This window comes from Choloepus didactylus, chromosome 14 (assembly GCF_015220235.1).
Source record: "Choloepus didactylus isolate mChoDid1 chromosome 14, mChoDid1.pri, whole genome shotgun sequence".
Classification (NCBI taxonomy): domain Eukaryota; kingdom Metazoa; phylum Chordata; class Mammalia; order Pilosa; family Megalonychidae; genus Choloepus; species Choloepus didactylus.
The window spans coordinates 49,240,780-49,384,958 of NC_051320.1; the positions used below are offsets into that span (position 1 = coordinate 49,240,780).

At 41.0% G+C, this 144,179-nt stretch overlaps 1 protein-coding gene and 1 long non-coding RNA gene across 7 annotated transcripts; one reads left to right on the forward strand and one right to left on the reverse strand.

Moving 5' to 3' along the window:
• Nucleotides 1-4,916: 4,916 nt before the first annotated feature.
• On the reverse strand, nucleotides 4,917-70,729 carry LOC119509148. The gene is made up of 4 exons (XR_005211641.1): nucleotides 70,695-70,729; nucleotides 13,791-13,911; nucleotides 9,687-9,823; nucleotides 4,917-4,955 (listed from the first exon to the last, which is right to left on the reverse strand). It is a non-coding gene; the product is annotated as an uncharacterized LOC119509148 (long non-coding RNA).
• An 11,028-nt stretch (nucleotides 70,730-81,757) lies between these two features.
• Nucleotides 81,758-90,399, forward strand: PDP1 (pyruvate dehyrogenase phosphatase catalytic subunit 1). Of its 6 annotated transcripts, XM_037803377.1 has the most exons (3): nucleotides 84,367-84,438; nucleotides 85,531-85,635; nucleotides 86,354-90,399. In XM_037803377.1, exon 3 carries the CDS (start codon nucleotides 86,398-86,400, stop codon nucleotides 88,009-88,011), a length of 1,614 nt encoding a protein of 537 aa, XP_037659305.1. In that variant the 5' UTR covers nucleotides 84,367-84,438; nucleotides 85,531-85,635; nucleotides 86,354-86,397; the 3' UTR covers nucleotides 88,012-90,399. The 6 variants fall into 6 exon arrangements, with proteins under 6 accessions (XP_037659309.1, XP_037659308.1, XP_037659304.1 ...); XM_037803381.1 differs by lacking the exons at nucleotides 84,367-84,438; nucleotides 85,531-85,635 and adding an exon at nucleotides 81,758-81,895; XM_037803380.1 differs by lacking the exons at nucleotides 84,367-84,438; nucleotides 85,531-85,635 and adding an exon at nucleotides 82,149-82,169.
• The last annotated feature ends 53,780 nt before the right edge of the window (nucleotides 90,400-144,179 follow it).

Sequence of the window (144,179 nt, forward strand, 5' to 3'; positions counted from 1 at the left end):
GTAATGGTCACTACCCCAAAACCAACATTTTTTCTCCCTTCTATGTTAATGCTATGTAAACCCATAAATGTAATGCTATATAAATATTGTTTATATTTCTGAATTGAAAATAGATAATAAAACATTTGATGTTTCCGTATCCTGTTTGTTTAATGTATAGCTCATGAAATAGTCATGTCCAAGGTGGAATCTCATACATTTCCCTGATTCTTGAGGAATTCTGAGGAGAAAGAATGAGGGTTAATAAGTTAAGTCTTTGAAAATCATGTTTCTCAAGGGTTATAAGGCAGGGATGGCTTCAAAAAAGCTACACAGATAAATGTACTGGCATGCATTTTAAAACCACTCACTCAACTATAGAAAGCAAATCTAACTCACAGTGCACATTTGTGGAGTTAATGTTAGTCCTAATGTTTTATAATTGCAAATTTTAAAGAGTTGGGTCAGTTGACTCACTTGCTGGTAAGTTAAAATAGGAAAAAGAAAAGATATTTAAAAATCATATTCCAAACTACGTTTTATACAATATCACTTTATTTTGACTGAGTACAGAAAAATATGTTCAAATTTTCATACATAAACTCACTACCTTGTTCACATTGCCAAAATTTAAATTTTATTATCACATTCATAATTTTCCATTGGATCCATTATTGTTTTATTTTGAAATACTTTCAAATTACCAGTTTCAAAAAAATAATACAAACATTCCATCCTGAGAACTCCAGCATACCCCTATCTTATCACATACCCAGATCCACCAATTTTAACATTTTGCCACATTTGCTATATCATTCTAGCTATCCATCATTCTATCAATCCATCTATTCATCTATCTGTATATCTGTCAATCCATTTTTAGAACACTTGTGTATCGGTTGCAGACATCGTGGTCCTTGAACACTTAATACCTCCTTGTATATTTCCTTAGAACAAGGATATTAAGTGTCTGTCTTAAGTGCGGTTATCAAATTTAAGAAATTTAACATTGCTATAAAGCTTACAGTATGTATTCCATTTTTTTGCTTGTGTCCTAATAATGTCCTTTTGAACTTTCTCCCTTGGTGGATCCCATCCAGGATCATATATTGCCTTTAATTGTCATTGTCACTTTAGTTGCCCTTTTCTTTTTATTGTGTGACCATATATATAACATAAACTTTCTTATCTCAACTCGCCCAAACATACCATTCAGTGGAATTAATCACATTCACTATGGTGTAATACCCTCACCACCTTCCATTACTAAAACTTTCCCATGTTCCCAAACAGAAACCCTATACTACCATTTTTCATTAATTCCCCATTCTCCCACCCCCAGCTCTGGCAACCTGTACTCTAATTTCTGTCTTTATGAGCTTGCTATTCTCTGATATTTTCTTTGTAGTTAACATGGGGCTTAAGTTTAACATTCTAAATCTGCAACTATCTCATTTGCTTTGATACCAATTTAACTTCAATAGTATACACAAACCATTTTTCCATACCCCTCAATCCGTCCACCTTTATGTAGTTCTTTTCACAAATTACAAGTTTGTAGATTGGGAGTCCAAAACCACTGATTTGTCATTACTTTTTTTTACATTTGCCTTTCAGATCCTAAGGAAGTAAAAAGTGGAGTTACAAATCAAAAATACAATACTACTGGCATTTATATTTATGTTTTTACCCTCACTGGAGATCTTTATTTCTTCACGTAGTTCGAGCTATTATCTATTGTCCTTTCCTTTCAATCTGCAGAACTCTCTTTAGCATTTCTTGTAGGACTTATCTAGTAGAAATGGATTCCCTCAGCTTTGTTTATCTGGGAATGTCTTCATCTCTCATTTTTTAAAGACAGTTTTGCTGATACAGAATTCTTGGTTGGCAGTTTTTTTGCTTTCAGCACTTTAAATATGTCATCCTACTACCTTCTTGCCACTGTGGCATCTGATGAGAAATTGGCACTTAACCTTGTTGAGGATCCCTTGTACGTGACATTTTATTTCTCTCTTGTGGCTTTCAGAATTCTCTTTTTACCCCTGGCATTCAACAGTTTGATTATCATTAAATTATGCTGCAGCATGAGTCTACTTCGGTTTATCATATTTGGAGTTCATTGAGTGCCTTGGGATGCTTGGGAAGTTTTTAGCCATTATTTCAATGTCTTTGTCTGGTTTGTCCCTGTTCTGATCCTCCTCATTGATGGTTTCTAGCGCTTTAATTTTCTCCTTTGCCTAGGTCATCATATCCTGATTCTCATGTGTTTTCTAGTCTTTTGTTGAAACCTGAACATTTTAATATCTTACTGTGTCATCACTGGAATATACACTCTGAGGCATCTGCTTCTTAAGCTTGTGTCCAGCTAGTGTTATGACAGAGCTTTCCTTGAATGCCAAGAGCTAACAAAAAAAAAAAAAAAAGGGAAAACAATAAAGACCTTTCCCAGTCTTTGCAGATTGACATGTGTGAATGCTCTCCTTCAGAGCTTATCCATACGTTAGGTTTAGAGAATAGCTGTAAGCCAAAGGGTGGAGACTCCCTGTTCATTTCTGTGCATGGATCTCCCCTTAGGCATGTGTGTGTGGCCCTAGGAATTATCCCATTTACTTGATATAAATGTCCCCTCTTCCCTAGGGAACAGTTTCCTTACTGTCTCAGGCACGGCACTGTATGTCCTACAGCCAGAAATCCCTTACTCCACATATCCTGACTTGACAGCTCTCCCCCAGTGTGCTATAGAAGAGCTCAATGAGCCCCCATCTACATCCAGAGCAAGTCCTGGGATGGCAAGTCCCTCAGGCCATCATCAGACAGATTGTGCTAGACATCCATGGTCCCAGTATGTTCACCAAGTCTACTCTGCTCCCTCCAGGACCAGGGATCCATGCGCTGGGAGCACAGGCCGGCTCAGTGCCAAGCCTGAGCAGTTGGGTAAAGGGCCAGCCAGGGTGGCAAGAGATCCTACTGCTTTTAAGTATCCTTTTTCTTTGTTCATCCCTGTTACTGAAGTCTTTTGTTTTCTGGATCCCTGAGGAAGATGTTTTGTCAGTTCTTGCTGGCTGTTCAAAACTTCTGTGGAGGAATGGAGCCCTGAAGTATGTCACTGCCATCTTGATTGGGGCCTAGATTAATTATCTTTTGTCTATTTCTGCAGCACCTAGTCTTTGTTCTTTGCAGGTTATTTCCTTAATTTTACTGATTACCTAGAAACAGGTCACTTTATCATTTCATAATGAAAGAAACGGTAGGTTCACCTAGAGGTTTATAAGCCATGGCGTATTTTGTGTTCTCCTTAGAAATACAGAGGCCACTAGAAGAATTCTGCAGATGAGTCTTTCTATTATGAAGTATTATATAAACGCTTACTTCTCTGGCACTACTGTCCAGAGGCACCAAATTGCCTTTTGAGAAGGTTCTATTGGTTACCTAGAATGAGGATCATTCGAAATGACCATTAACTCAGTGTTTGCAAGCATGATAAAGTGGAATGAAATGTGTATCATTTTTGGTGTCTGCAAAAGCTGAAGAGAAATCAGTGTAAATTGAGGAGCAGTGTGGTTTAAAGGTAAATGCTCTGGACTTGATACAGAAGCCCTGGGCTGTGAGACTGCTGCTCCTGCCCCTGTTGCCTTGCTATATATTGTGGTTCTCAAGAAAATACATTGCCCATAAGAGAGGCAGCAAAGTGTAGTAGTTTATGTTGACTAAAAAGGTCAGCATTTTTTCATATTTACTTAATGGCCATTTAGAAACCCCTTTTTGGAAGGTGCCTGTTTTAAGTCTTTTGTTCATTTTTCTGTTGGGTTGTCTTTTTCTTATTGATTTTATGAGTTCTTTATCTGTTCTGGGGAGGAGTTAAAATTAAGAAATCTGTTCATCAAAAGACACCCTTAGAAAAATGACAAGGCATGTCACAATGTGGGAAAAAGTACTTGCAGACATATAATCATCCTGAAAATGGAAAATAAAACCACAATGAGATAACACCAAAATAGCTAAATTAGAATACCTAAAATTAAAATGCTAAGTGTTGGCAAGGATGTGGGCAAATGAAACTTTTGTTTGCTGCTAATGCGAGGCTAAATTGGTAAAAACACTTTGGAAAATGGTTTGGAAATACCTACTGAAGGTGAAATTACACGTACCCTATAACCCAGCAGTCCCACTCCTAGATACCAACCCAACAAGTGCATGCATATGTGCATCAATAGAGATGCACAAGAATGTTCATAAGAGCATTATCAGTAATAGCCCAAATGGAATTTACCCAAATGGGCATCAGTGATAGAGTAAACACATTGTGGCAGGTTTATGCAAATGCAGTATCAAAGTGAGCAAACTACAGGTACATGCAACAATTAGAAGGAATCTCAAAAATGTTGCACTAAAGAAACCCAACAAAACTATCTCCCTTCTATCATTCTATTTACATAAAATGCAGTGATGACAGAGATAAAGATGGTGGTTGCCTTTGGGGAGGAGTCATAGTGACTGGAAAGAGGCATGAGGAACCTTCTGGGTTTCAGGTTATATTCAATTTCTATTACTGTGTAGCCGATAACCATAAATTTAGTAGCACAGACTTATTATCCCATAGTTTCTGTGGATCAGAAAGCTGTGTATGGGTTAGGCAGGTCTCCTGCTCAGGATCTCACTAGGTTGAAATCAAGGTATCAGCAGGGATTGCAGTTTTTATCTGAAGCAAAGGAAAGCTCTTCTGACGGTCCTCTTCCAAGCTCATTCAGGTTGTTGGCAGAATTTAGTTCCTTGTAGTTGTGGGACTCAGCTCCTTGTTTTGCTTCTGGCTGTGGATCAGAGGTTGCACTCAGCTCCTATAGGCCACCCCTCTGCATAGGCTAGTCACAACATGGTAGTCTGGTTTGCTCCTAAAGGCCAGCAGAGAGCGTCTCTCTGACAATTCACCTTCATGCAAAGGGCTCGCCTGTTTAGGTCAGGCCCACCTCCATCTTCCTCTAGATTTATACAAAAGTCAACTGATTAGTAACTTAATCATGGTGTGATATTCCATCATATTCACTGGTCCTGCCTACTCAAGGGGAGAGGATTATACAAGGACATGGGTCATTGGAGGTTGTCTTAGAATTCTGCCTGCCACAAAGGGTGTGTACACTTTGTGAAAATTACTCAAGCTTTACATTTAGGACTTATATACTTTCTGCATATATGTTACACTGCAATGAAAATGTTACTTAAAAATAACTCATGTTCATTGTAAAAAAATCCAAGCATTACACAAATATAGGGCATCAAATAGGAATGTATTTATAATTTCACTCTTCAGTCTTTCAGAATTACCTACTCTCAACATTTTGGACTTTATTTTTTCAGATGTTTTTCTGTGAATTACAAGCTTGGAATGCCAAGAAGCAGAACCACAGAGACAAATTTTGAAAGGAGCATCATAGCCAAAAATTTAAGAAAACTCTTCAAATAAATGTACATTTCATGAAGCGACACTGTAGTGACCCAATGGAAAGATAGAATTAGAGCTGGTAGGATCGTTATGGGGCCCTGCCTGTTGACAGCCAAGCTCTTGACCTCACTGAGCCTGTTTCCTGGGGCTGCAAGGAGTACCTGAAACAATGTGGAAGGAGTTGTATTGGCAGTAAAGTTTATTACAGATCTTTTTTTTAAATGTCACTTTTCTATTTGAGAATTACCATGCAATCATTCTGGTTTTCATATTTTCTTGATGTCCAGCGAAATGGCAAGGTGGAATAGTAGGAAAAGAGCACTGGTCTGGGAAGCATAAAAAGCCATATGATCTCAAGCAATTTATTTTCTTTCGAGGCCACAGTTTCCTTATCTATACAATAGAGATAATAGGGATAATAATAAAACCTACCTGATTGATGAATTAATATAGGCAGTTGCCTGGAATAATACCTGGCACTGCTATTGTATAAAGTGATGGGATTGGTCTTAATCTGTAACTTTCGATTCAACTCCTCTGTAAGTATTTTACAGACACAAAGAGGGTGAAGTCTTTGCTGTTAGTGTTTGACTGAACCTAAGGGTGACAGCAGATGGCAGTAGTGTGCACAGTAAACTTCCAGAACGGGCTACTGCTCTTCGGACTGAGTTGTCACCAGTGGCGTTTGTGCTCCCAAGACTGCAGGGCCAAGGAGCGCACTGCCCTCCCTCCCTCCCTCTGCCCCGTTCCACTACCTTGTCACTGCTCTGAGCTCCTGTCTCTCCCCTTTACTTCACTAGAACGTTTGACAGCTCAGAGGACTAAAGTGTAGCTATATCTAGTGCTGAGTTTTTAAACCCAGTTTAGGAATTGAATGTTAAAAATATAAACATACTTTCATCTATCTCCTAGGGAGAGGGTCACAAAAGAAGTCATGCTTCAGAACAACTCAGGAGCTACTAATCTAATAATTACAGGATTTCCCTCCCTCAATTTAATGAAATACATATTTACATTAAAACCTTTTAAAAAAAATAACTAAAAATTGTTTGAAAAATGAGACTCTATGGGTCTTTTTTTCTTATATACCATAATATTCAATATTTCATAATGTTATACATGATAAACTATATTGTATATTAATGTTACATGTGATATATTAAATGTGGCAACTTGAAACCTTCACCAAAAGGCCTCTATCTTCAAGGCCAGCAGCATAGTTTTTTCAAATCTCTGTCTGACTCTGATCACTGCTTTTGCCATCTCATCTCCCTTCTCTGACTCAGACTCTCCTGCTTCCCTCTTTGATTTATAAGGACCCCTCTGATTATATTGGGCCAACCTGAATAATCCAGGATTATATCCCCATCTCAAGATCCTTAACACAATCACATCTGCAAAGTCTTTTTTGCCATGTAAGGTAATAATTGACAGGTTCTGGGGATTCAAACATGGACAGCTGTCAGGGGCCATTATTCTGCCTACCACAAGCACTAAGAGGAAAATCTACAGGGTACAAGGGGAAAGTGAGCCTGCCATACCTAACCTTGTTTGGGGAGTCTGGGAAATTGTGGAGGGGATATGTTTAGCTGAGACATAAAGGATGAGCAGGAGTCAGCCAGGACGATGGGATGTGAATGAGGGTGAGGATTTCCAAATCAGAGGAATAGCATGTGCAAAGGTCCTGAGGTGGGAGCCAGTGTCATTTACAGAGGCTCTGGATGGGTCTGACAAAACTGACCATTGGTAGAGAAAGAAAGGATTTGCTTGAAGTTAAGCAGATAGTTTCAAAGCAAGAAAAGACTAAATGCCTGATTCCATCTAATTCGTGTTTTTGGCCGTCTCCATTGCTGCTCCCAGAGCAAGATATTTTTTTAGCTAGCTGCTTGTGGTTCATTTCTTATTTTCTGGATTATCTGTCAAAGCTATCATTTCACACAATTTGAGAGGATCATTTTCTAGAAGGGGAAGAAACCAAGCTGAGAACACAAAGCCAAAGCCAGTGACCTAATCCTTACTGTGGGTTGGTTATTACTTGATTATGTTTTCACATTGGCAGTTTCATTTGCAGCCACTCTGGCTGTGAGGAGCAGAGCAGCAGAACTGACACAGCAGGAAAAACAGCTGTTAGGAGACCAGGACGTTTAAAAAATTGTTTAAAAATGAATCATGGAGATTTTTCTCTTTGTATATCATTATTGAGCTTTAAAAATCAAGCCAGCTCTGATTGGAAATAATTATAGCTAATGTTTGCATGCAGTGTGATTCTCAATATTTTAATAAATATTTGAATGCTATTCCATGTATCCTTTTTAGCTACCTTGTATTATAACGCACACGAAAGCCAGCTGCCACGGAGACTCACTGATATTTTAAATGATACTTCTGTAACTAGATCAGTTTAGCACTAACCCCCCAGAAGGTAAAGGGTTACAAGATTATGCACTAGAGCATCTGTCCTAGATGCTAACAAAATGGAACTTCAAAGCCATTCTCCTTATTCTGTCTATTCTCCTTCGTTATTATAAAGCTGCAGGAAGAGCCTTTACTTAATCAATTTTTGTTTTGTTTTCTGCACATTTAGGATAAACAGGCAGAATAGACAGATAAATGGATAAACAAAATGTAGTCTATATATGCACGTTGGAATATTACTCAGCTCTAAAAAGGAATGAAGTCCTGATACATGCCACTACATGGAAGAACATTGAAGACAGCATGTTAAGTGAAAAAGACACAAAAGGACAGATATCGTAATGATTCCACTTATATGAAATAACAAGAATATGCAAATCCATAGAGACAGAAGGTAGACCACAGGCTATGAGGGTGGGAGGGAGAATGGGGAGTTAAAGCATCATTGGTGCAGGGCTCCTGTTTGGGGTGATGGGAAAGTCCTGGTAATGGATGATGGTGAGGGTAGCACAGCATTGTGAATGTGATTAATCCCACTGAATTGTATGCTTGGGAGTGGTTGAAATGGGAAAGTTCATGTTGTATATGTTTTCACAATTTAAAAAGGGGGGCGGGGGAGAGAGAAACTAAAAAGACAATTAAATGCAAGCCATGATCTGACTGGATCTGATGATGGAGTAGAAAATGCTCAGCAGGACATTACTGGGACATAAGAAAAATTGGAATATGGACTGTAAACTTTATATCATGTTAAATTTCCTAAACTTAATAACTGCACTTAAGTTGGTTACATAAGTGAATATACTTGCTCTTAAGAAAAGTACATGAAGGTATTAACAGTTAAAGAAGCATGAAGTATACAACCTACTCTCGAATGTTTCGAAAATAGATGAACAGACAGATAGGCAGATAGATGGATGGACAGACACAAATATATAGAAAGAATGATACAGAAAATGTGGCAAAATGTGCAAAAAGTTGGTAGATATGGATGCGTATCTGAGTGTGGGGTATGTTGGAGCTCTCAGTATGGGTTTTGTATTTTTGCAAGTACTTCAGCATAAAAAGTTTACAGAGAGACAGAAAGAGGGAGGGAGAGTGTGTGTGTGTAAAATTGCAGCTAAGAGCAAAAGCTTTGAATTCTGACAGGAATCTAAATTCCCCACTTCTCTGTTTACTTTGCTTATGGTCAGAAGCGAGCCCTTCAACTTCTATTTCTTATTTTCTTCATCTGTAAAACTGGTTGCTATCTGTTTCAAGAGGTTTGTTGTAAGGATTGAAGGAGATAATAAAATGAAGCTATTAGCACAGTGCCTGGAACAGGAAAGTTCTCAGTGCGTGTGGTACATCACTGTGATGGAATTATTTTTACAACTTCAAAACAAATGAAGGTGACATATTTACTGTTTTGAATGTTTCTATGGTAAACCTGAGTTAAGCGTCGATATGGCTACATAGAGGAGGAGACCTGGCCCAACAAAAAAGAGTAAGAGTTCCAACTAACCAACAAGCTCTGTAAGGAATAACACTGGGTTAAGTTTGTTAATGCAATTTAAGGCCTCATTAATAGAGTATCCAAAAATACAGGAGGAAATGGCCTTATTGTGTGCTGCTAAGACCTTATTCATAAGATTGTTTCTTAATTCTGAGTGTGTCTGATTTGAATGGGCCTCAATAAATTAAATTGTATTCGGGGAGTGGTGATCAGGATGGAGAAGGACCTGAAGACTGTGCCGCTTGAAGAAAAACAGAATGAACTGGAGAAAAGTTCAACCAGGAACATGATGGCTCTCTTTGAATACTGATCCCATACAACTTATCCATATAGCTCCAGAGAACTAATTTCACTTTATACCTTCCAGAGCCATCTGCAGCCTAGCCAAAAATCAAGGACACAGTGGAGAATCCTCTTCTGAGGATTCTGCTTCTTTCTTCTAAATATGCTGTTTAGTGTCTTCAGAGAGGAACACCATCATTAGCAGCATCTTCACCCTTAACAACAACAAGAATAACAAGCAAATACTGATCATCTACCATGTACCTTGAGGAAATCTCAATTAATTGACTAACTTCAAGCAGCATTGCTTAAAACAGGTACATTTATGAAAGAAAAGAAGGCATTATCTTGAGCTTTCTTTAATAGCCCTTTTAAGAGTTATACTTACTCCCATAAAACTGTATTTAGATTATTATTTATGGTGTTAATATAATGAATATATTTCATCTTAAATTTATGACACACTAGTTTTAACTGCTATTCACTTTATAGCATATTGGAGTCTCTTGTATAATTATGTGTATATACATTTATGCCTGTTTTATAATACTTGAAGAATAATTTTACAGTTTTAAGTGATTACAGAAATTTATATTAGTATCCTCTCTTTTATGACATGTGTTTGTTTACATTTAGGATTTATATGAGGCTGAGTTCCTCATCAGGATGCTACTATGTTATAATGATTTCCCTAGGGGAAAAATAATTTCTGTTTCGTAGCAGTACATTTTGTGATGTATTTCCCAGAAATGCTTGCACTCCACTTAAGAACAGAAAGTAGAAGTTGCGGGTTTCCTGTGCCCTCACTTTGCTGGGTAAAGACTGACTCATTGTGGGGCTGTATCCCCCACTCTCTACGGCAGAGAACTCCCCCAGCTGCCACAGTTTTCAGCCATCCCCCAGGCCCACCCCAATCAAGATGGCAGAGAAGCGTCAAGGCAGAGTCACCAAACAGAAGCTGTGATCAACTAGCAAAAATTGACAGAAACATCTTTCTCAAAGCTCCAGAACAGTATTAAAGATTGCAGTAACAAATGCTCTTTGTGTGGACAAAGACTAAAGGAAATCAGGAAAACGACAGAACAGAAATAGAATTTCACTAAGAGATAGAAATCATAAAAATGAACCAAACAGGGATGAAGCCCACAATAACAGTAATAAAGTAACAGTCTGGAGGAGTTCAACAGTAAATTGGAGCTGAAAGGAGAATCAGTGAATGTGAAGATATTACAATTGAAACTTTGCAGTCCCAGAAGCTGAAAGAAAAAAGATTGAAGGAATATGAACAGAGAACCTAAGAGACCTGTGAGACACCATCATGCACAGCAATATAGGAATTATATATGGTATATCTAATTACCTATGAATTATGGGATTCTCAGAAGAAGAAAGAGAGAAAGGGGTAGAAAAAGTTCAACAAATATCAACATACCAAATCCAATCAGACATCACAAGCAAGTGGGGTGGGCTTTATTCCAGAAATGCAAGGGTGGTGCAACATAAGAAAATCAATCAATGTAATACAGCACATTAATAGAATGAAAGAAAAAACATGATCAACTCAATTCACGCAGAAAAGGCATTTCACAAAACTCAATGCACTTTCTCAATACACAAAATAAAAATAGATTTAAAAAAACAGACAATAGGCATCTTTCTTCTTCCTATAAGAATTTGGATCCTAAGTCCCTAGTAGATAGGATGAGCTGCCTTTTTGGAACTCTCTCACTTGAGCCTTCCCTCAAAAATTGTAAGATTTCCCTTATCTGTTCTATATGTCTCTGTATCCTTTCAGTAAACAACCCATTTCACTTCTGATCTTGTGCTTGCTACAGTATCTTAACTTCTGCTCAACAGTCTCGTCTTCCGTGACTCCCTCTGAGCATACCCACCATGTCCCTCAGATGCAGTCAGGGCCTTCATGTTCCTGTGATCACACAAGCTGTATGTGTTTGGCTTCTCAGTCTCTCTATGGATTTCCATAAGAAATTCAATCATGCCAGGCATTCTGTGATTTTTTTTAACTTTCTGACTATTCATAAGGCCCAGTCAGGGCACAGCACCTAACAACTCCTCACCTTCCTTTGAGTCTCTGCTTCCCTCTTCCCCTCACCCTCCCTCCCAGATTCCCCCAGGAAGGAGCTTAGTTGGTACAAGTGAACCCCCAGGCTCTACAGACCCAGCTTTTATCCTAAGCAGGAATAACATTTTTCCTAAAAAGGCAAGCTTTCCCTAGGAGGGATTCTTATACCAATTATTCATAGAATTTCTTTCCCTTTTGTTACACTTATAACCATACACACAAGAGGCGTTTGATCACATATTTTCATGAATAACCAAAGAAAGTTCTGGCTTCACAGAATCGTATCATGGTGTCACACTGTAAACTGTTTTCTGAAGTGACAGTGCAGTCGGAGAACAAACAGAGGGTCTTGACCTTTCCTCAGCCTGGAGGGGTTTGTGAGAGCTAACAGGGTGAGCCAGGAGGCAGAAGACTCCTTGGGACTCACCACACATCTGGTGTATTCTGCTGCAGTCACATGTGAACTTTTCCCAGTTTTACACTCTCCAAATGGAGGAGTATATGAAGCATTTAATACTGAAATTAAACCCTTTCAATAAAAAAATTCCAATGACAAGGAAGAAAAGTCAGCCCATATGGGTGGACCAGGTACTTCTTCAGACTCCCTAGGTAAAGGGGGCCTCAGAAAGGACTCAGGGGATGGGGCTCTTGGAGCTGAAGGAATGGCCTCGTTAACAAACACACCAAATGAGTACAAGGTGCGACTTTGACTCAGCTGACCAAGCAAGAGGTTAAATAGAAACCGAACTTGAAAAATTTGCCAACAACTGAAGAGGTCATTTCTGTTACAATGGGAATTGCCACTCTTGTTTAAAGAAAAACAGTTCAGCCAACTGAGGTCAGTTTTACTAATATAACAGGAATGTTTTCTCCATGAAGAATCACACATTCAAATGAAAGCCATTCACCAATCTTCCAACCTTCTCAGAATACCCTGTCCTATAATATTCAAAAGAAATAATGACCCTCCATCCCTCAACTCATATATTATAAGTCCCTCCTTCCAGGATTCTGAGGATTCCTTGTAGGATGTGTGCATGTGTGCGTATGCATGTGTGGTGTACGTACGTGTTGAAGCTGAGGACCGGAGCCTGTGGACAGTGTTGGCTTCTGTCCTTCCCGGCGCCTCTGTGAATCCTTCCGCTGAATTCCTGCTTCCCATCTTGCCTCCTGCAGCTGAAGTTTTTGCTCCTATCACTTCACCCCTGGGGCCACCCCACCCCTCCCCCTTCATTCCCCAAAGCACAATTAACACTAGACAATTGTAAGTTTTAGGCTTTTGCTGAAGGTCTGGGATAATCCTAGAGTCTACAGCATCGCACTGACCAGAAAAGACTTCAAGCTGAATATGCGGACCTGCATTCTCAAAAAGCCCTTCGACCAAATCTCACCACGGGAGATTTACAATGTCCTTTCCTTTTAGGCCCTGGCCTTTTGCTGTGGTGCTGGGACCTCCTTTCCTTTCCACCCTGATCCTGCACCCGTTCATTCTCTTCTCGGATTCCCCAGGGTTCCTAAACCTTTCTCCTTCTGCGAGCGATGACTTTAAAACACTATGTGTAAGAAGGGGCTTAGGGATTGCAATCTGATTGGAAGCTGGGGCTAAAGGACTTCCCTCTCGAGTCTCATTTGCCTAGAGTTACACTTTTTATTTAGATTGTATGCTATTTGGGATGGGTTGGAGGGGACTGTAATGGAGGTTATTAGGTAAGAGCTAAAGCCACCTATGCTGACACAGCCATCCCCTCATTTTACCACTGCTTTACCTACAAAACAACTTAGTTCTCTATCAAAACCCCTTTTTTCCAGAATATGCCTTGTGGAGCCTACCTGTCATAAACAAAAGCCCCCTCCAGGTGTTTCCCAAACCAAAGAGCAGCCTTGTCTCTTCTGCCTTCCAGAATGTGGAAGCAGCTTCAGACGTTTTTTGTTTTTTCAAACAGCAATTGTTCCCTGACTATAAGACTTGTAGAATAAAAATTACTGGTATTCAGAGAGTGTTCAGTTTTCATTTTGTTTTTAGGATGTCAAATTTTAGCATGGGAGAAAAAAAATCCCCAAATCATAGAATTTAGTGGCCATCAGCAACAGTAACTCACCTCTCTCCTTTGTGGATCAGAAAACTGAAGCTGAAGCGTTTCCGCCATAGGCCTGAGGTCGCTAGCAAACCCCACGGTAGAGAGCTGGGACCAGAGATGCCGTAGGGCAGCCACTGCTGGTCTGAGAGTAGTAGAATGGAGACAAGATATAATTCAGGTTGTTCACCTTGCTTCCCGAGTGCAACCTGTGTGGCTCAGAATTCTTATAAACTTGACTTTGAGGCTTAAATCATATGCAAATGGTATGAGTAGATGTGTAAAATTATGTGCATATATATTAGTTTTACAGGTGAAACTTATCTACCAATAGGGAAATTTATGTTTCACTGTCAAAAGACGGAGCTTCTTTAGTGCTGTTGAGATTGCAGTTCAAATTGTTATGGAAAAATAAAGATAAAATCCCATGGAATCTTTAGACCCATCAGACGTCGGTGTTGAGTCTAAGTTTTTCCCACTGAATGCCTATGTCTTTTTCATATCATTAGGATGCTTGGTGACTTCTAATCCTTAGGACACTGATCTCTATCTGAAAAGCACATTTCTGATGCATTTAAATGTTTTTCCTGACTATAAAAATAATGTATATCCATTGTAGAAATTTTGAAAAATACAGAAAAGCATAAAGAAAAGAAAAGAAAACAAAAACTACTTGTAATTCCATCACTAGAAGTAACCACAGATTACATTTTGGCATCAGTGCATTTCCTAAGACATTTTTCTTTGCATTATATAAAATACATATTCCATGCTTTTTTCCATGATGGGATTGTATGCTATGCATTGTTTTGTAGCCTACTGTTTTTTTTTAAACCCCACAGCATAAGCATTTCCCCATGAGAGTAGATATTCTTAAGAAACTGATTTTTACGGCATCATTGTTAATTTTGAATGGTGTCTTACTGAAGAGGCATACACTGGGGCTAACCACACTTACTAATTCCGGGTACCACTCGTGACAACCATTGACAGGTCACTCAGGATCAAGTCCTAACTCCTTAACATGGTTTCATGGTCTGCTCTTGTTTACTTCTCCAGCTTCTTCTCTCCTCAGTCCTCCCTCCACACTCAAACTCTAAGTGCCAGAGACACCAGACTAAGTTCCAGGAATGGACTGGTTGATCATCCAGCCACTTGTTCAAAAAGTCTGCCCTCCTACCTTCTTGGGGCCTTTGAACCTGCTATGGCCTTTCTGGGAAGCTCCCTCTTATTTCAGCTGCCTAATCCTCTCACATCTTTCAGGTGTTAGCTTGGACTTCCCTCCCTAGGGAGCCTTCCATGAACACCCTGAATCAGGGCAGGTTGTCCCTTTCATACACTCCCATGGCCTCCCACTCCCCCCTTCATAGCATTTATCATGGTATTGAACTTCACCTGTTTTCTTGTCTGCCTCCACTTCCGTCAGAACAGGAACTCTGTCTTGTTCACAAAAATGTATTCCCAGCACTGAGAACAGTATGTGGCTCTGTGTTTATTTTCTAGTTCCTGATTAGCTTATTTATGTAATATATTTCCCCACTCTAAAGCTCCTTGGGTAGGGGCCTTGTCTGTCTTATTTGCTGCCTAGAATTCTGTTGACACCTTAAAGTGCACCAGTCCATATTTTTCTTTGGTATTTGTGGCTGTATATATGCATATATATGTGTGTATTGTTTTTTGCAGAAATGAGATGGACTGTCCACACATTTTTGTTACCTGCTTTTTTCACTCAACAATATATTGTGAATATCATTTCATTTTAGTAAGTAGTGGCCTATAAAAATTTTTTCAACCCATCTTCCATTGTAAGAACGCTCGATTATTTTAAATTGTAAACCCTTAACTATGACCTAATCATTTCGAAGAATGAGAAGTAGTTTTTCAGCAGGCAACCTTTTTTCTATTTGGTGCGCATACACTTGGAGACCAGAAGATGGCGCAAGAGAGCGCTGCCCTTTCCCTAAACCGCCCTCCTGTCCGGTCCAAGCCCACACAGATTGCGGCGGGGAGTGGCTCCGCCCTGGTTTCCTCTGCTTTTCCTCTGCTTTCTTCTAGCTTTTTACTCTTCTGCCACTCCATCCAGAGTCTTTTTCCTCAGTGTCTGGCTCAGATGCTGAGATGCTGAGTTCCCTATGGTGTGACCACTAACGGAGCTGGGGAAAGGATAGAGGAAAGTGGCCTTTCCTGCTGTAACCTCCGAATGATTCAGCCTCAAACCCTGAGCCTCAAAAGGGGCGACAGGGTTTTCTTCCCCATTGTGTGCCCCAGCCACACAGCCTTTACACAGCAGTGGTCCCCAAGATCTTTAGATACCTGTTTGGGAAATGACAGTTCATTCAATCCACAAACATTTAATGCATTTCTTTCTTTCCTAATCTAAATACTGAGATGAACCACCATTTAGCTAAAACTTCACATATGTCCTCAATTATTTTGTCAAAGAAAAATCTGCACTGGACCATGTGAAACAGGCAAGGATGAATTATTCATAGCTACCACTGTAGAGGAGAGGGAGTAGAACTCAACTCCCTCCAAAGGAGAGCAAGCTTTTTAAGAGCTGGGGTGGATTAGTGGAAGAGCACTGGAAGATAATAAGGGGAGTTGATCACTGGGATGAGTGAGGAATTTACTGAGGTTACACTTGGGACTACTTGTTTGGGAATGTAATTAGGCCACCTGGACTGTGTAAGGGCCAGAGAGAAAGAGAAGTCAGGGGCCCCGAGTCAGGGAAAAATCTGTCTAAAGTTTAGTCAAGCTAAAGGGACGTTAAGTCTGTCTTGGTCAATTTCTTATAGAGGACATTCTAGAAGAATATTTTCTTGTTCAAAGAGTATATGCATTTTTAAGTCTGGTGATACATATTGTCAAATTGCCCTCCATAAAGGTTGGGAATTACGTTTCCACCAGAGGTGTTCGATAATACCTCCCCAGCACTGGGAATAATCATTCTTTTTGGTAGGCAGTTAGTGGTATGGCATGTTTGCATTTGCATTTCCCTATAGTATATGTTTTTAGGCAGTTAGGGAGGCAAAAGGGGTATCTTGTTCTTGCATTAATTTGAATTTCTCTAAAGCATATGATTTAGAATTTTAATAATTTAAAAGAGTTTTTCTTCTTAGTAAAACAGCAGAACCTTTGGATTTTGTCTATTCTGAGCTAATGTAAGACACAAGAACTTTTTAATCAACTCTATACACAACAGGTAGAGTTGAAAAGAAACAGTAACCATCTGGGAAACCCTGTTGTTTTAAAGATTAAGAAAAAAATGTATAAGACCCAGTGGTTAAAAAAAAAAAAGTGTATCTTATGAAAGCCATGATAGTTGAATCAAATACAAAATGAGATTACATAGCAGCTGCAAAAACATGGAAAACCGCTACGTATTTCAATTTAAGCAGTATTTTGAAGCATACACTTTGCATAAGGTTACTCAACAAGATGCCACAGAAAACACAAGGATAAGGCTGCTTTCAAGGAATTTATATTCTGTAGTGACAGATTAATATAAACAAGATGTTTGGTAAAAAGCAACCAGTAGATTCATGGCTTCTGGTCAACCAAGATGGTGGCATGAGTCAGTCCAGGATGCTGTTCCTCCAAGAATCTCTGAACAGCTAGCAAACAGTGGCAGAGCCATCTTCCTCAAAACTCGGGAACACAGTTAAAGAGCTGCAGTAATCAGATGTATTAGTCAGGGGTTCTCTAGAGAAACAGAATTGACAGGAGATACCTGTAAATATTATGAGATTTTATAAGAATTGTCTTATGTGACTGGGGGGATGCACAAGTCCAAATTCCAAAGGCAGGCTGCAAGCTGGGAACTCCGATGAAGGTTTTCTTGAATTCCCCAGGAGATGCTGACTGACTGAAGCAGAGATGAAAAATTCTTCCTTCTGACTGCTGAAATCATCACTTCTCCTTTTAAAGCCTTTAACTGATTGTTGAAGGCAATCTCCTCAGTTGATTGTAGATGTAATCAGCCGTAGTTGCAAAAAACTTACTGATGATTTAAGTCCATGAATGTCCTCACAGTAACAATCAGGCCAGTGCTTGCTTGACCAAACAACTAGGCACCATTTCCTGTCCAGGTTGACACATGAAACTAACTGTCATATAGGCAAGGGCCAAATCAAGAAGACACGGCTTTAAAAATAGAAGAAGTGCATAGCACCCTTGCCGGCCCCTCCCCCACATCCTACCTGGCCTGGTGGGGAGCCAGCCTGCACTCCCATTTTGGGTCATGTTGTTGTTTCATCATGAAGAAATAAAGACTTCCAGTGCAAGTAACTATATGGGTAATTATAAATGTCAGTACTCATATTGTATTTTTTTGGAATATAATGCCACTTTTTACTTCTTACAGGTTCTAAACTGCAAATGCACAAAAAGTAATGATAAATCTATGGTTTTGGACATGCAATGTATAATTATGTAATTTGTAACAAGTACAATGAAAGAGTGGGGGTAGGAATAAAGAAAGATCCCAAATCAGAGACTTAACGTCACAACTGGAGGAATCTAGAAAATGAAGAGCAAACTGAGCCCAAAATGAGCAGATGGAAGGAAATAACAAAGATTAGAGCAAAAATAAATGAAATAGATAATAAAAAAAAAGATTCAACAAAACCGCAAGTTGATTCTTTGAAAAGATCAATGAAATTGACAAACCTTTAGCTAGACTGACAAAGAAAAAAAGACAGAAGATACAACTAACTAAAATCAGAAATGAAAGGGGGAACATTAACACCAATCCCACAGAAATAAAAAGTATTATAAGGGGATACTATGAACAACTGATAACCTAGATGAAATGGACAAATTCTAAGAAACATACAAACTACCTACACTGACTTAAGAAGCAATAAAAGATCTTAACAGAGCAATAACAAGTAAAGAGATTGAAACAGTCATCAACAACCTCCCAACAAAGGAAAGCTCAGGATCAAATGGTTTGGACTTTCTCTAGTGTCTAGTTGTCTTTCTCAGTTATGTCTGGTTGGTTTATTGTATCATGGACAGTGGTGAGGAACTGAAGATCTTAAAGTCAAGGACTAATGTGTGTTTGTCAAGTGTTGTTTATTCTCATGAGCATTTATAGTCCTGGGATCTGGGTTCAAATCTCAGTAGTACACTTATTGAGGATCCCTGGTCAAGATAAGTTTCTTAGACATCAGTTTCCTGTTCTAAAATAAGAATATAACAATGCCTTCTTGCTGGAATTTTGTCAGAATTAAACAGAAAAATGTACATGAAAGCAGTTTGTTAACTGCAAGTATAAAAATAAATATTAACTATTATGATTTCTACTGTATTTTAGAAAGACCATCAAGACAGCCCTGGACAGGTGATTAACAATGTCAAGGTTCAACACTGAGGCAGTGGCAGCTGAAGATGGAGAGGAGAGACCTATTTAAAAGATAATTAGAGCATTGTATAAGTGGGATTAAATGACTGATTGGAAAGGGGGAGGGAAAAGAAGGGGGATCAGAATGATTCAGTTTGATGTTGAGTAATCAAGGGGATGATGATGTCATTAATAAAGGAAGAGGAGTGGGTGGATAATATGATCTATTTTAGGAACAGTGCAATGAGGTGACTATGAGGCATCTAACAGATGGAGATGGTGAAGTGTGAGTGGGAATATGAGTGGGGGGCTCAGAAAAGAGGTGTGCTTCATATTCAGATTTGGACATCATTGGGTATTTGTGTAGCTAAAACTATTAGATGAGATGTGGAGATGTGATGTCCAAGTAAAGCATAGAATGCAATGCTTTGTTACCCTTTAAAGCCAAGGAAATTTTCCCCCCATATACAGGGAAGTAAATGCCTATTCAGGAAACCCAATTTGAAAATAGATCAAAATAAAACTTTGCTGGTTACATCTGGATTGAGGAGCCTGGAGTCCACTTCTTGAGGCATCCCCTGAAAGTGAATATTGAGTACTCTCAACTTTGCCATAGATATCAGTTAATTCCTAAGCAGGAGAGCATTGCTGTGCTTTCCAATATATCAAAGAACATGGTTATTACATTTATAACTAATGTTCAATTCTTAAAACATTATTTTTAAAACATTTTATTTCAAATAATTAAAATAAAATGCATTGGTATTTGATGCAGCTCAGCATTATTATATAAACTTTTCCTTTACAAACTTCTCATAAAAAGTTCAGATTCTTACCCAAAAAAAAGACTTATAAAAAAAGCTAGACACATAACCCACTGAGTCATTTAATAATTGGAATTCTGACAAGAAGATAACTGTAAAGCAGTTCTTTAAAAAGAAACAACACTCTGCTTTATTTAAACTCCAGAAAGTTGGTAAGTGTTTTATGGGTCATGGATTTTCTAACACAAGGTGTTATGTAATATGCAGCTGACCTTTTGAATAGTTTTCTCCTTTGTTCTTCTTGCACGCCATGCACATTGCCATTTGGTGACATCCTGAGGTCTGGGAGGCTATTGGATTAGACCTTCTAAAAAGAAAAGGTATTCAACACCATGTAAAAGAAAAAATCTTTGATGATTTATAAAATCAAAGCCTTTTAGTTCCTGGCAGGGGAGATTTCCTAGCCAATGTGTTGAAAAGAAAGTGACTGTATTATGAGTTGCTCCCTGAAAGAACCAAAGATTCCAACTGGCTTTTTTGCAGAAAGGACACAGCATTAGGCCAATATTGGACAGACAACTTTTAAACAGCACAAAGTAGACAAAGACATTTTAAGCCTTAAAAAAGGAAACCAAATGAGTGCCAATGAATTCGCATTTTATGGTGAGTATAAGGATTGTTCCAGCAAACTTTTGAGGTAACATACATCAGGCTTGTTCTAGTCATAATTCATCCTGTATCATTGGTCCATGCCATTAAGTTATGTCTGATAAGAAATTCTTTTGCCTCACAAGATAAAAATTTGACTGAGAAAAATGTGGTCTAATTGAATTTGACTTAGCTGAGAGTCACAGCTGAGTCTCCTATCCCCTTCTTATCTTCTATTTTCATTCCACCCAGTGTTTTTGCTTTTCCTGCCTGGAGAGAGAGAGCACTTAGCATATAGATTTTGGTATGTAATCAGCATCAGAACTTGAGTGCGTAATAATTTTTAAAGAACTTTAAACTTAAATAAAGTTATTGGTGGATTTTCCCATATTCAGCATATCAAAAGAAAGTCTTGGGTATATTGTTGGGTCAAGATGGCAGAGTGAGAGGCTTCAGGGCTCCACCCCCTCTGAAAGAACTTTGAACAACCAGCAGGTACGGGCAGAAACATCTTTGAAAAAGTTCCAGAAAAGGATTTCAGTAACAGAGTGAGCACCTAATGGAGAGAAGGGCCAATTAAAAGCAGTAGGAGCTCATGGAGCCCTGACTGGCCCCTCCTCCATCCCCTTAAGGGTGCAGCACTGACCAGCCATGCTCCACTGCAGATCCCTGATCCGGGTTCTGGAGGGAGCAGAGTAACCCTTATGCACATACTGGGAGCATATATGTCTGGCCCAATATGTCTGGTGGTGGTCTGAGGAACTCACAGTCCCAGAACTTGCCCTGTGTGTAGAAAGCAGTCTCCTGGACTCTCCTACAGAACACTTGGGAGAGCTGTCAAGTCGTGCTGTCTGGGTCAAGAGACTGCCGGCTGTAGACATACAGTGCGGTCCCCAAGGCAGTGAGGAAACTGTTTCCTAGGGAGAAGGGACACTCCTATAGATAAAAGAAAAACTTCATGCAATTTAGTATTTCTCAGCCTTGTTGAGCAATTCATGAATTGGGCAGCATTCCATTCAGAAAGCAGAAAGGAGTAGCACCCAGGGGGTGAAAAGGGAAGCTCAAATGGGCAAATGTGGAAGGAAGTGAAGAATGTTCTTATTGGCTGACATTGTTTCTATTTTACATAGGGGGTTCCTACAAAATAGGGAGCAGATATACATTGATCAGTCTGGTATGCTTGTCCATTCTGATAAGCTGTCTCTACTGGACTGAAACTAGTTTTATCATCAGGTGTTGCTTATCAACAATCCTATAGGGTGTGTTCTGTTTTCTAGGAAAATCCTTGTGGGTCAAATGTTTTTGTCTTCTGGACAAGCCTTTCTCAGAAAGGGGCCTTCTCCCAGCAATGCCTAATGCAGTGGCCATTTTATTTTACTGAACAGTGTCCATGTAATCGAGGGAATTCCTAGGGCCACATACTCATGCCCAAGACAAGAGGCATGCACAGAAAGGAGCAGGGAGTCCCCACTGCTTTGGCCTAGAGTTATTCTCCACATTCAAGGATAAACTGTGAAGGAGAGCACTCACACATGTCAATCTGCAAAGACTAGGAAAGGTGTTTTCTCTTCTCCTTTTTTTTTTTTTTTTTTTTTTTTTTTTGTTAGAAGAAAACTCCATCATAACACTAGCAGGATACAAGCTTAAGAAACGGATGCCTTAGAGTCTAAATTCCAGTGATAACACACTAAAATCTCAAAATTTCCAGGTTTCAACAAAAAGAAAACATACAAAGAAAGAGGAAGTGATGGCTCAGGCAAAGGAGAAGATTCAATCATTAGAAAGTCTCAATGAGAGGATCAGATCTGCCATACCGAAGACTTTTGAAAACATGGACAGAGAACTAAAGGAAATTAGGAAAATGAAAGGTGAACACAGAAAATATCAATAGAGAGATGAAATTACGAAAAGGAACCAAACAGAACCAAAGACCACGGTAACAAAATTTAGATTTCCCTAAAGGGTTTCAAGAGTAGATTGGAGCTGGCAGAAAAATCAATGATCTTGAAGATAAAACAGTTGAAATCATTCAGTCTGAGGAGCAGAAAGAGGAAAGAAGAAAAGAGAACAGAGCCTGAGGAACCTGTGGGACACCATCAAGTGTACAAAAATATACAACAGGGGAGTCCCAGAAGGAGAAGAAAGTGAGAAAGGGCAGAGAGAATAGTCAAAGAAATAATGGCTAATGACTTCCCAAAAAAAGACATGAATTTACACATCCAAGATGCTCAATGAACTCTAAAGAGGATAAACCCAGAAAGACTCACACCAGGCCATGTTATAATCAAATATTGAATAACAAAGATAAAAAGAGATTGCTGAAAGCCACAAGAGAGTAGCAGCGTGTCACATACAAGAGTCTTAATAAGATTAAGTGCCAATTTCTCCATGGAAACCATGGAGGGAAAAATGCGGTGGGAAGACATAAATAAAGTGCTGAAAGCAAAAATTTGCCAACCAAAGACAGTTTTGTAACTGGCAAAACTGTCTTTCAAAAATGAAAGAGGATAGGGTGGGGGTGACAATTTGGGTGTTCTGTTTTTACTCTTGTTTTTTTTTTATTCTTGCTTTCACTTTTTCTGATACAAGGAAAATGTTAAAAAAAATAGATCAGGGTGATGAATAAACAACTATATGATGGTAATGTGATCAATGGATTATATACTTTGGATGAATATATGGTATGTGAATAAATCTTAATTAAAAAAAAAAGAACAAAAATAAATGAAGGCGGGATTAAGACATTCCCAGGTAAATAAAAGTTGAGAAACTTTATCACACTAGACCAGCCCTACAAGAAAAGCTAAAGGGAGTTCTGCAGCTTGAAAGGAAAGGACCCTAGACAATTGACTGAAGCCACATGAAAAAATAAAGATCTCTGGTAAAGACAATGGCATGATTACATATAAATACCAGTTCTCTTATATCTTTAATTTGTAAATCCACTTTTTACTTTCTACAGGATCTAAAAGGCAAATGCACAAACTGCAAGGATAAATCAATGGTTTTGGACTCATATGTATAAAATGTAATTTTTGACAAGAACTATATAAATGTGGGGAGACAGAGGGCTATAGGAACATAGTTTTTTATGCTATTAAAGCTTAGTTGGTATCAAAGCAAATGAGATTGTTACAGATTTAGAATGTTAAATGTAAACCCCATGGTAACCATAAAGAAAAATAACAGATGGTGTTGCCAGTTTGAATGTATTATGTCCCCCAGAAAAAGCCATATTCTTTAATGCAATCTTATGGGGCAGATCTTTTAGTGCTAATTAGATTGGAATCCTTTGAGTGTTTCCATGGGGATATGACCCACCCAACTGTAGGTGATAACTCTGATGAGATCATTTCCACGGAGGTGTGGCCCCACCCATTTAGCGTGGGCCTTGATTACTGGAACACTGTATAATCTCAGACAGAAGGAGTGAGCTTGCTACAGCCAAAAGGGACACTTTGAAGAATGCACAGAAGCTGAGAGAGTAGCTGCAGATGAGAGACAGTTTGAAGACGGCTGTTGAAAGCAGACTCTTGTTCCAGAGAAGCTGAGAGAGGACAAACGCCCCAAGAGCAACTAAGAGTGGACAAACACCCCAAGAGCAACTAAGAGTGACATTTTTGAGGAACTGCAGCCTAGAGAGGAACATCCAGGGAGAAAGCCATTTTGAAACCAGAACTTTGGAGCAGATGCCAGCCACGTGCCTTCCCAGCTAACAGAGGTTTTCCAGACACCACTGGCCATCCTCCAGTGAAGGTACCCGATTGCTGATGTATTACCTTGGACATGTGATGGCCTTAAGACTGTACTGTGTAACCAAATAAACCCCCTTTTACAAAAGCCAATCCACTTCTGGTGTTTTGCATTCTGGCAGCATTAGCAAACTAGAACAGAAGGTATGAAAACTCATAGAGACAAAAAGTAGATTAAGGTTGTTAGGAGTGGGGGGTTTCTGTTTGGGGCAAATGGGAAGTGACAGTAATGGATGGTGGTGAGGGTACTGCAACATTGTAAATGTGATTAATCCCACTGAATGGTATGCTTGGGAGGGCTTGAGATGAGAAGGTTTATGTTGTATATATGTTTCCACAATTTAAAAAAGAAGAAAGAGAAACTGAAGAGATAATCAAATGCAATATATGATCCTAGATGGGCTCTAACAAGGGAGGAGAGAAGACTCTGAAGGACATTACTGAGACCCAAGAAAAAATTGGAATATCAAATGTAAGCTTTATACCAATATTAAATTTATTGAACTTGATAACTGTACTTAAGGTGATATATATACAAGTTATGTCCTGGTTCTTAGGAAATGTATATGGAAATATTATGTGCTCAAGGAGTATGATGTATGTAACCTGCTCTTGAATATTCAGAAAATAGATAGATGATAGATATGGATAGGTTGATGATAGACAGATGGATAGATAGATGGATGGTTGGGTGGGTGGGTGGATGGATGGATAGATAGATAGAGATAGATAGGATGATACAGCAAAGGTGGTACAATGTGAAAAATGGTGGATGTGGGTGTCTGACAGGTGGGGTATGTTGGAGTTCTCTGGATGGGGTTTGAATTATTTTTGCAACTTTCCTGTTTAAGTTTGAAATTACTTCAGAATAAAAACTTAAAAAAAGAGAAAGTTCTGTGTTTTTCTTTTCTTCCCTGTATATACAGATTCCTTTAAGCCAGAATTCTGCCCTTAATGCATTTTGATCTTTAATCATCCTGATTAGATGGTCATTGCAAAGATATCAGTGAAACAGTGGTGCTTTCAATTATGATGTGCAGCGAGGCATTTTACAAAATAGGTGATGTGGACCACCACAGCCTGTGAGGTAATTGTAGGTGCTGTGTGGACACAGAATTTATTAACTAATATAAGAATTAATTAACTCTTCCAGAACTTATTATTTGACTCATAAATGAAAAAGTCACTCAATTTTTATTCTCTTTCAGTCCTCAAGGAGAAAGCCTCAACTTACTGCTGGTTATGTCTTTATCCCTCTCTATCGCTTTTGCTGTTCTTTTTAACTAGAGAACAATTTTCAGGCTGAGTCTTCAGCAGGCCATTTTATCTAGTTAGAATTTAGTAACATTTTATTTTCCTTATTTTTATTTTTAGTTCTTATCTATATATAGCAAGTGAAACAGATTTTCCAGTTATCCAACAAAAGTTCCCTTTTAAAATAAAATGGCTAACTCTTAGAAAGGAAGTCAACTTAAAAGAAAATATTAAATACTAGAGTAAGTGGTTCATGAGTGAGTCAAGATTGAGTGTGCCGGTTTGGATACATTGTGTCCCCCAGAAAAGCCATGTTCTTTAATGCAATCTTGTGGGGATAGATTTATTAGTCTGTTGATTAGGGTGGAACCCTTGATTGGGTTATTTCCATGGAGGTGTGGACCCCATCCATTCAGGGTGGGTCTTGATTGGTTCACTGGAGTACTTAAGAGAGCTCAGGAGCCAACACAGTCACTGAGACTGATTCTTGGAGATGCAGACAGAAGGACAAGGATGTTTGGAGATGCTAAGCTAAGAGATGAAGCCCAGAGTTTGCCTGGGAGAAGCTAAGAGAGGACTCCTAGATGCTTAGAAATGCCCTGGGAGAAAGAAGCAAGGATGCACAGAAACTGAGAGAGAGGGGCTAAGACAGATGCCCAGAGACATTTTGGAAAAAGCCATTTTGAAACACAACCCAGGAGCAAAGGACCAGTAGACGCCAGCCACGTGTCTTCCCAGCTAACAGAGATGTTCTGGAAGCCATCAGCCATTCTTCAGTGAAGGTATCCTCTTGTTGATGCCTCCGGCTGGACACTTCTAGGCCTTAGAACTGTAACTTTGTTAACCTAATAAATCCCCTTTATAAAAGCCAATCCATTTCTGGTATTTTGCATAATGGCAGCATTAGCAAACCAGAACACTGAGAAACACAGGAATAATGGAAATAACACTGGTATGAGGATCAGAACACCTGGGTTTCTATCCTTTGCAACTAACTAGCTGTGTGACATGGGACAAGTGGCTTAACCTCTCAGGACCTGAGCTTCCTTATCTGCAAAATTATTCATTTTCATTGCAGTATATCAGTACCTTCAACCCTGGCCGCACATTAGAATCACCAGGGGAGCTTATATGACTCCCAGTGCCTGAGTCATGCTTCAGATCAATTGCATCCAAATCTCTGGGGGTGAAGGGGGGAGGTTGGGATCCAGGCATCAGTATGTCGCAAGGCTCCCCAGTTGATTCCAATATGCACCTAAAGTTGAAAGCCTCCACATGAAATTATTTATAAGGCTTTTATAGCTCTAAGTTTCTATGATCCTAAGGTAAAACAAGAGGTGATGCAAAAGATTATATTGACATAAGAAATTTACCTTGGCATTCCATATAGCTAGTTGGATGAACCAGCTAATCTACTGCCATAATTTATGCATTTATATATTCAAATATGCATTGCATGCTTATTACACCTTGGCACAGGAACTATCCTAGGGATACAATGGTGAGCAAGGAAGATGTGATTTTTTCCTTATGGAGCTGGCAATATAATAGAGCAGACAGCCCAACAAATACATCACAATGTTTCTATGCTAGGGAACATCAGGCTAAAATGGGAGCAAACAGGAGATGCACCATCAGTACACTCATTTATTATATATTTATTATTTAAATTCTATAAATAAAAAATCAAGACATTCCTCCATGTGAGTGGCCTTCTATTTTACCTGGGCTACCAGCTCCTGATAATGCAACATGTGCTAAACAGAGAAGCTAGTAACGTGAAATTTTCAGGTTTGGGGTTTGCTGTCTGCAAATACAAGTTGTCAAGATGGCATTGGGTGCCTGTGATGCCAGTAACAAAAGCAAGAATAAAATTTCCTTCCATTCCACTTTTGGAGATGTATTGCCTTTGTAAAATTTAAAGACTTTCTTTTAAAATCTGTTTGGACTCAGAATAGCAATAAGATGGAAACCACATCAAGGATTCAACTAGCGATGCATGCCATTTCATTCAAGTAATGAATGTACCCACTTTCTATGGTCTAGTTCCTTGGAGAAATGATCAACACTGTGATTTACATAGAAATAATGAGGTGATTCAAAACCAAAAGGAACCCTTCACTCTAAGATACTTTTTGCTGATACAAGATTTTTTTTCTAAAAATCTAAAAAGGACATAATCTCAAGACCATTGGTAAATCAAATGAATTCCATTTTAATTTTTTAAACAATGGGTCACAGTTGAAGTTGGGGGAGCCACATTAACACTTTCAAGAAACACGTATTTCTGCATAGGTCTGAATTGTATCCTTGCATCCTAGATGTGTTAAGGAAATTTTGAGGAGAATATATGTTGAATGTCAGCATCCTAGCATTAGGAGCAATGCTAGGTTAATGTATTAACTTCATGTTATATTAACTGACACCAGAGGTCAACACAGACAAAGGATTAGAGCTGCTCCGCAGTAGCAACTTGCAACTTTCCATCACACTGGCTTCCCTCCTTCAGCCATAAGCACTGATTCCTTGGCCCTTTGTCCGTACAATACAGTAATATCCACAAGCTAGATAAGTGAAGAACAGCTTATCTCGTGGTTCCTGGGACTGTGTGGCTTCCTTGTCAGTGAAAACAAGTGTACTGTTTTTCTGCCACCAGCTTCGGACAATGAGAATTCTTTGTACTAAGACTAATGTCAGTTCATTCAACCCAAATCGACTCTTACTTTGCTCTCTTGTAGGCACTCTGATCTTTCTCCATTTTCTCTTGTATCAATTCCAACTAAACCCATGAATGGGAACAAAATGGTTTTGTTTCATTTTAATGTCCTATTGTCACTGCAAACTCAACACGCCCGGAATTGACCTTAGGTTCCCGTGGCATCTCCATTCCCCGGACAATCTGCAGTCTTTCCTCGTTTTTAGTCCATGGAACCAATGATCCCATCCTCGTCTCTCTTCTTAGAAAACTTGGTGTTGTTTTGGATTTTTTCCTTTCCTTAATACCTTACTTCCCAGCTTCAATGAGCCCTGCCACTTCTCCCTTCAAATAGCCTCTCAGTTTGCTCTTCCCTGTCCACTGCCATTGCTATGGGCCGCTGCAGCTCCTGGTGGTCTCCCATCCCAGGAACTTAAGAACCGCTCCCTGTCCTTTGCCTCCAATATTACCCTCAGCAATCCAGATGGCATCCTGTTGCTAGACAAGTCTTCCAAAGCAGCACCTCTGTTCAGCCACTCCTGTGGCCGACTCCCAGGGACAGACGCACTGATGAGGACGATGATGGTAGTGACAATGCAGCAAAGACAGGCAGGTGCTAAGCACTCATTCTGTGCCAAACCTAGGTCAAGTGCTTCATCCACATACATTCCGGTTTGCTAATGCTGCTTTTTCACAAAACACCAGAGATGGATTGGCTTTTATAAAGGGGGTTTATTTGGTTACACAGTTACAGTCTTAAGGCCATAAAGTGTCCAAGGTAACACATCAGCAATCGGGTACCTTCACTGGAGGATGGCCAATGGTGTCCGGAAAACCTCTGTTAGCTGGGAAGGCACGTGGCTCTGCTCCGGAGTTCTGGTTTCAAAATGGCTTTCTCTCAGGATGTTCCTCTCTAGGCCACAGCTCCTCTTCAAAATGTCACTCTCAGTTGCTCTTGGGGTGTTTGTCCTCTCTTAGCTTCTCTGGAGCAAGAGTCTGCTTCCAAAGGCCATCTCCAAATGTCTCTGTAAGCTGAAGCCCCTCTCTCAGTTTCAGTGTATTCTTGGCTGTAGCAAGCTCGCTCCTTCTGTCTGAACTTATATAGGGCTCCAGTGAACTAATCAAGGCCCACACTGAATGGGCGGGGCCACACCTCCATGGAAATTATCCAATGAAAGATCTCGCCCACAGTTGAGTGATCACATCTCCGTGGAAACATCCAATCAAAAGTCTCCCACCTAATCAACATCAGTACATTTCCTGCCCACACAATACTGCATCAAAGATAATGGCATTCTGGGGGACGTAATACGTCCAAACCAGCACAACATATTATCAATAATTCTCATAACAGCTGTACAGAGTAGGTGTCATTATCATCCTTATTTTACAGGCAAGGAAACTGAGGAGCCATGTATTTTAGTGACTTGCTCACAAATCAGGCCAAAAGAGATTTGAGCCCAAGTTTAATCCAATGCTATACACTGTGCCAATTTACATTGTGCCAAAAGCTGGCTTGGATTCCTGGTTCTGCTCTGATAAGTGTGGAACCTTCTGATCTGAACTTGTCTCTCACTGCTCTCCAATAGGCACCCTCTACTTCATGCCCCTCACACAGTGCATAATAGCACCCACCTTGCAACCTCTGCCTTCTTTGTCCTCACCCCAGGAGTGCCCTCCCTCTTAAATTCTGCTCATCTAAATACCATCCATTCTTCCAGGCCCCAATGCAGTTCAATCTTCAACACAAACTCTTCTCAAACCAGTGTGACCCTCCCTGGTATTTCCTGTTCCTCAGATTTAATGTATGGTCTATATTCTACAGTTTACTTATTCACCTGTTTTGTTTTTCCAGTTAAATGTTAAACCAGAGCAGAATGAAAGATTATGGAGGTGCTTAGCAGACAAACAGAGGTGTTTGCATTTCATTTTCTGGCTGTGGGACCTCAAAACACCTACGTGTTTTCTTTGGAGCTGAGTTTCCTCATCTGTAAAACAACATCATTATTCTCATTTGGCAGGGTTGTTACACAAATTAAATGAGGTGAAAACATGCAAAGCCTTTTCCAGAGTGCAGCTCGGAAGTCTGTAAATACATGTGACTTTCCTTTCCTCTTTAAGGGTAGGGCTATAACTCCAACTTGAAAAACTATCACAGGCGATCAACAACAGTTCATTATGTTTTCAGTTGAACAACAGGATGTTGTGTTGCACATTTTGACTGAGGCTTTGAGATGCAAGAGATACGAAATTCCAAGTATCCAGAACCACTTCAGGACATCAAAAACTCCTCACCCCAAGGTGAGAGAGTAGAGAGTGAAAGAGGATTTACCCAGTGGATTTATGATAAAAATTTCTCTGGGGAAATCTGGGCATCCTCCCCTCTCCAGTCCTGGGGAAGTGCTGGGGGAGGAAGTCTCAGTGATTGTAGGGTAGGAGGAGCAAGGAAAGGAGGAACTGCCCATTCCCTCTCCCCTTCCACCCCAGGCCAGAGAGCTTGGGTGCTGAGGTCCTAGCTGGCTGCAGCACTGCAGCTACTGCAGAGGCAGGCAACAACCAGCCCAAGTTAGCAAGGACAGGCCTGCTAACCAGCCATCCCAGAGATCCCACGCAGGGCCAGGGCAGTGGGGCCTCTGAGGGTCACCCAGCAGCTCAGGTCATCCTGAGGACCATGCTTAGAACTTTATAGTTTCTTCACACATGTTTTTCTCTACACATCACTGAGGCTTCATTTCTTTCTTCAGTCTGCATCTAGATAGAGTTTGATAAAGCCAAGTACCCTGGATCTGTCCCTCTCTCAGAAAATTATCTTTGCTCATAAAACTACAGATTTTTGTAGCTGGAAGGAATTTTGACGTCATTCAACCATAATTTGCCACATTTATTGATAAAAACACTGAGTTGGGGGTTTTATTGTGATAGCAGATAAAGGCTTATTGATGATAAAGAAGCTCTCTGATTTGTGGTCCAGATTTTACCCAGAATCCTAACAGCAAATGTTTAGGATGGATCATGAAGAGAGAGCTGACCCCCTGATGTGGGATACCATTCTCGCCAGCCAACAAAACAGTCAGTCCCTTTGAAGTTGTGCTCAAATCTAGTCTCTGCCAAGAAGCCTGGCCCACAGAGATGCCCTTGTCCCTGATCTCCTGGAGGATTCAGTTGGAACCACTTTATGATATTGTAACACTCGGTATTTCAGCATTCTCTGCTTCATGAGTGCTCCTCCTCCTTTGAACTGAATTGTGCTCTCTTTGAGAACAGAAACTATAGTAATACTTATTGTATGATCCCTACAGTGTACCACACAGCTTTGACACAGGACAACTGCTCATTAAATACATGTGGATTGATTATCATCGGGAAGCAAAACCAGTGTCGTGATCTATTTGTAATGGGGCACCTCTTCCATCTTTACAAAAAAGACAATGTTTCAAAAATGGTGGTACACTCAATACTGAAAATGTTCTGAGGAGGTAGCCTGTGAGCAACTTCTTCTACTGCTTACTTTGGTATCAGAGAAACAGATATCATTCTATTCCTCAAGTATATGTGTGAGTTTATACACACATTTAAAAATAATCACATCTTATAATTTAATTAAATGGTAAATTAACAAGCATTTATTGAATGCTTCCACTGTGCAAAGTATGGTTTCAGGTAATTTGGGACACAAAGAGAAACATAAAATAAACTCTGTCTCAAAGAACTTAATCTACTAGAAAGACAAATGTGTACATAAATAAACATAATATTTGACAGGCAGAAGGAGATACATGCCATGAAAGAAGTTGAACCAAAGAACATTGAAAACACAGAAGAATCATGAAAATATAGAACTCAGAGTTCAAAGGCTCTTAAAAGTCATCCAGTCTAATTCTCCAAAGGCAGCTTGAATCCCCTCTACAATATAACTCAAGTGATCATCTAGCCTATGTTTGAACAGCTCTAGTGACAGGAACTCACTGTCTTCCAAGACTCCTAGTTTTAAGCTAAGTAAACTTTTTTTTCCTTATCAATGGATATATATGTAATGACATGTCTGATCATTGGAGCACAGTCCACCGTCCTGTGCTGTGCAGCACTGGACACACCTATCAGTAAAACATTTATGAGCCCACACCCCTGATATATTTCTATCTATCTGTAGATGATACACATTTCTACTAAAACATGCATAAAAACAGAAATTACAAATTATGACATACAATCCAGAGGATGAGAGAAAATATTTGCAAATCATGTATCTGATAAAGGTCTATATATCCAGATTATATAAGGTACCCTTACAACTCAACAATAAAAAGGCAAATAGCCCAATTAAAAATGAGCAAGGCATTTGAATAGACACTTCTTCAGAGAAGATATACAAATGGCCAATAAGTACATGAAAAGATGCCCAACATCATTAGCGATTAGAGAAATGAAAATCAAAACCACAATGAGATGTCCCTTTTCACGCCGCTAGGAAGACTATTAAAAAAATCAGTGATGACAAAGCAGAAGATAACAAGTGTTGGTGAGGATGTGGAGAAATTGGAATCCCATACATTGCTGTGGGGAATGTAAAATGGTGCAGTTCCTCAAAAAGTTAAACATAGAGTTACCATACGATCCAGCAATTCCACTTCTTGGTGTTTACCCAAGAGAAATGAAAATATATGTGCATACAAAAACTTGTACCTGAATGTTCATAGCAGTATTATTCAAAATAGCTTAAAAGTAGAGACAACCCAAATGATATGATACATCCTTACAATGGAATCTCATTCAGCCTTGAAAAAGAATACAGTACTGATACATGCCGAGCATGGATAAACCTTGAAAACATTATGCTAATTGAAAGATGCCACACACAAAAGGCTACATATTGTATGATTCCATCTATATGAAATATCTAGAATGGGCAGATCCATAGAGACAGAAAGTATATTAGTGCTTGCCAGGGGTTTGGAGGAGGGGGATACGGTAGTGACTGCTAATGTGTAGAGGATTCTCTTCTGGGTCAATGTAAATGTTTTGGAATTTGATAGTGGTGATGTTTGCAGAACTTTGTGATTATACTAAAAACCACCAAATTGTATACTTTTATCTCAATAAAAAATGGAAATAAAATTATATAATACTTTTGAAATGATCTTATTCCATTTATTAACATTATTCACTCCTTTTTCTCTTTAAAATTATATTATTAATGTTCCAAATGCTTCATTTCTAAATGTCTTGACAATTATGACAGCTTCATACTATCATAGGCTGAAACTCTCTTATAGCACAATTTATTGTTAATGATAGTGGATGTAAATTCATATTTCAAATAGTCTTCTTGATAATTTCAACTGTGTTTGATCATCTTCTAGCCAAATCTAATAATTTTTTACCTCATAATGTGATGGAAAAAGAGCTCATTGTTAGTGTTGGAGAAATGCCAGCTCTGGATTTCTGAGTGTTCTCTTTCACTTATGTGAGTTGATTGCAAGAATCATTTTAAGCCATTTATCCACTTTGTTGGGACTACTTTAGTTAAAACAAGATAATATCCTAGCTGGGTACACATAACCTGTTATACATCTCAATGACTCTGAAAACCAACGAAGTGAGTCTGTCTTATGTAATGGAACCCCTGGTCTTTCCTCATGACACCTCAATTTGCTTCCTATACCCCAGTGGATCATGGTGTGCAACCCTCCCTCCCCATCCCCACCTCCCTGAGCCCCTCCACCAACAACCCTCTCCCCTCTCCACTCAGAGACCACTGTTTACAGTGATACATTTGACTTTCAGCAAAATTTGAAGGTTAGGAAGTTCTTCTTTCTACTGACATAAAACCAAGTTCTATATTAGAGAGCCAGGCTACTCAGTCTTCCACATGACCTCCAGGGCCTGGGGCTCTTTCTGTCTTAACAGATTTCCCCCAAACATATTCTTGTGTATCTGGACCCACAAATCAACCTAATCCCTGTAGCCTTCTCTGCTCCTCAACATCTCTCTTCTGCTAGCTACATATTGCCTTCAGGATCCCTAGTCTTGCCCCTACCACTCAGTCCTGATGCTGTGTGTATTGTCAAGGGGTAAAGATCTAGACAGATCAGAGAGAGATACATGGAGACAGATTATAAAAGTAATTCTTGTTCCCTCATAGAAAATCTGAAACATGGAGAATAACAAAAACTCAGTGTTGAAATCATCCATAAGTTCCCATCCCAGAGATGAACACTGACATCTTTAGACGTATGCCTGTGCTGGTTGAACGGTGCCCCCTGCTCCCCTCCTCCCACCCCATATAAATTTATGTCCATCCAGAACCTCAAAATGTGACCTCATTTGGAAATAGGGTCTTTGCAGATGCAATTAGATGAGTTCATACTGGATTAGGGTGGGCCTTAAATCTAATAACTGATGGATGTATAAGAAGGTCACGTGAAGAGACAGACACACAAGGAAGAAGGTCACGTGAAGACGGACACAGACACGGGCACGATGCAGCTAAAGCCAAGGAAACCCAAGGCCTGCAGGCCCCCACCAGGAGAGTGGAGAGAGGCCGGGAGCAGCTTCTCCCTCTGAGCCTCCAGAAGGAGCCAATCCTGAAGACACCTTGATGTGGAACTTCTGGTCTCTTGAACAGTGAAGGAACACGTTTCTGTGGTTTTAAGCCCACTTTGTGGCACTTTGTTATGGCAGCCCTAGGAGACTAATACAAGGTCCTTCCAGATTCTTTTCTATGTGTATACACTCATGCACATATATAGCTCTTTTTATCCTCTTTCTCTCTCCCTCTCTCTCTCTCTCTCTCTCTCCCTTCTTTCTTTCTTTATCATTAGGCTTTTCAAATGCAGCAAACACAGCTGACACTGGATAAAACTAAAAGGGACCTGACTAATGCCTAGTTAAAAATCACAAGTTGATGTGGAATTTTTCTGACCTAGACACTCTTCTCTTCTTCAAAGAGCAGTTTTTGAGTCTTACAGTCTGTGTGTGCATGTGCTAGGGCCTAATGAAGATGATATCTTTTTGTTTGTTTGTTTGTTTTAAATTCAGTTTTATTGAGATACATTCACATACCACACAACCATCCATGGTGTACAATCAATTGTCCACAGTACCATCACATAGCTGTGCATCCATCACCCCAATCTATCCTTGAACATCCTCCTTACACTAGAAAGAATGAGAACAAGAACAAAAAACTAAAGTAAAAAAGAACACCCAAATCACACATCCCCCCATCCCACCCTATTCTCCATTCAGTTTCTGTCCCCATTTTTCTGCTCATCCATCCATACACTGGACAAAGGGAGTGTAATCACACTGTCACCCCTTGTAAGCTACATTGTTATACAATGGTCTTCAAGAGCCAAAGCTACTGGGCTGGAGGCTGGCAGCTTCAGGTATTTTACTTCTAGCTATTCCAACACATCAAATCCTAAAAAGTGTTATCGATACAGGGTGCAAGAATATCCACCAGAGTGACCTCTCGACTCCATTTGAAATCTCTTAGCCACTGAAGCTTTATTTCGTTGCATTTCGCATCCCCTTTTCGGTCAAGAAGATGTTCCTAATCCCATGATGCCGGGTCCAGACCCATCCCAGGGAGTCATATCCTGCATTGCCAGGGAGATTTACACCACTGGGAGTCAGTCCCATGCAGGGGGGAGGGCAGCGAGATCACCTGCCATGGTGGCTTAGTCAGAGAGAGAGGGCCACATCTGAGCAACAAAGAGGCACTCAGGGGGAGACTCTTAGGCACAATTTTAAGCAGGTTTAGCCTCTCCTTTGCAGTAAGGAGCTTCATAGGGGCAAGCCCCAAGACAGAGGGCTCAGCATGTCAAGCCGTCAGCCACCAATATTTGTGAGAACATTAGCAACAATCCAGGTGAGGAGATATCTTTGTTTTGAAAAGAAGATTGCAGTTGATATAACCCAAACTCCACTCACTATTAGAATTCCTCCCCCACTGTCCCTGGGTGGGTGCTCCACTGCTCTTGAGCACTTCCACTGCTGGGCTGCCCAGAGCTTCCCAAGCAGCCTGTCCCTCCACTCCCAGGCTATAACTGCTGGGAAGTTTAGACTGAAAATTAAAGGGGAAAGAAAAAAAAAAAAAAAAAAAAAGAACTAGAAGTTGGCTGTGACAGGGAATAAAAGATGGTTTTCACAAAACAAGGTTGAAAAACCTTGAGTATCTAGCGCTAATGAAGAATGCTATTGGGAAGGGCCTGTTCCACCGGGCTTCAAGTAAACTGCAAGACAATAAATGGAATTTCAGTAAGTTGTCTGCCAAGTTTTATTATTGTTTATTCCTTTGTATTTTCAGGTTTTAATTGAATGTTTTCCTAATCACATCAGGCATGGCCCAGAAACTCTCCTTTAAGTAACCTGACAGCTTCAGGAACCCGACACTGATTATTTCAAAGTGCAGATAATTCATGGTAAAAAGAGTACACTTGAGTTTCATTGATTCAAAGAATACAGTTGGAAGTGGAAGCTTGTAAAATATTGCTTATTTAGTCTGCAATTACAAACCCAGATTAATACTTTTGTCTAGGCCCAGGCGAACAAGAGGGCTTTGAATCTGAGAACTTCATGGGAACTTGGAAGTCATTTTCTCCAGTCCTCTTGGTTTACTTATGTGACCAACACTGAGCCTCCATGTTTCCCTCAAGAATGTGGAGCAGTAGTGGTCGTGGATCACCAGGTCTCAGTCATTGCACACTGCTGTGGTTAGCATAGTCAAGCCCAGAACCCAACCCGGGCGGGGACTGAGCTCTCCAAAGAAGCTATGAAGGGAAGAACTGACCTATTTGCTTAATTAAACCTTGAAATTTTCAGTATAATGAAAAACACAACAAAAACAAAAACAAAAAGACAAACAAGAAAAAAAGTGTTTGCAAAATATTTGATAAAGGAATAGGGCCCATAATATGTGTGTGCATGTGTGTGTATTTTACTGTGATAATACATGCAGTAATATTTCCCATTTTAAGTGTACAATTCAGAGGTATTAATTATATGCGCAATGTGGTGTTATTCTACTTCACCACCACCCACTGCCAAAATTTTTTAATCACCCCAAAAAGAAACTCTGTTCCTACTAAGCAGTAACTCCCCCTCCCTGCCCCAGCCCCCAGCAACCTCCAATCTACTTATTGTCTCTATGCATTTACTTATTCTAGACATTGCATATAAGTGAAATCATATAATATTTGTCCTTTGGTCTGGATTAGTTCACGCAGCATAATTTTTTCAGGGTTCATCCATGAGGTAGCACGTAACAGAATTTCATTCCTTTTAATGGCTAAATAAGATTCCATTGCATGGATGTACCACATTGTGTTTCAATAATGCATTTTTAAAACTTGCAAAAATCAATAAAAAGTGAATGACCCAATGGAAATGTGATAAAAGGATCATATATACATGGAGTTAAGATTCAAGGAAGAAATGGAAAAAGAAATATCCAATAAATATGCAAAAAGAGATGCTTAACCAACTAAAAATCAAAGAAAAACCGGTAAAAATAATCATTATTTTTTTTGCAGATTCTCAAAGATATAAAATAGTGACAAAACCTAGGTTTATTGCCTAGGATGGAAGAAAATAAACACTCTCATACTTTCTGGGTTAGAAATTGGTTAAATTAGAATAACCTGTGTGGAAGGGTAACATCAATGCCTATAAAATTTTTAAATGATCCTGTCATATTTAACTCAAGTCAAAAAAACAGCATCATGCTTAATATGGTGAAACACTAGACACATTCTTTCTACATCAGAGCTAAGACAAAATGTATACTGTTATCACTTTTATTTATCACTGTTCTGAAGGCATTAACTGTTACAGTTAGAAGAAAAAATGAGATGAATTAAGTGTGGAAAGGAGGAGAAAAAGTCATGTTATTTGTAAGCAATATGATTACATTCCCTGGAAAATCCTGAAGACTCAACTGGAAAATGATTGTAAACAATGGGGATATTCAGTAAGGTGGCTGGGAGCAAAATCAATATGTAATAATCAAAAGTTTTCCTATATACAAATATGATATTGAAAAATATAATGGAATGAAATATCTCATTTTACTCTAACAAACAGAATAAAATAAGTAATAATAGACAATAAGAAATGGGTGTGCTCAACATAAAGAAAACTTTAAACTGCAACTGCTAAACATAATACTTGAATAAGTGGAAAAGCATAGTCTTTCTTGGGGAGGAAAAAAATATATAAAATTTCATTCCTCCTTAAATTTAACTAAACTTCTTACCTAAGTCCACCAAAAATGTTTATTTTTTTGGTGGGGAAGAACAAACTGACTCTGAAGTTCCTATGAAAAAATAAATATTTATGAATAGTCAGGAAAATTTTGAGAATGACTAGTAGTAAGAGGAAGATGAATTCTTTCAGTTTCTAAAACATGCTCTAAGACTATTCCAATTAAAACTGTTTGAACAGACTAATTCATGGAACAGAGCAGAGACCAGAATGAGATCCAAACACAAAGAGGAATTTGGAATATGCCAAGGGACCCTCCACATCAGTGGGGAAAAGGTTATTTAATAAAAGCCTTGAAAGTACTAGGCAGCCATCTGAAAAACACACACACACAACAACAACAACATTAACACTGGATTCTTACACAAATAAATTCTAGATGGATTGATGATTTAAGCTGAATAAAATAAAGCCATAAAAATTCTAAGGAAAACCTGGGAGAACCATTTCTTAATGATGGAATGGGGAAAGCCCTTCCCAACTACAAAAGAAAAGTCATTCATGCCTAAAACCCTGCAGCCATGCTCTACTATCCCTTATCTCATCTCCAATTCATCAGCAAATCCTGTGTTGATGCTACCTTCAAAATATACCCAGATCTGACCATTTCCCACCACCCACCCTGCTTCCACCCTGGCCCAAATCAGGATCTTCTGAAGTTTGGATTATTATAATAGCTTCCTAAATGGGCTCCCTGTTTGCACGCAGGATGCCCTACAGTCTATTCTGAAGACAGCAACCAGAGCCCTCTTCTGGAAGATAAGTCAGATCATGTCACTTCTCCACTGAAAATTCTGCAACAGTTCCCCGTTTCACTCAAGAGAAACCATGGCCTTCGAGACCCTACAGGATGCAGTTCCCTTGAGTTCTTTGGCCCCATCTACTACCCTCCACCTTGCTCACTCCACTGCAGCCACACTGGCCTTGCTGTTCTCTGACCATGTCAGCATGCTCCCGGCTTAAAACATTTGCATTGGCTCCTCCTTGGCCAGGAATGCTCTCCCACTGGATGCTCTCTCTGCATGTCTAATCCCCTTATTCCTTTAAGACTGGGTCCAAATATCACCCTCTCAAAGAAGACCACACTGATCAACATATTAAATACTACAACCTACTGTCCCCCAACCCAGCATGCACAATCTCCCCAATCCTATAACCATCACCCAATAACATATTGTGTAATTTACTATGTTGATTGTGGGTGATACATGGGAACTCTATTCTATGCATGATTTTTTTTTTGTTAAGCTACAAATTCTCTTAAAAAAAAAAAAAAGAGTCTTCAGAGAAGCCAAATTATCTCTAGATGTTTCCTTGGTGAGTAAAGAGTCAAAGCAAGGAGACATTATTGCATGATTGAAGTGTAAAATGATGTTGGCTGTGTAGGCAGAGGCCTTCACTTCTACAGCAGATCTCCCCTCACCCTGGGAACGAGGCAGGTCAGGATCATGTCCACCATATTACTCCCATTCCCACCCCAAAAGGGCTGGAGACACAGGGACCCAGCTTGGTCTTATGGGTTCCCTTTTTCTAGTGCCAGGCAGACCATGCCCCTGACCCCTGCTCAATTACATGCAGGTCTGAATTTCATTAAATGTCCAGTGTAGAGACATGACTATCAAAATAAATAGCAGGCTGACAAAGAGTTCACATATGTGCATAGACGTGGCAAGAACCTGTATTCTAAGACCTCTCTGTTCCAAAACGACATAACCTGATTTGAAGGTCTCGAATAAGTTAAAATTTTATTTTTATACACTTCAGAAAGCTTTAGGAGTGTAATTTTAAATTTAGGTTTAAATTTTTCATAAATGAAATTAAATTATAATTTTTTTTGAAGCCTGCAGCAGCAAGTGCAAGACCCCATAGTCCAATATTCCAATATTGTGGCTTTGTGGTAGAAGCCGCCCTGCAGGTCCCTTTGAGAAAAAATGAGCTCCTCTGTGCAGATGCAGGCTGCACCTGGGTGTGGCCTGGTGAGCCAGGGTGGGCTGGGTTTCACCTCCCCTGTTCCCCTACCCCCACCCACAGGATGTTTGTGCAGCACAAAACTATACAGTCAATATCCAGAGCACACAGAATGAAAGCCACTGGTATTCGTAAAAAGACTCGAGGTTGTTCCACTGTAGCAGCAAGTCCTGCTTAAAGTCCTAGAATCATGGGAAGGGGACACATCTCAAGGTAGGTCAGCTTTTACTTTATCTTTTAAAGCCAAGGCATCCCTAGTAGTCTGTATTTGAGGGAATTCCAGGGAACTGGCCTCTCCCTCTTCTCTTCCCCGTTCCTTGTTCTCCCTGTCCTTTTGCTCTGATCTTGTCCCTCCTGGACTCCCAGCTCTGTGCTGCGTGACCCACTTCCTTGTCCTCCCCGCTGGCCCCTCCGGGCTCCGTACCCGTCCTAAGCTTCCTGGCCCAGGCACAATACTGGGGGCAGGATCTTTCCAGCTTCTGCCTCAGCCTCTAAAATCCACACCCCCGCTCTGGGCCACTCAGCCAGGCACCACCCAGACGAGCTCTTGCTCCTCCCTCCTCCTCTCCCTTCCCTCGGGGTGGGGATGGGTGCAGACATCTCCAGAGGAGCGGGCATGGTACAGAACTCCTACAAACTCTACCCAGCGGCTGGGCCTGCTGGAAAGGGGCTGCTTTGTGAAATCTGTCCAACCCTGAGATTCAAACCATCTATGAGAGGCCCTTCTATTTTTAAAGCTCTCTCCATAGCACAATTGCTATTGTGCTTTATCTTTTATGTCAAGTGGTCTGATACCTGCTTACTACCCAAAGACCTTCCAACAGCCATGTACTTTGAAAATTGAAAACGCTTTCACATTTTTGTTTCCTGTTTAATCCTCACAGCATCTCTGTGAAGATATTATTCTTTCCAATTTACAGGTGAGGAACTGATGCTGGGGGAGGGGGCTTTTAACCCCCACCCAATCACATGCTGCCTCATTGTTTTAAATTAAAATGTTGGTCTAATACTACTACTAACAGCAAAATCACAGGCAACATAGCTCAAGACACTTCATTTTACAGAACTGTATATCAAGTTTTACCTCCTGAATGATGGAACTGACCTTTATGAAGGAGATATTTCATGTTAATCAGGAAGATCAGCGTCCAAAGCCAATTTCAGTTGGTTCTTTTTAATTATTGTCAAGTTCATTCTAGAAGATCAAATACAGAGCACATTTTCTCACATGAAACGTATTGTTGGGGTGAATTTGGCTGCACAACGGGTAGCAGTAGCCTATCTCTGCCTAATTAAACAAGCTCCAGGCAATGTATAAGTTGAGTATAGCAGAAACATAACTATCTGCCTCGAATCCATTTCCCCCTTTTTCCTTAGAAATGGAACATTTAATATCCTGGCTATCCAAGAATAAAGACCAACTTTTCCGGCTGCCCTTGTAGCTAGGTGTGGTCATGCAACCAAGTTCTGGCCAATGAATTACAAATGGAGGTGTTTTGTGCAATTTCTAAAGAGTGCCTTGGGTATGTATGGGGGGAGCATGTGTGCTGTGCTTTGCCCTTCCTCCTTCAACCTGGTTGGAATATAAACGTGATGGCCGTGATGCATGGCCCAAAGGGAAGATAAATGAGCTCCGGTCCTCAGTGATCACGGTTTGGCCACAACCAAATGATGCCTTTCTCTGGCCTCCTCTCCATAAAAGAAAAATAAACCCCCATCTTTTGAAAACCTCTATTATTTGAGGGCTTTTTTTTTCCTATCCAAACCTACTCCTAATTAACAGATCTTCTAAATCCATATGAATTGTGTGCCTACTGAGGAATGTAATTCTTTATGTATTATTTCCTCTTAAAATGGTTATAGAAAAAAATGAATCATGGTTGTCTGAATTAGGAAATAATTTTGTGAGTGGCTTTTCCCTAGTAGATTTTTAGTCTCCAAAGGGATCATGTTTATTCCTTCATGCTTACTTAGCACCTTCTCTGGGAGGATCCCCATACTGGGTGCTAGGAAGAAGTGCAAGAAGAGAAAGCCTCTGCTTTGGAAGCACCTCCAGCCTAGCTCTGAAAGCAGATATGTAAAAATTAAACTGTGAAATGTAATAAACACTTAAAGAGATGTAAAAAGTTCTATCAGTCCAGTTAAGAGAGCAATTAATTATGCATGGAAAAATCCGAAAAGATTTCATGGAAATAGTGCCATTTTTCCTGAATCTGGAAGGAGAGGTAGAATTTCCAGAGAGGACTAAGCAAAGTTACCTAATCCAAAGAGAGCCCAGCTGTAAAACAAGGTGAATGTGGAGAAATGGCAGGAGAGATTTCTAAAATGAGCCAGGAGCCAGGTTCTATCATCACTGAAAACGTAAGGCATGGAAAATTTTAAATCAGCAGAGTGACCATCCGAAGATGTGTGTGATGGTTAGATTCATGTGTCAGCTTGGCCAGGTGATAGCACCCAGCTGTCTGGTCAAGCAAACACTGGCCTAACAATTGCTGCGAGGATGTTTGTGGCTGGTTAATAAACCCACAGGCTGGTTTATTAAATCATCAGTCAATTGACTGCAGCTGTGAGTGATGACTCACCAAAGGGTGTGTCTTCCACAATGAGAGAATGCAATTGGCTGGATTTAATCCAACTAATCAGTTGAAGACTTATAAGCCAGACAGATAGAGGACCTGCACTTCTTCTTCGGCTGCCCAGTGAAGCGTTTCCTGAGGAGTTCATCGAAGTTGCCTGTTCATTTCCTGAGTTGTTCATCGAACACATTCGTTGAAGATCCCAGTTCATTTCCTGAGGAGTTCGTCGAAGTTGCCAGTTCGTTTCCTGAGGAGTTCATTGAACATCTTCATTGGAGTTGCCAGTTTGCTGCTTGCCATACAGAATTTGGACTCATGCATCCCCACAGTTGCGTGAGTCACTTTTATAAATTTTATAGTCATAGATACCTCTCATTGATTCTGTTTCCCTAGAGAACCCTAACTAATACAACGTGCTTTAAAATAATCATGCCAATGATGACCTGGCACTTCCATCAGAGTGGGGAAGTGTCTCATTCATATTTATATTCCTCAGAGCATTTAGCATCACTCACCTTTACACATCCATAGTAGATGTTTGTGAAATGAATGACTGAACATATGAATGAAAGTAATAGTGTTGGGTTTTAGAAATTTTGGTACCATACTGCATAGTCTAACTATAATACAAATATGCACAGGCCCTCTCAGAGATTACATTTGAAAATGGAAAATGCCCATGTAAAGAATAAACACACAGATAGAAAATTGTTAGACATCTCTAGATGGGTGAGACTATCATAGACAAAAGGAGTTAGTCCCCCAGATGCCATTTTATGCACCATTCCAAGCAGGACCAGGACTGGAGTGAGGTGAGCGAGACCCCCAGCATGTTTGTCATATATATTTTTCCCCTCTCTCTATTAATATCCTTTATTGTACCCATACCGAATCTCTTTAGTACTGAACCTTTCTCCAGGTCTCTCTGTCCTTTCTTTGTTTCTCTGTCTGTAGGGCTCCCTTTAGTATCTCCAGTAGGGCAGGTCTCTTGTTAGAAAATTCTCTCAGCATTTGTTTGTCTGTGAAAAATTTAAGCTCTCCCTCAAATTTGAAGGAGAGCTTTGCTGGATAAAGTATTCTTGGTTGGAAATTTTTCTCACTCAGAATTTTAAATATATCATGCCACTGCCTTCTTGCCTCCATAGTGGCTGCTGAGTAGTCACTACTTAGTCTTATGCTGTTTCCTTTGTATGTGGTGAATTGCTTTTCTCTTGCTGCTTTCAGAACTTGCTCCTTCTCTTCCATGTTTGACAGTGTGATCAGAATATGTCTCGGAGTGGGTTTATTTGGATTTATTCTATTTGGAGTTCGCTGAGCATTTATGATTTGTGTATTTATGTTGTTTAGAAGATTTGGGAAGTTTTCCCCAACAATTTCTTTGAATACTCTTCCTAGACCTTTACCCTTTTCTTCCCCTTCTGGAACACCAATGAGTCTTATATTCGGACATTTTATATTATCTATCATATCCCTGAGGTCCGTTTTGATTTTTTCAATTTTTTTCCCCATTCTTTCTTTTATGCTTTCATTTTTCATTCTGTCATCTTCCAGGTCACTGATTCGTTGTTCAGCTTCCTCTAGTCTTGTACTATGAGTGTCCAGAATCTTTTTAATTTGGTCAACAGTTTCTTTAATTTCCATAAGATCGTCTATTTTTTTATTTAGTCTTGCAATGTCTTCTTTATGCTCTTCTAAGGTCTTCTTGATATCCTTTGTATTCTGTACTATGGTCTCATTGTTCATCTTTAGTTCTTTGAGTAGCTGCTCCAGGTGCTGTGTCTCTTCTGATCTTTTGATTTGGGTGCTTGGGCTTGGGTTGTCCATATCATCTGGTTTTTTCATATGCTTTATAATTTTCTGTTGTTTTTGGCCTCTTGGCATTTGCTAAACTTGATAGGGTTCTTTTAGGATGTGTAGACCAATTGAAGTCCTTATCTCTAATTTATCAGATCTACAGCTTCGTGGAGTACACTTTCTCTAACTAACCAGCAGGTGGCGTCCACGAGCCACCTGTTCTCCACAAGCCAGTTCTCCCCTGCTTTGCCTTTGTGGTGAGTGGGGGAGTGAGTCTTGTGGGGTCCAATTGGTGTACCAAGCTTGCGTGTGTAGTTGGTGTTGCCCGCCCTGTATATGGGGCGTGTTTCTGGGCAGTCAGGGAGGGGGTTGGCTCTAACAATCAAATCTCCCTGGTGATCCTAGAGTTTTAAAGCTGCTGCAATAGTCGAATCCTTCAGTTCAGTCCTGCCACAGTTTGTCCTTGCCACTGACCCACAAGTCCTTGGTATTGGCGTATGGCTCCTGAGACTTGCAAGTGGGTCCCTCTTCCAGGCCGTGCACCCCCTGGTCCTCTGTTGAGGGATGACTGTGCTATGTCACAGGTGAGTGCCGTCCCCCCAGGGCCGTTCTGGGCTGCTGGGCTGTGTAGGGAGGCTCCCAGTCTGCTGAAATGATGGCTGAATGGGGCTTTGTTAATTCACACTGCTCTACCTTCCCAACTCTGGGACAATCAGCTGAGGTTGCAGAGAAGGCTAATGTCCACGCCCAGTTTTGTGGAGTGTGCCTGTTATTTGAAGCACTTCCGTCACACTGGGTTGTGTGGGGCAGCTCTGGGCTATGGGGCTGGTGACGGGCAGGAGTGTTTCCTGTCCACCAGGATGATGGCTGTGAGCCGACACCCCCCTTTTCTTGGGAAGTTGTGGTGTTCAATGAATTTTCTCAGCCACTGGATTATTGCCTTTTGTCTCAGAGCTCTCTTAGTTCTGCTCTTGTCTTGACCTGCCCAAATTGCAAGTCTTTGAAGCTTTCTTTATTGGGCGTCTTAGAGTAATTGTTTTACAAAAACAAACAAGGATTAAAAAAAAAAAAAAAAAAAGGGCCCTCCTCCCAGATCTAATGGGTTATTGAAATGCTAAGAGACAAAGCAATTAGGGCCATTAAGGAAAGGTCCACAGGGCAGAGAGATCAGCTTTTCTTCGGGATTTGCATATGAGCCTGAGGGCCTGAGCTCTGCCCTTCCCCTTTCTATGTTCACCAGAACACCCAAAATCCTCCGCTTTTATTTTGGAGTTTTTCGTGCTGTTTTTTTCTATATCTGTCTCCTCTCTGCCGGGCTGGCTGCTCTCAGATTCTCTGGTGTCTGGTCTCAGTCTATCTATGGTTGGAGTTTGGATCAGTAGAATGAGTTTCTGATAAGGGCTGCCACTGCAGTTCTCCCTTCTCCTTCCCGGAGCTGACAGCCCCTCCTCCCACGGGACTGAGCCTGGCAGGGAGGGGCGCGGGTCCCCTGGCCGCAAAAACTTACAGATTTTGCTGATCTCAGCAGTTCGACGTTTTCATGAGTGTTGTATGAAGTATGCCCAAAGTCAGATTGCTCTGTGGTGTCCAGCCCATGCAGTTCCTGGCTTTCTACCTACTTTCCTGGAGGAGTAACTAAAACATACAGCTTACCAGTCCGCCATCTTGCCTACAACTTACTTTTTTGGGTGGTAGGAGACCTTCAAAGGGTAAGCATCGTGGGCATGGCTGAAGTCAAACGACCCCCAGCATGTAAGGTTGAAGGACGCGCTCGCTCTAGAGCCACGTGAGGGCAGGGTCAGCACTTGCACAACCCTGGGACAGCATTGCCTTAACTGTCGTGCCTTCTGTGCCTTACTCACCTCATCCTAGACCTGGTCCTGTTTCTAAGTTTCCCCCAGAAGAAGATTCTAGGGTAGAGGTTTGAGTGCAAGCTGTTTATTTGGGAGATGCAGGGACCACTGATAGGGGTGTGGAGTAGTGACAGAGAAGTGCAGGCAGCCAGTGTGTGAGTCATGAAAGCAGCTGCCCCCATGGGGGACCAGACCTTAACCCACGGGGAAACCACGCTGAGAAACACACTTCTCCAAATTATGCCATCTGGGGGGCAAGGGAGCTGGGGTGTTTATACACCAGCTCCCCTCAGTCTTGGTTGAGGGCTGCTCTGGCGGCTGTGACACTTCTGGGCAAAGGTAGGGCAAAAGTCCTCAGGCACAGAGATGGGGATACTGAAACTTTAGGATCCAAGGAATCCCAGGGACAGGATGGGGTGAGAGAGAATGTGAACAGTATCTGCTGCAGAAATAGAACTTTTAGATATTACCAGAACCCATCTGCCTGCCCCGAAGCCTGGGTTCTCAGCCTGGCCCAGGCCTGGCCATTGCACTGGCTCTAAAAGCAAGACTTGGGTTGCCCTTAGGCTGCCAAGTGTGGTGCTGAAGGGGTTGATCCAAAGGTACTGCCATGAGGAGAAGTTGAATTAAAGTCAGAAAAGAAGGATCTGGGAATGATAACAAGGTGGAGGCTGGGAAGGCCCGGAAAAGGGAAAGTTTGAAGCAGGTAGGGGATGGGAAGTGAAGCCTGGAGCAAGTCCTGGGCCAAAAGAGAGGAAGTACAGCCACTGTGGCTTTATAGGAGGCCCCCAGGCCCCCCAGGCATCGGTTGAGAGGGAGTTCAATGGGGACAATGAACAAACGTGGGTAGAGGGGAACACAGTGAGCTCTTAGACCATGGGATGCTAGGGTCCAAAGGTTCTGAAAACACGTATGCCTAAGCCTATTAAACTACCCAAGCCCCAACTTCGGTGGGGCTCACAGGTGGAGCTCACCATGCCCTAGTCAAAAGATGGCACCCACAATAGGTCTGCACCCACAGGAATGGATTAAAAGAACATGGCCTTTTCTGGGGTACAGCACAAATGGGAAGAAACTAGCCTGGGTTGGCTTGATGCTGGTGAACACACACACACAAACACACACATCTGTTTTGGTGCAGTTGACAGCCACCAATTGAGCCCCTCTGATGTGCCAGGCCTTAGTGAGGTGCTTGCCCCACACTGTCTTTTAGTCTTCACAACAGCCTTTCAAGGTAATTTGCAAAGCTACGTTGCGCTCACTTCCACCTGACTCCCCACCTGCACGCTGCTCACCATGCAATAAAAGGTGAGGCTCATGAACCTGGCCTAAGAGCCTGAAGATTCAGGACCCAGGTATGACTGCTGCCACTCAGTAGCCGTGGGGCCCCGAGTCACTTCCCTGTCCTGTCTGGGCCTGAATTTTCTCTTTGCACCATGAGGGCATTGGACTGTGTGTTCGCTAGGGCCTCTTCCTTTTTTCTCCTGCTGTAGCCGGCCCAGCCTTCCTCATGTTTCACACTTGGCCTGTTAGAGCAACTGTGGAAGAAACAAGTTGATTAGGTTAATATGACTTTACTTCATTTGGTTATTCAAACATCAACAAATATTTATTAAGCAATTTCTAAATGGAACGCTCAAGGAGATACATCCCTTGAGAATACGATGAAGTGAAAATGTGAACTTAGAATGTGCAGATGGTTCTCAAGGGCTGACTCAATTTTCCAAGTACCTTGCTTGATCCCATTCCCTTGTGTGAACTCAGGGAATCTGCTCCATCACAGAATCCCATTCTCTTCCCTGTCATATCAGTATTTCCATTTCCATGGCTCCTTTTCTTCAGCCTAGAAGTGTGATTAACTCTTTTCCATCTACACACACACACACACAGACTTGTACACACTCAGCACACACACATGCATCATGTACATACACATTGTTCCCCCAATACTGTGCATCCCTCCAGCTGTCACCCTATTGCCTTTTGCTCTCCTGCTCCCTCCTCAGCCAGTATTCATGAAAAAGTACTCTGCAGTCCCTCTGCCCACGTCCTCACCTCCCTTTCACGCCTTCTCTCCACCACTCATTCATTCATTTACATTCATTCACATTCATTCAACAATCTTTTGTTGTTGTTGTCACTATAGGCCAGGCACTGGCTAGGTGTTGCGGATACAAAGATATCACATGTTCTTATCCTTAAAGTACTCAAGATCTGGGGGAAAGAAATTTAAGTGTTAAGAGCACAGGTTCAGGAGTCCAACTACCTGGCTTTGAATCCTGGCTCTATTTACTTATTACTGTAGCCTTGGGCAAGTTACTTTATCTCTCTGAGCTTCAGTTTCCTCATCAGCATAATGGGGTTCCTCATTGTACTCACTACTAAAGGTTGTTGCAAGGATTATACGGTTAACACATATAAAGCATTTAGCCCACAGCCTGACAGATGGTAAATATTCAGTGATGGAGAGCAGTTCTGTTACTATCACAATACAGTGGGACAAAAGCCAAATGGTGGAAACAAAGGGATGCTTCGGAACACATAGGCTTGGTTCTTTTTCCTTTTTCTTTTTTAATTAAAAATTTTCTAAAGTTTACAAACACTCTATACCCACCAAGCAACAACAGACTGGGGCGGGAGGTGGGAGCCAGGGTAGACTTTCTAGAGTGGAATAATTGCCTAGAGTCTTGACAATTAACTAGGACTTAGCTGGGGAGGAGGAAGGGAGAGGAGGGCAAGGCTAACAATGGTGTTTCGGGTAAAAGGTGTAGCCAGTGGAAAGACACAGAGAGGAAAGAGCACACAGCACCTTCTGGAGTAATTCGTGCAGTGTGGCTAGGGCATAGGGTGGGGGAAAAGGACCCCTCCAGACTGGAGAGGCAGGATGCTCACTGCTCCCTCTGTGAAGAGCTTACCTTATATCCTGAAGGAGGTAGGAGCCTCTGAAGGACTTCAAGCAGGGCAATGGCAGACCCAGCTTTGCTTTTAGGAAATCTGGCAGGGGGCAAGGCTGTGGAGGGGCCCAGAAATAGGTGAGTGGGGGTGGCGGCAGCTGGGGTAGCCAGGTAACCCTGTAATCCTCACTGGTTTCTGCTTCTCTCCTTTCCACTTCCCCTTAATATTTCTAGCCTCATTATCTTTCTAACATATCTGAGCAGGCCACATCCACCCCGATATTCTTCTCTCGTTCCCAGTTGCCTATCATTCTCAGCTCCTACCCTGGGGTAAAAGGTCCTTCAAACTATGGTCCTAGTCCACTGGTTCAGCCTCCCTTCCTCTCTTTCCTCTGCACCTACCTCATTTTCCTAAACTCATCGTGGTCTTTTATGCACTTGTGTTTGTTTTAATTTGCTAAAGCTGATGAAATGCAATATACCAGAAATGTATTGGCTTTTACAATGGGGATTTATTAAGTTACAAACTTACAGTTTTCAGGCTGCGAAAACATCCAAATCAAGGCATCCACAGGTGATGCTGTCTCCCCAAAGACTGGCTACCAGTGAGCCTCAGCTCATCTGTCACATGTCAGGCACATGGCGACGTCTGCTGGTCTAACCCTTCTCTTCCGGGTTCCATTGCTTCCAGCTCTGGCTTCAGTGGCTTCCTCTCTCAGCTTCTCTGGGGCTTTTTTCTGTCTTCTCTCTGCTTTTTATCCTCTTATAAAGGACTCCAGTAAGATGATTAAGACCTAGGCCTCAACCAAAGTAACCTAATCAAAAGGTCCACACCCACTGGAATGGATTAAAAGAACATGATCTTTTCTGGGGTACATAACAGCTTCAAGCCATCACAGTACCATTTGTACACACTGATCCCATTGTCTGGAGTGCCCTTTTGGCCTTTTCTCCCTGGATGGCTAAAGCTGATATTTAGCATTTAAGGCCCAGCTTAAGTGTCATCTCTTTGGCAAATCCATCCTTGACTTTTCAAAGTTACTCATCTTGAGCTCCACTCCATTTTGTACATTTCTCCATCAGGGCATGTATCATATCTTATTGTAGTGATTCATTTACAGTTCTGTTTCTACCAACAGAGAACTTCTCAAAAGTACAGACCAGTTCTGGATCCCAAAGGCTTGGCATGTAGTAGGCACTCAGTAAGTGCTGAAGTACTGGGCATGGACAGATAAACAAACGCATGGCTGGCTGGATGAAAGAGATGGAGAAAGCAGGAGTGATGGCATAGATCCCACTTATCACAGGTCATTCTCCTCTTCAAATGTCCTACTAAATGACACCATCCTGATCTCTTTCCCATCAAAGTCACACACTGCATTCCAGTGACAGCCAATAATCAACTGCAGGATGGTTTTTATGAGATTTTGTTCCTTTGTTCTTGTCTAATGTCATTCAGTTTCTATTTGGACTTAAAGAGCTTTGAATGATTTAAGAGACTGCTGTCCTCTCTCTCTTATTACGCTTTTATTTTGTACTCAATAAATTTCAGGAACTTTTTTTTCAGTGCTTTTAGAACATTTGTTCATAGCATTATTTAATGTAAAGTTAGCATTTTAGGGAGTATAGAAATTCTTTCTGAAAAAATGTTCTTTGATGTTTTTAGTTATTATTAGGTACATGTTCATGCTTTTAAACATGCAAGATCCATAATTTATACCAGTTATGGAAAGATTTCAATCTATGGAAAGATTTTGTAGAGGAATTATGCTTTTTTAATGACAGTTGGCAAAATATGATACTGGGGTTAAAAAGCAGGCAAATTTATTGTGGCAACTGATAATTCCAGGCCCAGTGAGTTTCTCATCATATTCCCCATGAAGCAAGAGGAGAAAAAGCCTGAGTATAGAATCTTTAGAATGAAACCACAGCAGAAGCAAGAATTGGTTTAATTATTTTAAAGGCAACACTAATACTGAAAAAATGCTTTTAACATTCCTAACACATAAAAAATATTTGGACTTGATATTTTGTGGCTAAGCAATTGGGGAAATGAGTATTTCTACTGTGGCCAAAAGCCTGCAGATTTCTCTTATGACTCATCTTGCTGCTAAATTCTTAAAGCTTGGCATGAGGCAGCCACTGCAGCTCCACCCTTCTTTTCCATTAACCCCTGTCATTGTAGAGGCAGGCTGCACTCCAGGGTGAGTGCTGTGTTACAGTTCAGTTCAGGGTGATGTCCTGGGACCCTTTGATACTTAGCAAGAGGAGTGATTTCTGATCTCTAAATTTTTAAAAAATACAGAAACAGAGGCGGGGCAAGATGGCGGCATAGAGAGGAGTGGAAGCTAAGTAGTCCCCCTGAAACAACTACAAAAAACCAGAAACAACTAGTAAATAATCCAGAATAACTACGGGGGGACAAACGAGACCATCCACTCATCATACACCAACCTGAATTGAGAGGAATGCCCGAGAAGACAGCATAAAATCTGTAAGTAAAACCTGCGGATCCAAGTTGCGAGACCCTCTCCCCCATAGCCCAAGCTGCAAAGCCTCGTGGTGCCAGAGAGAAGCTCTCTCCCAGCAAGCGAATATAGCTCAGCTGAGCTCCAACTGGGGTTTTAAGTAGTGAGTGTGAACTGCTCACTACAGGTACGCATCCCCAAAAAACAGAGGCTTTGGGTGACGACTGACCTTGGAGAGCCGGAGGGTCGCCTGGGACTGGGTCTGAAGGGGACTATCTGTTTCTTTTTTGGCTCAGTGGAGAAAGCCCCAGTTCATATTCAGTTTCCAGGGCTGTGACTTGGGGAAGGGTGGAGACAGCACAAGCAGAGAGTGAGACCATTGAAATGCTAATGACCTCCACCTGGGGGGTCTGTCTTCTCTAGGAGGAAAGGGGTGGGGCCCTTTCCATTCAGAACCAGACCCCAGAGCCTGAGGGAACACGGCCACACCTCCTCACACCAGTCAAGAATTATAGGCTAACAGGCATCACCTGCTGGGCAGAAAAGCACAGTGACCTGAGGCATCAAAGGGTGGAGCAATTTTCTAAGACACACCCTCAGGGAAACCAGATACTGAATATTTCTTCCCTCTGGGACCTGAGCCTGTTCTGGTCTGGGAAAACCTGATTTGGATAACCAAGGAAACCATGCCTAGACAACAGAAAATTACAACCTACACTAAGAAAAACAAAGTTATGGCCCAGTCAAAGGAACAAACGTACACTTCAACTGAGATACAGGAATTTAAACAACTAATGCTAAATCAATTCAAAAAGTTTAGAGAAGATATTGCAAAAGAGATAGAGGCTGTAAAGGAAGCACTGGACATATATACGGCAGAAATCAAAAGTTCAAAAAACCTACTAGTAGAATCTATGGAAATGAAAGGCACAACACAAGAGATGAAAGACACAATGGAAACATACAACAGCAGATCTCAAGAGGCAGAAGAAAACACTCAGGAACTGGAGAACAAAACACCTGAAAGCCTACACGCAAAGGAGCAGATGGAGAAAAGAATGAAAAAATATGAGCAACGTCTCCGGGAACTCAAGGATGAAACAAAGTACAATAATGTATGTATCATTGGTGTCCCAGAAGGAGAAGAGAAGGGAAAGGGGGCAGAAGCAATAATAGAGGAAATAATTAATGAAAATTTCCCATCTCTTATGAAAGACATAAAATTACAGATCCAAGAAGCGCAGCGTACTCCAAACAGAAGAGATATGAATAGGCCTACGCCAAGACACTTAATAATCAGATTATCAAATGTCAAAGACAAAGAGAGAATCCTGAAAGCAGCAAGAGAAAAGCGATCCATTACATACAAAGGAAGCTTATTAAGACTATGTGCAGATCTCTCAGCAGAAACCATGGAGGCAAGAAGGAAGTGGTGTGATATATTTAAGATACTGAAAGAGAAAAACCGCCAACCAAGAATCCTATATCCAGCAATGCTGTCCTTCAAATATGAGGGAGAGCTCAAAATATTTTCTGACAAACAGACAATGAGAGACTTTGTGAACAAGACACCTGCCCTACAGGAAATACTAAAGGGAGCACTACAGGGTGATAGAAGACAGGAGTGTGTGGTTTGGAACACAATTTTGGGAGATGGTAGCACAACAATGTAAGTACACTGAACAAAGGTAACTGTGAATACAGTTGAGAGAGGAAGATGGGGAGCATGTGAGACACCACAAGAAAGGAGGAAAGATAAAGACTGGGACTGTGTAACTTGGTGAAATGTAGAGTATTCAACAATTGTGATAAAATGTACAAATACGTTCTTTTACGACGGAGAACAAGCAAATGTCAACCTTGCAAGGTGTTAAAAATGGGGAGGCATTGGGGGAGGGATGCAATCAGCATAAACTAGAGACTGTAACTAATAGAATCATTGTATTATGCTTCCTTTAATGTAACAAAGGTGATATACCAAGGTAAATGCAGATAAGGGGGGGGATAGGGGAGGCATGTTAGACACTTGACATTGGTTGTATTGTCTGATTCTTTATTCTACTTTGATTTAAGTTTATTTTTCCTTTTGCTGCTTCCTAGCTGTCACTTTTTTTTCCTCTTTCTTTTGCTTCTCTACCTTCTTTGACTCTCCCTCCTGCCTTGTGGAAGAAATGTAGAAGCCCTTATATAGATAGTGGTGAAGGTGGTGAACACATAAATGTATGACCATGCAGAGAACCATCGATTATTTACTTGGGATGGAATGTATGGTGAGTGAACAAAACCATATTAAAAAAAAAAATGGGTTAATGACAAAACCTTGAGGGCAATATACGGAGTGAAATAAGCCAGACACATAAGGACAATTATTGCACTGTCTCACTGATAGGAATTAATTATAATATGTAAACTCATAGACATGAAATATAAGGTACCAAGATATAGGACGAGGCTTAAGAATGGGGAGTGGTTGCTTAGTATGAGCAGAATGTTCAATTAGGATGAACTTAAATGTTTGGAAATGAACAGGGGTGTTGGTAGCAAGATGTGAGAATAACTAACAGCGCCGAATGGTGTGTGAATGAGGTGGAAAGGGGAAGCTCAGAGTCATATATGTCACCAGAAGGAAAGCTGGAGGTCAAAAGATGGGAATGTATAAAACTGAATCCTATGGTGGACAATGTCCATGATCAACTGTACAAATACTAGAAATCGCTTCCATGAACCAGAACAAATGTATGACAATACAATTAGAAGTTAATAATAGAGGGGCATATAGGGAAGAACTATATACCTATTACAAACTATACACTACAGTTTGTAGTATTTCAACATTTTTTCATAAACAGTAACAAATGTACTATATCAATACTATGAGTCAACAATTGAGGGGGGTTGGTTAGGGATACGGGAGGATTAGAGCTTCCTTTTCTTTTTTTCTTTTTTCATCTTTAACTTTATTTCTTGTCTGGAGTAATGACAAGTTTCTAAAAATTGAACAAAAATTAAGTGTGATGGATGTACAGCTGTATGAGGGTACCCAGGGGCAAGTGATTGTACACTTTGGATCTTTGGATAATTGTATGGTATCTGAACAATCTCAATAAAAATGAAAAAAAAAAATACAGAAACAATGTTGGATGTAAACAACAGCCGCAACCACAACACATGTACCCCTTCTTGCTCTCTACACTGTGGACTAACGCAAATATCAGTAACCTGATCTTGGGCAAGTAATTAATCTTCCTGAGCTTCATTTCCCTCATCCGTGGAATGGGAATATTTTCTGCCTCACTGGCTTGTTGCAGGAATTAAATGAGTAAATATATGTAAGTATATATATTTACACAGCTGTCATTCAATAACAGGAGCTGCTGTGGTGGTCCTTGAATTACTGTTATTATTCTCAGTGATGAAATGGGAAAAGGACTGGCCTGGAAGTCAGAAGAATTGAGTTCACCAAAAATAACTTAACCTATTTTGAACCAAAATTTTCTTGTCTTAAATTGAGATTGGACCAGTTAATTTTCTGATGTTAGTTTTTACGACTCTATGACTAGACTGACTGTCAGTAAAGTGAAGCCCCCTCAGCTCTGTTTCCTCAAGTCCCAGCATCTTTCTTGAAATATTCTTCAACAACAAGCAAGTGCTTGTATTCAGCTTCCTACAAAGTAAGCTTGAACCTCACCCTGGCCAGTTCCTTGTGGGTGCAGTATAGCTCTGCAGAACTGTGGTGGAAAATACTTTCTTGAGCACTGATTTCCAAATCCAAGGACATAATATCTAGAAACATCTTTTAATACTAGTGAGTAAAGACATAAAATTCAGACATCTTCAAGAACTACTGTTCCATCATGAGTCAGAATGGAGGATCGCTGGATTTGTCTCATAGTCCTTACAAAATTTAACCATTTGAACTTGGAAACAAAGAAATTTTCACCTGAAGAAATAAAATTCTCTAGACTTAATTGCTGGCCAGTTTAGAGCAGGCAGCATTAACAGCACAAGAATTATCCCTTGCATCTATATAGCGGATTGCCTCTACAAAGCCCTTTCATGTACATTATGCCATGGTAACCTCATAACATCTTAAGAAGTGGGTAGGGCAGCTATGAATATCTCCATTGCTGAAATAAGGAACTCATATCAGAGAGGTTATGTGACTTGCCTGGGGTTGCACAGAGAATAAAGGCAGGAGCTACACCAGAGAGAGCCAGGGCTCAGTGGCTATGTGGGACATCTAGATACCTCCTAACACTGCATCTCAGCAGCAGCAACTCCTCTGTGTTCCCCACTGGTTCCCCTGGAAACTGGAAAATCATCTGAGCATCTCCATCAAATTAAACTACACAGAGAAAAGTTTTCGGAGAAGGGCCAGTTTCTCAAGCAAACTGCCAGCTCAGTGTATGGGTGGGGAGGGGACGCTTCCTTCATTCTCTGTCTCTTCCAATGACCTCTCAGGCATCTAACTTCTGTTATGGGCATTTCCTCTTTTAAAAAATTTTAAAAACATTTTTGAGTTCTCTCCAGTTTAATGGGAAAGGCACCATTGTAATCCTTATCCATAAACACTTCAAAAAGGGCTGTCATAGACAGCCCGACAGGCATAAAGATCACCCATAAAGGGTCACAGTCAAGTCAAAAGTTGGGATATTTTATAAGAAAATCGTCTTCTTATTATAAAGGGAAAACAGGAAACGCAAGCATGTTATTAATTGAATATATCAAATACTGCATGAATAAATCCAGGTTCCCTAATCGGGAGAAAGCTCAATCTTGGCCTGTGCTTCACAATCTTGCCTAGTCAGTCCTGCGGATAGAAGATGACCACATAAGCCTTGCCACTCTCAAATTTTCCTTGCTTGGGTTTGAAAAGGAAAGGAATACTTGGGAGCTTTTCCCTCCCACGTTTCTGGATCCACCCATTCACCCAAGACTTTGCAGTGGGAGAGCCCTGGCCAAGAGCCTTAGGGGTCTTGGGTGGGCTCACGTGTCACTTCTTCAGACCAGTGACCACTGGCAAGATCTGTCAGCTCTCGGGCCTTGAAGAGCCTGGACTCAATGACTGCAGAGGACCCTTCATGCTGGAAGGCTGCCGAGACCAAAGAGGTCTCTTCCCCTCCTGGGTTCCAGCAGTCATGGCGTGACTCCCCCAGATAAAGGGGGAGAAAGAACAAACCTTCAGAGATCCTCACCTCATTTCCCTCTCACCCTGCCATGGACAGGCCTACAGAATGATACATATTCTGGGAGCAGTACTATTCACGTGGTGCTAGCAGGCCTAGGGGCCATGGGAGGCAGCCATGCCCGGGGATGGCAGAACCACCACTGAGCTTGCCAAGGGACCCTGTGGAAGGACCCTCTGGGGTGTCAACCTGGAGGTGCCTCAGAGGTGCATGGAGATGTGGTTCTGCCTGGTGTATCTCAGAACCCATTCAACCAGCTTCCCAAATAGTGGGATCACTTCACTCCAGAGCTAGTAGAAAGCCCTCAAACTGGCTTTTTTCCACTAGGCATTTCAATCTGTCAGTCTTGGCAAAGTCTGACTTATTGGAATCCAAAGCCATCTAAATGACAAGCCTAGAGACAAACAGTGAACTCACTATATGAACCACTGGACAGATGTAAAGAGAGTAACGATCTTGGCTCTCAAAGAAACACTGTTGTGCAGGAGCAGCCCATTTTGCATTTAATCCCCTTAGCAGCCCCGTGATGTGGGTCTTAATACTATTCCTACTTTACAGTTGAGGAAATAGACTCAAATATGGTAGAATAATTATGGTTATATAGGTGGGTAGTAAAAACTTCTTTCAAATTTTCTGTATGTTTGAAATTTTTCATAAAATACTATGAAATGAAAGTTCATTAGTGTCTCTCATCTTCCAAAATCAGTGCAGCCTCTTTTTTGCATTTCCTTTGGTCCTCACAGGTTCCTGGAGGAAGCAATTCATTATTTAACAGTAATATTTAACAGTCAAATAATGAAAAGCAGGGTCTTTGGTTATGCTAAATAAGATGTAGAGGGAGATGAGGACAAGAAAGGAAAAAGAAAATCTACATGGAAGGGTAAGCCATGTCAAAAACAAACTACAATTTGCCAAAGGCCGAGTTAAAAAGCAGTGCTCATCAATAGGGAAAAATTATAAACCCTGCTCCTCCTCCCAGGAGAGCCTGAAGCTAAAAATAGGATCAGGATAACAGGGACCCAAAACCCTGTCTCTGGTTCTAGCCTTGCTCTACAGGAACTTCAGTTCCCCTCTGTTTCTTCCAGTTCATTCTAGGAGGCCTCAGAGGGTACATCGTGGGTGCTTGAGAAGGAACCCTCTCTCCTGTCTTGACCCATTGAGGCTGTGAGTTCCTCCTGGACCCTGCATCAAAGCCCAAGCCAAAGGCCAGATGCCTGCTGTGGTGGCTGGAAGCTGTATGTGCCCCAGAAAAACATGTTCTTAAATTTAAACCATTCCTGTGTTGTGGACCCATTGTAAGTAGGACTTTTTGATGAGGTTATTTCAGTTGTGTGACTCACCTCATTCAGGATGGGTCTTAATCCTCTTACGGGAGTCCTTTATAAAGGAAATGAATACACAGAGAGAAAAAGAGCCACAGAAGCAAGAAGCTGAAATCAACGAAACCCAGAAGAGAAAGGAGAGAGCTGCAGATGCCACCATGTGCCTTGCCATGTGACAGAGAAGACAAGGATCACCCACAGCTGGTCTTCGGGAAGAAAGCGTCACCTTGATGGTGCCTTGATTAGGACATTTTCCCGGACTCTAACAATAAGGAATAAATTGTCATTGTTCGAGCCAAAGTGATACTGAACAAATGCAGGGTTCTCTGCCCAATGTGCATAACAGCCAATCCATGACACTGGGGTTTCAAAGAGAGAAAGAATTTATTGCTCCATCCGAAGCAGGAGATCAGGCGGCCTATCAGTCCAAAAAATCTGTCTTCCTGAGTCTAAGGAATTCAGCGTTTTTATGGATTCAAACAAGGGGAGATGGAGTTGTTACTATTACAATATCAAGTATAAACAGGGCTGAGACTAGGCTAATTTCAGTAATTCCAGATATTAACTTTTGACTATTATACAAAAAAGAAAAACAACATCTATATAATGATTCAATAATCATAATCATTTGCTAATTCTTAATTTTCTGGTTATAAAACCATTTCACGGTACTTGCTTTGAGCAGCCTAGGAAACTAAAACACCTGCCCAAGGCCGATTTCCTCTCCTTCTGTCATCTGTGGTCCAGAGATGGGCAGGGTGTCAGCTCAGCCCTTCGCTGCTCTGCTCTTTCGGGGTCTTGACGGGCTGCCCTGAATGAGAAATGCTCCCTTCGCCCTCTAAATTCCCATGTCTTCCTGAGAGACTTCACTGAAACGCTCTTGTTCTTTTACTGCTATCTATTCTCCTCAGGCCTCAAGCAGAGATCATAGGGGCAGGGCCTGGGCCATCAGAAAGACAAACAACCCATCCTTTATCACTGACTCGGTGCCTTTGGGCATCTTGGGACTCTCTATTCTCTTTCCTTCCGGTGAATTCTCACTCCCTTAGGAGGCTTTTCAGCCCATAACTATTTCCTCTTCTGTTTCTGTTCAGACAAGACAACACTAGGGAAACCCCAGCTTCAAAATAAAAGCAAAAAGACGCACACCATTTTCCAAACAGAACCCACCATGCTGTCGAGGGCCTTCTCATGAGATGGACGTGCAGTTCTCCCATACAACCTCATCTCCACTTGCCCTCCCTCGCTCCATCCTCCCTCCACCCTAACCACATCGGCCTCTTTGCTCTTCCTGCAGTCCCGCTCTTGCCTCATGAATATAAAACTAGATTTCCAAGGGTAGAGAAAGTGTTGGGACAGGACATATGCAGGGTGTATAGAATACTCTTCTAAAAAGCTTAGAAGAGAGAGAGAGAAAGTGTTGGGGAAACCTAGTCAAAGAAAACTGTGTGTAAGTATAGTGGGGATGGTGGGGGAGGTAGCGTTTTTTGTTTTAAAGTTGAGGGCAGAAATGAGCATGTTTACATATGAAATTTAGGAGTCAGAAGAAGAGATTTACCTAAAAAATAAACAGGGTTTGTGTCTGTGTGCATTTGTGATAGATTGCAAAATAAATAAATAAATAAATAAATAAAATAAAAATAATAAAGCCACAAATTCCCCCCAGTCCTTGTATGGATGCTCCCTTGAAATGGTGTTCTACTAAGAAGTGGAATCTTATCTCTTTGCCCCTTGTGTTTGAGGTGGCCATATCATTTGCTTTGGCCAATGACACATTAGCAAAAGTGACACAAGCAGAGGCTTTAAAGAGTGCATGCATTGGGGTCTGCTCTCTTTTGCCACCTCTGGCCAGTGGACATGTGAAAAGCCTGAGGTAGCCTGTGAGATGCTGTAGACATACAGCCCGGTTGCCCCGGTGCCACAACCAGACACCAGGCATATGAGCCAGGCCATCCAGGATCAACCAGCCTCTAGCCGACCCACCGGCTGATGGCAGCCACCTAGCAGAAGATCCACCTAGCTGAGCTCAGCTCAAAGTTTTGACACCCAAAAATGTGATTGTTGTTTTAAGCCACTAAGTTTCAGATTAATTTGTTTTGCAGCATAAGGTAACTGATGCACTGTTGGAGAGATAGAAAAGGGAATGTGGGATTGATGGAAGAAGCATCTGAAGGGAGGTTGGATGAGTTAAGATCTCAGCCCTCTTCAGAAACAGAAATTCTGTGATTTGATAAGACCCCAATGTCTGCAAGTGTAATGCATTACATTTATAACTTAAGACTGTGTCTGCTTTCTCCCTTCTCTTTGATATGGTAAATCCCAGAGATATACAATGTGTGACCATAAAGAACTAAGAATGATTGTCACATACAGTAATCTCATTGCTTTCTGGACATGCCTTGTTCTGTTGCCACCAACGCAGTAGCTTTCTTAAGTTTTGTACTGTTTGTAAACATTAACTTAACATGATTTGTATCCCAATCTTGGATAAGTGCTATCTGCATGAAAGAAGAATTGAGATTTATAGATGAAATAATTTTTTAAATAAAAAGATACTGAAATCACTCTCAAAGTCACACACAACCATAAAAGAACTCAGTGACTATAACATGAAAGGAAATTACCTCTAGGTTTCCATCCAGTATAATACAATTTTCAGTGATTAAGACAGAGAAAAAGAGGTAATAACGGAAATGCTGACAAACCCATAACTCCCACTGCTGAAGGAACAGCAACGAAGACCAGAACAATGACACAGTGAAAATTCCCAGTGTTTTCACCTAGTGTTGGCAGCAAGTACGGAACGGCCTTTCCTGATGACAGCTTCATAATTAAATTACAAATTGTTTATCTAAATTATTTCTAAAAATTAGAAAATAGCACTATTTCATTTTGGGTAAGATTCATTTCTCCGGCGCTTTTGCTTCCTGTTTACAAGTTAGAGATTTCCCAGGTGGGCCACTCCCCTGTCCTGGTTTACATACCCGTCGTCCACCTTAGGTCACATGGACGAGGACACAGGAATGGGGTGGCAGAGGCATCTCTGTATGGACACGTCCTCGTTAAGGACTCAGGCCTGGAGTTCTGGGGAAATGTCCTATTTCAACTCCAGGTCTCAGTGCTTTCCCCCTTCCCTGTCTTTGACAGCTTTCTCTTTGAAGCACAGGGACAGCAGGAAAGAGTTTGGACAGATTCTCATCTCCATTTATTCCCCTGGGGGCCTCAAAGGGTCTCCTCCTCCAGACACCCGGAGCAGACGCAGCAGGAGGGGCCCAGGAGAGTTTGAAGGTGCAGCTGCCTGTTTTCATTACAGAACAGTCCTCTCTTCTTATCTGGCCTTTTTTTTTTAGCCTAAAGGACAAAGAGAGAAAGGAGTCTTGATTTCCAGTGTTAATCTGCTCCAGCTGGCTACCCATCCAACATCTGAAATCACTTGTGATGTAACAATTATTTAAAAAAAAAAAACGCTAACATCTCATTTTATGTACTTTTATGACTAATAACAAGATAGGAATTCGGCTTAGAAAACTTTTTGGCTAACAATCATTCAGACAAATAAAAATGAGGACAAAGAGGATGACCTGACAGACAAAATAAAAGAGGCTGCTGTGCCAAAAAGTCACATGAATTATGTTTTTCTAAGGCCACATTTCTTATCTGTTTTGAAATGAACCAGAACCTCCTCCTCACAAAGTATCTCCCACTGGCCTCCTTAGTTGCCCCAAGATGGACAAATATATGAACCTGGAATGCGTGGACAGACAGAACCTCAGATTCTCAAGTCAAAGGGCCCTCAGTGTTCACCTTGGTTCAGCTCCACTGCAACCCGCCCACACTTGGGAGTTGGGGAAATAAGACAGAGTCTGGGCAGACGGGAGCAGTGGTGGCGGGGGCCATGCCGGCGCGTAACCCTGTGGTTCCCACTGCACAGTTCCTTCCGTTGTCCTGGGCTTTACTCCTCCAAGGTGTCATACATAAATTGCATGTGTTTGTGTGTTCTCCCATCTTTTGTTTTCATTCATATTTTGTGCCGGTTTGAATGTACTATGTCCTCCAAAACGCCATTATCTTTGATGTAATCTTGTGTAGGCAGAGGTATCAGTATTGATTAGATTGTAATTCTTTGAGTGTTTCCATGGAGATGTGCCCCACCCAACTGTGGGTGATGACTCTGATTGGATAGTTTCCATGGAGGTGTTACCCTGCCCATTCAGGGTGGGTCTAAATTAAATCACTGGAGCCATATAAATGAGCTGACAAACAGAAGGAACTCAGTGCAGCTGTGAGTGACATTTTGAAGTGCAGCTGAGAGTGACATTTTGAAGAGGGGCTACAGCCAAGAGGGACACTTTGAAGAATGCACAGGAGCTGAGAGAGGAGCTTCAGCTTACAGAGGCATTTTGGAGATGGCCGTTGAAAGCAGACTTTTGCTCTGGAGAAGCTAAGAGAGGACAAATGTCCCAAGAGCAACTAAGAGTGACATTTTTCAGGAGCTGAGGCCTAGAGAGGAACATCCTGTGAGAAAGCCATTTTGAAAGCAGAACTCCAGAGCAGATGCCAGCCACGCGTCTTCTCAGCTAACAGAGGTTTTCTGGACGCCATTGGCCATCCTCCAGTGAAGCATTAGCAAACTAGAACAGATTTTTACAACAATTTATTTCAAATAGATTTTAATTTTGTTCCCCTATGGATTTGGAAAAATTTTCAAACCTGCAGAAAAGTTGGAAGAATTATACAATAAATGCAGATATTCTCTTCACCTGGATTCAATCAGTTAACATATTTTCTTTCTCACCATATGTTTACCTTTTTTTGGAACCATTTGGAAGTTGCAGGCATCATGACATTTGCAGATAAAATATTTCAGCCTATATCTTCCAAGAACAAAGACATTCTCCTTCAGGATGATTAGACTCAAGGAATTTAACATGGATATAAAAACATTATTTAATAAGATAGACTACATTTAAATTTCCCTAATTATCCCCCAAAATGTCCTTTGTAGCTGTTTTCCTTCCTCTCTTCCCTTCTCTCTATTCTCCTTTCCTTCATTTTTGGATCCAACACCCAATCGACAAGCCATTGAGTTTGGCTGTCATGTCTCTTTAGTCTTTTTTAATCTGGACCATTCCCCCACCTTTATTATTATTGTGTGTGTGTGTGTGTGTGTGTGTGTGTGTGTGACAACACTGACATTTTTGAAGAAACCATGCCAATTGCCTTAAAGCTGCTTGCTTTTTCATGATTAGATTCAGGTTAAATGTTTTTTGGTAAGACTATCACATGGCGATGCTGTGTACTTCTCACAACATCTCATCAGCAGGGGCATGATGTTTGCCATTATTGTTGATGTTTGATCACTTGTTTAAGGTGGTTTCTGCCAGATCTCTACATTTTCAAGGTATCTTTTTTCCTTTAGTAATTAATGAATAATCTGTGGGGGGTATTTTGAGAGAAGACTTGTTCTTAACTACTTCATGTAGTACAGCCAGAGTTAAAAAGCAATGTTGACAAAAAGATGCACAACCCAATTACAAAATAAGCAAAGAACTTGAACATTTTTCTAAAGAGGATATATGAATGGCTAATAAGCACATGAAAAGATGCTCTACACCATTATCCTTTAGGGAAATGGAAATCAAAACAACAACGAGATACCACTTCACACCAACTAGGATGACTATTTAAAAAAAGAAAAAGGAAATGAACAAATGTTGGTGGGGATGTTGAGAAATTGGAACCCTCATGCATTACTGGTGGGAATGTAAAATGGTGCAGCCACTGTGGAAAGCAGTAGAGTATTTTCTCAAAAAGTTAAATAGAATTACCATATAACCTGGCAATCCCACTTCTAGGTATATATCCAAAGAAATTGAAAACAGGGACTCAAACAGATATCTGTACACCAATGTTCATAGCAGCAATATTCACAATAGCCAAAATGTAGAAACAATCCATAAACAGATGAATAGATAAACCAAATGTGGTACATCTAACATGATGGAATATTATTCAGCTATAGAAGGAATGAAGTTCTGAGACATGCTGCAACATGGATGAACCTTGAAAATATTATGCAGAGTGGAATAAGCAAGGCATATAAGGACAAATGCTGTATGATTTTACTTATATGAAATAACTAAAAATAGCAAATTTGTAGAGAAAGAAAGCAGATTAGAGGTTACCAGGTGAAGGGGGGAAAGGGGTAGAGGGACTTGTTGCTTGGTGGATATAAAATGCTTGTAATTTTGGAAAATTTTAATTAAAACAAACAACAACAACAAAAACACAATGTTGACTTGATATTAGCTATCACTCCATAGCTGAAAAGCAACATCTAACATGCTCTACTTGATTTACCACATGGTTTTTACACAGGGCCCAGGCTAGGGGGGAGGGTTAAGGTTAAAACCATCCCTCCTCCTTTGCAAACCATCAGTCTCCAGAAATCTGAAAGTCATTCTCATGACTTTTCCAGTACATCTAATATTATTCAGAGTATCGACCTCATCCAAGCTTTCTGGCCCCTATTAAAATTCAGTTTGAAACCTGAGCAGGCAGACCAGAAAAAGTTAAAGATAACAAAGAGCAAAACCCTAAGTAGGTAACCCCAAATGCTTAAAACACAAAATTACATTAGGTAAATCAAGAGTCTCCTTCCCAGCACTTTGAAGCTGGAGTATCACAGATAACATGACTCTTCATCTATTACCTTTGTAGCAGGGTGGCATTTTCTTTGCTGGCTAGCACGAAGGACATGAACTTGAGGAAGCAGGACAAAAACAGATCTCCAAAGCCACGTCAATCTTGTTAGAGAGGTCAAAAGTACTTGCTACTTAAACTGGAAGTCACTGCTTTGGTAATGAGTATTTCAACACTAAAAAGCACACCCACATCTCTGAGTGAAGAGTATGCATGGTGTTCACAGTGGGTGCTGCATGCAAGCCCACCCTGGTGACACTCCAATGCCAAGAGAGGACCAGGCCTCTGGGGAGTTCCTTGGCATTCTTTCCATATTGTTTCCCTCACTAGACTGAAGTTCCAGGAGGACAGGGACTTTGCTTATCTGTCCTCTATTATTTCCAGTGTCTACAACAGCATATGGCACACATTGGGTGTTCAATTATTATTGGTTGAAAGGATTAATGGCTAAAAATAGTGCTCTTCAAGGTCAAGTCAATTCAACATTTTCTTATACTTTCTAAGCAAGAGATTTAAGTAACCCTGTGACCCCTTCACCCCTTTTAATTTAATGGCAAAACATATTTCTCTGGAGTATGTGAATAATAATACTCCAGAATAATTTCTCTCAACTTCCAGCAGCTCAGCTAGTCATTTCAGGACAGAGCAGGCTTCAAGGCAAACCTCTGTGTAACAGATAAGGTCACGAATCAACACCTCAAGGCCATGTGTCTGCCCCTCTCTTTTTTTGTTTTGTAAAGTGTGAACCAGGAAGGGATCTCCCATCATCACTGGTGTGTTTACCTCCTTCCAAGGTTACCATCTGTGGGAGCTCTGTGCCCAGTGCGTACCCTAAGGGCCTTGAAGACTGCACACAGCTTGCCTGACCTAGGTCAGTTAAGGTTTAACCTACCCACCTTGTAAAATCAGGCCTCCTGGTTTATGTAATCTATAGCTTTATCTCCTTTCTGAATTCCTTGAGATGCTATCACTCTTGTTACCTTAGGTAACCTATAATCCTCCCCTCTTCCCTGTTGAATACAATCAATCCTTCCTTATGTCACAAGACCCCCGTCCCAGGCTTATGCTCTCATACCTGTTGGAATGTCTCTGTCTCAAGCCCCTGCAACTGGTTTAATCAGCAACCCTCAAAGTGCAGCGCGCATTCACACTGAGTTCTGAACTCACCACCATTCAGAGCAGCTTGTCTGACTTTCCCTTATGTTCCTGTAAGTAGCCCCCGAATAAAAGCTCATGTCTCTGACCTTGCCCTGTGCCTTCTTTAGTGCTTTGTCTGCAAAACCCCCCTTGGGCCGTGACACCATTGCTGGGTCGCTAAAGGCCATGGGGGAAGGGAGGTCCGAGAATTATTCATCGAAGGTAGAATTTGCTTAAACACTTTACATTATTTCTCTACTTGACTTTGTCTAGAAAAAAATGATACAAAATTATGGTTAATTTGAATAATTACACAGTGGCTAATCAAAATAAATTATCTTCCTTATAAACATTAATGTAGTTTTTGTTCAAGTGCCAATGCTTTAGTTTCAGGGAACTTGAAAAAACCAAGTAGTTAAGTATGTTCACTTGAGCCAGAACCGTTACGACTAAGAGATGGTAGATGGGAAGGTAAATGGCAGGAGAAAAGATAAAAAGCAATAGTAAAAATTAAAATATAAGAATAGCAGTAGTAGTTTGTGCTGATCACATGCTCATTACTCCTATTCTCAACAACCCTATGAAGTAAGAACTAAATATTATCTCCTTGAATAGAGCAGGAAACTGAGGCTTAGCAAGGTTGTGGCTTGCCAGTAAGGGGTAGAGCAAGGATTTGAACCTCGTGTGTCTGATCCCAGGATGCTCTCACTTTGCCAGACACAGAGAGTGCCTCTAAATGCACACTAGAGATGAAAGCCTGTTGTTTACAAGTGTTTAGCAAGTTTTCAAGGAAATCTCTCATCATTTCTTAAAGTGCTTATACTGGGAGGAACTCAGGGCATATAAGCAACTGTGGAATCACCGTCCCAGGGTTCAGATAGAGGAACCCCTATACTCTTCTCAAACATCTGTTTTGATACTATTCGGTCCTTCTGTTGTCTTTATGATTCTCCTTGGATCCATCTCCAAAAATGCCATCTTCCCTAAAATGATGGATATAGCTCAATTCCTGGTGGGCATCCATGTGCAAATGGGTGAAAAGCTTTGCTAGTGTAGGTGAGGTGAACGAGGGACACTTCAGTGTGGCTGACTGAAAGATTCTGTTCCTGCTAACTTTCCTAAACACACAGATCTGATTGGCTCACCCCTTATCCACACCCCCTTGCAAAAAATTAAGAAAACCAGTTATGTATATACAAAGGAACACCTAGAAATAAGCAGAAGGTTTACATGCATCTTCACCCAAGAGGGCTTTTATAGCCAAACGACTAAAGAAAGCACTGGACACGTTCTGAGACATGAGCTTTTATTACAGGGCTTACCTACAGGGTGGGGAAGTAGAGCCACATTGCCCTGAAATCAGGAGCTTCTCTGAATGGATTCAGGAGCTGCTCTAAATGGCGGCCAGTTCAGAGCATGGAAATAGTCTGCACTTTGGGGGGCTGAATATGCTGCTTATAAGGGCTCGACATTCCAATGGGTATGAGAGCATAAGGCAGGGAGTGGGGGTCATGCAACGTAGGGAGGGGTTGATTGTAATCAACAGGGAGGAGGGGAGGATTATAGAGATAACAGTATCTCAGGGAGTCTCAGAGAGGAGGTAGTTTCGGGTATAGATTACAGTTAGCATCTGATACTACAAGGAGAATAGGTCAAACCTCAGCTATCCTAGGTCAAGCAAACTGTTGTGTGCAGTTTTCAAGACACTTGGGGGCCAGGGGCTCCCACAACATGCATCAAGCCTAACTTTATCTAAACTTCATATGATTTTATGGGTGGAGATCCTTCTAAAATCAGTTGCCATATTGGCAACAACTGCTTTACAAAGCTACCTTTCATTTTCTGCACCAGCGCGGGCTCAGGGTTTCTCCTCACCTTCCCTCAACACTCCCCCAGGCACATACAAAAAGAACATTCAAAATCAGTTTTAAAAAGCAAGCATATGTATTTTCTTTCTCTTAATTTCCCCTTAATGTAGATGTGGATAAAACTCTGACCCAAATAGTGGGAGCTCCTTTGCGTGTTCCCTTTTACCTCTCTTCCAGTCCCAGCTCAAAAACGGAACCATCCAAACAACACCTTCGGGATTTCAAGGAATTATAAATGAATAAATACATGAAAAGGCAGACTGATGTGAGATTGCCAAGTTTCATTTAGCAATTAAGGACAACAAATAATAATACATACTATCATCATGACTTCATAATGTAACGGACAATGTAACAGAAAAAACACGGAAGTACATAATTGCAGTATGATGAAAAACTTTGGCTGGTCTTTGTCCTTGGTTCCTGGGGAAGCAACCTCTGAATCTCTGGAATTTCCTGTGATAGGAGTGTCTTTTGCTCTTCATGGAGAGCCCAGGACCATACATGATAGTTCATATGCTAATAAGAGGACAGGGAAGGGCCAAGCACACCTGGCCCCACCAGAAAGACCAACCATGTGATTAGAGGGCGGGGCTTTGAGCCACAATGTATCTGTCACCTCCCGGCCTCTGGGAGGGGAGGGGCTGCAGATGGAGCTCAATCAGGAGGGCATCGATTCCATCAATCCTGCCTAAGTAACAGGACCCTATCAACTTGGACACTTGAAGATCCATGAGCTTCATGATTGAGAAATTACATCATTACTGAGCTGGGAGGGTGACACCTTCTGACTCCAGGTGGCGAGGACACCGAAGCTGGTGCTTGAGACCCTCCCAGGCCTTGCCTGTGCGTCTCCTCTTATTTGTACCCCTTTACTATAATAAAACTATAATCGTAAATATAGAACTTTCAGTGAGTTCTGTGAGTCGTTCTAGCGAATTATTAAACCACAGGGGGAAGTGAGAACCCCCTAATTTGGAGCAAGTTGGGCCCCTGAACTTGCAACTGATGCCTGAAAGGACGATTTTGTAGAGGACTGCCCTTAACCTGAGGAGTCCAATGGCCTAACTCCAGGTAGAGTCAGAATTGAATTTGCTCAAGTTACTGCAGTATTTGCAGTCACTGGTTTAGCTTTTGAAACAACACAGTTGATGTCACAAGCTGTTACGGCTATTACTGTTAAAGTTTCTGATAACCTTTACAATAATCATCTCAGGCTGAAGAATAAAGAAGAAAATCATAAATTGAACTTATGGAAGTTAGTTTAATCTACAGAAACGTCATTGCCTTGTTCTTCTTTTTCAAATCTCATTTTGGTACAAATCAGTGCAAATTCCATGATAGACCAACACTGGTCCTGGCACCCACATTTGGGGACCACTGATCTGAGAAAAAGTCTTTCCTGACATCTCCCCCCTCCATTACCCAACAGAACGAATCACCTTCTCCTTATTCCATAAGCACTTTGAGAATAATTCTGTTTATCACATATTTTCATAATTTTGCCTATTTATCTGTACTAGCAGCTAGACCACAAGTTCTTAAAGGCACAAAGATTGTGTCCTACTCATTTTTCCCCTTTCAGAACATAGCACAAAGACTAGAACATGCTCCAAGAGCATTTATCAAATTAATTTGTACATAAGTCCGTCAAGCGTAAAAAGAAAGTTTTCTGCCTAGACAACACTGATGACCTTATTTGCAAGCCAGCACACCACAAACGGCCCTGGAGGGAGAACCCAGAGATGTAAAGAAAGTTATAAGAACATACAAATGCCCCAGGCATAGAGCAATGGCTTGCAAATTTAAATTGAAGTTGAAATAATTAGTAAACACCATTGTTCAGAAAAACCATACCGGCTAAGAAACTGGTTTGGGTTATGTTTAAACATTAACAGTGACATTGATTTATATATTCCAAATGAAAATGGAATTTCCAGATGCCGAATACAGTAAGAGTCATTACAAGGTAGGGTAATAGTCAGTAACAAATGAATACTCTGTGTTCATTTATCCAGGTTGTTTACTGGTAAGTCATGGCTCTGTGGTCTGAATACTGAACACAGAGCCAGCACTTTCCTGAGACCAGGAAAACAACATGCACTGATTTATTTCCCTGACAAAAACTGGCTCAGTTCAGCAATGAGGTACAAGTATGTTCCATAAAAACATATTTATGGATTTTCTCATTACATTGACAATTTCCCCTTATGAGGGGTGGAATCACCCCCCAACTTTTAATCTTTTATACATGCACATTTTCCACAGAGCGAAGAACAAAAAAAGGACAAAGTATTGAAATTATAACCAATTGTTTCTTGCACTATCCAAATCAGAGACTGTAAGCATACATAATGTTAGCTGTTACTTTAACTCCTCAGCTGTATCCAAAAATCAAATTGTTGAGCTCTGGCTTAATGTTCAAATTGGAACTTACCTTTAGTAGTAGTTGTGAGACTACACAAAGCTTTAGGGATGAAACAGAGGTGACATTAGCAATTGTAGGCAGGATCCAGGGAAGAAAACTGGAAGCCCAGAGCATCACCACTGTGGCTGGCGCCCTTTCTCCTAGTCTTCAAGCTAAAAGGACTGGCAACAGCTCTGAGGGCCAAACTTGATTGTTCGGTATCCAGTATTTTGAATATTTTTCAACTACTCGGGTCTTTAACCCTTAGGCACAGATAAACTAACCCATGCTTTTGTAAAGGCAGCACAATGCAGGCTCAGCGCCACTATTTCCTCACTGTGCCCACCTCCCAGGTGGTCCCCACTGATCCTCTTTTGTTCACCTCTTCACCTCTTCACTCCGTTGGTGAGGGAGGGGTCGGGGATGGCTGAACACAGGACACCCATCACTGGACAGATGAGACTGGCAGCAGTTTATTGGTCATATACACTCACGCCTGGAAGGAGGAGAGCACTGTATGCCATACAGGGCCACACGAGATGTTCCCGGCTGCAGAGTGAACTAGCAGGGGCTGCAGGAGGCAGGCTTTATAATGACTGGTGGGGTGATCCCTGGCTCCCGCAGGACGATGTGATTGGCTTGTCTGAATATTTTTACAGGCCGGCAGGGAAGTGAAACCCATTAGATTGAGGACCCAGCAGAGTGCAGCTGGTTTCTGATAGGCGAACTAGCTGGGTGGGGGGTTGTTGCATAATAAAGAATTTGGCCGGGTCTTTTTCTCCAGCTCCTGGAAGACACCTTCTAAATCTTTGGAATCTCCCATGATAGCAGGGTCTTTTTTCATTCATGGTGGGTCCCAGAGCACACCTGATAGTTTATACTAAGAGATAACAGGGTGGAGCCACATGCAGGTATTCTTAGAATGGGGGTTCAACACCCAGAAAAACCAACCATGTGATTCAGAGGTTGGTGCTTTGAGCCATGTCATATCAGCTTGACCTCTGGGAAATGAGGGAAGGGGGCCTAGAGATGAAGTTCAATCACATGGGCCTTGATTCAATCAATCATGCCCATGTAATGAGAACCCTGTAAAAACTGCGGACACTGCAGCTGGGGTGAGCTCCCCTGAGTGATAATAAACACCAATGTGCCTGGAGGGTGATGGGCCCTGACTCCATAAGGAGAGGACATGGGAACTTTACATTTGGGACCCTGTCAGACCTTGCCTTATGCATGTATTTGTATCCTTTTTGCTATAATAAAACTGATTTAAATATAGTGTTTTCCTGAGTTCTGTGACTCGTTCTAAGAAATTATCAAACATGAGAGGTTGGTGGGTGTGATGGTTTGAAGCTGTATGGTCCTCAGAAAAGACCATGTTCTTAAATTTAAACAATTCCTGTGCATGTGGACCCAATGTAAGTAGGATCTTTTGGTGAGTAGGATCTTAACTTGATCCTTGAGATCATCCACCTCATTCAGGGTGGGTCTTAATCCTCTTACTGGATTCCTTTAAAAGAAAACAAAAGATGAAGATACAGGAAAAAAGCACCAGAGATGCTTAAAGAGAAGGACACACAGAAGCCAAGAGAGACACAAGCCAAAAGAGAGAAACATACAGAAGCTTAAAGAGGAAGCCACTGAAGCCAGAATCTGAAAGCAACAAAACCCGGGAGAGAAGGGCACGTGCCTTGAGGATGGCTGGTAGATGGTCTTCAGGTAGAATGTTGATGCCTTCATTTGGACATTTTCACAGTCTCAGAAGCATAAACTGGTAAGTTAATAAATCCCCATTGTAAAAAGCAACCCATTTCTGGTTTACTGAATTTCGGCAACTTTAGTGTACTGAAACACTTGGTTTTCAGCTTTAGCAAACCCAAACAGTGGGTATTTCCAATTTGTTACGATGGATTTTAAACTTGGGTCCAGGTGGAGGTCAGGTGCAACACAACGGGAGACCGAGACCATAAAAAGACAGGTTGTCACTTACAGGTCCCAGAGAGAGAAGGGCACCACGAAGGGACTCGGGAAGCCCGATCGGCTCGAGGGCTCACCCAGCAGGTGAGGCGCACACAGGCAGAGCGAGAGGCACCCGTGGCCTTGCACCTTTCTTGTGGTCCAGAGGTGGAAGTGAGTAGATTTCCTGCAGGATTCAAGGACTGGTGAGTTTAAAGCAAGCACACGTGAAAAGGTGAAGGGACTGGGGGTCTGCAGGCCGTGGGGAGGGTTAGCTTATCACTGGGGACCAGACATGGGTTTGGGGTGAGGTGTCTGGGTGATATGGGTGGTAGCTGCAGATGCGGGTTTGGGCCCTGGAGGAGTGAATGCCCCAGGGCTAGAAAACTGTTTATCAACTAGGCCAAAGCTCAGTGTTGAGGCAAGTGGCTTAGCCAAAGTAAGATGGATGCCGAGGCAACACACAAAAAATGTTGGTTAAGGCAGTGGGAACCTCTGAATTTGTAACCAGTTGGTCAGAAGTGCAGGTGGCCTAGGAACCCCAGAACTTGAGGCTGGTGTCCAAAGGGAGGGTAGCCTGGTGGGGATTGTGACCTTAACTTGTGGAATCTAAACCAACTCTGGGTAGTCAGTCAGAAGTGCATGTCTGGAATTATAGTTAGTGCCAGAAGTTATTGCAGGAACTTTTCCTGCTGGGCCAGGGGAGGAGGACATACCTGGTAAAAGCAAGAGACCTCATGGTTAAGCCTTTGGGATCTTGTGAGGCCAAAGATGTCAAGGCAGCACACGGAATTTTAGGCCTTACTATACTGATCCTCAGCCCCGGAATTCATACCCTGGTGCAGCACCACCCAAATGTTGCCAGGGTTGGTTACACAAACAGAATATGGCAGAAGGGAGGGTACGTCACTCCAGGATTAGGTTATAAAAGACACTGCGGCCTCCATCTTGGTTCCTCTGTCTCTCACAGATCACTTACTCGGGGGAGGTGAGCAGCCCTAGAGAGCGGCACTGGAGGTAAGGAACTCAAGTGTTCTTCCAATAGTTACATGAGTGAGCTGGAAGCAGATTCTCCACCCCCAATCAAGCCTTGAGATGATGGCAGACACAGCTGGCAGCTTGGTTGCAACCTCATGAGGCCCTGAGCTAGAACCATCTGGCTAAGCTGCTCCCAGTTTCCCGACCCTCAAAAACTTTGTGATTTAGTAAGTGTCATTGTAAATCACTAATTTTGGGGATGAGTTGTTACACAGGAATAGATAATACACTTACTGTGATCTTGGGCAAGTTAGGTAACTTAACTGAGCGTCTGTTTCCTCATCTATAAAGTGGGGATTAATGTTAATAGAAATGTATCTTCCAGGGATGCATAAAATACAAGAGTATAAATTAAAAGGGAAGGGGATATGGTGTGTGAATATATCTCAATAAAACTTCTTTTAAAAAAAAAGAAACAAATTTTTAAAAACACAGAAAACAAAACAAAAAAAAACCCAAAAGGGGGTGGGGGCAGAAAAAGGGTGGGGACATAAAACAGAAACAGGGAGGAAGCTAAAAAATAATTATACACACCATACCTCCTTCCCTTTTAATTTATCCTATAATTGGGCTACATTTGTGGCTCTGAAATTCTGGGTAACTTCTTCAACCTCCTTCCCATCCCACCCTAACCACTCTAACCACCCTAACCACCCCTCCCACACACACAGACACAGGGAGCATGGGAGTTCAGGTATTTATTCAGTTCAGAGTACAAAAACTTAAAAAAGAAAATCCCATTACTTAGAGACATATGATTATATGTTTACTACTTCCTGGATGGGAATCTTCCTTGGGCACTGCTCTTAAGCAGGCACTATGTGGAGTACAAGCTAATGCCTTCACATTTACAGGTAATAGTGAAACGGAATGATACATTCAAATTGTCTCATATTGTGCAGACCCATAACAGGCTCTCAAAAAACAGTGCCCATTATTATCATTACTATTCAGCATAAGGTTTTGCCAGTACTACAGCTCAATCTAAAAACATTTGCCTTTCAAAGATGAAAACCCTTGATTTTCTATCCTCATAACTATTTTAAAAAGTCCCTTTTCAGCCATGAAATTAATGGAAACAGTTTTGGAAAATCCTGGTTGTATTTTCCCATATTCCTGCCATCTCAATAAGAAAGAAAGAGGAGAAACTCAGAGGACAAAAACTCCATCCTCATGGTCACCTCCTCATGGTGCAAAGCTTTGGGTCTTTTTGATACCTTCCCCCTTTCACCTTTTCTTACCTTGCTGCCAAGTTCTGATTTTTGTTTAATAATGTCTCTTCCCCTCTGTTCCCTCCTTTATATTCTTGCTGCCATTGTCTGAGTTTTAACTCTTCATGCTCCTATTTAGATAACAGACCCCAGCTGCTTTCCTGCTTCTTGTGTCTCTCCCCAGCCAGGTCATGATATATATGCTCGCCAGAGCACTCTTTCTTCTCTTTTGTTGCTATTCAGTCAAGGGTCAACCTGAGCCCAGACTGCAAAATGAGAAAACTCAACATCCTCAAAACCAAAGACCCAGCCTTCTGCCCCAACTCTAACTCCAGCTCTTAACCCAACACAACTCCTCCATCAGACCTTGCTTGCTTTCCTTCCTGGGCCTTTTCTTACTCTGTGTTTCCCACCTAGAATGTTCCAACACCAGCTCTTTTATGGATTGCAATTCCATTCTTTAAACCTAGCTCGAATCTGAGCTTGGGGGGGACTGAGAGCCTCAAAGTTGGTGGGACTCTAAATGTCACTGAAACCACCCTTCAAGCTCATCCATTCAACCATTCATTCACCCATCCAATATTTATTGGGTAAGTAAAAACGAATACGATAAATCAAGCTCTGAAAGAGGTCACAATTTATACAGGGAAACTGGCAGGCAGATGATCACTTGATGGTAAGTACAATATTCAAGACATGAACAAAGTGCTTCGGAGAGCACGTTCTTTGTCAATTGTTGTCTAGATTCTACTTGAACACTTTCAGTAATAGGAAACTATCTCAAGAGGTAGCTCATTCCATTTTCAGAAAACTATGGCTACATACAGTTACACTGAACTTAAATCTAACTTCTATACATTTATTCTAGTTTTCTCAAACTCCACAGTCTTCTAAGATAAATTTATCTTTCTTTTCATATAATTGTAATTCAAGTATTTGGGATCCACCCTGTGGACTATCCCTAATTCCTTTTTTTTTTAACTGCAATTTTACTGAGATCTATTCACACACCATTCAATCCACCCAAAGTATACAAATAATGGCTCCCAGTATCATCACATAGTCATGCAATCATCGCTGCAATCATTTTAGACATTTTCATTACCCCCCCAAAAAAAACCAGTAATAATGACAAAGTAAAATGCTATAGCATGGGTGGAAATCCTGCAATTATAAAGATACTGCTTTCTCTCAAATCCATAATGAAAATGTGAAACTTTCTTTAGTCCTCACGAAGTTATAATTAATTAAATCCTAATTCTGACATTAGCCCTTTTGAAAACCTAAGGAATAGAATAAAAGGTGACATGCTCATTCATTCATGAAACATTCTCAAAAACCCTCATCTCTTGCAACGTGCCATTTTTTTATTTGCAATGAGTTCATTCATTATCGAGCACCTATTTTGTATAGTGCTCACTAGAACCTAGGGCCTTAGAGTGCAAGCTCTGGGGTAGATTGTTCCATCATTTCTTATATGTCCCTGAGGCAAATTAACTTCTCCACAACTCAGTTTCCTCTTCTGTAAAATGGGCATAATGATAATACCTACCACATATGGTTATACAGATATGAAGAGGCAATGCATACAGAGCAGGAGGTGGTATAAAGTAAGCACTACCTGTTAATTCTTACTATTTGCCAGGCCCTGAGATTTTATTGGTGCAAAGACATGGTCCTTGCCCTTGAGAAGCTTACACTCTAGTAATTAAGATGGCACAGATTTGCAAAGAATTATCGCTTTTAAGGAGTGCGTAAATCAGCAATTGTATGTTTTAAGTTCATAGCTTGCGGACTGCTGCTGAAGTCTGTAGGATGGTGAGACCAAGACCTGGCACTTACTGCAAAAAGTGCTCTAGACCCACTCCAAAGTCTCAGCTCCCCTGAAGCCCTCCCTCCACCTTTCACTCTGTATTTTGGGGAATCCATCCAGGATTACACTGAATAAAAAATTAATCCTGAGCTGGCTGGTGGCTGGACAATAATACCAATCCCTCCCTTGTGTATGTCATCCTTAGTGTTTCAAGATACCCCACTAACAGGGGTTCTGTTTGGGTATGTGCCAGGCTCAGGGCCACACACCTGCAGTTCTCTTGCTAAAAGCACCAGCATTTCTGATTAAGAAACTCCAGCTGTCTGTCTTTCATATTCTGTCATGTTAAATTAATATACAAAAACTGCCTACTAGCCAGATTTGGTCCCTAATTTTGCAATACAAGTTTTATTTTTTCCCTTAAACATTTTATTGCCTTGTAATAAAGCACCAGGAGCACTGGTCACTTGTAAAATATGAGACAAATGTGGAAGTACACAGCACAGGCTCTGGCCCAAAGGAGACATGCCACAAGTCCTATTTCTTTCTTACAGATGATTTGTTGATCTTAAAGCAAAGCTCCAAATAACCCAATCTCAAAGAAGCAACTCTCAACACTGGGATGGTAATAAACAGGCAGCTATTTCTTAGGTACCTGATTTCTTATCCAAGGCCTATAGAGAAGCAGGAGCTAAAGAGGAGTGCCATGAACCAGGCTCTCTTCCCTTGGATTACTCAGCTTAGCAAAGGCCACGGTGAGTCAATAACCATCGGGCAGACTGCCTCTCAGACTTAGGTACAGGTCTATTTTAAGCTTCCTGGTTGGCACCACCAAGACTGTTGGACTATCTTCCGAGTGTCAAAGCTCACCACCAATGTCCCCCAAGAGTTTTATCAACTGCCCATAAAGCTCAGGCCAAGTTGGTGGAGCATTTGCTTACTTCCAGGTTTGTTCTAGGGCAAGAAAATGACTGTTAAAGGTCACATTCAGCAACCGTCATTGAATTTTTGGTACTAGAGAAAGCATGTGTGTAGACAAAACAGGTATTTTTTGCACAGTGCTTTCTTTATACGATACCCATTATTATTATTATTTATTTATTTTTTATTAAATTCAGTTTTTTTTATTTTTTTTTTGCTGTTTGGTAATTTGCTTTTTTTTTTTTTTTAATTAAATTCAGTTTTATTGAAATACATTCACACACCATACAATCATCCATGGTATACAATCGACTGTCCACAGTATAACATAGTTATGCATTCTTCACCACAATCTATCTCTGAACATTTTCCTTACATCAGAAAGAACCAGAACAAGAATAAAAAATAAAAGTGAAAAAAGAACACCCAAATCATCCCCCCATCCCACCCCATTTGTCCTTTAGTTTTTATCCCCATTTTTTTACTCATCTATACACTAGATAAAGGGGGTGTGATCCACAAGGTCTTCACAATCACACTGCCACCCCTTGTAATCTACATTATTATATAATTGTCTTCAGGAGTCCAGACTGCTGGGTTGGACTTTGGTAGTTTCAGGTATTTACTTCTAGCTATCCCAATACATTAAAACCTAATAGGTGTTATCTATATAGTGCATAAGAATGTCCACCAGAGTGACCTCTCGACTCCATTTGAAATCTTTCAGCCACTGAAACTATTACGTCTCATTTTGCATCCCCCTTTTGGTCAAGAAGATACTCTCAGTCCCACGATGCCAGGTCCACATTCATCCCCAGGAGTCATTTCTGCATTGCCAGGGAGATTTACACCCCTGGGAGTCAGGTCCCACATAGGGGGGAGGGCAGCGAGTTCACCTGTTGAGATGGCTCAGTTAGAGAGAGAGAGGGCCACATCTGAGCAACAAAGAGGTACTCAGGGGGAGACTTTTAGGCACCATTACATGCAAGTTTAGCCTCTCCTTTGCAGTAATGAGCTTCATAAGGGCAAGTCCCATGATCAAGGGCTCAGCACATCAAACCGCCAGTCCCAATGTTTGTGACAACATCAACACCAGTCCAGGTGAGGATGTCCAACACATCCGCACCTTCCCCCAGATCCTCCGGGCTGGGGAGGGGGAGGCTATAAATATATTTTTTATTATCTGCCCAAATTACTCTGCATACCCATTATTTTTGAAGCCCCTTCTGCTCTCCTTGCCTTCCCTTCCCCACAACAATTCTAGGTTGCTTCAGTGCTGCTTTTCAACACCTTCCAACGTCTAAGTGTCAACAGGTGTTGTGGTGGCTAAAACAGTCTGTGGGGTCAGTGTGGCAAGCCCAAGGACCTACCTGCCCGAGCCCTGGCCACATGTCCTGTGCTAATGGACAGCACTTCTGAAGCAATCCTATTGGGTGGCCAAATGGAGTTCCATCTAGAGACAGGAACCAAGCCAGGCCATGGAGGAGACAAGGTATCTCATGGAGATACCAGAGAATATTCACCGGTGGTACAATCAGCAGAAAAAGTATGGCTTTATCACGTTCACATTACTGAACTATGAAACGTTACAACTAGAGAACAGAGTTTACATTTCTAAAAAAGACTATTTATTTCAAAGCAGCCACTTCAGGGAGGCTTTATTCTGATTCCAGAAATACCCCAAATTACCTTCAATACTTAGGAAAATTCTTTTCACTATATTTAGTGGTGGCAAATACTAGCTTTTGGAGAGTGGGTGTTATTTTCAGAAATACCCAAGTCATTCAGAAGTCACGAGACTAAAATGGAGAATCCATATTATTTTGGTACAAAATCAAAGTGTTGGTTACAATAAAATAAGCTGGTTTCCTGTGCTGCTCCAAAACTAATTTGGAAAAAGAATTTTAAAAGTGTTCTGAATAAAGGCAATGTCAGTGTGGAATACGAGCTACCAAGGCAACAGTTCTCAAGTGCTCTTTCATACGGATATACACATTCTACAGTTTCACTTCTCATTTTTCACAATCAATAGAAAAAATTTATAGGCAACACTAAAGCCTAGTATAAACTCCATATCTGGGCCCTAAGGCAGAAACTGAAACTTCGCTTCCCTTAATTGGAGTAACTCTCCAAGACTGCAAAGTGGGGGGCTGAGAAGTAGTGACATTACTCATGTATATTACTTAAACCAATACCTAAGACTCTAAAACCCTCCATTCTATAAATAACTTATTAGTACCTAACTGTAGAATATATTACACTTGGGCCTGGGTCTCCTACTCCCTAGAAGTCCTTAATCTAAGACACACTGACCTGGACACGTGTCTCTAATATTAATGACTAATACAGAGCACTCACTACGTCATGCCCTTTCTTAGCACTTTATACATATATGTATCGGTTCACTTAACACAACAACCCTGTGAGTTAATACTATTTCTATTCCTGTTTTACATATGAAAGAATGGTACAGAGGTTGCTCAAGACCACATGGTTAGCTGCAAAGCTGGGATTGGAACCCAGGTAGTCTTGGCTCCAGCTTTGCATTTAATCACTATGCTATACCACCTTATACTGCCTCTGTGAGACAAAAGAAAGCCAGATTCATAAAACCAACAGGAAAAAGGACAAGGAAGAATACTTACAAATTTATGGGAAGCTCACTGAAAAGGTAAAAAGGAGGGGTGAAGTGAGGCAGATGGATCCTTGGTTATCAAAGCTTGATAAGACCAGCCACAAGAGATCCACAGGCAACCTGGGGATGGGCAATTAAGGCGCAATCCCAATTTATTTAGAGGATAGAGGAGGCAGCTGGAAAGAACCCAGCCTCACCAAGAACCTGGCATTGTGTTTTGTGCATGTATGTTCAGTTTGTCTTTTATTACAGAAAAAAACAAATAACGCAGGATTAATAAAAATAAATCCTGCAGTACTACCTAGAGAACTTCCGTTAACATGCCAGATTTTATATCCAGCCCACATCTCTTTGGGAAGTTGATTGGCTAATAAGCAGATATGCTTAATAAACTAAAGTTGTTCGTTAATACTAGGCAGAGTAAGCACACTGATCTACCTCATATCTCAAGGAAGCTTCTAGAAGAGACCACAATCAATGGCTCAGTTCCTATAAAGAGGGGGCTACGTGTGGATGGAGATAAGCGAAGAAGCCCTTGGTTTGTCTCCTGTTCAATCACAGAATGCTAAATTCATCACGCCTAGCTATCTCACAGATGCAGAAACTAAATCTCATATTGGGAAATGACTCGCTGGGGCTGTGACTTGGATGAAGATGCTTTAATGCCAAGCCCAGCGTTCTTCCCACGTCTGAAGGCTGCATTCTACCATTTCCTTGTAACCATCAGGGGAAAGGAGACAATATGGATTTCAAAACCCTTCGGAGAAGGTAAATTCCCCTATTCTAAAGGGGAAAGAATTCCTTCATCGCAGTTTCCTCTTGCTGCTGTTTAGACCTACTTCCTTTCCCAGGAACCTAAGGGGTATTTCGAAAACGATTAAAAAGGTATTTGAATTAATGATCCTAGCATCTGCAAATTATCAAAGGAACTGAAGACGGACCTCAAAGGCCTTTGCCGTGCCTTATTTTCCAGGCTGGGGTGAAGAGCAGCGGTTAGCTTCCCACTGACCTGGAAGCCACCCCAGTAGCCTATACTAGTAGCCAGGCCGGCCGTCTGCGCCGCCAGCCCCCAGCCCCCAGCCAAGGACCCAGGGATTCACAGAAATCCTCCCGAAGCGGGGAACAGCCCACCTCCGGCGTCCCACGCGCCCCTGGATACTGGGGCCGATCCAGGCGCTTCCTCCCACTCGGGGCCATTGCCAACCCAAATTACCCAGCCGAGCCCGCCGACTGCCGCTCACGAGCTTAGCGCAGCCCCAGCCTCCACCCGGCTACCCGGAGCGGTCACGTGAGGCAGGCCCGTGGAACCAATGGGCAGCTCCGCCGAATGGAAGGGATTGTCTGACCCCATGACGTCACAAAGCTCGAGGCGGGGAGCGCTCCTCTTCCGCCCCTGCCCTCCCAGCCGCGGCGCGCCCTCCTGCTCCCCGCCCACCCGCAATTGTGCAGCCAATCGGGAGGCGGGAAGCGCTCTGAGCCAGAACGTGCGGGCGGGGAAGGGTGGCGGTCCCGCGGGCCAGGGGCGCGGAGTGGGCCGGCCGGGGGCGTGGGGCCGCGCTCGGAGCAGTTGCTTGGGGCTGTGTGGAAGAAACGCCAGGGGGTGCCGTCGCGGCCGCCTCCTCATCGGAAAGAAGAGGCTCTTCCCCTGCCGGGCCCGGTTCGTATTGCCTGTTCCCGGCACTGAGCCGCTCCCTTCAGAATCCGCTTCCACCCGCTGAAAGTTGTGAGGGGGCCGCTGGGGTCGGAGCGCTAGGCGCGCGTGGGTGGAGGGTTGCAGTCGGCGAACAGGGCTGGCGAGGGACTAACCGGGCAGCGCCAGGTGCGCGCGAGAGGGTCGGGGCTGGGCGGGCGTGGCAGCGCTGGGGTATCTCCGCGCCGCCCTCCGCAGGGCCCTCGGCGCCCACTGTCAGCCCAAGGAGCGCCGCGGGAGGGTAAGCTCACAGGAGGCTGCCGTGCTCCTGGTGCGGGGTCTCTGCCGGACGATCCCCTCTTTACACACCGGGGTCTCGTGTGACCCCATGGGCACCCCATTTCGGACCGGTCGTTGGTGTTCTGGGGCCGGCTTGGGCGGGCAGCGGGTGGAGGATGCTGTATGCCTGTGGGCTTCGTGCCGGAGCGGGATAGAAGGGCCGACCCCGGGGCGCGCCTCTGCTCGCGCTTGGGCCCTTGCCGCCTCGGGCTGTGACTCTGCCTCTCCCGTGGGGTGGGTTTGGTTGGTTTCCTTCTCCCCACCCCTTTCTCTCTCCGTCCTCTTCCCCCCCTCCCAGCCCCATTCACCCGGCTGGAGCGAGCCCTTGCCCCTCCTCCGCTCCCTCCTCCCGCGCCGCCGCCTTTAATGAGCATCTCTGCTTTGCCTTCAATGGGCCGGTGCTCCTGTCGCTGCTGCTCCTCGCGCGGGTTGTGGATGTTGTCGGCTCCGTGTTGTGATGACAGGAGAATGTGTGTGTGTCCCGGGCCCAGGCGAATTGGTAGGTATTCACCTAACTACCCGCTTTGGGTTCCCAGGACGGATGGTGGCTGATTTTGTGTGTGGATTGTTGTAGGTGGGTCTTGTGCAATTAAGGGGGTGAGGTAGATAGGAAGGGAGGATAAAGGTGAGCTGGGCTGGGGTAGCTTTTGATTGCTTAGTGGGTGCAGTTTTTAGGTAGAGGCTAAGGAAACTCATCAAACAAGTGTTGGCTTGATGTTTCACGTTCTCCGAAGGAAACCGGTTTCTTCATTTATGTAGAGATGTAACGGGAGCTGTGGAATGGCTAGGCGTTTTCAGAAAATACGAACAGCCTTTATGCAGGATATTTAATGCAATCAGATTACATAAATGGGTTCTGACACATTTAATGACAGTGCAGCATTTCTTTTTTCATTTACTTCAAAGGCTATGCAAAACTAAAGAGCTCCAGAGGAGGTGCAATAACAGTATTTTCTAATTAATTTTGTACGCGGGTATATTGATGAAGTGGAGTGATTTCTTGGCACAGGCTCTGCCGAGCGGAAAAAAAATCAGGAAGATTGGATGGGTTCTCTTCCGTGTTTCTGGTTGCAGGTCGTCTTTCCTTATTAGTCATTGGCAAAATCGGCCAAAACTGCCTCGGACTAAGACGCTGTATATGATGTGCCTGAATCTGGATCGTGGGGTCGGAACTTGTCAGTGAAATTGTGGTCAGAAATAACTTGAAAATTTGACAAGTTTACCAACAACTGTACCTTGTTACTGTTCTTATCCCCTAATCAAGAGCCTTTTACTTCATTAATTTTGCAAGTTGATAAGCAGAAGTTTTAATTTCATGGGTTTTTGTTGTTACTGAATCACAGAATATTCAGAAAGATATTCAGAGTCTTTTGGAAGGTTCACTTATTGTTTATGAAAACGTTTGAAATTACTTTGATTTCTAATGGTACATGGTCTGATGGGGAGAATTTAATGTACCCGTGATGATAGAATGCTTATTAATCACAGAGCAGGGTTTGCATGAATTCCAACTCCACTAAGAATTTGTCTTTTGAAGGCATGTTGGGAATTGGAGGATTGGGATATAATCTCAGTCCATATGCTGGGTCCCTGTATGGTTGATAAAAGTTACTCTGTTTTTTTTGTTTTATTCTTGAGAGCGTTTGCCTTGAAGGAAGAATGTAGTTCATTATTTGAGTATTTAAGTTGCTTGCTGTTTGAATTTTATCAAAGCACTTGCTGCATGAATCATTAGCTCTTTTGCCACAAGATTTCCTTTGTCTTGCAATCAACTACAAAAGCAGAAAAATTGTCAAAACCAAGAAATTTAAAGAAAGTGCAAGTTTCTGGGACTTGTTACCCTTTGATTAGGCTATCATAAAATAAACCATGGTATGCATATGTCAGTACCCTTCTCCCAACATTCACACACACATACACAAACAGGGCTTTGATTCAGTCTACATTTCATACAAAGTTTTTTTTCCTTTAAGAGTCTTAAGTTTTAAAGTTAAGAACAAATGCAGACTTACATAAAATTGTGAAGAAAATTTCTTTTCATTAAGATTGGCATATGTTTGTTTTTAGTAGTAGAAAATTTTTCTACAAAGCATAAAATTAGTTGACGTGCCCTCTACATGCAAACCTAAAAAGAGATATGGTTTATATCTGGAAACCAGTGTCATGTGGCCCAACATTTGAGCACATCTCCTGGCTCTGTCATGAACACTTAACCTCTGGATGACTTTGAGGTATTCAGTTTGAAGTGCTCTTATTTAAGTAATAGGTCCTGATAGAGGCCTGTTCTAGAATTTGTTTTTCAGTACTGCATTTCAGAATGATTATTTAGTGATTGTCATTTCCAAAATTCTAACCATTGCCTTCTGTTGCCTAATCTTGTTGTTTATGTAAACAAATCCCTTCTTAGATGGTACAGTTAAAAGAATGGTACTTTCTATCCCTTCAAAGGATATTCAAAGGAGTTCTATATGGCTTGCTTATGTAGTGCTTATTATAGAAGTAAACATGAATCAGTGCTCAGTCAGTGTTTGGTTTTCTCTGCCCCCTCCCACACACCCCGCTTAACAGTTAGGAAATTATTCTTCAAGAAAGATGGATGAAAATAATTTAATACATAGCTTATACTCGCCATGATTTTGTAATGTTATTTCTTAATGAGTTCTGGCTTGGGAAGCAAAAATTGATATTGAAACTCAAATGACTTTCTTACTCTATTTTGTTTACTGCATTTGTTTCCTTATTTAAAGCATTTCTAAAACCTGTTTCATTATAGGACAAGTGAATACTTTGAGACAAAACCTCAAGTATTCAGGGGAAATAGATGTTATTGAGGAAGCCAAGACAATATTTCTTTCATAAATTACCTAGCTTAATGCTACACATTGGTCACATTTTCCAGATAACAGCCTAGCAAAATATTTTCAGTGGCATGTAGTGAGTGGAATGATTGTTTTATTTATGGCAGTAATGCTGCACTTTTAAAATCCAAAACCTATATTATTATTTTATTATTCTTGTATTTCATTGCTATTTGTTCTATTGCATATTTGCACAGGGAAAATAGATACCGTTGGGTTTTTTTTTTGTTTTTAAAATGTAAAAGAAAACACGTTTCTAGGGAAGAATTCTGCATGGGATCCAAAGTAGATGAAAATAATATACAGGGGACAATGCTAGCAAGTAAATTGAATTCTAGTACCTAGACCATTTCTGTTACGAACAGAGTTTTAGAGCTATTAAAATATTTTTAGAAAATTTTTTTATCACAAAGGGTTCAGTAAAATTAAACAATGAATGAATGCAATCTGAATTTGATTTCAAAGCCTCATTTCAACGAACACTTATAAAGGCATAGAATGTTAGAAGAGTCCGTGAAAAGCATCTGGTCCAATACATTCATTTACAGTTTAGGAAACAGGCCCTAAGAGGTGAGTTGGCTTTCACAGGGTTATTTAGCAAGTTGATGGCTGACCTGTGCCCCTTAGCTCACCAGATTGGCTCAGTTGTCTAGAGGAAAAGAGTTTCTATGACCATCCATTTGGGTATAGGAAGGAAACATTGGAATTTATATTTCATCATTTAAAGTTTCTGTATGAGTTATAATGAACATTGTATTAGTACAGTGATATATGTATATGACTTATAAATACTTTATAAATATGTATGTTGTAGGGGGGCATCTTAACATTTTTTTTTCTGCTGATAGCAGTGTGCAATCAAATTGACCGTGGGTCTAGAAATAGGACTTTCATAAATAGAAGTCTCTGCCAGATGGGAGAGCCAACGCCTTTTTTAAAGATATGGAGGGAGAAGGGTGATTGGCCAGGTGGATTGCTACTGTATAGTGTTATATAACCTCCATCTCCTCTCCTTCACTCAGCCAGATCTGTTGTACATTCTACACAGTTTGTACTGCACAAAGAAATATGAAGAAAAAAGTGAAGCTAGACAACAGTTCAGTCCTGGCTCCAGCAGCATATACCTTGTAGAAATAGCACAATGTTATGTGTATAAACTACAGTGCCTCCAGCCCAGGACTTAGCATGTAGATGCCCCTGCTAAATAGTCGTTAAAAGCAAGGATAGATTAAGTAGTCTGAAATGTAACTCTTTTTCTTTGTGTATATTTGTCTAATGTGCTGTCTAGGAATCCCAGTCAGAAGTTCCAGTCTGCCGCTGTTCTCTGATGCAATGCCAGCACCATCCCAACTGTTTTTCCCTCTGATCCGTAACTGTGAACTGAGCAGAATCTATGGCACCGCGTGTTACTGCCACCACAAACATCTCTGCTGTTCATCTCCCCACGTTCCTCAGAGTCGCCTCAGATACACACCTCACCAGGCATATGCTACCTTTTGCAGGCCAAAGGAGAACTGGTGGCAGTATACCCAAGGAAGGAGATATGCTTCCACACCACAGAAATTTTACCTCACTCCTCCGCAAGTCAACAGCATCCTTAAAGCTAATGAATATAGTTTCAAAGTGCCAGAATTTGATGGCAAAAATGTCAGTTCTGTCCTTGGATTTGACAGCAATCAGCTGCCTGCAAATGCTCCCATAGAGGACCGGAGAAGTGCAGCAACCTGCTTGCAGACCAGAGGGATGCTTTTGGGGGTTTTCGATGGCCATGCAGGCTGTGCTTGTTCCCAGGCTGTCAGTGAAAGACTCTTTTATTATATTGCCGTGTCTTTGTTACCTTATGAGACCTTGCTAGAGATTGAAAATGCAGTAGAGAGTGGTCGTGCACTTCTACCCATTCTCCAGTGGCACAAGCACCCCAATGATTACTTTAGTAGAGAGGCATCCAAATTGTACTTCAACAGCTTGAGGACTTACTGGCAAGAGCTTATAGACCTCAATACTGGAGAGTCAACTGATGTTGATGTTAAGGAAGCTTTAATTAATGCTTTCAAGAGACTTGATAATGATATCTCCTTGGAGGCTCAGGTTGGTGATCCCAATTCTTTCCTCAACTACCTGGTGCTTCGAGTGGCATTTTCTGGGGCCACTGCTTGTGTGGCCCATGTGGATGGTGTTGACCTTCATGTGGCCAACACAGGCGATAGCAGAGCCATGCTGGGTGTGCAGGAAGAGGATGGCTCTTGGTCAGCAGTCACTCTCTCTAATGACCACAATGCTCAGAATGAAAGAGAACTGGAACGGCTGAAATTGGAACACCCAAAGAATGAGGCCAAGAGTGTGGTAAAACAAGATCGTCTGCTTGGCTTACTAATGCCTTTTAGGGCTTTTGGGGACGTAAAGTTCAAATGGAGCATTGACCTTCAAAAGAGAGTGATAGAATCTGGCCCAGACCAGTTGAATGACAACGAATATACCAAGTTTATCCCTCCTAATTATTACACGCCTCCTTATCTCACTGCTGAGCCAGAGGTAACTCACCACCGATTAAGGCCACAGGATAAGTTTCTGGTGTTGGCTACTGATGGGTTGTGGGAGACTATGCATAGGCAGGATGTGGTTAGAATTGTGGGCGAGTACCTAACTGGCATGCATCACCAACAACCAATAGCTGTTGGTGGCTACAAGGTGACCCTGGGACAGATGCATGGCCTCTTAACAGAAAGGAGAGCCAAGATGTCCTCAGTATTTGAGGATCAGAATGCAGCAACTCATCTCATTCGCCACGCTGTGGGCAACAACGAGTTTGGGACTGTTGATCATGAGCGTCTCTCCAAAATGCTTAGTCTTCCTGAAGAGCTTGCTCGGATGTACAGAGATGACATTACAATCATTGTTGTTCAGTTCAATTCTCATGTTGTAGGGGCATATCAAAACCAGGAATAGTGAGTGGATCTTACTGTGGCAATTCTCCAGTGAAACTTAAAAGGGCAGATTTTAAAAAACATACTAGTATAATAAGCATTTCTAGGGAATCATTCCAAGCATTTGACCGTTTGAAACTAGCTATACAGAACTCCAAACTGATTTTGTGGCAGGGTGGCAGGATCATGAGAGTCTAATTCTGTGCTAGGTTGGACCTCACAGCACGTGCACTTTTGAGGCAAGTCAGTTCCTTATCATAGGTGTCTTGAGACATTGGCTTCTTTTTATCAATCTGAAAAAACCAGGATGGCCTGGCAAATAGGATCTTGAGTAGGCTGAAAGCAAGTACCTTGCTGGGCGTATTCTCGTGGTTAAAGGGAAGAAACATTACTGTTCACACCTGCAGACCCCTTTCTACACTCAAATTCCAGTATGCATGACATTTATTGATTGCATGAACTCCTACATTCACAATCTATGCATTATTTATAAAGTTATTTTAGCCTGAAATGGTTTTCAAATATGGTACTTTAAGCCATAAATAACCAGGAACCAAGCAACCTGAATTCGTAGTTTTGTGATTATTTGAATGAAATGCTTCTTAATTGAAAAGCAAACTATACTCCCTCTCTACCCCAATTTTGTAATGTAATTTACACATTTTCTATTTTGCCACACACTTGAGGACAATAAAAGTTTTTAGTTTTATCTACTCTTATATGGATGTTAAATAAAGAAAATACGTTTTTTTTGTTTGTCTTAATGAAAAGCCTTATTTAGTTTGAAATAAAAAGATCCAGAATAAAAAGCAGAGACTGATATGTTAAATTATTGCCATGTGCAGCCACCAGCACATCACTATTCTCATGTAATCCCCAAAGGCCTGGCATGTAAGTGGGGATGGGTAGACTGCTGCTGGGAAAACTTTTTAATTTAGTTGTGATAATAATTTTCATCATTTTGGACTTCTACATATGATATATATATATATATAAAATATCAGTTTGGGGAGTAAAGCATTGAGGTATCACCTTTAGTTATTGAGGTGGGGAAGAAAGCGTTTCAGTTTTTTCCCACTTAGACATAGGTCAATTTAAATATTTGGTTTAAAAATTACTAAGTGCTTTAAACATATTGTAGCTTATAAATAGGAATGTTAAGATAAATAATATGAGAAATTTTAAAAGGTAACCATTGTGCATGTGTGATGCTTAATAGAACACTTCATGGCATTAAGTATTTGCAGCAGTCTCCATAATTATATGCAGTCCCTTTTAGATGCTGTATCGAAGTAAATTAAAATAAATATATTCATATTGGCTTTCTGGGAGCTTATTTGATATGCATCAAATGACATTTTGTTCCTGTGTTTAATGGTGATCTGTATATAGCTGTGCATATAATTTCTTTGTTTATTCTGGCACCACTATTAAAAATGACTATGACTATGTTTGATATGCATATAGATTTTGATATAAAACATGTTCAGCTTTCCATGTTTAGAAGTCCTTCCAGATTTCTGGTAGACTATGAACTACATGTCTAAGGACTCCCTCTGGACTGTGGATTCTGAAGCAATGTATTACCAGTTGCTAAATTTGTTCCAATTGGAAATAGTCTCAGGAAGATTGCAGTTCAGAACATACAATGTTTTTTCAGTTTTTGTTTTTTTTTTTTAAACTCATCTTGGAACTTATTTCCAGGCAGTATTTTGGAGGAAAAGGGCTATACCATGTATTTACTTCTAAAGTTTCATCTTTTAATGAAATGTATGTGGACTGCAGTAGCAATTAAACCCATTTCCAGATACTCTTTGAATTACTCTTGAACGACACCATTGAAGAAATCTGTTTTATTGTATGCTTAATAAGTCTCATCTCTGTATAGAACAGTGCATATAAATTTGGTTTCTTGTGCTCATGATCAAGATGGTAATTATTATTACATAGGAAATTTGGTCTGCAGTTGGAGAGCTGGTCTACTCTAGAAATGAAAATGCACAGTGGAGGTACTGACATTGTGGAAATGGGAATAATTGGATGTCAGAAATCTGAATATACTATCATTTAAACACAGTTGTATTTTATTGTAACTGGTTGTCACTGTGATGTGGTATCTAGGATTAAAGAATACATGTATACTTTCATGCTATTTAGCCTTAAATTTTTATTGTTTAAATTTTCTAGCATATGCATTCAACTTCTGTATTTATATTTAATCAGTGATTCATGATATTTATAATATACCTTTAGTCAAATGGAATGTTGGTATGGATTGGAACTTGGTAGGAAGACTGTCTTATAAAGTATGTATCTTTGTGAAGCTATATGACACAGTGTTTATATATATTACAGAGAATGGTCATAGAAATGCCCACACCAAATTAAAGCTTCATATCTGTTTTCTGAATGGCCTGTGTTGGTTATTAAATGATAGTAAGAGTCATTAGATGCTTTCTACAGTGGTAAGTTATATTTAACTCTAGAATCCAATATATAGTGCTTTGTTGTTTTTTGAAATTGAAGTATAATTTGTGTTAAAAAAAATGCACAGATTTTAAATTTACAGGTCTGAATTTCGGTAACCACCATCTCAGTAAAAATATAGATTATTTCCATCAGCCAATAAATTCCCTCGTGCCCCTTTCCAGTGCATCCCTCCCAACACTACCTTTATTCTGGCTTCTATCACCATAAATTAGTGCTGCTTGCTCTAGAACTTCATGTAAACAGAATCAGGTAATATGTACTCTTTTTGTGTCTGTCTTTTTACTCAACAGTTTTTTGAGATTTTTTCCTGTTGTCTAGTGTACTCATAGTCTGTTCTTTATTACTGGGTAGCATTCCATTCTATGAATATATCACAATTTATCCATTCTCTGTTGAACATTGTTAGGCTTCTTTTTAAAGCTAACTTTTTGATTGATAGTTATCAAGAATACTGTTTGGTTGAGGCGTAGCTTCAACTTTGCAAGTATTTACAGGTTGAGTTTTATGTTCTATACCTTATCCATTGGTAGGACTTTTTAAAATATCCTTTAAACCAGTGATGAAAGTTTTTCATGGTGAAAAAAATTGGAGGGATTAGGAAATGTTTTTTTACTATTAACCTTCTGTATTTTTCCTAATATGAACTTTGTCAAGTTCATTAAGATACAGATGGTTGAGCTAATGACTATCCTGTGAGAAAAAGACAAAGTATAGCTTGGTTTTTGATGGTCTTGGTTTATCACTTCATCAGCCATTGCTGTGATGAGGGAGGAGGAAGGAAGTGGATTAAATGCTGTTAAATTAGGACTGGGTGGGGTATTGAATATTTCTGCGGGCAACACTGCCTGAAATGAGCTTCCTTGTTTGCTAGTCAAACACAAGCCTTTTAGCTTTGTCCTTGGGTATATCAAGAGGGTCTTGGTAACTGCGTTGTCCTTATCCTGGGGGTCAGCATGCCTTAATTCTGATTTTTTTCATAAGTAATAAAACAATTGCCATTCATTATAGAATTTTTCGAATCTTCAGAAGCTGAGTCCTCTTAAAATTGATGCAGTGGTGCCATAACTACTTCCTGGGCAAATAGTAAATGAGGATGTCTTAATGGGTATCTGAGTTGACTTGTTATAGTCTGAAGTTCATTTCCTTTGTTCCTTTCAGAATTTGCTTTTACTTAATCTTGCCAAATCCTATCTGCCCAGTTCTTACAACAGAAAATTTATACCCTGAATTGAATCCTAACAATACACAGCATTGTTTTCTAAATAACTCTCAAATTACAAGTCTTCAAAGTGAATATATTAAGAATGATGAAATTCATGCACTCCATGTGCCTTTAAAAATGATTATCCACCTCACATATCTTAAGGACCACAAAATTTAGGCTTAATCAGCCAATATTTGGGTTCATAAAGTAGGCACATGTCTGATTTAAATAGTTCTGTTACTTTTTGAGCTTTATATTGTTTATACATCAAGATTTTCAGTTCTTTAACGGTAAGGCACATGGGCTTTTTCTTTTTTTTTTTTTTTTCTTTTTTCTTTTTGTAGTTGGGAGTTTCCATGTTGTCCTATTGAGGGACCAGCTGAGAAGTTTGGTCTGGATTCTACAGGCAGTGAGTTGGAACAAGAGGTTTTTTTTTTAATTGAGATTGTTTACAAACCATACAATTATCCAGAGATTCAAAGTATACAATAAATTGCCCATGGTACCATCATACAGCTGTGCATCCATCACCACAATTATTTTTTTTTTCAGTGTTTAGAATATTTTCGTTACTCTAGAAAAGAAATAAAGACAAAAAAAGGAAACTCAAATCCTTTCATACCCCTAACCATCCCCCCTCCATTACTGATTCATGGTTTTGGTATAGTACATTCGTTACTGTTGATGAAAGAATGTTAAAATATACTAACTGTAGTATAGTGCAATAGGTATATATATATTTTCCTATATGCCCCTATATTATTAACTTCTAGTTATAGTGTCATACATTTGTTCTAGTTCATGAGAGAGATTTCTAATATTTTTACAGTTAATCATGGACATTGTCCACCACAAGATTCACTGTTTTATACATTCCCATCTTTTAACCTCCAACTTTTCTTCTTGTGACATGCGTGACTCTGAGCTTACCCTTTCCACCACCTTCACATACCATTCAGCACTGTTACTTATTCTTGCAACGTGCTACCATAGCCTCTGTCCATTTCCAAATGTTTAAATTCACCCTAGTTGAACATTCTGCTCATAATAACCACTCCCCATTCTTTAGCCTCATTCTGTATCCTGGTAACTTATATTTCATGTCTATGAGTTTACATATTATAATTAGTTCATATCAGTGAGACTCTGCAATATTTGTCCTTAGGTGTCTGTCTTATTTCTCTCAATATAGCGTCCTGAAGTTTTCTTCATCAACCCATTTTTTTTAAGACGGGTTTGTTCACACACCATACATTCCATCCTAAGTAAACAATTGATGGTTCCCTGTATTGTCACATATTTATGTATTCAGCACCATCGCCACTATTTATATAAGGACGTCTCCCATTTCTTCCACAAAGAAAGGGGAAGAGTCAAAGAAGTTAGAGGGACAAAAGCAAAGAAAGAAAGAGGGAGGGAAAAAAAATAACAGAAAGCAACAAAAGGAAAGATAGCATTAAAACTAAAGTAGAATAGAGTCAGACAATATCACCAATGCCAGGAGTCCCATACCCTTCCCCTATGTCTCCCCGCCCCCATATGCATTTAGCATAATACAATGTTTTTGTTAATTATAGTCTCTAGCTTGCATTGATTGTATTTTCCCACCAATCCCACCCCATTTTTAACACCTTGCAATGTTGACATTCATTTGTTCTACCTTATGTGAAAACATATTTGTACCTTTTATTGCAATCATTGAGCACTCTAGGTTTCACTGAGTTATGCAGTCCCAATCTTTATCTTTCCTCTTTCCTTCTGGTGTTCCACATGCTCCTAACCTTCCTTTTTCAACCATGCTCACAGTCATCTTTGTTCAGTGTACTTACATTTTTGTACTACTATCTCCCAAAATTGTTTTCCAAACCTCTCACTCCTGTCTTTTCGTTTCTGTCTGCAGTGCTTCCTTTAGTGTTTCCTGTAAAGCAGGTATCTTGTTCACAAACTCTGTCCTTGTCTGTCAGAGAATATTTTAAGCTGTCCCTCATATTTGAAGGACAGTTTTGCCAAATACAGGGATTCTTGGTTGGTGGTTTTTCTCTTTCAATATCTTAAATATATCATCCCACTTCCTTCTTGCCTCCATGGTTTCTATTGAGAAATCTGCATGTAGTCTTATCAAGCTTCCTCTGTATGGATCGCTTTTCTCTTGCTGCTTTCAGGATTCTCTATCTTTGACATTTGATAATCTTTTATTAAGTGTCTTGGCATAGGCCTGTTCAGATCTATTCTTTTGGGGGTACGTTGCGTTTCTTGGATCCGTAATTGCATGTCTTTCATAAGAGATGGAAAATTTTCATTGATTATTTCCTCTATTATTGCTTCTGCCCCTTTTCCCTTCTCTTCTCCTTCTGGGACACCAATGACATATACATTCCTGCATTTCATTTTGTCCTTAAGTTCCCAGAGACATTGCTCATATGTTTCCATTCTTTTCTCTATCTGTTCTTTTGTGTGTAGGCTTTCAGATGTTTTGTTCTCCAGTTCCTGAGTGTTTTTTTCTGCTTCTTGAGATCTGCTGTTGCATGTTTCCATTGTGTCTTTCATCTCTTGTGTTGTGCCTTTCATGTCCATAGATTCTGCCAGTTGGTTTTTCAAACTTTCGATTTCTAACTTATGTATGCCTGGTGTTTTTATTATACACTTCATCTCTTTTTTCCCTATCTTCCCTAAACTTTTTGAATTGATTTAGTATTAGCTGTTTAAATTCCTGTTTCTCAGTTGAAGTGTAAGTTTGTTCCTTTACTGGGCCATAACTTCATTTTTCTTAGTGTAGGCTGTAGTTTTCTGTTGTCTAGGCATCTGGTTTCCTTGGTTATCCCTGTCAGGTTTTCCCAGACCAGAACGGGCTCAGGTCCCAGAAGGAAGAAATATTAAGTATTCAGTTTCCTTGAAGGTGTGTCTTAGAAAATTGGCACACCCTGTGATGCTTCAGGTCACTGTGCTTTTCTGCCCAGCAGGTGGTGCCTGTTAGCCTGTAACTCCAGACTGGTGTTAAAGAGGTGTGGCCCGTAGCTGTTTTCCCTCAGGCTACGGACTCTGGTTCTGAATGGAGGGCAGGTAGTAGAGCTGGGCCCCACCTCTTTCCTTTTAGGGAAGATACCCCACCCTAGGGAGAAGTCATTAGCATTTGAATAGATCTGCCTCTGCTGTCTCCACCTTTGTCTGTGTCAGAGTGCTGGGAACTGAAAATGGCTGAGGCTTTCTCCACTGAGCCAAAAAAGGGACCGAAAGGCCCCTTGAGGGCCTGTCTGTGGCCACCCTCGGCTCTCCAAGGTCAGTCATCACCAAAAGCCTCTGTCCATCTGTTGCGGATTCATAACTTGTATTGAGCAGTCCACGCTTGTTTATTAAAACCCCAATTGGAGTAGTCCACTCTTGCTGGGAGAGTGCTGCTCTCTAGCACCGGGGGCTTTGCAGTTCGGGCCAGGGGGAAGGGGGCTCCTGGCTTGGATCTGCAGGTTTTTTTTGTTTGTTTGTTTGTTTTAAGAAGGTTTTGTTCACACACCATACATTCCATCCTAAGTAAACAATCGATGGTTCTCTGTATGCTCACATATTTATGTGTTCACCACCTTCACCACTATCTATATAAGGGCATCTACATTTCTTCCACAAGGTGGGAGGGAGAGTCAAAGAAGGTAGAGAGGCAAAAGAAAGAGGAAAAAAAAAAATGACAGCTAGGAAGCAGCACAAGGAAAAATAACCTTAAATCAAAGTAGAGTAAAGAGTCAGGCAACACCCCCAATGTCAGGTGTCTAACATGCCTCCCCTATCCCCGCCCTCTTATCTGCATTCACCTTGGTATATTGCCTTTGTTACATTAAAGGAAGCATAATACAATGATTCTGTTAGTTAACAGTCTCTAGTTAATGTTGATTGCATCCCTCCCCCAATGCCTCCCCATTTTTAATGCCTTGCAAGGTTGACATTTGCTTGTTCTCCCTCATAAAAGAACATATTTGTACATTTTATCACAATTGTTGAACACTCTAGATTTCACCAAGTTACACAGTCCCAGTCTTTATCTTTCCTCCTTTCTTCTGGTGTCTCACATGCTCCCAACTTTCCTCTCTCAACTGTATTCATAGCTATCTTTGTTCAGTGTACTTACATTGCTGTGCTACCATCTCCCAAAATTGTGTTCCAAACTACGCACTCCTGTCTTCTCCTATCACTCTCTAATGCTCCCTTTAGTATTTCCTGTAGGGCAGGTGTCCTGTTCACAAAGTCTCTCATTGTCTGTTGGAAAATATTTTGAGCTCTCCCTCATATTTGAAGGACAGCTTTGCTGGATATAGGATTCTTGGTTGGCAGTTTTTCTTTTTCAGTATCTTAAATATATCACACCACTTCCTTCTTGACTCCATGGTTTCTGCTGAGAGATCCACACATAGTCTTATAAAACTTCCTTTGTATATGATGGATTACTTTTCTCTTGCTGCTTTCAGGATTCTCTCTTTGTCTTTGACATTTGATAATCTGATTATTAAGTGTCTTGGTGTAGGCCTATTCAGATCTATTCTGTTTGGAGTACGCTGCACTTCTTGGATCTGTAATTTTATGTCTTTCATAAGAGATAGGAAATTTTCATTGATTATTTCCTCTATTATTGCTTCTGCCCCTTTTCCCTTCTGTTCTTCTTCTGGGACACCAATGATACGTACATTATTGTACCTTGTTTCATCCTTAAGTTCTCGGAGATGTTGCTCATATTTTTTCATTCTTTTCTCCATCTGCTCCTTTGCGTGTAGGCTTTCAGATGTTTTGTTCTCCAGTTCATGAGAGTTTTCTTCTGCCTCTTGAGATCTGCTGTTGCATGTTTCCATTGTGTCTTTCATCTCTTGTGTTGTGCCTTTCATTTCCATAGATTCTGCCAGTTGGTTTTTCGAACTTTCAATTTCTACCTTATGTATGCCTGATGTTTTTATTATACACTTCATCTCTTTTTGCCATATCTTCCCTAAAGTTTTTGAGTTGATTTAGTATTAGTTGTTTAAATTCCTGTATCTCAGCTGAAGTTATACGTTTGTTCCTTTGACTGGGCCATAACTTCGTTTTTCTTAGTGTAGGTTATAGTTTTCTGTTGTCTAGGCATCTGACCTCCTAAGCCACCCCAATTAGGTTTTCCCAGACGAGAACAGACTCTGGTCACAGAAGGAGGAAATATTCAGTATCTGGTTTCCGTGATGGTTTTTCTTAGAGGATTGATACACCTGTGCTTTTCTGCCAGGCAGATGCACCTGTCAGCCTGTCACCGGCTGGTGTAGGAGAGTGTGGCCTGTGGCTCTCCTCCTCCAGGCTTTGGAGTCTGGTTCCTGTAAGGCAGGCAGTAGAGCTGGACCCCTCCCTTTCCTCTTGGGAAGCTATGCCCCCTCCAGAGAGGTCATCTGAATATCAATAAGTTCTTTGTTTCTCTGACTCTGCTGATCAAAGTGTTTTGGTTTTAAAATGGCTGAGGCTTTCTTTACTGCAAAGCACTGCAGGCTGAAAACGGCTGAGGTTTTCTCCACAGAGAGAGAAAGGGACAGAAAGCTCCCGGATTCACCTGTCAGCCGGAGATAGCACCTGATCCTCTGGGCTCCCCGTCCTGAAACAGATATGTCCCCCAACTGTCCCAAGGTCAATTGTCACCAAAAGCCTCTGCCTGCTTGTTGCAGATTCACTGTCTCTATTGAGCAGTTAACATTAAAACCCCAGTTGGAGCTGAGCTGAGGTCCACTCGCTTGTTTGGAGAGTGCTGCTCTCTAGCACCACGAGGCTTCCGTGAGGGAGGGGCTCTCGGCTCTAGGCTCTCAGCACGGGTCCGCAGTTTTTACTTACAGATTTTATGCTGCGATCTCAAGCATTCCTCCCAATTCAGGTTGGTAGACATTGAGTGGACAGTCACGTTTGTCTCCCTGCAGTTATTCCAGATTATTTAATTGTTGTTCCTGGTTGTTTATTAGTTTTTCCAGGGGGACAAACTAGCTTCCACTCCTCTCTATGCCACCATCCTCTCTCAGCTTTTTCTTTTTTTGAAGCTACACAATGATGAATTAAAAAATGTTCAGCATTCACTTTATTTTTCATTAGAGATATAAATACAAAAACATTCGTGAACTTTAATGTATCATTGTCTTCTTTGTCAGAAGTTAACATCTCAACTGCAGAGAAATAATCTATTCCTATAGATATAGTTTCATTTTATAGTTGAGTCAGTGATTCCTAAAACTTCACCTAATCTAGCTTTAAACCTGTTGTGAAGAACTAATATTTGAAAGAAAGAAATTAAAGTGCCAGTATACGCAGTGGCTCCTTCACAGGTGTAACTCCACAGGGGAGATAGTCCCCTACCTTTATAAGGAGAGACCTCAAGGACTCAATTTATAATTGAGTCAATTGGACCTGGAAAGTCAATTTCAGTTCCCCTAGTGAAACTTATCTAAATTGTCCCCATGCAATTCTTGAGCCCCCAAGGCTCCCTATCATGCACAGAATGGGAAAAGTGTGCCTTTGAAGATCCACCAAAGGTCCCTTGAAGCTCTCTGTAGGAGCTATTTGGAAGTACCTTGCTCCCAAAGGACTGGGGCATTTCATCTTGGGTTCATTTTATCACCACCCCCAGGGATGAGTGGAAAGAGAGTTTTCCATCCAAAACTCTTCTCTGTAGAGTCAGGGCTTCTCTTCTGCATCTCTGCTTTTCTAAGCCACACCCAATTCATTGAATTTGCTTTTTGCCTGCAGGACACATTCGACCAAACTGCAAAATCAAATTTTACTACAATGCAAGGAGGTTAGTGATCACGTTCAGGCTTTTAGAAACCTCAAACCCTGGGCACTGAGCAACAAACAAGCAGCCAAGAGTCAAAAACCAAAGATTTTATCTCATCTGTGGTGATTAATCAGCCTGTCTCTTTGAAAGACAAGGTCAGTTTGATTGGCTGGCAAATGTTGACCAAGAGGCCAGCCTTCTACCATGAAAGCTGGGAAGAATGGGACATGTGACAAGAGACCTAAGAGGAAAACTAATAAAAGTGAAGGGAAGAAAAGAATGGTGTCCACAATCACATCAGTGATTAGAGACAGTGATGAGGGCAGTGAATGTTGGATACTCAGACATCTTGGCTCAGTGACAACAAAAAGCAAAGCAGAGAAAAGCCAGCAGCAGAATAGTGGCAAGGTAAAGGATTTAAAAAAAAAATTGTGGTTAAGAACTTAAGAAATCGTGTATTTTCTGCTAGGGCAGTAGCAGTTGGAATGCAAGGCAGTTTTCATTAGCATGGCCATTTTGTCTCAGCCCATGAGATATGAGGGAAAAAGGAAAGTCGGAAACTGACCATATGGAGAGGGATCTGTAGTTCCTAGATGGACAGTTTTTACAAAACAACTTTGTCTAGAAATATTTTTTCTTGCTCCAAACCTGGGGAACGTTTTAACAACCTAATTTAGCCTGAAGGGAACAGAGATGAGGGCTCATTAAAGCTCTAGCATTACTGAAATGAGGCCTTGCTGACCCTAAAGTGAGATCCCTGAGGCTATTGGTTAGAGGTTCTATGATCACCAGAGGCTCACTGATCTTGCAGGCATAGTGATAATAACAGGAACCACAACTACTATTTCTTGAGCACTTGCTGTGTGCCAGGAGCTATGCAAAGCACACTACAAACATTTTCTCATTTAATCCCTGTGCTAGCTAGTCTCCGTTTGGCCCCTGGATTCCCTCTCCAGCCCTCCCTGCCCTGCTCTGTGTGAGGGCTTGCTTGCCTTCTGACTGCCATTTGAATTCAACCAATGCATGGGTAACGCTAGTAGGTGAGTGGAGAGTGGGATGCGAGAGAGGCTGGGATATTTCTTCCTCCCTTCCGTTGTGCACAGGACTGCATGTCTGGCCTTAAGCTATGGCCCGCCACACTATAGCTCCTAGGAGTGGACCCTCTCCATGATTCTGGTTCTCAGTGGCCTCAAGGAACACTGTTTCCTCCTTTTGTCCTTTCAGCCCTAGGGATGCTAATGGCTTCCTCCTGTTGCTGGTCTTTGGGTGTCTCAACAGCCCTTGTTTGTTCCCTCAACCTTGCTTAAACCTCTGTGGTAGTCGGTTTAGGTTCATTTGAACCATCTAAGGTCAATCAGTTTCCTTCCAGGACGTGACTGATATAATCCTCAATGCAAGCGGAAGTATTTTTTCCCCTGTCTTAGCACAAGGAGGCTAGATAACTCATCCAGCATCACACAATAAACAAACCTATGTCTGTATATTTCAAAGCCTGCATGTTTCAGCATCACACTGCACTGCCTAGCCTCTCCCTATAATCAGAATGAGTCCTTAGCAATCAAGAAGGCCTAAGGTCTGTTACATGGCTCACAAGCAGGTGACCCTTCAAGAAGCAGAGGCAAAGATCCCTCTAAGAAGTAGCAGAGAGTGATGTGGCCCAGGACATAGGGGATGGAGCCATCCACAGATGGCTGCAGTGGGCCAAGTGCTGGACGTAAACAAAATTGCCGTTGTCCATGTTAGAGGTGTCTCTCACTTGGCAGTGCATTGCAGTATATAACCATGCAATCAGTCAATTCCCACTCATTTGTTGAAATATTTATTGAATTTATAGTCCAGGCACTGAGATAAATGTTGGGGGGTAAAAGCTGGAAGAAAGGTGGGTTCTACCTATAAGAAGCTAACAGTTAATTTGGGGAGATGCATGTATAATAAAATAATTACCATTCAATAAGTAAAAACAATTCATAAAATGAAGTAAGTACAAGTTCCAATGATAATCCAGAAAAGAGAGTGATTAACTGTGTCCTCTTGTGCCACAGGGCTAAGGGCCCTGGAGAGTCAGGGAAGTTTATTTGGAAGGGACGATGCTTGAGCAGTGCTTTGAAAGGTAAAAAGGAGTTTGCAGGCAGAAAAGGATACAGGAATGGCATTCCTAGCAGAAGGCACAGCGTGTGTCAAGGCACAGAGAAATGAGGCAATACTGTGTGTTCCAGGATCTCTGAGTACCTTGGGCTGACTGGAACGTGCACTCTGTGTGTGTGTGTGTGTGTGTGCGTGTGTGTGTGTGTGTGTGTGTGTGTGTGTGTGTGGTGGAGGGGCGAGGGGCATGGTGGAGGATGAGGTGCAGAAGTAGGAATGGCAGAATAGAGCCCTAAGTAAATGCGCAGTGACTGAAGCACCCTTGTAGTCAGCACGTCTTTAGAGACAACTGCTTGAGAAGACAAAGAGCAGCCAAGACAAACACGGAACTCAAGAGTTGGCAGGGGCAGGGGTGGGAGGAGGAAGTACAAAACAAGGTCAGCCAGGGCTGCTCCCAGCCGAGAGCCAGCTGCTGGCCACTCGTAGGTAGAAGACTTGACCGCTTCTAAATGAAGAAGGATTGGTGGTTAAGCAAGAGAACATCTGCGTGATTTACATATTGTCATTAGTCACTCATGTGTCTTCAGTCACTGTTTAGTAACTTGGTGTTTAGTTCATAGCCACATTTTGGTTCCTCTCAATTCCTTGGTTACCAGAGTGTACAGTTACTGAACTCCTCCCAGGAATGGGGCTATCTGAACAACTGAACTTGGGTGACCTAACCAGCTATCCGTCACAGTCTTGGACCATTCTTCCTGGACTGAATTGCCAGCAACCAGCTGGTTTCATCCAATCCAGCAAGTGTTTTTATAGGGCTTTTTCATTGTTTTAGGTACTAGGGATATGTCTTAACATGCCTGCAAGAACCCCGCCTCCTGGTATTCACACCCTTGTGTAATCCACTCTCAAGACTGGTTTGTGTAATGAATATAGAAGATGGGATGGGATGTTGCTTCTGAGATTAGATTATAAAAGGCTTCTGTGGCTTCTGTCTTGGTCGCTCTCTTGGATCACTCACTCTGGGGGAAGCCATGTGGATAGTCTCAGGGAAAGGCCTATGAGGCAAGGGACTGAAGCCACATGCAACAGTGAGTGAACCCGGAAGCAGCTCTTTCAGCCTCTGCCAAGTCTGCAGAGGTTGCAGCCCTCATCTAGTCCATGTGTGCTTCTCATGAGACACCCCGGGCCAGGAAAACTGCTCCCAGATTCTAAACCCTCAGAAACAGTGTGAGAAATAACTGTCGTTTTAAGACACTAAGTTTTGGGGGTAATTTGTTATACTCTTGAGACTCTTACAGCTCAGTTGCATGGAGTTGATTAGCCAACCATTTCCTGCCTAAGGAATGTTTCCACTTTGAATATTTCCTGGAAACAAGAGGTGCAATGGCCAAATAAATTATGTGCTTAAAGACCTCCTGTGTTAAAAAGAATGGAGGTAGATCTATATGACTCCTTATGGAAAGATATCTAAGATCTATTGAGTGAAAAAAAATCAAGTTGTGTTACATACTCCCATTTATGTTAAAAAATAAGTGTACATATCTTCAGTTTTCCCGAGTTTGCAGGAAAGGGAATTCCAGCTCAGGGAAGAGCAGCTGACAGACCAATCCAAGTCCCTCCCTGCCCCACATCCCTTTCCCCCTGGGCATTTTTCACTAATTTACCATTTCCAATCCTTGAGATTCTATGCAGGTTTACATTTACAAATTAACATACCTGTTTATGTTAATGATGTTAAAATCATTTTAAGGGGAAAGGAGTATTTTGTTACAGGAATTAATAGTATGGTTAATGAGTAAACTATGTATATAGTGTAAACATACCAGGCCTCACAGTCTTGTGGCTGTAAAGTAAGATCACTTGCTATTGTGGGGTTGTTGTTGTTGTGTTTTAACTGAGATAAAATAAACATACAATAAAAAGCACAAATATTAGGTAGTTCAGTTTGATAAGTTTTGACAATTTTATACACCAATGTAAACACCATCCAAAACAATATATAGGACATTTTCATTACTCCAGAAAGTTCTCTTGTGCCCCTTTGCAATCAAGTCCCTTCCTCACACCATAACCACATTCTGATTTCTATCATCATAGAAATTAGATTTCTTATAAATGGAATCATATAGTATGTACTCTTTCATGCCTGGCTTCTTTCCTCAGCATAATGTCTTTGAGAGTCATCCATGTCATTGTATTAGGAGTTTGTTCTTCTTTATGGGTAGGTAATGCTCCATTGTTTGTCTATACTGCTATTTGTTTATCCATTCACCTTTTGATGGGCATTTGGGTTGTTTCCAGTTGTTGGCTATTACAAATAAGACCACTGTAAATATTCTTGTATAAGTCTTTTTGTGGGCATATGTTTTCATTTCTCTTGGCTGAATAAGAGTGGATTTGCTGGGTGATAGAGTAGATCTATGTTTAACTTTAAAGAAACCATCAAACAGTTCTCCAAAATGTCTTAATCATTTTACACCCCCCACCAGCAATGTATGAAAGTTCTTGCTGCTCTACCTCCCCACCAACATTGGGTAGTTAGTGTTTTTTATTTTAGCCACTCTAGCGGATGTGTAGTCTGTCGCATTGTGACAACTAAAAATGTTGAGCACCTTTTCTCATGTGTCATTTTCATATCTGACATGTGATGCTCTGAGCCTGCATGAACTTGGTTGTTGAAAAGTTCCTCTCCCACCACAGGTGTCTTGCTGTTATTTCTGGCTTTTTACAGAGGGGGTACCTCACAGGTTCTTCAAACTTAACCATCAGTGCAAATCAACATTTCCTTCTTAACATTTAAGGCTCCTGAAGCTCCCTTTGAGGCTTCCCATCCTGAGTCCTGCACTATAAATTGGGTAGGGTAAGGCACACTTGCTTACAGGAGAGTGCACCATCACCTTACTAATAAGGGAAGACAAAGCACACTAGTTGCTGCCACACACAAATGGACTTCCAACTTCCTCATTTTTCCTTCTCTATTTCCCCTATTCTCACTACCCCTAATTTAATTTCTTTGATCACATTACATGTGTTAACATTATTTCATAAGTTTCTCTTTACATTATTTTAAAGGCATATTAAAAGCATTGTTAAGAAGACACTACCTAAAGGTAAAAGGTCAACCAGGAAGAATTACATACCAGAAAAGTGGTCATCTATCCCATTGCAAAAACTTCTATTGAGAAAAGGAAATACCTTATTTTTTTCCCAACATAGTTTTGACAGCTCAATTAATGAGCCTTCCATCATTTCCTGTCATGGAATTATTTGGTTAGTAGAATTAATATCCACAGGGAATGGAATTGAAACTACTAACTCAACTTCCTGTTGTCAATGAATAGTACCCTCAAGATGGGGAGTCTCCTGGGGTCAGGTGCCAGGTCTTTGTATTTCTGGATTCCTTGGCACTTAGCTCAGTACCTGACCCCTAATAAGCCTGCAGAAAATGCCTGCTGAATTGAACCATTTTTCAGTCTTATTAACATTTTTCTTAAGGAAATTTCTCCCCTGCCTTCCAATTTCTTTTCATATGATTCAGCAATTATCCAAATTTTTTATAGTTATGATATTAAGTGTCTACTTTTTTCCAGGAATAGTAAATATTGGCATAAATCTAAATTGTATATATTTCCAAGCAGTTGAGATTTTTATGTTAAAAAGAGAGGCATAAAAGTTCATCATTTTATTCCTAAAAATGAAGTCTAGATTTGGATATGAATGTTATTTTATTTCCATGTGGAATTTAAAAAAATAAATTTAAGACTTTAGTTTTTGCATATAGACAATAAAATTAGAAAATACACATAAGCAAACATTATTAATAGATAATCAAGATCAGCCATTATCCTGCTATTCATCAATAACAATTGTTAACAATTCAGTGTGTATCAGGAGACAATGTGATTTAGTAGAATGAACTTGACTTAGACCCAGGCTGACTGCTTCCTGGAATTTGCTTCACCTCTGGGTACCTCAGCTTCCTCATCTGTAACATGGAGACAACAGTGATTCTCTCTTCATAGGTTTTTTGTGAGGATTAAATGAAATATTTACATATTAAGTGATTGACAATAGTGTAAAATGCTCTGTGGGCTCTTTTTAATATTATCCTTCTAAATCTTTTGCTTTTAATATATACATTTAAAAACAAATCAAATTGTACTGTGCATATTGATTTGTAAGTTATTTTTCCACCTAATCATATGTGACATATCTTTTTAAGATAATTGCATAGTAATCTGTTCTTTGTATATACAAAATATATTTAACCAATACCCTATTATTGTGGATCTTTAGGTGGTTTTAATTTTTTTTTATTACAAATAACCTGAGCTAATATTTAGTTGTTGGATTTCTTTTTTATTTAATCATCTTCCATATTCTAAAATATGATAATTTAAGTGGCCAAATTTTGAGTGTTTTTATGCCCTTTGCTCCACCTTTGACTTAGTAGCAGAGAGAATTTTCATTTTTTTTTAATTTTTTTCAAGTTTTTTTCTTTACTAGAGAAGTTGTGAATTTACAGAACAATCATGTATAAAATACAGGATTTCTGTATATTACCCTATTGTTAACACCGTGCATAGGTGTGGAATATTTCTTAAAATTGATGCTAGCACAGTTTTATAATTTTACTATTAACTATAGTCCATAGTTTAACTTAGGGTTCACTGTCTGTGTAGTGTAGTTTCAAGGATTTTTAAAAAAAATTTTGTTACTGTATTTACAATCCAACATATCCCCTTTTAATCATATTCAGATATATATTTCAGTGCTGTTAATTATATTCACAATGTTGTGCTGCCATCACCACCATCCATTACCAAAACAATTCCATGATTCCAAATAGGAACCCTGAACATTTTAAGCCTTAATTTCCCATTCCCTATCCCCACCCCTCCCCTGTAACCTATATTCTAGATTCTGAGTCTATGAGTTTGCTTATTCTAATTATTTCAAATCAGGGAGATCATACAGTGTTTGTCCTTTTGTATCTGTCTTATTTCACTCAACATGATGTCTTCAAGGTTCATTCATGTTGTCACATGTATCAGGACTTCATTCTTTTCTTATGACTGAAAAATATTCCATTGTATGCATTTTATCCATTCATTGGTTGATGGACACTTGGGTTGTTTCCATCTTTTGGAAATCGTGAATAATGCAGCTGTGAACATGGCTGTGCAAATATCTGTTTGAGTCCTTGCTTTCAATACTTTTGAGTATATATCTGGTAGTGGGATTGTCAGGTCATTTTGGTAGTTCTATACTTACCTTTCTGAGAAACCACCAAAATGTCTTCCACAGCAGTTGCACCATGTTACATTGCCACCAGCAATGAATGAGCATTCCTATTTCTTCACTTCTTCTCCAATACTTCTTATTTTCCATTTTTTTTCTTAATAGCAGCCATTCTAGTAGGTGGGAAATGGTATCTCATTGTGGTTTTGATATGCATTACCCTGAAGGCTAATGATGTAGGGCTTCTTTCCATGTGCTTTCTGAACATTTGTAGATCTTCTTTGGAGAGATGTCTGTTCAAATCTTTTGCCCATTTTTAAATTGGATTGTTTGTCTTTTTCTTGTAAAGTTGAAGGATTTCTTTAAATATTCTGGATAATAATCCTTTATTGGACTTGTGGCTTCCAAATATTTCCTCCCATTGTGTGGGTTGTCTTTTCATTTTCATGATAAATTCCTTTGAAGAACAAAAGTTTTAATTTTGATGAGGTCCCATTTATCTATTTTTTCTTTTGTTGCTTGTGCTTTGGATGTAAAGTCTAAGAAATATTGCCCAACACAAGGTCCTGAAGATGCTTCTCTATGTTTTTGTCTAGGAATTTGATAGTTCTGGCTCTTGTATTTAGGCCTTTGGTCCATTTTTTTAAAACACAGTTTTATTGAGAGATATTCACATACCCTACAATCATCCACAGTGTACAATGAATTGTACCATCATATAGTTGTGTATTCATCACCACTATCAATTTTTGAACATTTTCCTGACTCCAAAAAAACAAAATAAAAATAAAAGTAAAAAAGAACACCTAAAACATTCCACCACCACCCCATCCCACCCTATTTTTCATTTAATTTTTTCCCCATTTTTCTACTTTATCATACACTGTATAAAGGGAGTGTGAGCCACAAGGTTTTCACAATCACACAGTCACACTGTGTAAGCTACATAGCTATACAATTGTTTTCAAGAATCAAGGCTACTGGGTTGCAATTCAACAGTTTCAGGTACAGTGTATTTCCCTCAAGCCATTTCAACACACTAAAAACTGAAAAGAGATCTCGATATAGTGCATAAGAATACCCTCCAGAGTGACCTGTCAACTCCATTTGAAATCTCTCAGCCACTGAAACTTTATTTTGTTTCATTTCTCTTCCCTCTTTTGGTCAAGATTTTCTCAATCCCACAATGCCAGGTCCAGGCTCATCCCCAGAAGTCATGTCCCACATTGCCAGGGAGATTTACACCCCTGGGAGTCATGTCTCACACAGGGAGGAGGGCAGTGAGTTTACCTGCTGAGTAGGCTTAGAGAGAGAGAGGCCACATCTGAGCAACGAAAAGGTTCTCTGGGGGAGACTCTTAGGCACAATTGTAAGTAGGCTTAGCCTCTCCTTTGCAGTAACAAGCTTCATAAAGGAAATTCCCACATTGAGGGCTTGGCCTACTAACTTGGTAGTCCTCAATGTTTGTGAGAATATCAGTAATAGCCCAGGTGGGGAAGTCCAACATTTCCATATATTCTCCCAGTTCCTCAGGGGGCCCCTACAAATACATTTTTATTCTCTGCCCAAATTACTTTGGGATGCATTGGAATTTCACCCTAACCTGTATAAACCTACCAGATCACACTTCCTAGTCAAAGTTCTATGTACTAATCCTTTCATCCATTTTTAGTTGATTTTTGAGTATGGTGTCTATGAGGTAGCAGGCCCTCCTTTTTTCTTTTTTCTCTTTTTGCAAATGGAGATCCAGTTTTCACAGCACCATTTGTCAAAGAGACTATTTTTACCCAATTGAGTGGTCTTGGCCCCTTGTCAAAATCAGTTGGCCATAAATGTGAAGAATGATTTCTGAGCTCTCTATTTCATTCCCTGGGTCTACATGTCTGTCCTTGTGCCAGTATCAAGCTGTTTTGAATACTGTGGCTTTGAAATAAGTTTTAATATTGGGAAATGTGAGTTCTCCAACTTTGTTCTTCTTTTTTCAAAATGCTTCGGCTATTTGGGGCCCCTTACCCTTCTGTATAAATTTGATGATTGGCCCTTCCATTTCTGGAAAGGTTTTTGGAATTTTGATTGGGATTGTGTGGAATCTGTAATCATTGTAGCATTGACATCTTAATCATATTTAATCTTCCAATCCATGAACATGGAATACCCTTCCATTTATTTAGGTCTTCTTTGATTTCTTTTAGCAATGTTTTGTAGTTTTCTGTGTACAAGTCTTTTACATCCTTGGTTAAATTTGTTCCTAGATATTTGATTATTTTAGTTGCTATTGTGAAGGGACTTTTTTTTTCTTGATTTCTCCTTCCAATTATTCACTGCTTGTATAAATGAACACTACTGATTTTTTTGCATGTGGATCTTGTACCCTGCTTAGGAGCTTTGTTGTGAATTTTTCAGGATTTTCTGTATATAGGATAATGTCATCTGGACTCCTCTGCCTGATGGCAATATATATGGTGGCATCTGCTGGTCTCCTCTCCTGGATTTAGTTGCTTTCAGCTTCTTTCTTCCAGGGCTTTCTCTCTGAGCTTCTGTGTGTTTCTCTCTCAGTTTCTGTGTCTGTCTCTCTGTCAAATTTTCATTTTTTTAATGGCAGTTTGCATAATTTGACTGTGCAATATTACTGCATTATGGAGTCTTCAAGTAGGAAGTTGAATAATTTATAAATAAAAACTACCAGTCTCAGACCCAGCCCCTGACCTCTCTCAATTCATTCCTACTTCTCTGCTTCCTGCCCTTCTGAGGCTCCCACCCCACTTTTGCCTTATCTCTTTATCCTACTGTTCTAGTTTGTTAATGCTGCCAGAATGCAAAACGCAAGAGATGGATTGGCTTTTATAAAGGAGGGCTTATTTGGTTACACAATTACAGTCTTAAGGCCATAAAGTGTCCAAGGTAACACATCAGCAGTCAGGTACCTTCACTGGAGGATGGCCAATGGAGTCCGGAAAACCTCTCTTAGCTGGGAAGGCACGTGACTGGCACCTACTCCAAAGTTCTGGTTTCAAAATGGCTTTTTCCCAGGACATTCCTCCCTAGGCTGCAGTGTGTCCCTCTTGGCTGTAGCAAGCTGGCTCCTTCTGTCTGAGCTTATATAGTGCTCCAGTGAACTAATCAAGGCCCACGCTGAATGGGCAGGGTTACACCTCCATGGAAATTATCCAGTTGGAGGCATCACCTACAGTTGGGTGGGGCACATCTCCATGGAAACACTCAAAGGATTCCAATCTAATCAGCACTAAAATGTCTGCCCCACAAGTTTGCATCAAAGAATATGGCTTTTTCTGGGGGACGTGGTACATTCAAACTGGCGCACCTACTTTCTTTCTTGTTTCTGGTCAAGAGAGCAACCTGGCTATAACAGCCCATTCCTGACAGTGGTTTTATGCCATCATACATCACTGACCACAGCTTTGCCTGTGCTGGTTCAGCCAAGTAGTTTAACTCCAGAGTGAACTAGACCACCAAATCCCCGGGAGGTAAGTAACCATGACCAAGTTCTCATTCATTCTGTCTGGCTCCCAATCTGACTTCAGGTCTGCTTTCCCTCTGTGCTAAAATTCCAAATACCTGTACCAGACATCCACCTCTGGTATGGCCATGTGATGGGCTCTCTGGACCCAATCCCCAGCAAAACAATCATAACTGGTGAAAATTATTTTAAAAACAACCACTTAAAGTCTCTGAAGATAATCCTAAAGCAGATAAGAAATTTTTAAAAAGTATTCCAGAAAATCTACTAAATTTCAGTAAAAACAATGAGTCTGTGGTACTTGAGCCACAACTTCCCCCCAGCCTCCCTACCCTTTGTTCAGCATGACAGAAGTTTCATCCCAGGTTGGTGAGGCTAAGGACATGGAGCTCCCTCCCACCCACTACCCCTTCCCAGCTACTGGTCAAGGGCTACAATATGGCCTCAGGAGGGCAGGCTACCAGCATTTCTTATCTCCTTTATCTCCATGTTGCAGAAGTTAAATTCCAGGTAAGTGCAGCCAAGAGGTTGTAGCCCCTATTCCTGGGGCAGATTGTGAATACTGGGTTCCAGTGGTTCTTGTTGGAACATGGGAGAGGCAAGCCAAGAAGACCAGAGGCTGCCACTTCTGCCCAGCATGTGGCTCATACAGCAGGGATATCACTCAGAGAGAAGCCAGGCCACTGTACTTACCTCCACTCTGGAACAGCTGCCTCTGTTTTTCGCATGGGGTGAGGCAGGCCATAAGGACAGAGTTCTGAGCTTTCCCCAAAGGAACTGACTTAATTTACAACAGAGTGTGGGGAAATTCAAATCTAATGGTGTTCTCAAAAACCATGGAGATTTTGGCAGTAAGCAATTAAGAGGAGGCTGGTAGCCCCATGAGGGCCACAAGTTAAGCCATAGGCCAACCAACTAGTTTAGAGAGAACCAGGGAAAAGACAGCTAAGAATAGCCCTCCTAGAGTTAGAACAAACCTCAAACACTCCTGCAAAGGGGTGCAAATTTAATTGGATCAGATTGTGGAGCAATTTATGTACTAGTTCATTATCAAAAACAATAGTGCAATCAGCATGCAGTTACTGGAGCCTAACAGCTGGGTGTGATTCCATCAGAGACAGGTAGCTTAATAATAGAAAGTTTAGAGAAAGAGACAGTAAAAGAGAAACCTGCTAAAATTACTGCTGTCTCAGGGTGACTGTGCAAAGGCTCAAGCTGCGTGCGCCCTTGGAAGAGCAACATCAGAGGCTTCACACTGCAGGGGAAATAGACTTACCTAAATAGTCTAGTCATGTGCAAACAACAGCAGCAAGCAGCTCTAGAGAGGGGGAGAAGAGCATCAGTATCTAGCATTGCTAAAATATATTATTAAAAAATGTCTAGTTTCAACAAAAAAAATTACTAGATGTGATGGTTAAGTTCATGTGTCATCTTGGCTAGGTTTTGGCATCCAGTTGTTTGGGTCAAGCAAGCACTGGCCTGATTGTTACTGTGAGGACATTTCGTGGACTTAAATCATCAGTAGGCTGAGTGCATCTATGGCTGACTACATCTACAATCAACTGAGGAGATTACCTTCAACAATGAGAGACATCTTATCCAATCAGTTGAAGCCTTTAAAAGGAGAAGTGATGATTTCAAGTCAGAAGGGAGAATTTCCATCTCTACCTCAGTCAGCCAGCTCCTCCTAGGGAATTAATCAAAAACTTTCATTGGACTTCCCAGCCTACCGTATGGAATTTGGACTTGCCTATCCTCACAGTCAAGTGAGACAATTCTTACAAAAATCTCATAATATTTACATTTATTTCCTGTTGGTTCTATTCTCTAGAGAACCCCAACTCATGTACTAGCTATGCAAAGTAAGATGTGACCAATACACAGGAGAAAAAATCAGGCAACAGAAACTGCCTGTGAGAGGGCCCAGATGTCAGTTTTAATAAAGGCTTCAAAGTAGTTATCATAAATATGTTCAGAACACTAAAGGAAACCATAATTAAAGAAGTAAAGGAAGATATGATGACAATGTCTTATCAAATAGTAACCATCAATAAACAGACAGAGATTATTTAAAAAGAACCAAATGGAAATTCTGAAGTTGAAAACTGTGGTAACTCAAATGAAAAATTCACTAGATGGTCTCAACAGTGGATTTTGAGCTGGCAGAAGAAAGGATCAGTGAACTTGAAAATAGATGAATAGAGATTATGCAATCTGAAAAACAGAGAAAAAAAAATGAAGAAAATGAACAAATCCTCAGAAATGTGGGAAGTCATTAATTGCACCAAGGTATGTGTAATGAGACTACCAGAATGAGAGAAGAGAGAGAGAGGAGCAGAAAAATTATTTGAAGGAACAATGACTGAAAACTCCCCGTGCCAGTTTGGATATATTATGTCCCCCAGAAAAAGTCATGATCTTTAATGTGATCTTGTGGGGGCCAAAGTATTAGTGTTGATTAGGTTGGAACCTTTGGATTAGGTTGTTTCCATGGAGATGTGACCCACCTAACTATAGGTGGTAACTGATTAATTTCCATGGAGGTGCGGCCCTGTCCATTCAGCATGGGCCTTGATTAGTTTACTAGAGCCCTATATAAGAGCTCAAACAGAAGGAGCTTGCTGCAGCTGAGACAGATATTTTGAAGACAGCCGTTGGAAGCTGACACAGACATTTTGGAGAATGCCATTTTGAAATGCAACCTTGGAGCAAGCAGACGCCAGCCACATGCCTTCCCAGCTGACAGAGGTTTTCCAGATGCCAAAGGCCTTTCTCCAGTGAAGGTACCCTATTGTTGATGCTTTTCCTTGGACACTTTATGGCCTTAAGACTGTAACTTTGTAACCAAATAAACCCCCCTTATAAAAGCCAATCCATTTCTGGTGTTTTGCAAAAAAACAGCAGCATTAGCAAACTGGAATGCTCCCCAAATTTGATTAAAAAAAAAAAAACACATTAATCTATACATCTAAGGAGTTCAACAAACTCCAAGTAGGATAAACACAAAAATCTCTATTCCCAGGCACATTATAGTGGAAATGTTGAAAAACAAAGAGACAATTGTGAAAGCAGCAAAAGAAAACCAACTCACATGTCCATGCAAAAACATGTACGTGAATATTTATAGCAGTATTATTCATATTAGTCAAAAAGAGGAAACAGCCCAAATGTCCGTCAGCTGATGAATGGATAAATCAAATGTGGTATATCCATACAATGGAATATTATTCAACCATAAAAAGGAATGAAGTACTGATACATGCTACCATATGTATAAACCTTGAAAACATTATGCTAAGTGAAAGGATTGTGTCTCATGATTCCATTTATTTGAAAGGTTCAGAATAGGCAAATGTATAGAGACAGAAAGTAGATTAGTGTTGCCTAGGGCTGGGGAGAGGGTTGAGAGGAAATGGGGAGTAGCTGCTAATGGGTATGGGATTTGGATGTGTGTGTTCTGTGTGTGATGAAAATGTTCTAAAATTGATTGTGATTATGGTGATGAACTCTGAGAATATGCTAAAAATAACTGAATTGTACACTTTAAATAGGTTTACTTACATGGTTTGTGAATTATTTCCCAATAAACCTGTAATATTTTAAAAAAAGTAAAAGAACTACTAGCCTTGTAGAAAGAAGATAGTTAATGAACACTGGAATTGCAAAAGTACAGAACTGAAAATTTATTCCCTACCTGTCTCTACTTTCTAACTACATAGTTCTGTTTCCTGAAAGTCTAGGGAAAATACCAAAATATTAAGAAAATGGAATTTATATTTCTTTTACATGGTTGATTTCTTTCCCCACATCATCTACCTTACAAATTATGTCTTCCTCTCAATGCTACTTATATGACAGGAGCTTATAAGCATATGGTTTCTTTCAGCTTCCCTCCTGAAGCACGTGAAAACTCATCTATTTCATGACCTCCTTTCAATGAATTCTTTATTAGAATAGTTTCCTGCAGACAGGTTGCAAGATCCTGTATTGTTGTTTGATGCTTTTTACATATTGAGCTTGAGGATATTTATATCCACTCATTAACTGCAGCATTTTTAAGGGAGAGTGTACACAGACACATCTGATTTATTCACTAAGTGGTCTTTATCTCTTTTGATTACCATTCTTTAAAGTCTTTTGGGATTAAACCCTTTATATTCACTATGATTATATTCTTGGAAGATACCTGTTCTAGGTTGCTAATGCTGCCAGAATGTAAAACACCAGAGATGGACTGGCTTTTATAAAAGGGGGTTTATTTGGTTACACAGTTACAGTCTTAAGGCCATAAAGTGTCCAAGGTAACACATCAGCAATCGGGTACCTTCACTGAAGGATGGCCAATGGTGTCCAGAAAACCTCTGTTAGCTGGGAAGGCACATGGCTGGCACCTGCTCCAAAGTTCTGGTTTCAAAATGGCTTTCTCCCAGGACGTTCCTCTCTAGGCTGCAGTTCCTCAAAAATGTCACTCTTAGTTGCACTTGGGGTATTTGTCCTCTCTCAGCTTCTCCAGAGCAAGAGTCTGCTTTCAATGGCTGTCTTCAAAACGTCGCTCATCTGCAGCTCCTGTGCTTTCTTCAGAGTGTACCTCTTGGCTGTAACTCCTCTTCAAAATGTCACTCACAGCTGCACTGAGTTCCTCCTGTTTGTCACTCATTTATATGGTCCAGTGATTTAATTTAGACCCACCCTGAATGGGTGGAGTAACACCTCCATGGAAATTATCCAATCAGAGTCATCACCCACAACTGGGTGGGGAACATCTCCATGGAAACACTCAAAGAATTACAATCTAATTAACACTGATAGGTCTGCCCACACAAGATTGCATCAAAGATAATGGCATTTGGGGGGACAGAATACATTCAAACTGGCACAACACCCTTAAATAAATATGCTTCATTTAAATTGAATAATAAAAAGTAGGATGTATCCTCCTGTCATAATTTGTAGATTACAAAGAAGTTGGCATGTGGTTGGTTTAGGGGGACAATGAAAGTCCTTGAAATAGTCAAAGAGAATGATTCCATTCTCTCAATTTAATTTGTTCATAGGACAATAAGACCACTTCATTATCTTGTACAGATAATACTTAAAGAATCACAACCCACATGGTCCATCTTACAATGGGTTTGTAGTAGGTTGAATTATGTACTCCAACAAGCACATGATCTGCATCTTAACTTGTGTCCCTATGGGTGCTAACCCATTGTAAACAGGACCCTATGAAGATGTTGTGGAGTGAGTTGGTACAATAGTGCATCATAGGAACAACAGAAACTTTCAGCAGATGATCCCTTTATTGCACAGAATAAATAACCCAGAAAAGGCAGATAATCCCCTTGTCACTTACTCAGCACAAAGAGTCCAAAAGAGCAGGGGAAGAAGTCCCATCACGGTCGGTCTTCTGGGGAGGCTGAAAACTGCTCTGGTTCAGCATTCATAGATGGCAGCTCTGCACACCCCACTTTGCACTGAGTCAAATCTGCATTGTTTAAGTATGTTTTTTTTTTTCAATCTACCTCTAGGGGAGGGGGGCTCTACCCCCCACCCCCTGCCACTGAGAATTCTTGTTCTGATAAGCATCCGGGGCTATTTGTGCCTGGTTTCCAGATTTAAGTTCTAGCCGGGCCTTTTCATTAGACTTAACATCTTCCCCAGGTTGTGAAACGGCACACAATAGAAAATGAGGTGGATGGAGTGGAAGGCCCGAGGATGGCGCTTAGTGAGTGCATGTGACTTTCCCAAAGGAGGTGGGGATAGGTGAGGGCTGGGCAATGACCGCTTAACAGGCGCCTGTGATTTCCTAACAGATGCTATTTTTAGTTAAGATATGGTCAACGGAATCAGGGTGGAGTTTAATCCCTATTACTGGAGGCCTTATAAAGAGAACCAAAAAGTCACAGAAGCTAAGGAGAGGACATTGCCATGTGATGGGAGGCAGAGATGCAAACCAAGGAACCCCGAGGATTGCTGCAGCCAGATTTTTGGGGAAAGCTAGTCTTGCTGATACTTTAATTGTGGACTCTTGTAGCCTCAAAATCATGAGCCAATAATTTCCTATTAAGCTAAAACCAGTTTGTGAAAGCAGCTCAGGCAAACAAATCAGGGTTCATATTTGAAGAGATGCTGCTCAAACAGGTATTTCAGTTTTACTCACATCTCTTAAAAAAGCTAAAAGGATCTAAGTCATAATTCATGGCTAGCGTTTTTTAAGCCCTCAACCCTCTCCTGTTCCCAAACACCCTGTAAATCCTAGGAGCTCTGCACTACCCTCCCCAGCTTCCCTGTGCTGGTTCCAGTGTTTTGCCACCTTGCTTTCATCCCCCCATTTTGTCACATGAGTCTGAGCTAACATTTCGCATCCCTTCCTTCTCCTTCCTCTTCCCCCAACATATTCAGTTGGTGGCAGGATAGGGAAAGAAGGAAACTAATAGGACAATATCCATATGACTTTTGTCCAGTTGCATTTCAGTCACATTAAGCTTCCGAAGTTTTGGATCCTGTTATAGTGAGTTTTTTTGTTGTTTGTTTGTTTGTTTTTGTTTTTAAAATTAGAGCTTGTAAAAAAAATTCTTTAAAAAAATCCTGATGCGTGCTATTGCTCTTCAGTAGGTTACCTTCTTTCTTTGGACAGTGGCTTGTGTTCTTCTCATCAAGGACCCCTTATTCTTTTCCTCATCTGTATATGAGTGCAATCATTATCGCATTTTGGTTTCCTCTCTCACATTCATTTGCTATCATTTCTCTTTATGAGGAAGAGGTTGGCGGTTCACCTCCCACTTCCAGCTCCCTAACCTGGGCTTAAGATGGCAGCCGAGAGACTGTAGCAACCAAGCCCACTTGGTGGGTGGGTGGGCAGCTGCCTTCTGACTTTGTTGCCACTACTCCAGTGCTTGGGACCATTTTGACATCACTGACTCTGAAACATGGAGCTTCCCATGTTTATATGCTGGTCTCTTTGTTTGGCACATAGTAGGAGCTAAAAAAATATGATCGGGCTCTATGTTTGTAGTTCAGAGACAAAATTCAGGCCTCTTCTTTAATGTAGTGTGGGAACCCCGGGCACAGGGCATTCACCAAGGGCCTTGAAGATTGCACACAGCAGCTTGCGTGACCTAGGTCAGTTGAGATTTGACCTATTCTCCTTGTAATATCAGATGCTAACTTGTAATCTATACCTGAAACTACCTCCTTCCTGAGACTTCCTGAGATATTGTTACCTCTATAATCCTTTCCTCCTCTCTGTTGACAACCAACCCCTCCCTATGTTGCACAACCTCGACCTCCTTGCATGACCTCGCTCCCTGCCTTATGCTCTCATACCCATTGGAATGTCAAACCCTTATAAGCAGTGTATTCAGCCACCCAAAGTGCGGACTATTTCCACGTTGTGCTCTGAACTAGCCGCCATTCAGAGCAGCTCCTGAATCCATCCAGAGAAGCTCTTGATTTCAGGGCAATGTGGCTCGACTTCCCCACCCTGTAGGTAACCCCAATAATAAAAGCTCATGTCTCAGAACGTGTCTGGTGCTTTCTTTAGTCCTTTGGCTACAAAAGCCCTCTTGGGCCGTGACATGTAGTCACAGGTCTCTTAGACAGCAGGGAGGGTAACATAGGCACAAGCCACCTACCATCACAGAACTTGGGTACAAAGTTCATGTTTGGCCATTTTGGGAGAAAATACAAACTAACTTCACTGGGTCTGCTTGTCTTTGTCTTAAATCCAGTCTACTGTCCATCTAGGGTCACCTTTGCCCATGTTCCAAAGAGGAAACCTCCTGTTCTTGACTCAGCTAAATTCTTTTAGTTACTCAAGAAGTTTACTCTCTGCAGAAAGAAATGGTTTCTTTCCTTACATGGCAACTGAGCTTAACCTCCCTCAGCTACCAAGAAACTGAGAGCTCCATCTTCATGAGAAGAGGTGGCCAAGGTTAGGAGACCACTGCCAGAATCCACTTCCTGCCTTCTCTTTTGATTGTTGTTTGAAACAAGAGGGAGACAGAAGGTGGTTCCAGCTCCCTATCTACAAGAGACTGCATTGCTTCATTAGCATTCGTGAACACCAAGCAACAAACACAGTCAACCGTTCAGATGTTATCAGAAAGTCCCAGGGTAGACTAGATAATGGAGAGCAATTCAGCACAACATGCGATTTTAAAATACCATGCTCCCAAAAATAAATCAAAATGCCAAAGGAGAATGGTTTTAGGTTTAAATTATGGTATAGAAATATTCATTACGTAACGTTCTAACGTTCATGTTCAATCCATTTTTCACAGGACTCCTTTTCCTGGTTCCTTTTTATTTAAAAGGAAGTATTGTTTAAGAAAGAGGAGGGTGTGCCCTCAGAGGAGAAATGAAACAGCAGCTGTAAAGACCTGCAAGTTCTTTACAGGGGGGGTATAAATGAGATTTTTGCCATCAAAGGGGCTCGTTTATTGACAAATTCTTCTCTAAAGCACACTGGCTTCTGCAGAAATCAGACAGCTACAAAATGCTCAGTTGCTTTCATTCACCTAACCAGTCAACCTTATATTAAGTGCCTGCTCTGCACCAGGAACTGAATTTAACTCAAAAATAAGTTTAAAACAAAACAAGTGACTAAAATGTCAGCTTTGAGACAAATACACTCAAATTGCACAACTCTGCTAGATGTTAACCTATTTACTGATTGGACTGTATTTACTCTGAGTAGGTAAGGCTTAATTGATAACTGTTTCACCTTTTACCTTCCTACCTCCCAGGTCCTCTGGGGGAAACTGGAGACAGGCAGAGAGGAAGAGGATGCCGATTTGGAGCAGAGTCTAATATGAGGTTTAGGCATGTCCTTCTGTTTATCATTTAGCCAGTCCTTGGTTATTCTCAAATCCTTTCCCTACAGCAGCTGTTCCAAAGCCCGTCACTTTCCCGAACATCCTGTAACTTTTCTCCCATTCTCCAACCCCTCTCAAGAGATGGCTTATCTCTTCCTGAGAAGACTGAGGCTATCAGGTGAGAATTTGCTTTGTTTCCTCCTTCCTGGCCAATAAATGTATGGTTCTCTTGGGTTTTAAGGCTCATTTCTTCACCAGTCATGTTGAACAAATCCCCTTTCAGCTTCTCTAGAGTGGAATCACATTTAAGGTGGATATTAGATTTTTTTTTTTTTTTTTGAGGAAAAATGTTTTTGTTGTTGTTGTTGTTTTTATAATTAAATTTAGCTTTATTGAGATATATTCACATACCATACAATCATCTACGGTGTACAATTATCTGTACACAGTACCATCATATAGTTGTGCATTCATCACCCCAATCTATTTTTGAACATTTTCCTTATACCAGAAAGAATCAGAATAAGAATAAAAAATAAAAATAAAAGAGGACACTCAAATCATCCCCCCCATCCCACTCTGTTTTTCATTCACTTTTTGTCCCCATTTATCTACTCATCCATCCATACACTGGATAAAGGGAGTGTGATCCACAAGGTTTTCACAATCACACTGTCACCCCTTATAATCTACATTGTTATACGATCATCTTCAAGAGTCAAGGCTACTGAGCTGGAGTTTGGTAGTTTCAGGTATTTACTTCTAGCTATTCCAATACATTAAAACCTAAAAAGTGTTATCTATATAGTGCGTAAGAATGTCCACCAGAGTGACCTCTCGACTCCATTTGAAATCTCTCGGCCACTAAAGCTTTATTTCATTTCATTTCACATCCCCCTTTTGGTCAAGAAGATGTTCTCAATCCCACGATGCCGGGTCCAGATTCATCCCCGGGAGTCATATCCTGAGTTGCCAGGGAGATTTATACCCTTGGGAGTCAGGTCCCACGTAGGGTGGAGGGCAGTGAGTTCACCACCTGCTGAGGTGGCTTAGTTAGAGAGAGAGAGGGCCACATCTGAGCAACAAAGAGGCACTCAGGGGGAGACTGTTAGGCACAATTATAAGAAGGTTTAGCCTCTCCTTTGCTGTAACGAGTGTCATAAGGGCAAGCCCCAAGATAGAGGGCTTGGCGTACTAAACCGTCAGTCCTCAATGTTTCCAAGAACATCAGCAACAACTCAGGTGAGGAAGTCCAACACTGCCGCATTTTCCACTAGCTCCTCAGGGGGGCCCTGCATATATATTTTTATTCTCTGCCCAAGTTACTTTGGGATGTGTCACTATATCATACTAACCTCTACAAACCCTCTCACTTCCTATTCAAAGTTCCATGTAATTATGGTGTTTGAACAAATTGTAGAAGTTACACTGTTTAGAAAATATAGATCCTGCCCCAAATAAACATTTCTTTCCTTGGTCTCAAATGGAAGTAGAAGTTTTAAAACACAGTCAGTTTCTCGACCTTTACCCTTTGGCCCAATTTGCCCTAGTCTTAGCCAGATCTGCTTCATTCATGGATATTAGACTTTAAATCAGCACATGTTCTGGTTTGCTTAAGATGCCTTTTCGCAGAACACCAGAAATGGATCGGCTTTAATAAAGGGGGTTATTTGGTTACAAAGTTACAGTGTTAAGGCCATAAGGTGTCCAAGGTAAATCATCAACAATCAGGTACCTTCACTGGAGGACAGATGATGGTGCCTGGAAAACCTCTGTTAGCTGGGAAGGCATGTGGCTGGAGTCTGCTTGCTCCCAGGTTGTGTTTCAAAATGGCATTCTCCCAAATGTCAGTGTCAGCTTCCAACAGCCGTCTTCAAAATGTGTCTCTCAGCTGCAGCTACTCTCTCAGCTCCAGTGCTTTCTTCAGTGTCCCTCTGGGCTGTAGCAAGCTGGCTTCTTCTGTCCGAGCTTATATAGTGCTCTAGTAAACTAATCAAGGCCCAGGCTGAATGGGCAGGGCCACACCTCCATGGAAATCATCCAATCAGAGTTATCACCTACAGTTGGGTGGGTTGCATCTCCATGGAAACACTCAAAGAATTACAATCCAATCAACACTAATACATCTGCCCACACAAGATTGTATCAAAGATAATGGGGTTTTGGGGGACACAATACATTCATACTGGCACAACACATAAGGCAAAAATCACGTATGGTCAAAATTACTCTAGATCTCTTAAGCCACCCATAACAGTAGATCAAACAAGGCTTTGGGCATATAGTTCTATAAAGCAATATGTAGGTCTGAGTGTAGAAAGTAGACAGTACTATTTAGGTATCAGGTATACATACCATATAAGGTGTATATTAAATAAGGTATGCAGTAAGATATAGCATATAATTCCAAAGAGGAATTATATTGAGAAGGTAAATCAAGTAAGCTGCTTGCAACACTTGAGCAAATTTATGAGTATTCTGATTTCCTGTTTGGTGTCATCATTCTAGGTTTTACAGTTCCTCTGTAGTCTTTAGTTCTTCAGTTTCTTCTTCAAGTTTGTAGTAAAGCCGTCATTAGCCATTAGTATGAGCAATGCATTTCACTTCTTTGTCTGTGGTCTAGAAACTCCTAAGTCATCCGTACCTTCTTTGGTAGGTTTCACTAAGAGTCATCCCTTATTTCTGGCCTGCCTGAGTCCCTGCCTGCAGGCCACCTCATTGAGTGCTCTGCTGAATTGCCAACACTATTTAAACAGGATTTCTCTCTTTTTTCTGTCTTCCCAAACTTCTCATCTCACCCTTCTGAAGGTTAGGCTTAACTGCATATAAGAGAAATCCAAAAGAGTTTAAACTTAACAAGCTTAAGTTAACTTAGACAACAGAGAAGTTTATGTGTCTCTCTCATACAAGAAGTCCCGAGATAGGTGATACAAGGCTGTTTTGGCGGGCCCAGACTCCTTCTCTCCTTCTGCCTGCCATCCTAGTTCATGAATTCCATCCTTGTTGCTGGAGCTCCAGCCACTGCATCTGCATTCCAGTCAGCAGGAAGAAGGAAAGTGGTTGTTATGGGTTGAATTGTGTCCCCTAAAAAAGATATGCTGAAGTCCTAATACCCAGTATCTAAGAATGAGACTTTATTTGGAAACAGGGACATTGCAGGTGTAATTAGTTAAGGTGAGGTCCTGCTGGGGGAGGGGGGTGCTTAATCCAATATGACTGACAGCATAAAAAGAGGAGACAAGAGGGAAGACAGCCATGTGAAGACAGAGGCAGAGAACGGAATTATGCTGCTATGAGCCAAAGGACACAAGGATTGCCAGTGACCGCCAGATGCTAGAAAGAGGCAGGGAAAGCGCCTTTCCTGGAGCCATTGGCGCGTGCGTGGCCCTGCTAACACCCTGACTTGGGACTTACGGTCTCTGAGAGAGAACACACTGCTGTTGTTTTCAGCTACCCCAGCTGTGGGGATTTTTTATAGCAGCCTTAGGAAATGAAGACAGTGGTGCTCAGAAAAATTGTCCAAAACTTGGAAATCAAGCAAAAAGATGACTGTATCCTTCCAGTGTCATTCTAGAGCACTGTCAAGCTCCCCCAAGAGTCAGCTCACTCTCAGGAGAATGACCTACTCTTTATTTACTGTTGATTAGTGTTCAGACTCTAAAGTTAGATGTCAACCTGTAAGACACTGACAAGATGCAAATGATTTTTATCCGAGAGATGTTTTTATTACCTTGAAGAACATTTGCCACTTTTGTATCTAACTTAGCATTCTTATTTCAGGATTTGTTTCCTCTATAATTAATTAAATTTTGGCATGTGCTCATTATCTCTTTGTGTGGGAATTATGTTTTTAACATTTATATGTTTTGACTGTGAAAACGGGGAGAGAGCTGAGTCAGCGCTCTTCCTAATTGCGCCATGTAAAATTTCTACTTATATCTCATTGGCCAGAACTTAGTCACAAGGCCACACCTATCTGCAAGGGAGGCTGGGAAATGTAGCCCTTAGCTGGTGCGTCGGTACCGTAGTGAAAATCATGGTTCATGGACTAAGGAACGGGTGGAGAATGTACGGCAGAGAGCATAGGACGTGGATCCATTGATTATCATACCTTCCACCTGTATTTTAGCCTCTCCCTCTGTCTTGGCCTATAAAACATACTCAGACAGCACGATAGCTTTAACTACCCCTTGGCCCTGACTCCTTCCCCGACTTTTAGGCCAGCATTCTCCTTTTTTCCAAGTCAAGGTCCTAGAAAGAGCAGTATCCACTTGGCTCTACTTTCTCACCTCCCCTTCCTCTTCACCCTTGTTAATAAGGCTTTTGATCCTTTCACCCCACAAAGCCCACTCTCACAGGCTACAGCTGATCATCTAAACATCCGTTTCAATGCACTTGCTTTAGGTTGCACAAAGCAAATATTTAATAAACAATTACTGAATTATTCAATTTGCTCAGTTTTCTTAATTATTCTTTTTTAAGGACAGCATTATTTTTTATTCTTAATTACAAAAGTTATATTTCAGTTTTACTATGTACTAAATAGATTTTTTTTGACCTGGCCACGAAAACCCAATTTTCAGAGATCACTTTGGTTCTGTGCAAAAATGCATTTCAAATTCCAAGCAACTGGCCTAACAGCACATTTTTGAAAATGACCTTTTTGTAGACTCAGGTTTTGTTTGTTCAGTTCTCCCCTCTATTGAATAGAAAAAAGAAATTGGATTTTTATTGCTAATAAAAGCAGATTTTACTTATATTGTTTCCAAAATGCAATAAAATTAATGAACAAGATCTTTACCTGACTAATTCATAAAGGAAACTACCTATTTGGGAACCCCAAGGGAAAAATACCAATAAGATCCTTGATCATGTGTTTTCTTCAGTTCTCTACCCTCCCTCTCCTTCCTTTCTCATCATGTGGAGCTTGCTACTTTCTTGTCTTAAACCAGGGAACAGAGTCTCCCAAATTTATACTCTGCCCTGTCCAAGCCTCTGCCAATTTGCCTGCTTTAGCCATCAGGAAGTCTCCTCTGCAGGGATTTAGGGTTGGGACCGGGGAAGCCCAGGTGGTTGGGGATTACTAGCAGATGTAGTTATACTGCCCCAGTGTGGAAGATTCCATTCTAGTTCAAACACGGCCTTATTTTTTCTCTGGTGCTTCTTTGAAACACCAACCACAAAGAAGAAACATCTGATATTAAAGGAAGGGGGAGTGGGCTTTAGGGAGACTCACAACATTTCTTCCATCCCTTCTTCCCAGATTTTGGGGGACACAAGTGCAGGTAAGAATGAAAGCTTGAAACTTTATTAAGTGATCCTCATCTGCCATATTTAAAGAGCATCTCCAGCTAGGAGAAGGCAAACCTCTGGGGAAGAGGTTGGTGAGCTCCTGATCAGGTGGATTTTGACTGACCTGGCCAAATTGTAAGCCAGAGGCTGCAAACTTGGGATTCATGAGCTACACCTGGCCCTCAGACATGCTGTGTCTGGCTGACACAGTGTTTTTGTTTGTTTGTTTTGTTTTCAATTTTTAAGCCGAAATATTTAAAAGGAAGATTTCACATATAAATTCAGACCCTTGCTTCTTGATATTGCATTCCTGCAGAGCAGCAATTAGTTGGAACTGAGTGGGTATTATTCCTGTTAGACAGGTATGCCCTCTGCATTTTGTCACAGTCCCCACTTCTCCCTATTCATATATACCCAGCTGCTTCCTTTGTTTACACTATCTGCTGTGCCCATGTAGGCATTCGACTTTTGGATCTCTATTGCAAACAGATGGAGATGGGAAAGGAGGCAGAGGTTTCAGGCAAGACTTCACAGAGGAGGAGAGCTTTGGCCGATCCTTGAAAACTGAGTAAGAGTTTTCCTGGTAAAGTAGGGAGGTTAAGGGCATGCCAGGCAGAGAAAAAACATAGAGTTATGAAGGTTATTGGAAAGGGTCAAATAGAACATTAAGAAGGGCTAGAGTAATCTTTCATCTTGACCTTGGATTTTGACAGACTTCAGTTGCAGCCCAGGCTCTACCACATTCTGCCTGGGTAACTTTGAGCAAATTATTGGATTTCCTTTAGCCTTGATTTATTCATCTGTATAATGGACCTAATAGTCTATAATATGGTTGTGACTACAAAATTAGGTCACATATATTTTTATTTGTAAAAAAACTTTACCAAAGTATAATATACATACACAAATGTATACATACCATAATTATGCACTTCAATGAGTTTTAACAAACTTGGTACATGTATGTAACCAGCACCCAGATCAGGAACCAGAACATACCCCCACTCCAGCTCCTCATGCTCTTATTCAGTCACTGTCCACCCCTCCAGGGTCACTCCTGACTTCTAACAGCATAGATTAGTTGTGTCCATTTTTGTACTTTATATAAATGTAATCTTACAGTAGGTATTATTTTTGTCCAGCTTCTTTCACTAAACATTCTCTTTATGATATTCATTTATGTTTTGCATGCAATTGTGGAATAGACCATTTTCATTGCTATATACAATTCCTCTGTGTGAACAGTCTCCCCCCAATTCCTCCTCTCCTCATTTATTTATCCATTCATGGTTAGTAGGCATTTAGGGAATTTTTTGTATCTGGCTCTTGAACATTCCATTATATGTCATTTGATGAACATATGAATGCATTTCTGTTGAGTATGTATACCTAGGAGTGGAATAACTGGGTCATAGGTTATGCATATGTCATGTTTTAGTATGTTCTGCTGAACAGTCTTCCAAGTGGTTGCTAACCAGTTTATACCTCCAACAGCAGTGGCTGGTAGTTCTGGCTGCACCACATCCTCTCCAATGCTTGGTATTTTCATTCCATTTTTTCATTCTGATGGGTGTATGGTGGTATCTCATGGTGGCTTTAAGTATATTTCTTGATGGCTAATGAAACTGAGAACGTTCTTAGACTGTTTATTGAGCATTTGGATCTTTCCTTTTGTGAAGTGTTTACCTACTTTTTACTGAATTGTCTTTTTCTTATTGGTTTCTAGAATAATATTTGGATACAAGCCCTCGCTGGATATATGTATTGCAAATATCTTATTCTATGCTTGCTTTTCATTCTATTAATAGGGTCTTTTGATGAATGGAAGTTCTTAACTTTAACAAAGCACAATTTTTCATTTTTTGTTTTTGGAATGCCTTCGGTGTCTTGTTTATGAAATTGTTGCCTACTCCAAGGCCATGCAGAAATTGTGTTGTCTTCTCAAAACTTCATTGTTTCACCTTTCACATTTAGAGCTTCAATTCATCTGGAACTTATTTTTGTCTATGGTATGATGTAGGAGTCAAGATATACTTTTTTTCCCCAGGAAATTGACCCACTACATTTTATTAGAAAGGATGCTGCACTGTCTCCGTTGTCAAAAGTTAAGTTTCTGTTCATGTATCAGTTTGTTTCTGGACTTTTTCCCATTCCGTTGGTCTGTTTGTCTACTCTACCACAGTCTATTACTGTTTGTCTACTCTACCACAGTCTATTACTATAGCTTTATAATAGGTCTTGATGATGGTGCCTTAAACCCTCCAGACTTGTTCTTTTCTTCAAGATTGCTATTCTTTGACCCTTTGCATTTCCATATGAAGTTTAGAATTAGTGTATCAGTTTCCTACAGACTGAAGTACTAGAAATTAGTGCCCTTGAAATGTACCACAGTTATATCTCAGAGTCCACAAAAGGGCAGGGCTTGTATGAGTTTCTAGATCAGATAGTCACCAGTTGTCATTGTTCCAGTTTGCTAAAACTGCCATTATGCCAAATACCAGAAATGGATTGGCTTTTGTAAAGGGGGTTTATTTGGTTACAAATTTACAGTCCCACGGCCATAAAAGTGTCCAAACTAAGGCATCAATAAGAAGATACCTTCACTGAAGAATGGCTGATGGTGTCTGGAACACCTCTGTCAGCTGGGAAGGCACGTGGTGGGCGTCTGCTGTTCCTTTGCTCCTGGGTTGTGTTTCAAAATGGCGTTCTCCAAAATGTCTTTGGGTCTCTCTTAGCTCCTCTCTCTCGGCTCCTGTGCGTCCTTGGTTCTTTCTCCCAGGATATTTCTCTCTAAGCATCTGGGGGTCCTCTCTTTGTTTCTCTGGGACAAACTCTGGGCCTCATTTCCTAGCTTAGCATCTCCAAACATCCTGCTGTCCTCACCTCCAAGCATCTCTAAGCATCAGAAAGCATCAGCATCAGTGTTGGCTCTTAGCTTCTCTCCAAAATGTCCCTCTCAGCTTCTCTTGGGGCATTTTATCTTCCTTGCTCTCTGTGTGAGCTCTCGCTAAAGGACTCCAGTGATCTGATTAAGACCCATCCTGAATGGGCAGGGTCCACAACTCCATGGAAATAATTCAGTCAGAGGTTCCACCCTAATCAACAGACTAATCAGTCTGCCCCCACAAGATTGCATTAAAGATATGGATTTTCTAGGGGATATAATATATCCAGACTGGCACAGTCATCATCCCATGTCTATACACTTTTACCTCTCTGGTTCTCAGTTATCCAAGTCTGTAACACCCAAAATTCACTTGGGTGAGAGTCCTTCCTCCTACCTCTCATGAGAATGTCGGTGTTCATATCAAAAGTTATTCCTACAGATGTTCCAAAAGTTTCCATTTCTTGGTGGGAACCAGGGCAATACTGGGTTCCACAAGGGAGAAGACAGTCTCCACTCCAAACAGGCCACTTTGTTAATTGAGCTATGTGTCCAGAGCCTCAAAAGTCTCTCTTAAATAGTTTCTTCATCTTCCCAGCCTAGCCCCTTGCCCATGAAACCACTAAGTGTCTCAAGAAATATAGTTCAATAAAGTTCTGGTCTCAAACGCTATCTAAGGATGCAGGAAAAAAAAAAGACACTATAAAATATCTCTTCCTCATCCTTCAATCTAAACTCCTTTTTCATCCACCAGTTACACAAATAAAGCTCCAGGTATATGAGTGAATGCAAAGACTCTCTTTGGGGATAGAGGTGTTTTCTCAGTGCACAGTGTCTGAGTCCCAGCTCAGCAAGTCAAAAAAAAAAAAAACTTACAAAAAGTATATAAAACTTGGAAAAAGTACATAAAACAATTCTTGGCTTACAAAATATGTTCAATCAATGATCCTTGAAAACATCTTGTATTACTGAGTCAGGCCTTCAACCAGTGGGAATAGCTTTTAGAATTTGTTGTTTATGAATGACATGGCAGAGGCCCAAAGTTTCTTTCCTCTTTGTTTTTCTCCCTCTTTTACCATCTCCACTTCTTTTTTTCTTTTCCTGAAGTTCTCTTTTCTTCATTCTCTTTCTCTTGATTTATTTCTTTGTAAATTCTCTGATTAATTATGATAGCTTAAATGAGTTCTCTTGAATTTCCAGATAGAAAATTACATAATCTGAAAATAATGACCTTCTTATCTTTTCTCCAATAACTTTTGCCCTCTTTTCCTTTCTTATTGCTCTGGCTATAACTTTCAGGTTAATGTTTGATATAATAGGAGCAATAATGAATATCCCAATTTAATTCCTATTTCAAAGGAAATGCTTGGTGCTCACTATGAAGTGTGAACTTGGCTTGATATTTTCTATATCATATTTAATAAATAATCATCTTTTTCTATTTTACCGAGACTTAGTTTTTAAACCAGAATTAGGTTTGGATATTATTAAATGCTGTTTTGACTTATCTAAATTGATCTTTTATTTTCTTTTTGAAATGTATTATAAAGCAGGTTTTCTAAAGCTAAAATAACCTTCATAAATATATGGTTAACTTTGGTTAGCTAGTATTTTATTTTGGATTTTTGAACCTTTATTCATGTATAAATTGGCATATATATTTGGTTGTTATCTTGGTCAGATCTTGGCATTAGGGTAATGTTGGTTATGCAAAATGATTTGGGAAGGTTTTTACCCTTTCCTGTTTTCTGAAGCAGTTCACATGGAATTGGTAACATCTATCTGGCTCTGAACTCCCTCTTTTTGCAGATAATTCTTTTAAAAAGTTTCCAGTTTATTCTGTAACACTGTTTTCAACTTCCAACATCTGGATTAGATATTTGTAATTTACATTTTTCCAGAAAATAATCTATTCCCTTCAGGTTTTTACATTTATCTGTTCTTATATCCTCTCCCCTTTTAAATTATTTATGTCTATTTTGCTTTCCTTTCTTTCACTAATTAGATATATTTGGTTTTTGTTGTTGCTGCTGTTGCTACTTTTTTCCATCAAAGAAACTGGCCTTGAACCAATTTACTGTTTCTCTGATTTCTAATTTATTGACTTTGATCTTTCCTTAGATTTGCCTGGGTTAGATTTCTAACTTCTTAAATTTTCTCGCCTAATAATGAAAACATTTAAGGCTATTTATTTGCCTCTCAGCATAGCTTGATGATGCTCTCTAAAATTTAAATAAGAGTGTTTGTCTATAAACTATGCTTTGGCTTTTGCTTTGCCTCAAGAGTTATTTAGGAGAGGTTTGTCCCTACCCCCAACCCCCATTGTCCAGAATTCTTTCTTTTTATTTTTTCTTTATGGTTAGCATGATCTTTATACTTTTTTTTCTGTTTGAGTAGAAAATCTTCTGCTCTGTCTTAAAGGCATAGTAGTAACTCATCTGGAAAAATATCTCTCTACCCTCACCTTAGTTAGAGTTTCACAGGCTGTTTTTGTGTCTATTTCTAGAGTTCAAACCCTCCTGATAAGCAATCAAGCCCTGTTGTAAAAGAAAGGAATATAATGAATCTTTACTTTTAGGAAAAGGGTGTGGGGGTCTTGTGAGAATGGATGTAAAAATAAAAGTTTGCCAGTCTTTGGTATGGTCCCTAGGACTGGGAAGAGAGACTGGCTCTAGGAAGAAAGGATGATGGAATCCTTCCTCTTGCAAAACATCTCCAAAATGGTAGGACTTTGCAGAAAAATGGCTGTGGGTGACAGACAGGAACAGATACCAAGAGCTACAATACTGAGGCCCAAGCAAAGGGGACCCATGTCTGCACTTACCAGGGAATAAACGGGGTTGCTTACCGTGCTTCTCCCCTTCGAAGGATCACGACTGATGGGGCCTGACTTCCAGACAACAGAGACTAGCAGTGCTAGACGAGTAGAGGAGACGACCCAGGGTGGCTAAAGTGCTCTGTGTAGGCAGGAGGGACCGTGGCGAAGGCAGAGGCAGGTTGAAAGAAACCAGGATTCTTTTCTGCCTGAGCAGAAAAGCTGTCAGTTTTCCTTTTTGAATTGCTTAATGGACTCCTTGGATGACTGGAAGGTTCCTGTAATGGATAAGGGAAGTCCCGAGCAAGAAGTCCATGGTTTGTGGGAACTCAAACCAATTCTATTTTTTTAAATTTAGTTTTATTGAGATATATTCACATACCATGCAATCATCCACAGTGTACAATCAGCTGTTCACAGTACCATCATGTAGTTGTGCATTCATCACCACAATTTCTAAACATTTTCATTGCTCCAAAAAAAGACAAAAATAAGAATAAAAATAAAAGTACAGAAGAACATTCAAAACATACCATCCCCCCATCCCACCTATTTGTCATTTAATTTTTGTCCCCATTTTTCTATTCATCTGTCCATACATTGGAAAACCAATTCTAATTTAATTTGAGAAATAAAGAAATGTGATATTACCTGCATCCTTCCTGGGCAGAGCGGTTTGTAGTTACTATTACTTTTAAATTTTATTATACAGTGGCCACAGAATATGCTTTGCATAATTTTTATTTTCAGAACTTATTTCTTGTGTTCTTTTGTAGATTTTTATTAATGTTTATATAAATTCTCAACATTTTATGTGCTTTTTCCTACTTACAGAAGTAATACATGATAATTACAGAAAATTTGGAAAACACACAAAAGCACAAGGAATAAAATGAATCTTTCATAACATGATTTTTAAGACCCACAGATTTTATTTGTAAATACATGTATTTGATGGATTCCCAATGTTGGACATTCAGGTAGCTTTCAACATTTTCCTATTGTAATTAATATTGTGGTGACCTGCACATCCCTAATTGTTTACTTAGGATAAATTCCTGGAAATGGAATTACTGAGTCAAAGTGTATATCCAGTTTTAAACTTCTGTTGCATATTCCCAAGTCACTTTCCAAAAAATTGTATCAGTTAACTATTTCAACAGCACCCTTTGAGAGTGCCTGTTTCTGGCATCCTTACCAACATCAGGAATTGTCATTTCTAGTGGAAACTGTCCTCAGATCCTGGAAATAGGCCAATGCCATGCTGTCAGTAAAAGCTGTCATAACTTTTGATGGCGCTTGAGTTTTGACTCTTTTCTCTGTGTTCTGTGCTGCTGCTGTTTCCTTTCGTGTGATCTTTATTTAATTGAACACAGGCATCCCGTTTTGACGTGGAAACTGACTTTCACATCATCTCTCTGAGTCAGAAAGAGTAACTTCCTCTTCCTCCTCCTGGTGATGGAGCAGGTTATTTATCCCTAACCACTTTGTATCAGTTGGGCATTTTCTGTGCAAAGTTCAGCATTAATCATCAACCCAAATTTTGTGAGCCCCTTTGTGGGCAGAATGAAAGCACCCAAAAATATCTAGAAGGGCTGTGAATATTTCATTCAAGAAGATGTCTTCGATGATGTAGATTCTGACCCAGGTGTTTAAAACAGCCTTGTGAAAGGTGCTGAGAAAATACAGCCTTGCAAGGGAGGCAGTGGCAAGCATCTCAGCAGGCCCTGCCGGGGCCGGTGTTTGGTTCCCAGCAAGCCACTCAGTCTCCCTGTGCTCTGGCTTCTCTCCGGAACAGCGACTGAGCATTTTGAAATTTACTTTACATTTCATCTATTTATAAAAATTTGGAGCTATAAAAATAAAGAAGGCATGGTCCTTGCTCTTGAGTTCATCAGGGGAGACAAATAGCTCAACAGTTAATTACGATACAGCAGGATAATTGCTAGGGGACAATGATGAGCTGCACAAGTAACTGAACCAAGAGGAAATAAACAGTCGAGGTATTCATTAACTAATTAATTAATTCAAACTACCACATGTGTTAAATGCTGGATAATCACTTACCTTGTGAATAATAAGAAGTGATGAAAATAAATATCTTTGAAACACTAGGCCACAGACTCTTGGGATTCCCTCCCTCTCCCCGCGAGATGTCAATGCTTGTTTTACATCCATGACTCTAACACAGTCTAGACACATAGGGCCCCCATGCCAGGGGCTCAGGAAAGATACTCTGCCTTAGCTCTGAGGCCTTGCAATGCTCTGTGCCTTCCTGTGAGGGCCGCCAGCGTGGTCCTCGCTGCCTTCATCGCCAGTGCCCTGCAGGTGCAGCCACATTTTCCCAGAGGGAATCAAGGAGACACCGGCTCCTTCTCTGCCATTTCCAGACAGGGTCACCAACTTTTAAGGGAGAAAAGATAAAGTCCATTGCCCTCTTCGCTTACACACTGCCATCCCTACCACCAGTTTAAGGATGAAGACAAGATGTGGGGAGGGTAATGAGAAGAAATGAGCAGTGGCCTGGCTAGAAACACAGCAGAAATTTCAGGCCTTTTGCTCCACCTTTAATTTCCTATTCCTGTGCCGAAACAGACCCAGGGAGAACAGCAAGTCTCCCGGCATCCCAAGGTGCTAGCTTGACAGAGCCTGGTTTCTCTAGCTAGAGGTTCCTACTCCCGAGTGGGCCTGGGGCTTAACTAAGCTGCATAAATTCACACAACAGAACCAGACCAGCGATGACCCAGAGCCACCTGGGTCTCTGGATTCTGTGCTCCTGGGTGAATTTCCGTCTTTCACTGTTACTCATTTATTAGGTCTCTGGCTTTCAGGAAGAACAAAGTTGACTGCAAAGGTATGACTGGGTCACGGGGTTCTGGGGGTGAAGGAGTGTTGATTCCAAATGACCAGTGGCAACGGTCACACCCCAGCCAGCCCTTCTCTCTTTTCCTTCTTCTCTTAGAACCTGGTTCTTAGATAGTGATCACTGCTGATGAAGTTGCTGGTTGTGTTGGCTAAAGGAAAATCATGTATTAATATTCACTAATATTATTAAGCATTTGCCATTTCCAGGGCAAATCTGAACGTGGCATGTACCTGGTTAAAACTACTTGGTGCTTCCCATTTTCCTTTACCGTAGTGTATTACGGTCCTCGACAAGCTCAGCTCATCTCTAGTTACGCCCCCACCCAATTCTCTGCTGAACCATACTTCAGCTTATTGAACTATTTTTTTTATTCCATAAGTGTGCCAGCAAGCCTTCAGGCATAACGTTTGTCTTGCTGGAAGCTTCCCTCCCACCCCGACCCCGGTGCACACCACCCCCAACGTTGCCTCTCGTTCCAAACTCCTCTTTGCTTGCTGGATTCCTTCTTGCCCCTCAGATTGCAGCTCAGACATAACCTCCTCCAGGAAGCCTGCCCTGACCCTGGGGTGCTTCCCCTGACACGCTCCTCATCACACTGGATCGGAACTGGCTGTTTTCTCCTTTGTAACCAGCCTCAGACCAGGCCTTGGCACAGGTGCTTGGAACTTAGAAGAAATTTAGTAAATATTAGTTGAATAAATGATTGAACAAATGCCTGACGTGGGTATGGCTCACCCCATTTGCAGAGTAACCAAGTGGCTTGCCCCAAGTCAGGGTGTCACAAGGAACAGAGCTGAAATTCAAACGCAGGCCTATCGAATCCAAGGCCAGTGCTTTCTAGTCTCTTGTAAGTCCTGACGAAAGTTTGAAGCATGCAAGGGAAACCTGTCCTTTGAATGGATCATTACCACCTGCAAAAATGAATAGAGGAAGCCCAGAAGAAAACAAAGAGAAAATCATGATTATTTCTGGGTGATGGAGGGGGTGGTGGGACTTGGGGTGTTGTGTTGTTCAAAGGGGACTGGAACCACAGCTGTGATTTCCTTTTTTAACAGGGTGGATGTATTCATGTACAACTTGTATAACTAAAAATTAATTTTAAAAAATGAATTACTACCAAGGGGTTTTGTTGTACCACATACTCCAGCTGATCAGTTTTTCCATTAAAGGATTTGGAAATTAGCATTGATGTTTTCCTTTTACTGCATATTAAAGAAACAAAAGAAAAGAAAGCATGAAAGCAGCCAAAATACTTTGGCTTCAATTTAAAAAAAAATAAAAATGTTTACCATTGCACTCGGTACTAAAACTAATTGAATTGAGAAGATGGACTGTGGCAAGTGAAGTGTGACAGTGACTAGACTTTCTTTCAATTTATGACTTTTTCATAGATGATTTGTCTCTGATGCTCTTTATCCTTTTGTGTTTATTTCTAGTCATCAAGCATCTGGTCTATATAATTAAGGAGAGCTGGGGAAATATAATAAGCCAAACATACAGGATGTAGATAACAAATCTTCTTCACGACAAGAATGTGGCCCCAGACCACATTCTTTCTTGGGTAAAGACCTTATCTTCCGACTCCTGTGGGGCTGCCAGCACCGTGAATTGCTTCGTTCCCTGAAGGCACTCCTATGTAGCTCCCTCTAGTGGTTGATCTGTTTTAAAACTCAGCTGCACAAGCTGTTTTGCTTGGTGTTTTGCTTGGTGTTTTGCTACATCGTTCATCCTGGGTGCATGTATAAAAATTCAGACTGTAGGTTAGAAAAGCCCCTAGCAGGCATATATGGACATTGCTTACAATTTAGCTCAAAAGCCAATGCCATCAGGGCTGATAAGAATGTCAGAGGAAGAACCCACAACAACAGATGTTCACATGGTCGAAACGACATGGTGAGAATATGATGCACATGACCAGACTCTGGTGCCCTTTGGACAAGCCCTGATGCCCAGGTGACACAATTGAGCATCCATACCTGGAAAAGGCTGAATAACTGCATGTTATAGGACGTAATTGGTATTATCATTATGGGGTTAATAGAGACAGATTGTTATATCCACAAGGAAGGGGACAGTTTCATATACAAGGATTTATGTGGCACCTGAATAATGAACGATTTCTAAGCAATTCTGTTTAAACTATTCCTTAGACATGTTTCGTCAAGTGACGAATAAAACTAATCTGATACAAAACCACCTCCAACAAACCACAAACCAAACGCACCAGCAGGCTGGACAGTAATCTGTGGCCACAGATGGGGCCACCACAACAGCAATAACCCCTATTTCACTACCAGCTGCTGAGAAAAATCCTGGAAAGCACAGGGACTCTGGAGCCAAAGTGTCTGGGTTCAAAGCCCAGCCCTAGCTCTCCTCTGCCATGTGACCTTGGATGAGTGGCTAAATCTCTCTGCCCTTGGGGCACTCGTTTGCACAGTGTGACGGCACCTATTGCACAGGGTTGTGGTGAGGATTCAATGAATTAGTTGGCATGAATTGAGAGGTTATGACAGGCCCAATAACTGGCTCAATAACTGGTAATTATTACTATTATTTTTCACCACACTAGGCCCTCCCCTGGGGCCCCAGTTGATGTCTCACATTTGCTCACAAGCAAGTATCATTCGCCATGGTCTCCGTGTCCTCCTGTGGCCCTGCCTGCAGAGCTAGGGACAGCCCTTGTCACTGCCTCTGAGGCCCACCGTCTCGCTGCCTTAGGCCAGGCACTTACACCCCTGCAGGGGACTTCTCTTGGGGTGACTGTCCAGCTCACCACCACCTTCCTCTCTGGCCCCCATGGTCCTAGCTGATCTAACTGCACAGCTGGATGATTTAGGAGTTGGCCCTTGATCTGTGCTATGCCAAGCAGTATCTGTTCCCTGTGAATCTGAAACTTGGAACAAACAGGCTCCAAGGTTGACAGCTGAGTCACACTAATGAGAACATTCTAGAGAGAAGGTTTTGTGCGGTCGAGCAGCTATGGCCATGTACCAGTCACACCCTCTTTGACTTCTGAGTCAGCTCTTGTTTCTCAGAGAGCTGGAGGTTGATTGTTTGCCCCTTTCAAAGTACCTTTCCCCATCCTGCCCTTGGTCTTCAGGAGGAGACATGCCTCAAACTTCTCTACTACTCCCTTTAAGTGGCAGGATGCAAATAGCCTGTTCTAGGATTCTTTCCAAGCTGAAGGGAGGTGTTCTGCTTGTAGAGCTGGAGCAAATAGAAGAGTTACCATTTGGAGAGGCCTGGAGAACATTTGTAAAATGAGCAGATATGTTTTTCACGAAATTAAGGATTAAAAATTGTCACAGATGTTCACTAGAGGACTATGGACAATGTGCACTGTCTCAAACACATCTGTTTATTTGCCTCTTCCTTGCATGCCACAATTGTGGAACTAGTTGGGAGGCAAAATGGTATAAAGAAAAGAACACTGGCTTTGGAGTTCAGGGAGACCCAGCTTCAAAACCTAGCACCCTAACTTACACTTACGGGGGTGAGCTAATCTCTCTGTGCCTCATTTCTCTTGTCTGTAAAATTAAGATGCTAATAGAGTACTTCTCAGGACTCCTGAAGTTGCAAGGGACAGAAACCCAACTTGAACTCGCTTAATCCAAAAAAGTTAATCTATTAGTTCATGTAACCCAGCCAAGAAAAGATCTGGCCTGAGGAATGGCTGGATTCGGGCACTGGATCACCACGGTCAGAACTCTGTCGGGCTTCCAAGCTTTGTGCCGCTCTGCAAATTGGTTTCATTTTCTTCTTCCGAAGATGGGCTGGGTCCAGTGCAGGGAACACGTTCCAAACTCATGTCTTCTCAGATAGAGCCCGTCACTCTTTGAACTTCCACTTGAAACACTTTCAGGGAGTTACTGTGATCCCTCAGCCAAGGTCCCCCTGCCCAGCCTGGACCACCACGGGGCCATGGGAGGAGGCCCTAGGATTGGCTTGGCCTGGGTCAGGGGACGCCCCTGGGGGTGGGTGGCAGTAGAGTGGAGCCCCGGGGACAGTCACTAAGCACCGTCTTGATACGTCCATTTCCTCACCGTACTGGGACTTGAAGGACGTCACAGAGAAAAGCACCTGCTCCTGGAATGGGCTCTCTGGTGACAGCTCCTGGAAGACGCGTTGGGGGAAATGTGGACCTCTCAGCTTCTCTGCTCTTCTGACACATCAAACTCCTTACACCCGGCGTGGTGCTGACAATTCTCCATGGATCTGCCTGACTCGCTGCTTTTGTAAATGGCACCACCCGCAGGCTGGGAGCCTTTTTGGCAGCTTTGACAACTCCAGGGCCCTCACAGCCTGGCACTGTTTCTACCGGAGTCAGGCGGGCCTCCCCGGCCCTCTTTTCTACTCCCGCGGTCATCGCTGGTGTCTGTTACCTCACAGCTCTGATCTTGTCACTCCTCTGACTCCAAATGGTAGTGGACCCCACTGCCTCCCAAATCATGCAGAGTCTCCACAGCTGGGCCTTCAAGGATTGTCACGATCTTGTCCTGAGCAACCTCTAAGCCACCTGGCAGAGGCTGGGGGTTTATATCCCACCACTGCAGTCTAAACAAATAGAAAAAAACAAAAAACAAAAAGGATGAGGTCAGAGTAAGGAAAGGAGCAGGAAGAAGTTGAGCTGACTGGCGGCCAGGTTGCCAGGCAACTGTGCGGCAATAAAAGCAACCTGCATTGAGGCAGATGATTCCAGAAACCAATGAACATTTCTGCATTCTTTGATTTATAGTCTAGTTGGAAAGACTGACTGATGGGATTCTATGAAGGATTTACCTCTGATATTTAATATATTGTGGCACAAGAAATTTTGCCTTCTTTGGTTGTGAAAAAACTATAAACTATTTTTTATCTGGGGAAATGTGTAGGGTGGGGATTGATGGGAGTGAGTATGGAATGGGAGAGAATTTCATAGTTGCAAAAAAGAAGAATAAAATGAAAGTCATTATTCTGCTTTTTAGAACTAGTTGCTTTTGTTTCATGATGGCTGCCTGGAGACTTTGTTTAAATGTATTTATAAAGAAATAAATGCTGAACTCGGGCCTAGAAATCCAAATGAAAAACACACCACTCAGCTCTGAGATGCTGGGTGTTTAGTTGAGTCTATCTTTTCAATTTTCTAAAAAAGAAAAAAAATACACACACATACACACACACACACAGAAATTTGAAGCAACTCCTTCCTAAGCTGTTTTTAAAAAATCACAATGAACAGTTACACAGTTGTTTATTGCCAACCGGCATTCACTTAATCTCAGGAATGCTTGCAAATACTCCTGACACTGAAGTATAAAGAATATAGAGCACAGCATATAAGGATGCCAAGGTGGCTGATAATCTCGTTTCTGCTTGTCATTCGCGTGGCCCAGCTCAGCTGGTCCAGCAGGCGAAGGCTGAGAAGATGGACAACAACCAGCCGCAGCTCCAGATTTAGCATCTGTGCATCAAATGACTCATAGGTCAAAACCAGGTTTTTCAAGCCTTGCTCCAGCCGAAAAAGTCCCAATTTCCCTGTGCCTCACATCCTGTTCTGTTTTCATGGAAAAGAATATCAAAAGAAATGTATATTGATTAATTTCCCTGGCAATCTTTTTCTGGTTTTAAGAATTGTCCCTTTTTTGCTCACATAAGCCTGCAGTTAATTTAGCATTTGAAAGTGAGCTTCTAAAACAAACTCTCATAAGTGCTACATAGCCATGTTTGGTTTTGCTGTTCTCTTAAAATCCTTCTCTGTTTTTTGTTAATTTTTTTTTTAAAAAAAGACAGATGGAGGCAAGGGGAGGGGATTTTCCAATGTGTTTCTAAACACCTACTTATAGACAGACATCAGCATGGCAAGTTATTCTATTACAGTAAAGGTTTTCCAGGCACCAAAAAAAACAAGGCATGTTGCAACAACTTTAAGAATTGCTGACAATACGATCATTGCCTTTTCTCCCTACCAAAGTCAGAATTTTCAAAGCACTCTTAGGAAGAGCAAGTGTTTCTGTGTCCTTAGAGATCATCAAATGTCAGTCCTCATGAGGTGTTTGTCGATGTTCTGGAGGGGAGAAAGCACCACATTATTTTAAACATCAAGCTTATGATCACCAAAAAAGGAAACCTATACATGTTACATGGATGGTAACAGCTTTGTACTGCATGCCTCATTCATTCGTCCATTCATTCCCTTCCATATTTATGATTAGCAATGAACGTGACAAGATTATTGTTTTAATAGATCATACAAACTAGTGTGGAGGTTTGGGAAGAGAGTGAAGACAGATACTGAATAAGTACTCAAAAGTGCCCTTAATTTTATAGAGTAGGGTGCTCCAGGGTGCTCTATAGAATGGTTAGAACTAACCTGGTCTGAGAGGCTTTGGAAGATTGCTGCAAAGACGGCCACCAGCATTTCCTCCCAACCCTCTAAGCACTTGCCACTCTAAGAGATGGTATTTGTTTCCCCATCCCTTGAATCTGGGCTGACCCTGTGACTTGCTATGATCAGTAGGATGTGGCAAGAGAGATGCCAAGTGACTCCCAAGCCTAATTCTTAAAATGCCTGGTGACTTCTGTTTCTACCTTTGTAGAAGCCAACCACCATGCAAAGAAGTCTGGCTACCCTGCTGGAGAAATCTCAGAGGGCAAGAAGGCAACCCAGTCTGTCGTCATGGCTGATGTGCTAGACATATGAGTGAAGCTGTCTTGGATCCCTAACCTCAGGCAAGCTGGTTCACCCAACACACCATGGAGCAGAAATAAGCTGTCCCGCCAAGCCCAACCCTACTGCAGATTCGTGAGCAAATGAATGGTCATTGTTTTCAGTCACTAAGTCTTGAGGAGGTTTTCTATGCAGCAATAGATAACTGTAACACAGTCAAGAAGGTTTTCTGGAGGAAGTCCTATTTAAGATTTGAAGAATGGGTAGGATTCGACTTGTCAGGGAGTGGCTGGTGTTCCCGGTAGGCAGAGCAGCACACATGAAGACTCCAAGGCTGGAAAAGCATGGCACCTTCAAGAGCTGGAAGAGGCCCACTATGGTCAGAACATGCCTGGGGGTGAGAAATGAGTGTGGAGGCTGGAGCAGTAGACAAGAGCCAGACCATACATGGCTCATAAGTAAGAAAAGAATATACAGAATACTTACTGAATGTCAAATGAATTTCTAGACCTTCATCCTACATGTTTAACTTAGTAAAATTGAAAGTAAGAGCTTTACCCAGAGGGGGAAATTCCATCCCATGCACCTTGCTAGCTATAATACAAAGACATATTACTAACTACAAGATCTGATGAAAAAGAGAAGATTCATGTATTCAAGAAATGTTTTCTGAGTGCCAGTCACCTTCATAATGGGAAAACCAACGCAAAGTGCATGACTGCTGAACACGAGCCAATGACATCATGCATATAACAGCACTGCATTCCAGAAGTCCCCACAGACACAACCTGGTTTAGCTGGCTAAGCTGCTCAAAGCAGATACTATGAAATGCATTGGCTTTAACTAAGGGAATTTAATAGCTTACAAGCTTACAGTTTTGAAGCCATGAATGTCCAAATCTAGTCATAATCAAGACAATGCTTTCTTCCTGAAGACCCTGCCAGCGATCCTTGGCTCCTCTGCCCCCAAGACAAGACACGTGGCAGCGTCTGCTGGTCTCTTTTCTTCTCTTCCAGGTTTCATTGCTTTCAGCTTCTTGCTTCCATTGCTTTCCCTCACTTTGTCTGAATTTCATTTTCTTATTAAAGGACTCCAGTAAGAGGATTAAGATCCACCCTGAGTGAGGTGGGTCACACCTTAACTCATGTAGCCTCACCAAGACCCTTCCTACAGTGGGTCCACAACCACAGGAAAGGACTGACTTCAAGAATATACTTTTCTGGGGTACATACAGCTTCAAACCACCACACACCCCCTCTAAAATCAGGAGGGGACTTAGAGTCAGCAGACCTGTGAAGCTGTGGGAAAGTCACTCAATTTTACTGCATTTCATCTGTAACATTGGAATAATAATAACACCCCTTTTATAGTATTCTTGAGAATCTTAAATGAGAAAAATGTATGTAAATCATCTAACAAAGTGCATGATAGGTACTAAAAACTGATAGCAAATTAAAAGGAAATTAGTCTATTGATATTGTACAAACAAGGCAAGGCATATTGATTTATCCAGCAGAAGTGGAGTTCAGTCATTTAAGACAACAGAAGAGTGCTATTCTTTTGTCTTCTTAATTACGCTTATTAGGAAATCTATTTCTACCAGTTGATATGGACTATCCTGAAAACAAAAGTTACAATTTAAGTGTGGTTAATAATGCCTTTTGTTGGTCCTTTCCCACACTCAATGATATGATATGTGATAAATGACATATCTTTTTTTTTTTTTTTTTTAATCATCATTTTATTGAGATATATTCACATACCACGCAGTCATACAAAACAAATTGTACTTTCGATTGTTTACAGTACCATTACATAGTTGTACATTCATCACCTAAATCAATCCCTGACACCTTCATTAGCACACACACAAAAATAACAAGAATAATAATTAGAGTGAAAAAAGAGCAATTGAAGTAAAAAAGAACACTAGGTACCTTTGTCTGTTTGTTTGCTTCCCCTACTTTTCTACACATCGATCCATAAACTAGACAAAGTGGAGTTTGGTCCTTATGGCATTCCCAATCCCACTGTCACCCCTCATAAGCTACATTTTTATACAACTGTCTTCGAGATTCATGGGTTCTGGGTTGTAGTTTAATAGTTTCAGGTATCCACCACCAGCTACCCCAATTCTTTAGAACCTAAAAAAGGTTGTCTAAAGTGTGCGTAAGAGTGCCCACCAGAGTGATCTCTCGGCTCGTTTTGGAATCTCTCTGCCACTGAAGCTTATTTCATTTCCTTTCACATCCCCCTTTTGGTCAAGAAGATGTTCTCCATCCCACGATGCCGGGTCTACATTCCTCCCCGGGAGTCATATTCCACGTTGCCAGGGAGATTCACTTCCCTGGGTGTCTGATCCCACGTAGGGGGGAGGGCAGTGATTTCACCTTTCAAGTTGGCTTAGCCAGAGAGAGAGGGCCACATCTGAGCAACAAAGAGGCATTCAGGAGGAGACTCTTAGGCACAAATACAGGGAGGCCTAGCCTCTCCTTTGCAGCAACCGTCTTCCCAAGGGTAAAACTTATGGTAGAGGGCTCAACCCATCAAACCACCAGTCCCCTATGTCTGTGGTCATGTTAGCAACCATGGAGGTGGGGTAAGCGAATACCCCTGCATTCTCCACAGGCTCCTCAAGGGGGCACTACATCGTTTTTTGTTTTTTTTTTTTTTCCTTGTTTGTCTTTTTTCTTTTTTTTTTTTTTTTTTTTTAACTTTCCCTTCTTTTTTCAAATCAACTGTATGAAAAAAAAGTTAAAAAGAAAACAAACATACAATAAAAGAACATTTCAAAGAGACCATAGCAAGGGAGTAAGAAAAAGACAACTAACCTAAGATAACTGCTTAACTTCCAACATGTTCCTACTTTACCCCAAGAAAGTTACATACTATAGCAACATTTCAGTGAACTTGTTCCTACTACATCCATCAGAAATTAACAGACCATAGTCATTTCTGGGCATCCCCAGAACGTTAAATAGCTTATCTGTTCTTCTTGGATTATTGTTCCCCCTTCCTTAATTGCTCTCTACTGCTAGTTCCCCTACATTCTACATTATAAACCATTTGTTTTACATTTTTCAAAGTTCACATTAGTGGTAGCATATAATATTTCTCTTTTTGTGCCTGGCTTATTTCGCTCAGCATTATGTCTTCAAGGTTCATCCATGTTGTCATATGTTTCACCAGATCGTTCCTTCTTACTGCCGCGTAGTATTCCATCGTGTGTATATACCACATTTTATTTATCCACTCATCTGTTAATGGACATTTGGGTTGTTTCCATCTCTTGGCAATTGTGAATAATGCTGCTATGAACATTGGCGTGCAGATATCTGTTCGTGTCACTGCTTTCCGATCTTCCGGGTATATCCCGAGAAGTGCAATCGCTGGATCGAATGGTAGCTCTATCTCTAGTTTTCTAAGGAACTGCCAGACTGACTTCCAGAGTGGCTGAACCATTATACAGTCCCACCAACAATGAATAAGAGTTCCAATTTCTCCACATCCCCTCCAGCATTTGTAGTTTCCTGTTTGTTTAATGGCAGCCATTCTAACCGGTGTTAGATGGTATCTCATTGTGGTCTTAATTTGCATCTCTCTAATAGCTAGTGAAGCTGAACATTTTTTCATGTGTTTCTTGGCCATTTGTATTTCCTCTTCAGAGAACTGTCTTTTCATATCTTTTGCCCATTTTATAATTGGGCTGTCTGTACTATTGTCATTGAGTTGTAGGATTTCTTTGTATATGCAAGATATCAGTCTTTTGTCAGATACATGGTTTCCAAAAATTTTTTCCCATTGAGTTGGCTGCCTCTTTACCTTTTTGAGAAATTCCTTTGAGGTGCAGAAACTTCTAAGCTTGAGGAGTTCCCATTTATCTATTTTCTCTTTTGTTGCTTGTGCTTTGGGTGTAAAGTCTAGGAAGTGGCCTCCTAATACAAGGTCTTGAAGATGTTTTCCTACATTATCTTCTAGGAGTTTTATGGTACTTTCTTTTATATTGAGATCTTTGGTCCATTTTGAGTTAATTTTTGTGTAGGGGGTGAGGTAGGGGTCCTCTTTCATTCTTTTGGATATGGATATCCAACTCTCCCAGCCCCATTTGTTGAAAAGACCATTATGGCTCAGTTCGGTGACTTTGGGGGCCTTATCAAAGATCAGTCGGCCATAGATCTGAGGGTCTATCTCTGAATTCTCAATTCGATTCCATTGATCTATATGTCTATCTTTGTGCCAGTACCATGCTGTTTTGGCAACTGTGGCTTTATAATAAGCTTCAAAGTCAGGGAGTGTAAGTCCTCCCACTTCGTTTTTCTTTTTTAAAGTGTCTTTAGCAATTCGAGGCATCTTCCCTTTCCAAATAAATTTGATAACTAGCTTTTCCAAGTCTGCAAAGTAGGTTGTTGGAATTTTGATTGGGATTGCATTGAATCTGTAGATGAGTTTGGGTAGAATTGACATCTTAATGACATTTAGCCTTCCTATCCATGAACATGGAATATTTTTCCATCTTTTAAGGTCCCCTTCTATTTCTTTTAGTAGAGTTATGTAGTTTTCTTTGTATAGGTCTTTTACATCTTTGGTTAAGTTTATTCCTAGGTACTTGATTTTTTTAGTTGCTATTGAAAATGGTATCTTTTTCTTGAGTGTCTCTTCAGTTTGTTCATTTCTAGCATATAGAAACATTACTGACTTATGTGCATTAATCTTGTATCCCGCTACTTTGCTAAATTTGTTTATTAGCTCTAGTAGGTGTATCGTTGATTTCTCAGGGTTTTCTAGATATAAGATCATATCATCTGCAAACAATGACAGTTTTACTTCTTCTTTTCCAATTTGGATGCCTTTTATTTCTTTGTCTTGCCGGATTGCCCTGGCTAGCACTTCCAGCACAATGTTGAATAACAGTGGTGACAGCGGGCATCCTTGTCTTGTTCCTGATCTTAGAGGGAAGGCTTTCAGTCTCTCACCATTGAGTACTATGCTGGCTGTGGGTTTTTCATATATGCTCTTTATCATGTTGAGGAAGTTTCCTTCAATTCCTACCTTTTGAAGTGTTTTTATCAAAAAGGGATGTTGGATTTTGTCAAATGCTTTTTCAGCATCTATTGAGATGATCAATTGATTTTTCCCTTTCGAGTTTTTAATGTGTTGTAATACATTGATTGTTTTTCTTATGTTGAACCATCCTTGCATGCCTGGAATGAACCCCACTTGGTCATGGTGTATGATTTTTTTAATGTGTCTTTGGATTCGATTTGCAAGTATTTTGTTGAGGATTTTTGCATCTATATTCATTAGGGAGATTGGCCGGTAGTTTTCCTTTTTTGTAGCATCTTTGCCTGGTTTTGGTATTAGATTGATGTTAGCTTCATAAAATGAGTTAGGTAGTGTTCCATTTTTTTCAATGTTTTGAAAGAGTTTGAGTAAGATTGGTGTCAGTTCTTTCTGGAAAGTTTGGTAGAATTCCCCTGTGAAGCCATCTGGCCCTGGGCATTTATTTGTGGGAAGATTTTTGATGACTGATTGGATCTCTTTGCTTGTGATGGGTTGGTTGAGGTCTTCTATTTCTTCTCTGGTCAGTCTAGGTTGTTCATATGTTTCCAGGAAATTGTCCA

What these genes read in the sequence shown, in the direction of transcription:
- PDP1 (XM_037803376.1), top strand. Translation starts at nt 82,574, where the DNA reads ATGAGCATCTCTGCTTTGCCTTCAATGGGCCGGTGCTCCTGTCGCTGC. An exon ending in TCCCGGGCCCAGGCGAATTG is followed by an intron (nt 82,707 to 86,353) that starts GTAGGTATTCAC and finishes TGTGCTGTCTAG; the next exon opens with GAATCCCAGTCAGAAGTTCC.